General features: G+C 36.8%; 2 protein-coding genes across 2 annotated transcripts; one reads left to right on the top strand and one right to left on the bottom strand.

Moving 5' to 3' along the window:
* Positions 1–9,582: 9,582 nt before the first annotated feature.
* LOC121419936 (ferredoxin-fold anticodon-binding domain-containing protein 1 homolog) lies at positions 9,583–24,039 on the bottom strand. The gene is made up of 6 exons (XM_041614419.1): positions 23,881–24,039; positions 17,163–17,377; positions 16,256–16,412; positions 14,365–14,568; positions 12,387–12,557; positions 9,583–11,335 (listed from the first exon to the last, which is right to left on the bottom strand). Exons 2-6 carry the CDS (start codon positions 17,353–17,355, stop codon positions 10,018–10,020), a joined length of 2,043 nt encoding a protein of 680 aa, XP_041470353.1. The 5' UTR covers positions 17,356–17,377; positions 23,881–24,039; the 3' UTR covers positions 9,583–10,017.
* Positions 24,040–37,619: 13,580 nt separating this feature from the next.
* LOC121419937 (oxysterols receptor LXR-alpha-like) lies at positions 37,620–87,581 on the top strand. The gene is made up of 8 exons (XM_041614420.1): positions 37,620–37,978; positions 56,313–56,465; positions 60,500–60,777; positions 78,038–78,261; positions 78,844–79,534; positions 81,241–81,471; positions 85,476–85,591; positions 86,252–87,581. Exons 3-8 carry the CDS (start codon positions 60,519–60,521, stop codon positions 86,369–86,371), a joined length of 1,641 nt encoding a protein of 546 aa, XP_041470354.1. The 5' UTR covers positions 37,620–37,978; positions 56,313–56,465; positions 60,500–60,518; the 3' UTR covers positions 86,372–87,581.
* The last annotated feature ends 16,928 nt before the right edge of the window (positions 87,582–104,509 follow it).

A 104,509-nucleotide genomic window follows, 5' to 3' on the forward strand; every position in this document is an offset into this window, starting at 1 on the left:
TGATTTGTATGTAGACTCTTACTGAGAGGCAATCCTTAGCCAGATATCCTAGTTTGCCGAATTTTCCGAAGTATATTTCCCAAAGTATAGACTCACCTTACTCATTTTGTATTACATTTTTCTGGAAGTTGAGAGACATATAGGCCACCGCACACCTTACGACTGGTCCACGATCTGATTTTTTGAACTAATTGCATTTTGCTTATTTTCAGAATATGTAAATGAAAAGCATCATTTTATTTGAGGTTAAATTAACTTAAAGAATACTAATACAGCAATTTGGGATGATTGCAAGCCATTATTTTGGAGTAAAGAGCAAATTAGTTTCAAATCGTAGCCATTCGTAAGATTGCTATGACGTCATTACGACTAGATATAAAATTCAATTTTATTCTAATCAGAATGATAAAATAGTCACAGATTTGGTACATAGGTACTCATACTATGATTTAAAACATTAAACAGTAAGATATTCCATGTCTCAATAATAGCGTCAAATTCTATTGTTTTATTTCAAAATCGGGTCGCAGACCAATCGTAAGGTGTGCCGTGGCCTCTAGCCATCTGTCAATAGTCCCAATCTTACACGGATTTGTTTTTCTTTAAACCATGAATAAGAGCGACTGTTCTCCAATCCTTGAGAAAGAATAAAAATATTTTCATTTTTTAAATTTCTTGTAAATATTCTAACTTGGCCAAGGCAATTCATTCAGAAAGAAATTTCATGTTTGACTTTGGAATAATACATCTGCACATAATCTAGATTTTTATATAACAAGTAGAACGGCACACATAATATCAATTGTCCTTGTTACCTTAACTTCATCAAACTTTTTAGGATATGACATGTGGCAAGTGTTAGCTCCTCAGGATTTTTGATACAGAATATAGCGTGCCAGATGGTTGTAAATAAAATTCAAATATTTGTAATTGAAATAGTTATGGTAAGATTTATACACTTGCTGTAGTTTGATGAATAAAGGACGGTGTGTTTTTACGGTTCATGTAGGTAACAAACATTGTGATTTCAAGAAGTACTATGCTCTCATGTATCCGTGTCAAGTGTAAATTGATATGTTCATGATTTTGATATTGCGATATTTAGATAAATTATGATTAAAAGCGTTATCCAAAAGTGTTTTTAAATGAAAAATCTTAGGAGTTCAATACAAGTCTTGTTTTACCTGCAACAAATCCTGTGAAAGATGGCTGTTTGTACTAAATATTCACTTATTGTAACTCTCAACCTATTTTGTAGTCAATAACCGAAAATTCATTTGTAGCCTTTTCATTGATGCCCATGTGCAATTGACGTGTAGTTGCAGAAAATAGTGTTTTCGGTCTACCAAACAGTAATCATGCCGTATTAATATGCAGAAATATCATCAGTTAAGAAGCGAATATTCTTGTATTTTACGTATGGATCAAGTTTTTCTATAGAATTCCAATTATGCATGTACCAAATAATGATCAAAAGTAATTTTACCCAAAGAATTCTAGTGGTCAAATGATGAGTGCCTTTTAACATACAGTACATGTTGAATTGATGACAGTACATTTTGTAATCATGCTGTACCTCAATCAAAATATCCCACCAAATTTTGTGTATAGTATTTGAGATATGTAAGGAGTGCATTGTTTCTGGTGGTTTAGCAAGTAATATAACAGTTCTCGCAACCACATATATTCAGAAGTAGTATTAATAGAGAGATGTTGGACGTGAATGTGCAAAATGTGTGTTAATAACATTTTCTAAGTTGGAATTTATCAAAGTAAATGGATTACAACGGTCCCCAGACATTTGACTCGGACAGAGTCCCCTATATATTATTTGAAGGTTGCATACATGGATGCTTCAACAAAGTCTGATAAATATGATTTGACAAGTTATTTTTTGGCTTCCACTGAAAATGCACTGCGACTTTTTAAGTCTATTTGAAAATTGACAAAATATACCTACATCAAAATGACAACCTTGAACTTGAAATCTCCCATTATTTTATGCTCCAACTTTTATGATTCTCATCAACCTATTGCAGACATGCATTTTTTTTCTTCAAAAATCTCTCTGCTTTTACTGCTTCTGCCACTAAAGAAGTTTTATACTTGTGGTAGCGAGACCTGAATGGTATCCTATAGGTGGGCATGTATCGAGGAGCATGCTTTTGTTTTTTTATATATGCACCACATACATGTATTTATGACAAATTTCCTTTGAAAGAAGTATATGTCATCTCAGTCTGGTTATCCTGAATGTAGAATACATGTACATTGTTTTGAAGAGTAGACATTTTAAGTTGTCTTAAGAAAGCAAAAAAATTAGTTTTAATCTATTGTCGTCGGAGGGAAGAGATGTAAGTATTCTGTGATATGCCAATGTGTTGTTTAAAGCATTGTCTTTCCATGTGTGCCATTATATTGTAATTTCTAATATGCAGATTGATTGGTAAATTAATATAATATTGTAACTTGTATTACTTTATAACCGTATCATTTGAGAAAATCCACATTTTGGAGGAAAAAAAGGGGGGGGGGGGGGCATCAGAACTTGAGTTGTGGGAAATTGACACAACTTTCACAGGTTTTTATTTGTTTAATTTGTTTATGTATTTCCTTTTTTTTCGGGGGGGGGGGGGGGGGGAGTATTCAGTTTATGCCCAATAACTGCACAGAAATTGGAATTCCATTTGACATAGGAAAGATCTTGAACACTTAAAAAAATAAAATGGTCTTGAGGATCTCTCTACTCTTTTGTTTTCGTGTCGAATTTAATTCTAACATCCCTGTTTTATATTTATCCCTATGAAGAAATCCATAGGATTAAATATTAAATAATGAATTTATGATGATATTGTAGATAATACGTGTAGATAAGGAGAGATGGGTGGTGACATTGATTGCAATCTGGTTTTATTATAAAAATGTAATTATTATGAAAATGAGATTGAATGTGTGTAAAGTGAATACCGGTAGTTAGATGATTGCTATATAAGTTATTTCAGGGCCAGCCTGTATAAAGGTCCACAATGTTATGTCCCCATTTTGGGATTATTATATATCTCCAATCATGTTTTCCATAATCATTAAGTTCTAATGCTCTTCAAATTGCTTGATTGTGTAGTGTAGAAAATTAAATTGATTTTCTTTGATTTCTCACCGAAATGTGTTTGCTGTACGACGAACATACATGTATATTCTTTGTTTGAGTTGTTGCTGGATGTATAAATTGTTCATCCTTTTCAATGTCGGTTGCAATTTTGGTTCTGATTTTTAAATCTGAATGTTTAAAAGTACTTTTCTATGTCTAGTTTTTGAAGTGGATATCTTTTTTTTTCCATGTGTCTCTGATTATCTATTTGTATTGTTGACAACTCTCGGTTTTTCTTTTTATAGGATTTGGATATTTCATGTATAATCTACTGTTCATTCTTGGAATGGAATGGCAATTGGAATGAGTAAAAATTATTTTATACACCGAATAACACTGAAGTGAAAACATATATTGTTGCATGGTTTACCAAAGGGTGTTAACACTAGTGCATCAAATAATGTATGCTGACAGAAAGGTGTCAGCCGACACTCAAACCAAAGTGTAGTTTCACTCCTGTGTACGGCGTTTTTTCCAGCTGTGCGATGATATATTGTTTCCTTTGGAAAGTAGATATACATATTTTAATGCCTTATATAGCCAGGCCTAGGAACATCCCAGTACAAACCTCTTGATCAGTACAAGATTTTGGTAGTAATTTTTAACTTTTCTAGTCAATGGTAATAAAAGCCCACAAAGTGCCGATTCAAATAAGATTCTTATATGATATTTACATCTATGTACTATTGCAAAGATTTGTCAGTCATGGTTTTTGTGACAAATCTTTTTTTTCTGTAATTTCTAAGCATTTTAAAAATGTGGTCTTTTTATCATTCTCGTGTGAGCTGTGTAGTTTTTATTACAATTGTTATTATCATGGTTTTATGGGAGTACCGTTGCCACTTTTGTGCAAACAAATAAATCTCTTGTCAGTGTATTTTCTTGTCCTGCTCTAGCTTTTGTTTTTCATAATTTGTGAGAGAATGGAAAGGGGCAGTAAAACGGGGGGGGGGGGGGGGGGGGGGCTCAAAAGGAAGAGAGTGCGAGAAGGGGTGGGGGCAGGAAGAGAAAGAAAGAAAATAGAGAAAAAGGGGGGGGGGTAAAAAAAGGATGATTTGGGAGTGAAGAAACCGGTAACGCTTTCAATCCCAAGTTGCTCAAATTATCGCGCAAGTCAAAGCAATTTTTAGACCAGATAATTGAAAACATGTTTAATATAACTCGTCTAAATTGAATTTTGCCCATGTTAAACAGATTTGTCTCAAGAGCTACCTGTAGGCTACATACAGACAGTTTAAATACATGGGATTTGAGGCGGAAAGGGTTGCATTGGAATCTGGGAGTGAATACAGATATCAAAGAAGTTTCTTTTTTCTTGTATTTTAGAAATGTGTGTGGGAGGGGAGGGGGGCAAATGGAGAGAGAAAGCCAGGGAAGGGGAAGGAGAAAGAAAGTTGACACAAGACCAAATGCCTCCCCCAAAAACACACCTTGAAACACAATAAAACATCGTTCTAAATGAAAAAAAAATTGAAATTCTACTTGTAAATCAGAAAAGAAATTTCTTTCAGAAAATTTGATAATCAAATTGTCCCTTTTGGATTATCTACAATTTACTGGTTCTTGTATAATGCACATGTATTTACTGTGTGTTTAAAAGAGAACAGGATGGATGGAAATAGACCAAAAAAAAAGACACAATTTCTTTTAAATTATATTTAATTAATTCCCTTTCACTATAATAAACACATTTTGTTATTCCATTATTAATACATTTCAAAAAAGTTAGATGAAATATACACATGGTGTAATTTGTGATAAAACAGAGTGAACAATACTGTATAGCCCCTAAGGATAATAAACATTTTTTTTAATAAGATGTATTTCACAAATATCTGTAAAACCCATAGTAGAGGAATAAAAGCGATATAGCTCTATGAAGCTGCTTGCTATTGGTGACCTTGAACCATCTAATATCCAAGAACCACAGGACGATAAAACCTATGCCCTTTTTACACAGGATTTTCTTAACCCCGGACTATCGCTAACCCTGTACTATCCTTAACCCCGTACTATTTTTTTTTCCTTTTCACACATGCCAAATTGTTATTGCTAACCCCGGATAAGGAATACTTGCTGTTCACACACAAAACTTGCTAACCCCGGACTAGTGGTTTTTGTCGATCATTCGTAGTACAAGTACTTCACTCGTACACTTTTTACACACGCTACAATTTCCTTAACCCCGTACTATAGGTGGGGCCAAATTGCCATTTAGCCCCACCTATAGTACGGGGTTAAGCTTAGCCCACTTTCATTTTACACATGCGATCTTAACCCCGTACTATTGCTCTTAGCACCGCAATTGGTGGGATAACCCTGCTTTTTTGCAGGGCCAAATAATCCTGTACTATAGGTGGGGTTAGCCCACTTTGCAAAAATGCTGTGTAAAAAGAAAGTGGGCTAAGCTTAACCCCGTACTAACAGCTAAATGGCCATTTAGCCCCACCTATAGTACGGGGTTAAGGAAATTTTAGCCTGTGTAAAAAGGGTACTACTCTTTTGGCTGAAAAAGGGCTATAAAATTTGGAAAATTTAGGTATAATTACCTTTAAACTCTATAAATAATGGTTTAAAGTACTAATTATAGGAAAACAAATTGCCTGCCCCCAATCACATATGAATAGACACCAAAAACAAAGAAAAAGACCACCAAATAAAGAAGTTGTGGCCAAAACTGATTTTGGGGGGTTTTGGCAGCCAGTTTGGATTTTGGCCCGGCACACTTTTTCTTGGACCCGAGACAAAATATTGTCATTGTTGAGATACATAACAAGGAATAAAAAAAAAATGTTCCCATATTGAAATAACAAAAAAAGTATTTTTGACCCATGTATAGCCCACTCCTAATATTAGAGAGTTTAAAGGCGAATGAAACCTTTGGAACAAATAGGCTTGTGTAGAAACAGAAAAATCAAAGAATAAGAATAAAGAAAGTTTGAGAAAAATCAGACAAATAGTGAGAAAGTTATGAGCATTTGAATATTTCAATCACTTATGCTATGCAGATCCTCCCATTGGCAATGCGACAAAGATGTGTGATGTCACTAATGAACAACTTTCCCTTTGGTGGACTATAAAATACCCTCAAAATGTTTCTTTTTGCTTTTTCTTATTATGATACAAACTCTTTATCCATGATGTATTCTTAAAAAATATGTATTACATGCCCTCATGTAGAAAGAACACATGATTTATGGATAGATGTGATAAAAGAGGCAATTCAAGCGAAATATATACTAAAGTAATGGGGAGAGTTGTTCACAAGTGACATCACACATCTTTGTCGCATTGCCAATTTGCTATCTCCATAGCATTAGTGATCGCAATATTCAAATTCTCATAACTTTCTCATTATTTGTCAGATGTTTCTCAAACTTCCGTTGATCTGTTTCTTCGATTTTTCTGTTTTCACACAAGCTATCTTGTTCCAATGGTTTCATTCTCCTTTAAGCAATCTTGTCGCTGCTCTCTACAACGCACCAATTTTTTTGAAAATATAAGTCAAATCACAATGGAATGCAGAGAGGCTTTTGTCGAAAGCACAATGGACTGGGACAGCAGCGTTGTCTCGTGATTCTGAACAACATATATGCAATTGTTTGTCCGTTGCAAATCTTCTGACGATCTGTCCCAGTCCATAAAATTTCTGTTGTGATTTGACTTACATTTTCAAAGAATTGGTGCTTTGTTGAGAGCGGCCACATAGTAATAGCGAAAAATCTCTATTGTGTTGAGCAGGCCATAATAGTATACTGAACTTGATTACTTTTGGAAGATTGGAATGTATAAAATTGCTTCATTTAACCTAAACGAACCTTCATACAATATAGTAAAAGGAAACTGAAATGGGAAAAAATATAATTTCAAACAAAAATAAACCAAATACCATGATTCATGGTTGTATTCATACATGTATCTATATTAAGGAAACATTGCACTGACAATCCTATAAAAGGAGAACAAGTCTTACCATATAGCGATACTAGGATACAGTAGTAATTTCAAAAGTATGTAACAAGCTCTTCGGTGTAGAATAATGAAATAATCTGCTTACATGCATCTTATTTGTCAGTTTCCTATATCTTCTTTGTACTTCTTTCTCATATTAATCTTGTTGTAGCCAAAAGTATAAGATGGACAAATATTAATATGGAGAGCAGTTGATTCTATACTTGTTTCTTTTCCTGAAGGTCATGTCACTCTGTCTTTTAGGTAATCCCCAGGCATTGGTTGTTGTTTATGTTATTGTGTATATTGTATATTGTTAAGTTTCATATGAGAATTTGTTATGTTATCATGTTATGTGTTCCTGGAAATTAAATAAAAATAAACAAACAATTGGTGATCTTATGTTCGATATTATAAGCCAGTTCATAGTTCCTTTCTGCGCTTGATCTAAAGATTCTGCGCATGATCAGAGGAAGGTCATTTGTACTAAAATGACATGGTGGTTTAACATCTAATGAGATAAGCACCAACTTTGATGTCTTGATTATTCATTTATCCTTTTGAATTGTGTTTTTCATTTACATCCAAAAACAACAACAATGCGTCCACAAACGCACAGTTTGCCAAGTACTTTGTGCAACATGCTATGATGTGCATGCAAAGTAGGAATGCAACAAATACTTTCATAAAAGTGTTCATTGATGTGTGATTCTGGTCACCTGGTCTATTCAGTTCATTTTGAGTGAGACATCCTGCTATACAGTGCGTCCCAGAATAAACGAAACCGAGATTTAGCGATTATTTATCATAACTTAATCATAAATATAATAGACAAATGACCTACCAATTTAAAGCTTAGAATCTCCTCTTGTATCTGATATTACTTAGGTTATTTCTTATTCACGCATGAGTGAGCAAAAACAATTTGAAGAAAGGATACCAAAAACTCATTTGGAGGGGGGTATCTGGGTTTCAAAAGGAAAACCACATTTTTGAAAAGTTCAATATCTGCTCTTTAATTTGGTACCTCAATTACAGAAAATGGTCAAGAAATAAAAAAGTTCTGGTCATTTAAAATAAGGCTTGTATTTCCATAATTTCATGAGATAAATGTGTTTTCACCGGTTTCCCACAGAAGCTTTCGCATGGTGAACAATAGATTTAACGCATGGCTGATCGTCAACAAAACGGAGTGTCGAGTGAGTTTGAAAGCCAGCCTGTAAAACCTCTTCATTTTATGAAATTACTGAAATTCAAGCCTTATTTCAAATAACTAGAACTTTCTTATTTCTCAACCATTTTCTGTAATTTTGGTATCAAATTAAAGAGGAGATATTGAACTTTTCAAAAATGTGGTTTTCTTTTTGAAACCCAGATACCCCCGCCAAATTAGTTTTTGATATCCTTTTTTCAAATTGTCTTTGCTCACTCATGCGTGAATGAAAAATAATCTAAGTAATATCAGATGGAAGAGGAGATTCTAAGCTTTAAATTGGTAGGTCATTTGTCTATTTTATTTATGATTAAGTAATGATAAATGATCGCTAAATCTCGGTTTCGTTTTTTCTGGGACGCACTGTATAAGGCAAGCTTTGTAATATCTTGCTTTGAAATCTGCCTATCATAATGAAAGAAATGAAAGGTCATTTGACCAAAATTGTCCATGAAGTAACTACGAACTGGTCCATTGGGGTTGATGTTACAGGTGCAATTTTTAAGACTTAACCCTAAATAGACTGGGCTATTTCGACACCTAAAAAGACTGGGGGGGGGCTGATTCAGCCCCCCTTATGATCTCGGCCGTTGATCGCGCGATCGCGACGAAAATTGGCACATGCGTTACCCATGGCATTATCTACAAAACTATAACATCAAATTCGGCAAAAAATCTCATGTCTCATTAAATATGCTAATTTATGCGTAAAATCATAAGTTTGCTCTAATTAATAAAATAATGCCCCTGAAATGCTAATTTTTGTTTCACATACTCTAGATAGGCATCTGATCAAATTGATTTTAAAAAAATTTCAAAATCAAATTCATTTTCTTATGTATTCTATTGTTTTCTAAATTTCTTATGTATTTCTTTGTTTTTCGACTTTTTGTTTTTTATTGTTTTTTCAATGGAAATTGTCAGGGACTTTATTTTGACCATAAACAAGATAAAATTAATTGATTTTAAGCAGTAAAAGGAAAAATAATGAAACATTTATGAATTTTGGCTAAGAACACTATTTGCATTGGATTTGTACACAAATTCACGTTTTTGAGTAATTTTGGGTCTGCATGCACTTACGAAATGTTGCGTAATTTTGGAACCGCGTACCCGGGGGTCACAATTTTGGTCTCAAAAGTTGCGCGAGACTTGAAAGTAAAAAGTCAGCGAGCGACGCGGTCAAAAAATTTCGCACAGCGGATTTATCGCGAAAAATGTCGAGGGGGGGGTGAATCAGCCCCCCCCCAGTCTTTTTAGGGTTAAAAAAAAAAAGATGATCTGAACAACATCGAATTATGACTCAACACCTACATGTAGTGACCTGCTCCATCGTAACTTTGGTGATGTGCTCCAGGTAACAAATTGAGTTAACATCAATACTATAAGGTCAACACTGAACTTGGAATGCATATGGCATTGTTCCTCATATTTGTCACACACTTTGAATAGCAATATGCATTCCAGACAATCGCGGTGATAGCTTCCCATTAATCAGATTTAACTACATACGGCTCAACTATCTTTCTAAGATGGGACACAAAGTTGTATAAGTTTATCAGTTCACATTTTCTACTACCAGAAAGGTCATGATAATGACACAGGTAAATCAAAATATAGTATCAAAAAGTATTATAATAAAGGTTTGTGGATGTCTGATGTGGAAGATGTCTTAATAATTTATGTAAAATCCAGCACAACTTATTTATTTAGGATTTACCCCTAGTCCTGGACTCTCATCAAGTGCTTTTCTCACATCCAACTGGAGCTGTGTTGCTTCCTGCCTCGCAAGCGCCCTGTCGCAGGACTGGTAGACAAGTCTATAGTTGTAGCTTATCTTCTGATTGACATACTTGTGGAGGAAATGAACTTCTCGTACAAGGTCACAGGTCACGGCCCGAATCAATGAATAGAAGTGAAATTCATCGTAGGTGTCGTCAGTGAGCCAAAAGCTAATATCGTGAGTGTACGCCGGGGGGTGAAGGCTATACCCTTCCAGGGAAGGCGGTGGTATCTGATCAGATTCTGAACATCTTTCAACCGATTCTGCAAACTTGGCAAATATCCGGTCATCTGCTGACCAAAATAAACGTATATCTTTCACATTGTATTTCACCATTGCAATGGTGTCGATGTTAAAAGTGCAATAGCTGAAACTCCGTCCTCCCGATTGGAAGATCCCACACTGACCGACGGTGAGCGTGGAGTCCGAGGCCTCATTCGATCCTTCCACTTTGAACAAAAGGGACCCATGTTTGCTACTGGAACCATCCTGATCCCCAAGACATTCATTAATTGAAACAGATCCATTTTCTCTTAGCAGGTTAGCCGATACCCTTAAAACCTTATCTTTAAATGTCTCAGACAATTTTCCTGAATCTCCTTGATCTGTTGGGACCACTATCAGGCTTTGGTGAAGAATTGGATAAAGGTTTGGGAGTATGCCGCAGCGACGGAAGACTCTGCCACAGATGCAGACACCCTGAGAAACTGTATCTCCAAGACTACAAGGGATGTGAGTAAGAAGTGTGGGCCTTAGAAGAAAGTTCTTCTTGGTATGGTCTGATGCACATCGATACCTTGGGACTTTGGCAAGGGGTGCATCATGAGGTATATTGTTGACACTCTGATGAGAATTTGATTGGTCTGTTCCAATATTCCCGGTCCTTGAATTTTCCTCTGAGATGATGACCCCCTCCTGCTTCAATGATTCCTTGTCATTCCTATCATCTACAACCCCTAATTCTCCATGTGACTCTACGGTTCCAAGAACAGCACCTTGTGGTACAGCATTGCTCTGATAGCTGTGGCTCCCGTTATGCTGTAGAATATGTGGGGTCCTTTTGAGATTGTATAGTTCAGAAGGGGAGCAATGGCCAGTAGTGATTGCATCTTCTAAATCCAACACAAGAGGGAGCTCTTTATCTTGACAATATCTAATGTTTTTGAACGATTCATCGATCTGTCCACGTAAATCTCTCGAGACAAGTGACACAGGGTGATGAGCTTCTGACAATAGATCTCTAAAAATAGACAAAAAAGATTGATCACATTTAAATTACAACAACACAAACACCCAAATCTGATGAATAACTTAGACTTAAAATCAATCTTCAGATCAAGTTATTCCCCAAGTGGACCAATGAATAAACCAACAGACCCATATACCAGTTATAGCAAGGAATGTCCTACTATGCATTTTATAATATTGAAAGTGATTGTACTTCAGGACTTCATTGTTTGCCCTGAACATTTACTTCTTGGTGCATCAATGAACTTTGCTGAGAATATACAGGCCTATCAGCATACACCTTTGTATGTTTACGTATTATTTCCACCTATGATTTTTGGTGTAATCACACTCTAAAATCTCACTTATCTATTCCACTTTTATTTGCAATTTCCCCTGCTGAGGTTGAGTCAAGTTCACCTTGCTAACGACCACGTCAAGTTTCTAAACCCTTTAAGGAATTTAGTGGGGATTTCATGAGCTTTGCAACAACACTGAAGTGATCAAAGGATCACTTAAGGCCACCGCACACCTTACGACCCGACCGGTCGCCGGCTGGCTTGCGACTGGGTGAGGGGAGATGAGTCGCAAGGCAGTCATAAGCCTCGACACCGCACACCTTGCGATCCGATCTGCGACTCACGCATGCGCTTTTTGCTTTTTGGCTTAGCATCTGAGTAATTGCGCTTACTGCTGCGTATGCGCGTTGTTTATCATAATACGCGTTATGCAACTCTGTTGTCTGATTGGCTGGAGGTTGGATTGAGCTTGCGATCCAGTCATAAGGATTCGACATGTCAAATCCTTCCGATTTTACTTGCGACTTGTCTCTGACCGGTCTGCGACTGTGAAGCTGACAAGCACTGTGACGTCCCATCTCCCCTCACTCAGTCGCAAGCCAGTCGGCGACCAGTCGGGTCGTAAGGTGTGCGGTGGCCTTTAGACATCAAGAAACTAACCGATTGAGAACATAGGCAGCAGTTTTGTGAGATTTTTTTGTGTCCATATCTAGGGGGTGGGGGTCAAGCTGTCAATGATTGAGACACATAGGAAATACATGTTACCTGTCTATCACTCGATGGAGATCGACTGGACAGTCGAAAGTAACCACCCCTTGGTCCGTCTGGATGGCTAGTTCTGTAGGTGTCTGACAGGGCTGGTTGTGGATGTGTTCCGTGCTCCTCTCAAAGATGTGGGTGATTGAATTCTGTGTCAAAAAGCCCTTGGACTGACTCCTGTATGCAGGAATAAATTACACACATTTCATGAAATTTTCAAATGCAAATTAATCCAAATCAAATTCATTTCAATTAAACAAATAAATTAACATTCAATTAAGATTTCTTTGTCATCAAGTATACAGAGGTATACATTGTTATTGAAATGAAAAAAAAAACAAACGTGGTAACTCCCTTCTCTTCTATACAGTCAACCTGTCCGAAACGTTGAGTCTCTCTCTACTACTCATCATCTCTACTCGCCGATTCAAGCCAGCATCTCCTCATCAGCTCTACTACTCAAGCTGTTGTCACTCAACATTCCTTCTGGTTTACAGTCGTTTTCAGGACTATTTTCAAGAAAGAATATTCTACTCTCAAATCTCCACTTTCTTGCCTATCCACTTCTTCTCTTCTTCTATCCACTTTTTCTATAACACTCCACATGGTGTACCGTAAACCACATCAGCAATTGTACATGCCACCATGCAAACCTTCAAACAACATCTGGCATTATTGTGTTTTACACCCAATACATTTCTATAACTTCGAGGTGGGATCACCAAATTCATACCAAAGGTCCATATTTTGAAGGTGCAGGTCAAGTTTGAATATGAGTCGAATTTGAATAAGGTCAAAGGTCAATGAAATTTCCATGACTGGCACTGTGCTGTGTTGTACACCCAATAACTTTCTATATCTTCGAGGTAGGAGTGCCAAATTCATACAAGAGGTCCATATTTTGAAGGTGCAGGTCAAGTTCGAATGTGAGTTGAATTTGATTAAGGTCAAAGGTCAATGAACTTTCCATGACTTGCACTGCGCTGTACACACAATAACTTTCTATATCTTCGAGGTAGGAGTGCCAAATTCATACGAGAGGTCCATATTTTGAAGGTGCAGGTCAAGTTTGAATGTGAGTTGAATTTGATTAAGGTCAAAGGTCAATGAACTTTCCATGACTTGCACTATGCTGTGCTGTACACACAATAACTTTCTATAGCTTCGAAACAGGTATTAAAGATATCTGACTCGTACTGTATGTTCGGATGATTTTTGCATCTGTTTGTTCCACTACTGGCTTTGTTCCACTAATGACATGACCTACAGTTTTGACATGCAGTCTCCTCATGACTGCAATATGCAGGCGAGACAACGCTTGGCGTTTGCCTATAACGTCTCATGCAGTGATGGATCTAGCCAGGTTATAAACAATTTTTCATTGGCATAGTTTGTCTAATCAAGGGAGATCCACCAGAGGCCATTTCATTAAGCTGTTCGTAAGAGTGACTTTAAAAAACGACTGGTGCTCCTTGCCTGTGGTAAATGACACCATTGAATGTTCATTGGTGTTTATTTAGCGTGCAAGATAGGTTTACCAGTCATTATGTAAAGTCAATCTTAACTAACAAACGGCTCTATGAAACGCCCAACACCCACCAGGTGGGTATTTTCATAAAGCTGATCGTAAGATACGAATGAGTTTACGCACGACTGGTGATCCTTTCTTTTGCTATGTGTTATCCCTGCGTAATTGAGTTATGACCTAAGAATATGTTCCAGTTGTGCGTGAAGTCGTTTGTAACTTTATGAAACACCCACCTGGTAAGGTATTCCTGACTTATGATCGACTTTACAATGGACTGGTGACTCTTTCTTAGGAAATAAATCAATGAAAGTCATATTGTTTACCACAAGAAAGAATCACAAGTTGTTTGTAAAGTCCATAGTAAACAGCTTTATGAAACACGCACCTTTGGTGGATCACAGAATGTGAGGCCCGTGCAAGCGGCAATTCATTGTCCCCCCCTCCCCCAAAGTATACCTGTAGCCTGTGCAGTAATAATCCTCATAATCCTTGGCACAAAAGGGCATCGTCCTGGTCAAGATGAACGCCCCGTAGGCTGCCATGGCAACCACCTGCCAAGAATTGCCCCATATCCTCTGTGGTTGGTCGGCGGATGTTCCTCCCTGGCCGTTGCAGAGGGTGAGGAAGACTTGGCCAGAGGGTGACAGTCTCTGTGAGCAGCTGGAGAGGAAATTCACACAAGGATTCAATCAATTATTCATTGGGGAGGGAGAAAAAGAAAACACTGGGGCTCTGGCGATTTTGCCCCAAAACGCTATAAAGAGCCCTGGAAGATCCCCATCGGAAAAGCTTATCCAATGTATATTTCCACAGTAGGATGTGAAAAAAGGCAAGGTTGTGTATATTAATTGCTGTCTTGTCAAAATTTTGACTTTTCAGACAAGTTTGAAACCTTTTTAAGGTTAAATACAGCAAGAGAATTACTTATTTGTGTCTTATATAGGGTAATCAAGTGCCTATAGTCCCAGATTGACTTAGGCCATGGTCTTCCTCTGTGTTTGAATTATGGGAAGCGAAACATTATGTTTTTTACTTAATAGCTCTTTCTTCATATTTTAATGATGAAAAGAAATATATTTTCCATACGTATGTCTTGAAAGAGACTATGAAATACATGTAAGAGATCAGACAACCAAAATATATCTTTACCTGGCTTTATAATGCATATGTCATGGTATTTCTGATAATTCATTTTGTTTAAACTGATTGTATTCGAACTATTTAATTAATAAACGTCATAGTTTTTATTATTTTCATTATTAGTTCATGTACTTCCCAACTTGAGTAGGCAGTTTTCTTAGCTAATTTGTAATTTGTTATATGAAAATACTTTACACTGCACATTTCCTTTCTTGTATGTTAACTGTCCAATGTTATTGATGTATGTTACTTAATTGTTTTGTAAAGCGCTTAGAACATCACGTATTACGCGCTATATAAATACAATGTATTATTATTATTGTGTGTCATTATGAGTGTCTGTCAGTTTGTCAACTTACATTGGCGAAGTACAAGGGACCAGGGGCCCGCCCGTTGCATAAAAGTTACCATTATGGTACCTTTGCCATCTAATGGTATGTTTCATGGAATCCTTGATTCTGATTGGCTGATAAGTAGCGTTGCCATGGCAGTTACCATTGGCTGGCAAAGTTACTCTAATAGTAACTTTTCTGCAACGGGCCCTGGGAGTTTGTTTTTCTACATGAAGCAACAATTGTCAGAGATGCCTCCTACCTACGGTGATGACTGTACTTGGTGGTTACGAAATAATAATTGTGGTAGAAATTGTGCTGATCAGGGTGGTAATTATCATGGTGGTGGTGACGATAATGGTAAGGAACCGACAAAGGTGATGATGACAGTGACAATGGTGGTGGCAGCAGTGACGGTGATGACTGTAGTGGTGATGCAAAGACAGTGGTGATCAAGTCAATGGGTATACTGATGATGATGATGGTCATCACGATGGAGATGGTGGAACTTAAATGATGCTAATTTTGACAAAATCGTAAAGATCAAGATTGTGCTCGGCTAGAAATCTTTGGACTTCCAGATTTTAGTTGCAAGTTGAAAGAGATTCTTTAGCAAGAATTGTCATATCTGGGTACACTAAACCGTTAAATCACCAATAAAGAAAAACGAAAGGTAATAAAATGTCACAGAATCGATGGTGTCTTTTTAGGACAGGCGCGCAACCTGTAAAATCTGAAAAAATAATGGGCACCATGGTAGAATGCCTTAGAATTACGCAAACCATAAAAAAGCGATAATCCCCCTTTTTTTCTTACAGATATAATAGCACAAGTAAAAATCAGACTCTGGATCTGTGCCTTTGTAATATAATTACCATTCAAAGAATTGCTTGAGTAGGTCCCTGTTTCTCCCAATATTCCCTTTGCCGCCAACATGGGGAAAGTTGAAGATAATTGCATCATACGGGGCTCCTTCTAGAGAAGTGTACTGGTCAAGCTTGGTGGCATCGATCCCAAAGACAACACAAGCTCCTATTAAAGTAAATTCACATGGCTGAAAAGCAGTCTTTGTTTAGTGAGTTAAAACATCAGAATTTAGAGCTACAATACTACATCAAATCAATGTGATTAAGAAACTGAAGGTACAAAGTACTTAAGATGTTTCGAGTGTTGAATGAGATATCAACAATATAATCATTTTTCATTTTAAAGTGGCTCATTACTCATCATCTCAGTATAGCTTCTGTGTGAGCTGCCATAGGAACTACTACATCAAGTATCAAGTATTCACAGGAAATTCGTCATAATTGGTTACCCAAAGAATTAGATCATTCTATAGTTATTCTTAGTTCAGAACATGGGCCTTGCAGCTAATGTTGTGAAATTTAACGTTTTTACTACAAAATTCTGGAATCCTTGAACAGAAGCCACCTGGGCCCCGTCTCACAAAGAGCTACGATTGATCCAATCAATCTCAACTCTGTGGAAATCCATCAATGTCATAATTTCTTCCACAGGAAATTTGTAAAATGTCCTTTGTAAACAAAGGAGAACACACAAAATTGTCAAGAAATCAATGAATTTATGGATACAGGCGTACATCAATATCTAGAAATTTTTTTGAACAAACATGCATTTAATATGTAGACATTACTGGCTGTCCATAGTTACGATTGATCAGATCAATCATAACTCTTTGTAAGCCTGGGCCCTGGTGTCTGTTGGAAATGGGTCAGAACAGAAACTTCAAGGAGTGCAAATTTTCCTGGGAAAATAACTTGCCTAATGATTGCAAATTAGCTATGTTCTTCTGAATGTCCCCATCACCGCTGGACTTGATGACATCCCCCGTCTGGAAGCAAGTTGTAACCATGGAGATATCAGAAGGCAGCATCTTCCTCAGCGAGAGTGAGAATGAGAAGTTTGCCTCACCTAGCAGCAAGATGGAGCCACAGCTGGACAGAAGAGATTGCATCTTTAAGTTCTCCTCAGAATATCTGCATTTTGGACAATAATCAGAAAGAATTATTTCTCACACCCAGTGGTAGGCCTATAGAATCTATTCAAGGTAGCCAAGGCCATGAATTCGAATGCCTCTTTTTATTGGCTTTGGAGATTTTCTTCCCCCTTCTTAGTTCATTGCCCATTGTGTTCTATTAGAAGTTTGCTCTATTAAACAGAAATCTTGTCCGAACATATATCGCAATTTAATGCATGGGATCAGATTTCAGAGTGCAGGGTTGTCATTTCCAGCAAATCACCGACCATGTCTCTAGGAACCCAGGGGGGGGGGGGGGCACTTGGGGATTTGCCGCTGGAATGGGTGGCTTTTTTGGAAGAAATCCCAAAACATGGATGGTTTCATGCTGGAAAATCCCTAAACATGGCCCCAATTTTAAGATACTGGCCTTAAACATACATGTAGGTCCATATTCTCCTCCAATGCAAATATTCCTGCAAATTAGGGATCAAATTGCCAGGTCAAAATGTTGGGAACCATCCACTGTTTCATCAAAGTATATAATAAATCCCGTACAATACAATTCGTTGCCTTTTCCTGTTCAGCTCCCCATTCAACGTGATAATTAAAAACGACCTGGAACCAGAACAGCATACGCATGAACATACTTCTGCTTTTAAAATCAATGAACAAGAATCACACAGATAATCGCAACTTTAATGGGCTATGAATTCTTAAACACATCCTTAAACATGGGCACCTTTTTGGATAAAACTCCCTAATAATGGGTACCCTTTTAGCCAAAATGTCATGTCATGACTGTCGGGTGTCCATTCATGATTTCAGAGCTACCACAGTGAGGCAGGACAACAAGAATTTCAAAATGTGTTTGTTGTCCCCAAGAATGATATCAAAAAATTTCTTAATATCTAATTTGTCATGTGAAACCACTTAAAACTTACGTAAAATTCATTTAAACTGCAAAAAACAGCAATTTCATAGCACCAACATGGGTCGAAAAAGTCATAGACATCGCGGGTCCCTGTTAATGCACTGTCCTTACTATCGATAGTTTAAACGATCACGATGTGTTCGCTAAATGCGCGCGCCCGTCGGCGTCTGCTAGCCGTCCTCTGCTGTGACTCTCAAATAGCCCCGCATGTGCGATTTTTAGTCAGATCGTCCCATATGCTGTTTTTCATGTTAGTACATAGATGCGTGCGCGTTTTTTGCGGACGCAAATCATGTACCCATCTCCGTCGTCTGCTACGGCTCTCTATATCAGTCCCAACTTGTGAAATGTGTTTTCTGGTGTATTTTCATTTGGTCTACATGCAGTTTGCCCACTTGTCATTTGGTCTACTGCCAAATGGGCTAAACCCATTTGGTCTACTAAATTGCCATTTGGTCTACACTTGGTCTAATTCTCATTTAGTGAAATGTCCAGTTGGTCTAATTTCAGCATAACCTACATAATTGTATATTTTTTTACTTTGTCAAATACTGGGACATAAAATTGGCTTTATATCATGCAGTTCCACATTGTAAATATGTATATTCATTTGGTTCACATGCAATTTGCCCACTTCTCATTTAGTCTAATGCCGAATGGGCTTAACCCATTTGGTCTACACTTGGTCTAATTCTCATTTTGTGAAATGTCCAGTTGGTCTAATTTCAGCACAACCTAGGCTACTTAATTATATTTTTTAACTTATATACATATATTTTAGTCTTTATACATATACCAAATGGGCTTTACCCATTTGGTTTAAAAAAAATTCTAATTGCCATTTGGTCTACACTTTGTCTAATTTACATTTGGTCTACACTACACTTGATCTAATTTTGAGTCCAGTCCAGGGTCTAATTTCAACATGACCTACATCATTATGATTTTATACTTTGTGAAATATATATTTTTTTCTTTATATAATTTCATTTCACCTTATAGTTTTAGCATTGGTTTCCAAATAAATAATACTTGAACAGTGGCATAATCATGATAATGGAGCCAAAAGTTTTGAAAGGTGTATCGGGTAAATTTATAAAGTTGTAAGCAGAAGCAAACAACAAAAAAATGTTGAAGCGGGGGGGGGGGGGGGGGGGGGGGGGGGCGGTGTTAATTAATTTCCTTTTATTTTCCAATGCCAGATCAATCTTTGTTTTTGCTTGCTAAATTTTTTAAAAATGATATGTTCTGTTCTCTCTACAATTTTTACTAATGATCCTTTTTTTACTTATTTTTTTTCAGACACATTCGCACCCGAACCGACTCTACAAGGGAAGAGAAGGAATTATTGAACCCCTTGAGAATATACAGGTCAAGGGCTGTAATAGTATACAGGGGCACTTCCTGGGAGTTTAATTTCATTTTAATTATGTGTTTTCAGGATTTTTTTTTAGGATATCTAACATTGCAGTGAAAATTATTGCCCCTGCTGATAGTTTTTCAGCTGTGCATGCCCCTCCTTAATTTCAGTGAATAAGGTGTGGCACTGCCCTCTATGATTCATTTTGAATTTTAATGGGCTCCAAAATGCAGTAATTTATAAATGATAGCATAATCTTATTTTGATAAAGCATTTTACTTAAGGGGGGGGGTGAATTTGACTACTAAACCAGCCCCCCCCCCCCATGTCAAGGATTAAATTTTTGGAAAAAAAAGCATATATAAAATAGATATAGTTATTGCATATCAGAATATTATTTTTTCTTGATGTTTTCTCAATAACTCTAAGCTGTTATTGATGAATTCTTTCTTGAAACAAAAATAAGCAATTTATCCAAACATGTCATATTTGCTAAATTGTAATAATCATTTTGATGTTCCTTCATCTTCATGAAAGTATGAATTCTAGTCATCTGCTTCAGTCTGCCCAATGAAATGGTTACAAAGGGCCTAAGCATCCCTTGTCATTTTTCAATAATTAGTTAAGTCAGTAGTCAAGTAAGGGGTCAGACAGTTTGGCTGTATTATATTTGTTTGTCTTACTAGTGTCAATTTACTAAACTTTTTCTGCTTGTGATTGAACCACCAAATTGCCAGATAGTACCATTTTGTTGGGCAGACATTAATATTGACTAGAGGACTTACTTTCCAAACCAACCTAAAGATAATACGATACTTCATGTATTACAGGGGTATATTGCCTCCATTCCATTGTTGGGATGTATGCTATGGGCTGGGTAATATCATCTTGTCCTGGAATAATCATTCTCTATAACAAGTTCACAGACAAACGGAGATTCCACTTCAGCAACTCTCAGTTGAATATCAACATTCCTGGCATTGGTGGGGGAAGCCAAAAATTTTAGGGGGGAACCGCCAAAATCTTTTGACCCCCCCCCCCAAAAAAAAAGATAGTGACCAAATAATATCTTGGGGGGGGGACACAGGAAACAAAATTGAAAATTGACAAGCCAAAAAAAATTAAAAAATAAGGTTATCAACAAAAATTGAGGGGGATGGAATCGTCCCCTCCCCACCTCAAATTTAGGGGGATACTTCCCCCCCCCCCCCACTTCCGCCGCCTATGATTCCTGGTGCTTGGAGATCTGTGAAAGGCATGCTATAACATCCACTTAAGTTCCATTTCCTTTCATGTTTTTTCCTCTTCTTAGTGAGCATCTCCAAGTGTTCATATTTTTTTCAGTGTCCTTTTTTAGATTTATCAAACTCAGTTTTATTACCTGATAAAATTCTATCCCAAGAATTGAACACTTTGATCAAATTTGGAAGTTCAACTTAATGTTAAAGGAGAATGAAACCATTGGAACAAGATAGCTTGTGTGAAAACAGAAAAATCAAAGAAAGAGATCAACAAAAGTTTGAGAAAAATCGGACAAATAATGAGAAAGTTATGAGCATTTGAATATTGCGATCACTATTGCTATGGAGATAGCAAATTGGCAAAGCGACAAAGATGTGTGATGTCACTTGTGAACAACTCTCCCCATTACTTTAGTATATATTTTACTTGAATTGCCTCTTTTATCACATCTATCCATAGATCATGTGTTCTTTCTACACGAGGGCATGTAATACATATTTTTTAAGAATACATCATGGATAAAGAGTTTGTATCATCATAAGAAAAAGCAAAAAGAGATATTTTGAGGGTATTTTATAGTCCACCAAAGGGAAAGTTGTTCATCAGTGACATCACACATCCTTGTCGCATTGCCAATGGGAGGATATCCATAGCATTAGTGATTGCAATATTCAAATGCTCATATCTTTCTCATTATTTGTCTGATTTTTCTCAAACTTTCTTTATTCTTATTCTTTGATTTTTCTGTTTCTACACAAGCCTATTTGTTCCAAAGGTTTCATTCCCCTTTAAATAAACTGACAATATATAACTGAAAATATATAATAAAAGGCAAAATAATAATTATGAGAAAAATAATAAAGAAAAACAGTTACTCAAATCAAATTCACTCAAAACCATACACTAATGTACTCTCCTCAAAAATCAGTTCTCACTTTGAGGTATTGATCATTCATTCAGTCAATAAAATAATAAAAACAGAGACAGGAGGTCCTCCTCAAAATAAACACAAACACAGTGTCTCACATACACACTACACATTAAGAGTAAAATCAGTTTGTATCTTTCGTGGGATTTGTTTTTATGTAAATCTGGATTCTTCTTGTTAGTAGGGCCTTAGGTCACTCTGACTTGAACTTAAAACTTCCAATCTCAAGAAGGCAAGATATCTCAGTAGATAGTCATTGTCAAGATGTTTAGGAGTTCAATCTGGTGGTGAGGTTATTCATGATGGCATCTGATATTCTGGCAGAAAGAATGACAAATAAAAAAGTGCATAAATACAATTATTTATTTTTTCAATGCAAATTAAATTAACGAGTCATTCAAGATAGTGTGTATTTTTTAGAGGGGGGGTGATGGCATGACAAGTTTTTAGTCCAAATTATTTTTATCTTCATTTTTTTCCACTTTGTATTACCATTTATTCAAAAATTGCAATAAACATATTAATAAATGAGTTTTAATCTAGTTGGCAAAAGAAAAACCAGTGGCGGCGGCAGTGCAAAGAAAATGCCAGTAAAAGGCAGTAAAGCACTGTGTCTGAGTGACTGACACCACGGCACTGACAGTGAGGTGAATGTTCATTTTCCAGTGCATGCACATTATTGCCCCATCATATTCACTCGTTTTCAGAAAATATTTAGTTATTCCTCATATGACCATGATTATCTCCTTCATGTCATTACTCTGGTGTTTATTCATGATTTTAAATTCAGGAAATCATTTAGCAAACAAAGAAAACAAAGCATTTCTTGACTGTGATTCCGTGTGATTCAAGTTCTATTTCATTTCTGTGTATCACACGTACGTGACGTAATCTTGATCTCTAATCTGCTGCTAATTGTTATGTTAATTAATCATCCCGTGCGCGCGATTAAAATGGCTCGAAATTCGACCAAATTCAAGGGCAGCTCAGCTTGTAAACCTCACTGAGAAGGGCTTCCACAGCCCTTGCGATTCCCCGCGCTGCAATTTAACTGCAAGACACAGAAAGGAAATCAATTCAAGTTTCACAATCAACGGAAAATCCAGAACCCTTCGAGACCCATTTTGCAAGAAATACAACTAAATAAGGTAAGAATTGAGAGCAACTCACGACACTTTTGACTTACCGACACTTTCATGGTTATTTTTGGAAGATTTCATGGAATTTGGGGCACGAAAATGACTTCGGTAGCTCGCGAAAGTCCTATGCATTACGATGACATATTTTTCATCGCACGGGAGGACAATCACAAAGAGAAAATATCATATTCATCCACGCTGACAGGGGCTTAATTTTGACGATATCGCATCGCTATGCGATTTCACCCATTGACAAGCGGACGAAACTTACGTACAAATTTTGAGCACTTCCGCGACAGCGCCATCTAGTGACTACGGCCGTGCATTCATGATTTCAGAGCTACCACAGTAGACACCTTCAAAATCAGGCTAGACTGATACTGGCAAGATAAGCATTATGATTCCCACTACTCTTAGATATGAAAAGTCAATTTTCACCAACTTGCCCCGCTGCCTCCTTAATTTATTGAAGCATGATGGAAGATGACTAAATTAGAAGATAGATCTGGAAGCTCGACTGCTAATTCAGCATTCTTCCAGTATTTGCGGTAAGGTGAGGTAAGGTATGATTATGCGTGAGACTCAAGCATTTTGGACTCTTGTTCATCCCCTCAAATCTCTGTCTCACGCAACTATCACAGCCTATCCCCATATACATTGTACAGAATGTCTGTGATCTCACTCAGATTCACAGAAAATCTCACGCATAGCTGGTCTTTGAACTTGGCATCTCTGTGATTTAGCGCGCGCGAACCATGACGTGGGCTTGAGTAGTTTGCGCCCCCGAGTCTCCCGGGAGCTGGCACAGCTACCGCCCCGGTACCGTATCTGCTCCCAGTGTCAGTCCAGCAAAAATGCCAAATGTTGCGAGTGCAAGTGAGTTTACGTTGTGCGATTGTCTAGAGACATTTGTACTCACGGTAAATCTAGACTTGGCTCTTTTGACCCTCGAAGATTCTTAATCAGTTAGCTCAAATCAAGATACAATTAGTATCAATCATGATCATTAATGTTCCCTTCGTCCGGCCGACAGCGCAGCACGTGTACGTGTGTATATATATATACGTATACCAAGCGATATGCCCGACCAGTACCAGCGACCAATAACAAGACCTGAATTAAAGGGTATTCCGATCCCATTCCCATAGTAGTCTAGATGATTGGTGCAAAAAATAGCAAGAATTGTTCAGATTGTGGTACAAGCATGAAATTTGCCTGACAGGAAGAGTTAACAGTGCTGAACATTTTCAGCAGAGGGTGCCAACCTGATCTCTCTCTGTATAGCAACAGTTGCTAGGTAACTTATTTACCTTAGCAACCACCAATTTGGGGGTGTTATCTTAATTCAAAAACTATATTTTGACTCCTTAGCGCCAATGTCACAACATTCCAACCATGTATAGCAACAGTTGCTAAGCAGCATATCCTCCATAGAAGCTATAGATAATATTCCTGAATACAAAATTTGGACATAATGTTTTAATGAGAATATGGTTAGAACATTGGTCAAAGTATAAAACTTAATTAATTAAAATAGATATATCATATATACAAAAGAGTTCAGATGCAGTCCAAAAAATTATTTGCATAATACTCGTACATAAATAGGTAACAAACCTACTTTCGGTGTACATAATTTCATTATTTTTTTTCATACTAGTTTTTTTTTACTTATACATGACACAGCTAACACACAGAAAAAATGATTACTGGGTCATTAAATGTGCTTACTATTAAAAAATTATATAAGATCTCTCCTGTTATGAAAATGACAGAGGCTATTGTAGTGGATGTGGCATGGGACACAGGGAAAGACACTGACCTTTGAGGGCAAAGGGAAGCTGAAATTTGGTTGATATGAACTAATCGCTTCATTGGGATGTAATGTTGAGTAATATTCACATACTTACTTGTCAGTAAGTTTTTGATATTATTGAATGACTTAGATATCATGTACAGTAGACCTGAAACAGCCTCAAGCATCATTGACTGTATGTTCCCTGTATAGCACTGAAGCATTGTCAGCAGACCTGAAACAGCCCAGGTATCGTTGACTTGTAAATATGTAACGAAGGGGTACATTTGGTGAGTATACAACAAAATCTTTTGAGAGAAATGAAGATCTCTGTAGGCCTTATTGACACTAATTACTAACGCCCCATCCTACAAATCATGTAGATGTAGTAGTAGACTGCAATATATTGTGTTACTTACCAGGTAATCAAAACGTATGATTGGAAAGCTCAGTGTTAAGGTGTTGGTTTAGCTTCAAACGTATTTGAGATTACTTTTTGTCTTCTCATTGCCCATTATATTCTAGCATCTAGTATACTTCAGATTTAGAAGCAATTGCCACTGTACGTATTGTTTTATTTGATTATAATGCTGGGCAGTAGAGTCATATGCATAATTTACAGATATTTTACAATATTTTCTAGATGATGAAGATAAATAATGTACAACTGCACATTTTTCAATAGCTTGGGACTTCGAGTACGATTATAGCGAATGAATCGAACGTACATTAATTGTGTCGCACCGCATACATTCGTAATTCCGAAGCTTCGTTAATCCGAAGGTTCAGATATTCCGAAGTTTTGTTATTCCGAAGGTTCGTATTTCCGAAAACGAAATGAGGTCCGTAATTCCGATGGTTCGTTAGTCCGAAAAAAAGTGAGGTTTGTAATTCCGACGTTCGTTAATCCGAAAACGTAATAATTAACGAATCTTATTTTGTTTTCGGACTGACGAACCTTCAGAACAACGAACCTTATTTCGTTCTCGAATTAACGAACCTTCGGGACAACGAACCTTATTTCGTTTTCGGACTAACGAACCTTCGGGATATCGAACCTTCGGAATAACGCCACAAATGTTCGGATAAACGAACCCTTTTACGTTTTCGGATTAACGAACATCGAGGTATAGACAATTTACGTGTTTCGGGATTACGAACCTTCGGAATTACGAAGTGTAACCGTGTCGCACATGCCTTCTAAGATTTGGGCATATATTTTGTCAAAAAGACTATTTTGGTTAATCATAAGTAGGGGAAAGCAAAGCCAATGTGAATCATGCATTGTGCTCGAAAAAGTATATTAGAGGCAACAGAGGAATATATCAAGAAAGTTACAGTAATCATCCTATTCGATAGGAAGATGAATTTTTCATCAATCGAAGTGTAAGAAACATTTCTCCCCATAAGGACATTATATTGCGAGACAAAGTGATAATGCCACCAGCAGAATCATTTCTATATGATCTTGAATTGCCAAGAAGTATTGGAGGTATACATGTGGAAGGAAGAAAAATATCAGAACTAAATGCTACTGTTCTGTGGCCGAGTATGGATCACGTCCAGACAACCTGATATTACAAGCGCTTCACATGGATGTGACAAAGTCAGCTGCGCATAGTCCTGCAAAATCTTAGAAGTCATGATAATATATCTTGAAGCTGCACGATCTAAGTCAAAACACCTGCAATCGGAACTGACAGGTCAAAATCAACTTCTGCAAGAGATTTCAAGTCATGATAGATCACGGAGCTGCTGGATCCAGGTCAACACGCCTGAAACAGAACTGACTGGTCCAAATCAACTCTTGTGTGACCTTTGTCGTGATGATAAATCCTGGAGATGCAGGATTGATCCAGGTCAAAACACCTGGATACAGAATAGACAGGTCCAAATCAACTTTTGCAAGATTTTTGACGTGATGATAAATCCTGGAGCTTCAGGACTGATCCAGGCTTAACCACCTAGAATTAGAACAGACAGGTCCAAATCAACTTCTGCAGGATTGCGTCGAGATAGATGAATCATATAGCTGCAGAATCCAGGCCAACATGCCTCGAAATGGAACTGATCAGTCTAAATCAACTCTGGCAAGATCTTTAATTTTCACGTCATGATAGATGCCAGAGCTGCAGGAATGATCCAGGTAAAAAAAAACTTGGAATCGGAACTAACAGGTCAAAATTAACTTCTGCAGAAGACACCATAGATCATGTAGCACGCCTGGAAACGGAACTAAATGATCTAAATCAACTCTAACAGATCTTTCACTTCATGATAGATCCCGGAGCTGCACAGGATTGATCCAAGTCTGAACACCTGGAGACGGAAAAGACAAGTCAAAGTCAACTCCTACACGAAGCATTGGGTCCAGGAACAGCACGGAGAACTAATATCTTCATTGCAGTCTACAGAAGAGAGGGGTAAAACCAAAGCCTTTCAAACAACCGACTACTGTTAGCAAGGTATAAAATTAGATTCATGTAAGCACTCATTTGGAAATTACACTCTGGCAATATTTTGGTGTTTGAAATGATTTTGAACTTAGTTGACTGAATCTATTCTTGGCGGTCATTCTTTCACCTCCCCAAGATCAGAGATGTTTAGGTTGTAAGAACCCATGACCTCATGGTCAGCTCATGTTACCGTTCTTCTACAAGAGTGACCTCTCGCTAAATGTTTATTTTGTGGAATCTTTCCAAGGGCATTTGTAGGTATACAGGGTCTTAAAGTGATAGGGCCTCCTTGGAAATAAATAGCCACAAAATTTACAGAATGAAAAAAAAATGCAGTGGCAAACTATATAAGCAAAATAAATGCTTGAGTAATAGCAGCAAAAGGGGGGAAGGGGCTACATGGAAACCAATTATTTATCATTTTATAGGTCTAGGTCTGGAAGACAATCTTACGTCACAAATTATCAGAAAAAAAGAGAAAGAAGAAAAATTGAGAAATAAAGTGTGCGTGTGTGTGTGTGCATGTGAGTGAACGTGCAGGTGTGATATTAAGAATACTTCGATAAAAGATATTTCTTTCAATGAAGCTTTAAAAGAAAATATAGATGCAGTGAGTTTAATATCATTGGGCAAATCATTCCAGACGTCTGGGCCGTGATGTCTGATCGTTTAATGTGCTAATATTGTTATCGGGTTTGTGAGGTGGATGCTGGATGAGTGGCGTGTAGGATATGAATGAATGTTGCTGTTGTAAACAAATATATCTTTAAAGGGTGTAGGTATAGATTTAGTTGAGAACTTGTACATAAAAATGGCAGTTTGGAAAGTATGAATGTCATGAATTTTTAATGTTTTCAGGTTCTGAAAAATAGGATCAGCATGTGCTAAAATTGCGAGTGGGAGCAAATGCGGAGTGCTCTCTTTTGGAGGCGTAGAATTGAGTCTATGTTCGTTTTGTTGCAATTACCCCACAATATGTTTCAATATGATATATGTGACAAAATAAAAGAATTGTAAAGCATGAATAGTGATCTTTGGGAAAGACAATATTTCAGTTTGAATAGTATGCCAATACCTCTGGCAACAAGTGTGCTAATATAACGAATGTGGCTATTCCAAGTTATATTAGAGTCAATTAATACACCTAAGAATTTTGTTTCTCGTTTTTCAGCAAGATGAATGTTATCAATGTTAATGGAGCCACGAAATATAGGCTTAGAATTGATGTGTTGAAAGGAGGTCCTAATCGTCAAATTCGTAAAAATTGAAATATTGTATAATTCGAACAAAAAAAAAAAGAAATAGTGAGTGAGTGACATCATCGACTCTCTCATTTGGATGCAACTGGCTCGTTCATATAACTATTTTGTTGAAAATAAGCGAAACTTTGAAATGTCATAACTTTCTTATTTTACATCCGATTTTGATGAAATTTTCAGCATTGTGCTTGTCTGATTTTTCTCTATTGATTCAAATGAACATTTTTCTGGGGTGGACTTGACCTTTAAACGCATTAATAATCTTACCATACGGCCTTTAACAATCGGTTGCAGAAAACATGCTACTTAGCAACTGGTATTTATCATGGACGGATAAACATGGTATACATGTTCTTGGGTTGTTGTGATTAAGATATTAATGTTTAAATAGAAAAGATGTGGTGCACATGGCTCACAAAAATTATAATCATAAAAACACATTATAAGTATTGATTATTGAGGAAATATGTTACCTAGCAACCGTTGCTTTGGTACTCATTGGGTCTACCTATGAAAACAATCATCACATAAGGAATCTATGGGCCAAAATTAATTTCTGAGCTCTTCTGAGTAAATTATAATGATCTGAACTATGATAAACTATTGTTGCTATCGAAAACGATCCCTTAGAAACCGTTGCTATGAATGAATGGATCAAAACTGTTGTGATACAAAGAAATATGCTTTAGATTTAAAAAAAATGTGACATACTGTTTGTAAAACTGTTCCTCAAGCACAATAAAGCTCGGTTACTAAGGTAAATATTTTACCTAGTATTCGTTGCTATATTTGGGAAACTCACGTTGACACCCCCTGCTTAAAATGTTTAGGATAACCTACTCTACCTTTGTGCCAATTTTCATGCTTGTACCATTTTCTGAACATTTTTTTCACTAATCACCTAGACTATAGTGGTACTACTAGTAGATTTGCATTACTCCAGGTGAAACATAAAAGGCATTCTTCATGAATATTCAATGAGCAGATTAATGTCACATCCCAATTTGCTCTTTTGTATTCTATTACTGTATATGAAATTAGGTTCATTCAAAATGTTTCCTTCAAAAACCTCAAAGTATTGGAATAGCAAATGACTATAGTGCATAATATATCCATTGCTGCTTCCTATTTAATTGCATGGGAGATATATCGCTCACATATGTATGAAAATTAAAAAAATAAAAGAATTATGATTTCATGTATTTTAGCATAAGACAAAGGAAAGTGGGGATGTGACATCATTAGCCCATCTAATGAATATTCATGAGGACGTGCATATAACTGTTTTCACAATATATAGGGCCTATTCCTAAACTTTAAAAAAACAAATAACTTTGCTATTTGCTATCACATTTCAATGAAATTTGCAGCATTTTGCTGTGTGAATTTTACTCTATTTATTTGGACATAAATATTTTCAGCCAGCAACCCCTTAAGAAATTGGCATTTTCCATTGAGGTAATGGTAGGCCCATGCAGGCTGAGAAATCACCTAAAAGAAATAGATAATTTAGATGATGATGAAGGATTAGGCATAATCAGTGGCGTACCGTGGGTCACGGCATTGGGGGGGCACCAGCAAAAATTTCGGGTCACTTAGGGAGCGCGCGAAGCGCGCTCAGTTGTCAGGTATACTGACCTAATAGAGATATTTTAAGGACATGCAGTGCCATCAAACGGATATGTATCTCACTGATTAAATAATGCGAGCGCGAAGCGCGAGCTGAAAATTTTTGATATATTGAGGGCTAATAATTGACATTATAAGCGAATTGTTTTGTAATCATGATACTTAATTGTCTCGCTAAACAAACAATGCGAGCGCGAAGCGCGAGCTAAAATTTTTGTATATACTGACCCTAAACAAGGAAATTTTAAGGATTATATTTTAGAATCCATTAAGAGTATAAATATCTCACCATAGTCATCTAATGCTATTGCCATCCTTTGCTGATTTTGTTAGAATTACATCTAAACACAGTCATGAAGCACCTTTTGTAGTCATGTAATCATGATTATCATACGCATCTTACTAATCAAATACTGCAAGCGCAAAAGCACGAGCTGAAAATTTAGGAAATATAGACCTGAAGAGGGGCATTCTAAGGGTTGTTTGTAGGAATTCTCTAAGACCCTACGTATTTGACTAACCAAATGATGCGAGCGCTAAGCGCGAGCTGAAATTTTTTTATATATTGACCACAAACATGGATATTTTAAGGACTATAGTTACGAATCCATTAAGTCAGAGTATACATATCTCACCATAGTCATCTAATGCGAGTGCCAAGCGCTTGCTGATTTTGTTAGAATTACATCAAAACACATGGAGCACTTTTTGAAGTCATTGTAATCATGATTATTATACGCATCTCACTAATGAAATACTGCAAGCGCGAAGCGCGAGCTGAAAATCTAGGAAATTCAGACATGAAGAGGGGCATTCCAAGGCTTGTTTGTAGGAATTCACTAAGACCCCACGTATTTCACTAACCAAATGATGCGAGCGCGAAGCGCGAGCTAAAATTTTTTGATATTCAGATCAGAAAAATTGACATTTTAAGGACTGATTTTAGGAGTTCATGAAGAGCAGAAATCTCACCAATCCACTAATGCGAACGTTAGCACGGACAGGAAAGTTTTATATTAAGACCTTAAGATAGGGCAATCACTTTAAGTGGTTATGAAAAAGAAGAATATATCACTACTTAAAACAATAATAACTCTAATTGCGAGGAAATATATGATTTTGTTGTATATTGATTTGAAAACGGGAGGCTTTAGTACAGCAGGTCTATATATCTCGTTAAAAAGTCTATGCGAGCACCAGGAACAATGAAGACACAATTAAGCAAATAATGTTTCATAAAGTTGTGAAAAAATGCTTCTTATGTTATATAACATAATATAATATAACACTATGATAAACAACAATTTCTTCTTTCCCCCACTACGTTTCTCTTCCTTTTTCCCTATTTTTCTCCTTTCCCCGTTTTTTTTTTTTTTTTTTGGCCAGCCGATTGGGGGGGCACGTGCCCCCCATGCCCCCCGTAGTTACGCCACTGGGCATAATTATGATCGACTCAGGCTGTCATCTTATTTTTATGACCCCCTACGTTGGCATATATATCCAGGGCACAGGCCTACCAGATAACGGTCGATGTGCTCAATTGAACTCGTAGATATATAGTTTGGTGTCTCACAATATAACTGTTTTTCTTATGGGCGAACGCACCCCGCCTAACTGGGAAAACTCAAAAGTGGTTTGTGTTAAAACAGATAATTGCGAACAAATATATTAAGCAATGACGAAATACAATCTTAAAGCCTTGTTTCTTGAAATTCGGCGAAATGTATATGATAATATGCAGTTTCAAAATGTGAAAATCCCAGAATTACGTCATATTGGTTATAGTTGCGTGCTTTTAATTGAGTGTCCAAGTCCAAACACGGGATTTAACACGAAACAGACGTTTTCAAAAGCGTAAAATATTGCAAATATTAATAATCAACACCAGATTGGTCGGATTGAGAAAATTTAAGTTCAATTGATTTGATGTAAATACTATATATATATATATATATACTTACATTTCTCTGCATTTGAAATTACCCAAGTTCACAACTTTTGCTATAGGCTATGCATGCAATCGGTCCAAAACCACCCATATTTTGGAGACACTGGTACAACTGTTAACCCACTGAAGTATCCCTCAGCTACGGTCAGGAAGGTCGATTGATTCCTTAATGCTGAATAGATTACCTACATGTTGATGTATAATACTATAAGTGACTGGTTACATCTCATTTTTCTCTTGAACTCTGAGATCGAGGAGGCAAAATTCGGACAGAAATTTGCATATTTTCCTGTAAACGTCACGTGACTATAGCATATGATAGTTTCAGTGCAGCCGAAACCCTTTTTATTGGAAACAACGTCGAAATAGAATCAATTCACGCATTTTATGTTGAGAGTAGCAACATTCTTGCACTATAAAGTTTTTCCTACTCCTGTATGAGAAGGACAATCAGTTGAGAATTGGTTTTTATTTGCAATATAGGGTCTCCGTACGTATAATATAAACTAGCATCGTCTGCCATAGGAAGTGTGTGTAAACTAAAGGAGCGAATAGACCAAAACCAACACAGCATACAGAACAAGCTAATGGCGTTCACATCCTACCAGGTATACTCAGTACAGCACCTGGGTCGAGAGTGGCACACTGTGTATTAACGCCTTGCCAAAGGATGCCAGACCGCGGTGGGATTCAAACACATGACCCTCTGTTTACAGGACAAGAGAGTCAGAACCACTACACCACTGCCCCTGCACCTTTCAGACCTTGAATCTATTTCAAGTATAATTTAAAGGGCAAAATCACCCCATGCAACTAAAAGTTAAAAAGAGAAAATCCAACTAACATAATGCTGAAAATTTAATCCAAATCGGATGTAAAAAAAAAGTCATGACATTTTAAAGTTTCACAGAACAGTTATAGGCCTATATACTCATGGTCGGTATGCAAATAGGAGGGGGGGGGGGGGGCTCATGACGTAACAACATCACTCACTATTTATTTTGTATTTCATTATTATGAAATATGAAATATTCAAATTTCTCCCCATTATCATGTGAAATTAAGTTTTAGTCCTTCCTGAACATGTAGAATTAACATTGTTTTAACATTTTGTTGGTTCAGTTAAGTTGGTCAATTATTGACAGCTTTCTAAAAATTGAAATCTTCAAACAATTAAGAAAATGTGAGTGAGGGACATCATCGACTCTCATTTCCCAGGACCAAAATCCAATTGAAACCAGTTGGATTTCCAACTGGTTTCAATTGGCCTTATATCTGGAATATATTAATTTCAAGTTGGAACCAGTTGGACAACTGGAAATCCTAACTGGAACCATTTGAGTTATACTGGATGTCTTCCAACTGGAAATAACTTCTAAGTGGAACCAGTTGGGTAACTGGAACCCGCAGTTGGGTAACTGGAAATTTCTTCCAACTGGAAATGACTTCTAGCTGGAACCAGTTGGGCAAATTACTTCTAACGGGAAACTGGAAATGACTGGAACCAGTTGGGTAACTGGAAATTGTAACTGGAACCAGTCAGGTAACTGGAAATCCTAACTGGATCCAGTTGGGTAGCTGGAAATTGTAACTGGAAATCCTAACTGGATCTAGTTGGGTAACTGGAAATTACTTTAATTGGAAAATTTTCGAGTTACTGCATGCACATCACTGTGTATTTAACTGTTTTCCCCGAAATAAGCGAAATTTAAAAATGTCATAACTTTCATATTTTATTTCCGATTTGGATGGTAATCATTTTCTGCGTCATACTTGTTTGATTCGTCGTATCTCTATATTGACTCGAAACAAACTATAAATTCTGATATAATAGAATTAATTGGGTACATAAGTCATCAGTATTTGGCTGAGAAGCACTTTTACAATGGTAACTGTCGATAAGTGACAGGGGATCGAGCCTTCCACTGTCAGACGTTTTGTCCGAGAGTATAGTAACCATGGCAACAGTGCCTTTCAGCCGATCAAAATCATTAAAAGATGTCAGATCTCAATATTTGTCAGACAAAAAAAGTTGATGAAATTAAAAAAAGTTTATGAACTTAACGCTCCCCGGGACTTGTCGGATAAAATGTCAAACAAGTCCTTCGTTCGTTTGCAATAATAGGAAATATTCCAGAGGTGGTGGAGTTGGAATGTATATTCATGATTCTTTTAATTTCTTAGTACGCACTGACCTTAATTTAAGCGAAGCAACGTGCGATTCTTTATTCATCGAACTGGAACAGTGCTCAGGGAAAAATATAATTGTAGGAACCTTGTATAGAGCCCCATCGTTGGACGTTAATTCATTTATTGAGGAGTTTGATAGCCTTTTGATCCGTCTTTCCAGGGAAAATAAAAGGGTATTTTTGACGGGCGACTTAAACATAGATATTTTAAAACACAACTCAAATTCTCAATCTAAGAACTTTGTGAACTGTCTTTTCAGTAATTTTTTTCTCCCTATAATTCACAGGCCCACAAGAATTACTAAGACAAGTGCCACCCTTTTAGATAATTTTCTGACAAATCAATTTGACTTGGATACTAAAGCTGGAGTGATATACTCTGACGTGTCAGATCACTTGCCAATATTTCATGTAACTTACATGAATGTTAGTAAAACTAAATCGGCAAGTCATAACGTACTCCGTAGATCTTTTACAACACAAAATATTGCGAAATTTAAAAATCAAATCGAAAATTCAAATTGGGACGAAATTTTTAATATGCAGGATGCTAATCAATCATATGACATATTCATAACTAAATTTACTACATTGTATAATAACAATTTTCCATTAAAAAAAACACCCAGTAAGAAAATTAAACTGAAATGTTGGATGACCGATGGTTTGCTTCAAACTATTCGACATAAAAACAATCTATATAAAAAATATATCCATAAACCAACAGTTAGAAATGAAAGTCAATACAAGGATTCTCTTAAACAAGTGAACTATTTGAAACGGCAGGCTAAAAAACATTATTATAAATCCAAATTTGAAGAATACAAAAATAATATAAACCGTACATGGCAAATGATCAAGTCAATATTAAATAAAAGAAGAAAATCAACCTCCAACACTATAGTTTGTGATGAAGGTCGGTCGACAGACCCATACCAAATAGCAAATACTTTTAATAATTTTTTCGTTGAAATAGGCCCAAAGTTAGCCAATATCACTCCTCAAAATGATACAGATTTCAGAACTTATCTATCTGAACCAAATTCAAAATCTTTGTTTTTAAATCCAGTAAGCCAACGTGAAATATGTAACATTGTCATGCGTTTCGATAACAACAAAACTCCGGGTCTTGATGAATGCTCACCTAAGATTGTTAAACTTGTAATCGAACTAATAAGCGAACCTTTATGTCATATATTCAATTTATCGTTAACCTCTGGGGTATTTCCTGACAAAATGAAAGTTGCTCGAGTTTCTCCAATATTTAAAACTGGTGACAAAGAGCAAATTGGTAATTATAGGCCCATATCAGTGCTTTCTGTTTTTTCTAAAATATTGGAAAAGATCATTTATAAAAGGGCGTATAGTTTTCTTGAAAATAACAAGTGTCTTTTTGAATCTCAATACGGATTTCGTAGTGACCACTCAACAGAACTAGCTCTTCTTGAATTAACAAATACAGTAATTGACTCCTTTGAGCACGACTCATTTGCAATAGGGATATTTATTGACTTGTCAAAAGCGTTTGACACTATTAATCATAAAATACTTTTATCAAAACTAGATAACTATGGTATTCGTGGAACTGCCCTCGACCTTTTTTCTAGTTACCTCTCAAATCGTAAACAATGCACCATTTATAACTCCATTCAGTCTGAACTTAGGACAATTGAATGTGGAGTACCGCAAGGGTCATTACTTGGCCCACTTTTGTTTATTTTATTTATTAATGACATTTATCGTTCGTCAAATCTCCTTTCCTTTATTATGTATGCTGACGATACCAATATTGTTTATTCTGATAAAAATCTTTATCACTTATGTGAAACTGTAAATACTGAACTAACAAATGTTTGTAAATGGTTTTGTGCGAACAAGCTTACCATTAACTATAAGAAATGCAACTACATTATATTCCGTAACTCCACAAAGCGTATTGATCTTAATCATGTAGTGGTGAAGCTTAACAATCAAATAATTCCCAGAGTTGAAAATACTAGGTTTCTTGGCGTTATCATTGATAGTAATTTAACATGGATACATCACATAAATGAAATTGAGAACAAAGTTGCAAAAAATATTGGAATAATATATCGTCTTAGTTTTTACTTGCCTAAAACTGTATTACGTACATTGTATTGCTCTTTAATCCTGCCATATTTTTATTACTGTAATTTAGTCTGGGCTAACACATATCAAACCCATCTTAAAAAATTATGTTCCCTTCAAAATAAAATTGTACGTATTATTTCTCCAGACGTCAGTATACCACCAGCAAATACCACGAATTTGTTTCATTCCCTAAAATTGTTGAAACTAGAAGACATCAACAAACTTCAACAATGTCATTTTCTCTACAGATGTTTAAATTCTCAAATTCCACAAAAATTTCGTGATTCATTTACACATGTTTCCAACATACATCATTTTGATACCCGTTCAAATAATCAAATATTCATTCCCAAACATAGAAAAATAATCTTCCAACACAACATTCGTTATACTGGCCCCAAAATATGGAATGAAATTCCGGATTACATAAAAAAATCTTTGTCGACAATCAGCTTTAAATATAAAATGAAAAAAATGCTTCTGTCGTTATATATATAAATATTTCTCCCTTCTTACGTTTTCTTTGACTTCTAACACGAACCATGGACAAATTGTTGTTGCGGCATTTATACTTTGCCCCCACTGATATTTTGTTGAGCATTCTATTTTATTTCGTAAGTCATGCCCGCCTCCCCGCTCACGTCTCCCTCTCTTGTTCACTTTCATTTTCTTTGTTTTCTTTTTTCTTTTCTCTGCCCTTTTTCTTGGTATTGTGTATTGTATTTTTGTCTACAGGCGTATCCCGCCACAAGCCTCAGCTTTTAGGGTATACGCCTTCTTCCTTAAACCTAATATGTACATATTTATATATATATTTTGTTTATATAACAAATTGATTTATGTATGAATTTATGTTATGAAAAAATGTACTGAAATGGAAGAAAATAAATGTTTTATTTGAATTTGAAAAATGCTTATCAGAGAATTTCCTTTTTGCTATACCTGAGCTTTCTCAAAATGTTCTCTGTCCATATCCATTAAAATATATGATCTGCCCATTATTTTTTTCCAGCTTATATATACATGCCTATTCTGGAGACAGGGGGGTTTTACAATTTCAAAATAAATACTATTTCTATCTTTCCGAAATTGTTATTTCTAAAATTCTCTACATGACTTTCGTTTTTTTTTTTTTTTTTTTAAGATGGGGCCCAGAACATTCACTGCCCCCCGGGCCTTCACCCTCGCTCCCTCACGCTCGTCCTCCTCTCTTGTGTATTTCTGTTTTGTTTTTGCCTTTTCGAAGGTTCGTGATTTTCTTTCTGATTTTCCCCGAGTTCCAGTTTCAAGGCCGCTTACTGGTCGCTTTTGTGAGACGAGACAGCGCGATGAGCATGGACCTACATGTATTCGTAATAGGACTGGTCCATGATATGAGCGAGCTCAGCCGGCCTGCTGCCCTGGGGATCGGATCGGACCGTGTTAATTGTCGCGCACCTGCACCGGGAGTACGAGTGTCGGCGGCCGTAAGTGAATCCATCCAAGGACATCAATGATCGACCAAGGGCAAGGGCAAAGCTTTGCTAAGTGCATCACACATGTAGTACAGAAACATTGGATATGCCGTTGAAACTCCTTTCTATTTTCTGATTCAAATACCGTGGTACCTGACTGACGTCGACTTTATAGGTATGTAATTAGTCTACCGTACGTACCGGGCGGTAGGCGGTATACGGTACGGTACGTAGGCACTCATTCAATGAACAAGGTTATGATACGGTATAACCTTGTTCTTGTTCTGAGTTACATCCCCATGTGTGGCAAAATAATGGTGGCAATGTTTGGCTTAATTTCTCTTTTTAAATGGGACAAATGCTTGATTTTCTATTAGGCCCGTTTTGAACATGTTGAAAGTCAATTTTCAATGATTTTTGATGCACGTGTACACGGCATGTTTTTCGGTCGTGTATAGCCAGGGGCGTTGTGGGGAGTGAAAGTTATATACTTGTACGTAGCTCACTCCCCACTAACGCCAGGAATCACCGTACATGCCTTTGCGTATCGGACAGGATTACCCATGGTGAACCTAGACCTAAATCACCAATTTTAGTTATAGTTTTTCGCCCAAAGTTATGTACATGGGCAAGTTTTATGTTTACCCCCATTTGATTATATTTCTTTTATTTTTCATTAAATAAATAGTCGTAAAATTGAAAGAAATTAAGAGCAATAGCGTTCACTTACCCCCGTCTGTTTACGAAGCCATTTTGATTTCTTTTGTTATGATACCTAGATACACACGCGTGCAGAGCTGCAACTTAGATTTAAAAAATACTTGCATTTGTCAATAAAAATCACGATTTGTAAAATATTTGTTTCGGTTGAAAAATATCATGAAATAATTTATATGATATTTATCGATAAAAAAAAATATTTTGCGATTCCTGACATCTATCGGCAGATGCAAATATTTTCAGGTTGGCGGTTTGACTGCCAACTTGAATAAAAAAAATATTTGCATTTTTTAACTCCGGTCCAAGGTATGCAATTACTTAAATTATTTGTATTTCCCTGAATGTATATCATTAAATTTCGCTCAAAAAACAGTTTTAAATCACGATCTATAAAACGCTAGTTCACTATACGTTGTCTGTAGCCACGGACCCCCAACCTCTTCAGTCTACATACCGGTATGGTGAGTGGAGCCAACGTAGTTCAGCGGAACAACCAAAATACAGAGACTGAAGCTTTTGGTCTACTATCTCACTAAAACTAGATACACCCTATGACAATATATTTTCTTAAAGGAAATTTGCTTTAATATGAATCCAACTATGAACTCAGAACGGTACTACTGTTTTTAGAGCAAAAAGGAAAAGCTTCAGTCTGCGTATTTTCGTTGTTTCGCTGAACTACGTTGGCTCCACTCACCAATACATAGACTGAAGAGCCCAGAGGCCCGTACGTACAGCCAACATATAAATAAGTGAACTAACTTTTATAGGTCGCGATTTAAAACTTTTTTAAGCAAAATTTTTAGTTTCATGGTTTCCATTGGGTCGCATGTCATAAGGTGTTCCAATTTCGCGAACAGGGTGAAAATGGTCAAACATTTTATTTTTTGATATGTTATAGCTATTACCATTCTCTAAATAACGAAAAAGTTTTAAGGCTCGAATACCTTTATTTTTCCTTAAAATGACTAATTTACAGCTAATTATTACATAGACATCTATGTAAATGTGAATTTTGAAATGTGTTTTTCTCAAATTGGACCTGCTGCATATAAAATGGTGTCAATAGTTAATGCAACATTGGATCACCCTAGTATTTTGCAGTTATAATCTTTAAACATCAATAATTAAATCTGTACCAAAAATCAAATAATTATCTATTATTGTATGCATATTAATTATACTAATTAATTAACAGTATTTAATTTCACATTTTTGCCCCCAAAATACCTGTCACTGTATTTATATGCTTGGCAAAATGACAATATCATGGGTAGAAATGTTTATTGCAATGATACACAACATTTGTACTAAAAATTAAGATTACAAATTAGATAATTAACCAAACCTTTCCAGTTTACTAATTGATTAGGTTGCAGATCCGAGCTGATATACACATGTATTCCATTGCTGCATATTTTCAAAGTTGTCAAATTTTTATGACATTTAGTTGTTCCCTGCTTTAAAACGCCCAAAAATATGAGGATAACAGTCATATTACATATTATAGTAAGTTGTTAATTAGGTTTAATTAATATTTTATCATTTACCACATCCACCGGCTCCGCATCCACCGGCTCCGCCACCCCTGTTACTTCAAACTTAATCTGCTATAGTTTTTGTTCCTGATATTGTATTGATCTAATTCATAGTAATATATTTAGCCTGTAGTTCTAGCTTCAAAATGAGATATTACTCAATAAATTTGGTCAAGATGCTGTGATGTAGCAACAATTTATCCATGGCACCGTGCGGAAAATTGTTCATACGCCACCCTTTTTGCATACCCAGCTTATGAAATGCGACCATTGGCATTATCAGGGAAATAATTGCGTACCTTGGACTGGATTTATTGATAAAATTTTAAAATCCTGTGGATGATCGGATCCAGAAACCTTTCATCTAAGACATTTTCACCTGAGCTGACGGTTTTTTACTCAAGTGCATAGCAGAGTGAGACTATAGGCGCCGCTTTTCCGACGGCGGCGGCGTCAACATCAAATCTTAACGTGAGGTTAAGTTTTTGAAATGACATCATAACTTAGAAAGTATATGGAGCTAGTTAATGAAACTTGGCCATAAGGTTAATCAAGTAGTACTGAACATCCTATTAGAGTTTCATGTCACATGACCTAGGTCAAAGGTCATTTAGGGTCAATGAACTTAGACCATGTTGGGGGAATCAACATCAAATCTTAACCTGAGGTTAAGTTTTGGAAATGTCATCATAACTTAGCAAATATCCTATCTCTGTAAAGTGTATTGGTCTAGTTCATAAAACGTGGAAATAAGAGTAACCAAGTATCACTGAACATCTTGTGCGAGTTATAGTAGTTTTCAAAGTCAGCACTGCTGCTATGTTGAATCGCGTGATGCAGGTGAGACGGCCAGAGGCATTCCACTTGTTCTTGCAAGTTGCCATCATGAATGGCATCATTATCGTTAATGTCTCGATATATCGAATGTTGTCTGCTACCAGTGATCGTAGCGGTTTAGCTCGCATGTGGAGCAGATAGCATAATAATTAATATCGATATCACATTCGTAAATTGTCGATGCACTCTCCGTTCGTTTTTCATTTATCAGTATTCATAACAAATGAGTCTTTAAAAACTAAAGTAAAGGTAAATAATCGCTTTTTAGAGCACTGTTGAAATTTGTTTTTCTCCATTCACTTTGTACACAAATCTCCCCATTGACATTGAGTGTAAATGTCTCATACGTATCATGTTGTCCCATATGTAATAAATTTTCTATTAAAAGTAAATTCTATTTTTGAAAGTTTTTGTGGTATAACATTTTCATTCTTAATAAATTAGAACTTCCCAGAGATGCAACAATACAAGTATTGTATTATGAGAAATAACTTAAAGGTCAAGTCCACCCCAGAGAAATGTTGACTTGAATAAATAGAGAAAAATCAAACTTTTCAGTGTTATGCTGGTTGGATTTTTCTTTTTTTATTCAAATCAATTTTTTGTTGGGGTGGACTTGTCCTTTAAAAAGCATCCTCAAAATGTTATGGGACAAGTTCATTCCATCTTTGGACAAGACCTAATTTGCATATTTAATTAGATGACACCACTTTCTCCCCAAAGTAATAAGATGTTAGGGGTCCATGTCCCACCTATGACTAAATCTCACAAGTTTTGTTTGATTTTCTGAGTTTTTGTAATTTAGTCCCATACATAACGCCCATTTTACCAATTATGCAAATTACATGTACATGTAGGTGCCCCAAATTAGCATAAATATTTTCTTAATGAAATTTTAAAATTCAACATTTGGGTTTTCTTACCCCACCAAGATAACTTCTTAAAATCAAAGATGAAATTTTGCCTTCTAGGTTGACCTTTTCTTGAACTTGCCCATGAATTCACCTTTAAATAAAGGGATGGTCCAGGCTGAATATATATCGCCTTAGTAAAGCATAGAGAATCACACTGAATCTTCAAGAGAATGATGCATACATGAATGTACTTCATATCTAGAAAATATTTTGAACAAATTGGCGTATTCAGGGTGACCAGATTTCACAAAATGATATACGGGACAATCGACAAAAAGGATCAACAAAGATACACATTGTTAGACTTGTGAAAAATATAAAGAATTGAAAGGGAGGGTAAACGAAAGAATGGAGAGAAAGAAAAGACAAAAGAAAAGAGATGAATTGAAAAGAAATAAAGAAAAAACGAACTGAAGGGGAAAAGAAGAGAAAAAATAAAGAAAGTTAGAATAAAAGAAGGATGAAATAAAGAATAAAAGAGAGAGAAAAGGTTTCCCTCATTCTTTGAAATGAATATAGAAAGAAAAAAAGAAAAAGAAAGGAAGAGAAGATGGATGAATAAATGTGTGAAAGACAAAATAAAGGAGAGAAAGTAAAAAGAAAATAAGAAAAAAGGGGTGGAAAGAACGAATGAAGGAAAGACAAATGTTTCTTTCATTCTTTGGAAGAAAGAAACAAAGAAATTAGAAAACAGGAAGGAAGGAAGAAAAACAAGGACGGAAGGAAGGGAAATAAATGATAAGGGAAAAGTATTAGAAGAAAATATGAAATAAATAATGAAAGAAAGGAGGAAAGAGAGGGAGGAAAGAATGAAGGGAAGAGAGAATGAAAGAAAGAGAAAATAATGGAAGGAGAGAAAGAACAAAAAAAAGAGAAAGGGAGAAGGAAGCAAAGGAAAGTTTAAGGAAAGAAAGAACGAATTCAGGAAATAAAAAATGGAAATTCAATAAAGGAAAGTAACAGAAAGAATGAAAGAAAGACAAATGAACTGAGAGAGAGAGAGAGAAAGGTTCAGAAAAAAAAGATCGGAAATAAAGATAGATGGAACAAAAAAGGGCAAGCAGGAAGGATATAACTTTAGATGAATAAAGAATGTTACGAAAGAAACAGGAAAAAAGTTCAAACTTCAAGCAAACAAAAAATCCATTCATCTAAAAAAATCATAATGATATTTGGTGCTTTTTAATACATTTTTAGAATTTTGAAAAACTAAAATGTTTTAGATAATAAAATTTCAAAGTGAAACATTGTCAAATTTAAAAATTAGATGAAACATAGCGGCATCATACAACAAGATCTAGTTATGAAAACTCAATAATTTGTTCCACCGATTACATCTCCAAATTACAGTACATGTAGTTTCATTATTATTTCTGCTTTGTCATCTTTTGGTTATTTGATGAAAATTCATCACTTGTTAATGTATTAACTATATTTTGTTCAATATTCTTAAATACGGGACAAATAGGCGTCCCGGGAAGGGTTTGTCGGGACGCCGGGACAAAGGAGCAAAATACGGGACAATCCCGGGAAAAACGGGACGTATGGTCACCCTGGGCGTATTAGATGTTGATGTTGCTGGCCGTCCATAGTTGTGATAGATGGAATCAATAGTAACTCTTTAAAGACGGGGCCCTGTACCCTGTACCGTTACGGTATCTTTGCCGTGCAATGTTCTTGCAAAAGATCCTTGATTCTGATTGGCTGTTGATAAGCATTACCATGGCAAATAGTTACGGTCTCATAATAGTAACTTTTATGCAACGGGGCCCTGATCATTTTCATTTGGTGTTGTAGTTTTTGCCTTCGGGGAGATCAAATGTGAATCCAAAGACAGGAAAGTTGTATGCAAAGAAAATGTTGCTTACATGTAGTTGAGAAATGTTTCATTGGCAATTGATGTATACATTTATGGCAATTACTTTGAATAATGTCCTTATTATAGATTAGGATGTTAAAAATGCTTTTTTTGAAAGTTCCTGCATCAAATTTAATACAAGATTGCAATGTCCCAGTAGTTGACATTTTTTTAAATAACTACCATCAAGTTCCCCGTGTGCCATGGATAATCAATATCAGAATCTGTCACCAAACAATATCTAGAGTAATGTACATGCAGAGTTCTGTAAGAATAGAAGCTCTGATTCAAACTCTGCATGTACCACTTACACTTGACATACATGTATCGATACCCCTTTGACGCACTGCTAAGAATCAATATTACGGTACTCTGCTTGTTCTCAAATGGCATAAAAAATAGCGGTACACGAAAAGTAATTAGAGTTACTTTTTGATTCACCCATAAAACTATCAATCACATGAGTAATGAAATGTAAATGGCTGTTCTGTGAGAGTGAGGCAAATCATTGTAGTGTAATGATTTCTATGTAATTTGGGGCTTAAACTACATTATCAATTAAAGAGAAATTATGCCACACTGATTTCATGATTAAGTCTGTAAAACCAGGCTTAATTGTCAGTATGTCATCAAGGATCTAGATCTGGTACAGTTACATAAACTGAACTTTGTGAAATCTTGAAATCTACGCTGAAAAATGTTCACACTGAAAATCACCAACACAGATAAGCGTATGTGGGACAGTGTATTATCATTGCTTTGAATGTCATGCCCGACGCTTGACCCGAATCCTGTGCTTATTTGCTAATTTCTCAGCAATTACACAATATCTTCCAGAATCCTTCGGCACATATTCTTTATTATACAAACAGGCACTTTGGTGGTCATTTCAATTGGATTCTGTATGAACTCATTTTGATATTGTTACCAAAACTGGCATTTACCTTTAAGGCTGAACTGCCATGACATGTTACCTTGTTTTAATAAAGGAAAATGAGGCACTTGAACGAGTTGAATTCATACAAAAATAGAGAAAAACCAAAGAAACAGATCAGTGAATTTACAGGGAAGTTTGATGAATAAAATTTATCGCATTTGAATATTGAGAAACCAACTTCCCCACTATACATATTTCAGTCTATTAAAATTCTCTCTTTTGAGTGGACGGAGGTTTCACAAAAAATCATAGATGAATTGTTTGTCGTTCATTGAAATGAGCAAGAAAGAGACATTTTTGGGAATGTTTTCAGTGTGCAAAGGAGAGAGTTGTACATGTGTGACATCCAGAGCTACCAAGTCTCACGCATTATGCGTGAGACTCAAGCATTTTGGACTCTTGTTCATCCCCTCAAATCTCTGTCTCACGCAACTATCACAGCCTATTCCCATATACATTGTACACAATGTCTGTGATCTCACTCAGATTCACAGAAAATCTCACGCATAGCTGGTCTTTGAACTTGGCATCTCTGTCTTTATTGCTTCTTTAATTTTACTCATACTTTCATTGATCTCATTCTTTGATTTTTCAGCTTGTAGAGCTAGTTATCCTGCTCGATCCAAGGGGCTGATTTTAAAAGGCAATCCGAGCCGTGGGTTTGATTTCAAAGCTAAATGATAGTAGTTGCAGTAAAACACTAATTTCGTGAGAAAGTCTGTAAAACCAAGGTTAAGTATGACTACATCATCGTGGACCTACATCTGGTACAGTTACATGAACTGAACTTTGTGAAATCATAAAATCTAAGCTGAAATACAATCACACTGAAGATCGCCAACACAGATAGGCACACGGGACAGTGTATTGTTATTGCTGGAATAATGACCGACGGAAGTGACCGAATCCGTTCTTATTTTGCTTATTTCTCAGCAATTACACAATTTCTTCCAGAATCCTTTGGCACATATATTTTATTCATACAAACAGACACTTGGGTGGTCATTATATTAGATTCTGTAAAATGTCATTTTGAGATCGTTTCCAGAACTCGAATTTATCTTTAATGTCATGCATTGAAATGAGCTGATTATGACATTGTGCATGGCATTGTGAGTGCCCTTGTCCCCATTATTGTCTTTCACATCTTGTATTGTGCCAAGGCAAATGAAAATTGCGAAAGGTCATCAAAGTCATCATCCTCAAATGATTATCATTATTTATTCGGCATTTCAACACAATTATACATGTACATGGATTATAGTACAATACAACATAAACAATATACGTGACATAATACAAAGGAAATGGGATAAAGATGAAGGGCCTGGCTGGGTTTGGATAAGGTTAACCCTAAATAGACTGGGCTATTTCAACGCCTAAGAAGACTGGGGGGGGGGGGGCTGATTCAGCCCCCCCCCTTATGATCTCAGCCGTCGATCGCGACGAAAATTGGCACATGCATTACCCATGGCATTATCTACAAAACTATAACATCAAATTCTGCAAAAAATCTCATGTCTCATTAATTATGCTAATTTATGCGTAAAATCATAAGTTAGCTCTTATTAATAAAATAATGCCCCTGAAATGCTAATTTTTGTTTCACATACTCTAGATAGACATCTGATCGAATTGATTTTCAAAAAATTTCAAAATCACATTTATTTTCTTATGTATTCTATTGTTTTCTAAATTTCTTATGTATTTGTTTTTCGACTTTTTGTTTTTTATTGTTTTTTCAATGGAAATTGTCGGGGACTTTATTTCTACCATAAAAAAGATAAAATTAATTGATTTTAAGCAGTAAAAGGAAAAATAATGATACATTTATGAATTTTGGCTAAGAACACTATTTGCATTGGATTTGTACACAAATTCACGTTTTTGAGTAATCTTGGGTCTGCATGCACTTACGAAATGTTGCGTAATTTTGGAACCACGTACCCGGGGGTCACAATTTTGGTCTCAAAAGTTGAGCGAGACTTGAAAGTAAAAAGTCAGCGAGCGACGCGGTCAAAAAATTTCGCGCGGCGGATTTATCACGAAAAATGTCAAGGGGGGGCTGAATCAGGCCCCCCAGTCTTTTTAGGGTTAAAGGTCAAGTCCACCTCAGAAAAATATTGGTTTGAATCAATAGAGAAAAGTCAGACAAGCACAATGCTGAAAATTTCATCAAAATCGGATGTAAAATAAAAAAGTTATGACATTTCAAAGTTTTGCTTATTTTTAACAAAATAGTTATATGAACGAGCCAGTTACACCCAAATGAGAGAGTCAATGATGTCACTCACTCACTCACTGTATCTTTTGTTTTTTATTGTTTGAATTATACAATATTTCAATTTTTACGAATTTGACGAGTAGGACCTCTTTGCCTGAAGCACAAAATGTTAAAATAATGGAATCCCACGTGTTCAGGGAGGAATGAAACTTCATTTCACATAACAATGACGAGAAAATAAATATATTTCATATAATAAAATACAACAGAAATAGTGAGTGATGTCATCAGTTCCTCATTTGCATACCGACGGAGATGTGCATACATATGAATTTGTGACCCCCGATTTCTTTCACCTAATTTGAAGCTTTTAATCAGCCCGGGTCAGCTGTGCACACACACAGAACCGACTAAGCGTACAATGTCCGCTCAGCTGCGCGGTTGAATCTGATTGGATCGGATTGGATCACGCTAGGTTCGGGACCGTTCTATTTAGAGCAAGGGTGACACGGAGGTTGGCATGGTGGAAGGGACACGTACAGCGATTTATTGAGACTGTTTATTTTCAGCAGGCATTGTTTCTTGTCATTTTCTTGTCAAGGAATGTGAGATGCAATTCATTAGCTGTCTCATCGCTCTCTGCCTATGTGATTATTTACTGAAGATTAGTACAAATGTCGCCTCTCTTCTTCATCTTTTTCTCATTCAATCTCATCGATACCCGGTGTCGGGTTTCTCTTCCCCTCCCTCGTGGAGAAATGAAATGCGCAAATGTAGCAAAGTTCCCCAAATCAGACGGAGGCTCCAATTTGTTTAATCTTTTGACGTTTTTTTTCATCCAATGGGAATCATTTATATATCGAAATGTTCAGAATGAACTGAATGACTTGAATCTTTTTCCGGTGGTAAAAAATAGCCCACTCCCGGCAAGAAACCGCCAGATCTAGCCGGAAGCGTTCAGTCAAAAAGTTCAATACCACAGAAATTTTGACCAAATTGATGGAAAATAAACAAAAAATGACGGTGGGATGGCGCAACAAAAAATCATGATTTTACATCACCATTTACGAAGAAGAGTTAAATTTTCTTATGCTTTTTCCGGTGGTGAACTAGGCCAATCGGATCAAAATATATGGTTGAAAAAGGGGGAAAATGGCACATTTTTGCGGCTTTTCACGGCGGCGCGCAGTGTGTTTGAAGAGGTTGACGCTTAAGTGTTTGGGTAAAATCCAACTGTTTTGTGAAATGAAGCGATGCCATAGCTTTCTTATTTTACATCCGATTTTGATGAAATTTTCAGTGTTTTGCTTGTTGAATTTTTCTCTTTTTATTCAAATCAGGTTTTTGTTGGGGTGGACTTGTCCTTTAACTAAATTACCATGACCCTCAGGTCTTCCAGAGCTTCCTCAATCACACAACCTAAAACATTTTCAAGAGCTCTTGTAAATTTGATGGGTGGCTGCTGGCATGGTAACCGATACTGTGCGTTGGAGCATGGAGCGATAAAAAACGTCTAGCTCCATGGTAGGAGTGATGTGACATGAATCGAATGCACTATTCAATTGGGCAATTATTCATTGTGTTTTGCCTTGTCAAAATGTTTTTGATATAATTATAAAGCCAGTTTGTATTTTACGATTTGCGCATGCACCATTTTCTGAAGTACATGTATGTCAAAAGTACATGTGTAATCAGTGTTAATGTTGAGCTCAGCTAGCGGAAGTGAGGGATCTGCACGATTTACTCTGCAACCTACGTGAACTGTTGTTCGTTATTAATGTCTACATGTACATACAAAATCGCATGAAATGGAGATCAAAACGACAACATGTACAAGGTGTAGAGTGTATGTGGTTCTATTTTTTGAGTGATTCAATCGGATTTAACACTGATAGTTCTATTTACGATTACTGCAATTTATGAAAATAGCCTCTACATGTTTTCGAAGCTGTGCATTAAGTCCTGGAACACAGCACACATTTCTGTACATGGGACAACAATAACTATATATCTTATCAAGTATAAAGTCTTATCTTGCCTTGAATTTTAAATGATTCCTGTGCCCTTTTTCAAAGTTTCTTTTTTTGTACATGTGCCTTCACAGAATCCTTGATTTTGATTGACTGTTGAGCCTTGCAACCGATGCCATTGAATGGCAATGTTGCCACAATGGTATTAAACCTTCAGGCAATGGGACGTTGTATTGAGATATCAAATACATCCAGGCCGAATCATGTAGCCTACAATCACAGCAGCATCTGTTGTGAAGACCCACAAACTTGTTATTCCAAGGAGATATCAGAAGTGATGTACATGTACTTGATGATAACACAGGTCTTGCTTCAGCACTTTAATTTTGGAGTAATTTTCCATTGGATAGATTTTAAGGAATATACTGTATCATCATACAATGTACCTATTAAAGTCTTTCCAATATTTTTTCAATTTTGTAGTTCATTATATTCAATCATTTAAAAATCAATATAAAAAAGCTGTCAGCATCTTCAGACTATGACAATCATGCAGGGTCCTGTATCACAAAGGTTAGCGGTCGATCGTACGCTTGATTTCTACAAGTGATTGTACATTTGAGCCAATGCAATCAATTGTACAAAAATGCTCTACGATCAGTGCTAAACTCTGTGTTAGGGGCCATCCAGGCACCCGATGCTAGCTGCATCATGCACGCATGACCGTTCCATAGGGATGCATACGCACTCACACGCTGGCGATCCGTTCCAAGGACCCCCGTTTCACAAACATTTGTCGTTCCGAGGACTCTCCTTTTTACAATAAGCCCGCTCGAAGAGCCCCGGTTTTTTTCTCGCCCGCTGCACACCCCCACCACTTTTTTGGTCGAGTGCACCCTCTCCCCCCCCCCGGTCCAGGCATCAAGGTGTAATACATAAAGTCCCCAGTCTATTCTCTGCCGTTTCATTTCCTCACTCCTGATCTCTTCATCCAGTGACCTGCTACTTCCATTGCCTTTTTACAATACAAAGCAGAATCTGCACAAATAAACCTCAAACCGATACTCTTTCTGCATGTTTTTTACCAGGGGAGTTGGCTATTTCCAACTCCTTGTGTTCACTGAACATTTTTTTTTTCAGTGTTTTTCATAACTAAGGCAAAATTTTACGTCATAACCCGCAACTGTGTTTTCGATCCATACCCAACTTTAATGCATTTTCCAGTGTATGTTTGTCTTTCAATTCTCTTCGGATCATATTTGCAGCCTGAGAACCACAACTCTTTTAATCTTGGAAAACATAAACTAATCCTAGGAGGAACTGTAATCTACTAGCAAAAAATATGAACCTCTGACTGAGTCTGAACTCTGAAGGTGGATACATACATGTAGAAGAACTGAGGTAAAATTTTATGTCACAACTCATTAACTGTGTTTTCGATCCTTGCCCAACATTATAGGTCAAGTCCACCCCACAAAAATGTTGATTTGAATAAATAGATAAACGAAACTAGCAAAATGCTGAAAATTTGATCAAAATCGGATGTAAAATAAGAAAGTTATGACATTTTAAAGTTTTGCTTATTTTTCATGAAACAGTGATATGCACAACTCAAATGAGACAGTCGATGATCCCCCTCACTGTTTCTTCTGTTTTTTGTCTCACCTGCGAAGCAAAGACAAGGCGGCGGCGTCAACATCAAATCTTAACCTGAGGTTAAGTTTTTGAAATGATGTCATAACTTAGAAAGTATATGGGCCTAGTTAATAAAACTTGGCCATAAGGTTAATCAAGTATTACTGAACATCCTATTAGAGTTTCATGTCACACATGACCAAGGTCAAAGGTCATTTAGGGTCAATGAACTTAGACCATGTTGGAGGAATCAACATCGAAATCTTAACCTGAGGTTAAGTTTTTGAAATGTCATCATAACTTAGAAAATATATGGACCTAGTTCATGAAACTTGGACATAAGGTTAATCAAGTATCACTGAACATCCTGCATGAGTTTTATGTCACATGACCAAGGTCAAAGGTCATTTAGGGTCAATGAACTTTGGCCGAATTGGGGATATCTGTTGAATTCCCATCATAACTTTGAAAGTTTATGGATCTGATTCATGAAACTTGGACATAATAGTAATCAAGCATCACTGAACATTTTGTGCAAGTTTCAGGTCTCATGATTAAGGTCAAAGGTCATTTAGGGTCAATGAACTTTGGCCGAATCGGGGTATCTGTTGAATTACCATCATAACTTTGAAAGTTTATTGGTCTAGTTCATTAAACTTGGACATAAGGTTAATCAAGTATCACTGAACATCCTGCATGAGTTTTATGTCACATGACCAAGGTCAAAGGTCATTTAGGGTCAATGAACTTTGGCCGAATTGGGGATATCTGTTGAATTCCCATCATAACTTTGAAAGTTTATGGATCTGATTCATGAAACTTGGACATAATAGTAATCAAGCATCACTGAAAATTTTGTGCAAGTTTCAGGTCTCATGATTAAGGTCAAAGGTCATTTAGGGTCAATGAACTTTGGCCGAATCGGGGGTATCTGTTGAATTACCATCATAACTTTGAAAGTTTATTGGTCTAGTTCATTAAACTTGGACATTAGAGTAATCAAGTATCACTAAACATCCTGTGCGCGTTTCAGGTCACATGACCAAGGTCAAAGGTCAATGAACTTTGGCCGAATTGGGTGTATCTGTTGAATTACCATCATAACTTTGAAAGTTTATGGATCTGATTCATGAAACTTGTACATAAGAGTAATCAAGTATCACTGAACATCCTGTTCGAGTTTCAGGTCACATGATCAAGGTCAAAGGTCATGTAAGGTCAATGAACTTTGGCCGTGTTGGGGTTTTTTGTTGAATAACCATCATATCTCTGTAAGTTTATTGGTCTAGTTCATAAAAAGTGGACATAAGAGTAACCATGTATCACTGAACATCTTGTGCGAGTTAGAGTACATTGTAGTATTCAAAGTCAGCACTGCTGCTATATTGAACCGCGTGATGCAGGTGAGACGGCCAGAGGCATTCCACTTGTTTATTGTTTGAATTATACAATATTTCAATTATTCATAGATTTGACAATTAGGACCAACTTGACTGAATTATATAGAACTAGCAGCAATTACCCATGGCAGCACAGGGGGTAGGAGTCATTTTTCTTTATCAAAGTGTGTGGGGGGAGGGGAGGGGGTGACATTCTTGTATGTACAGCTAGACTGCCTATTTACACTGAACATGCTGAAAGCCGAGCAGTTTATTGATGAAATATATTTAGACAACTGATTTATAGCAGACTTCTCTTTCAATATAGATAGGAGGTTCAATTAAGTTAAGCATCTTGGGTTGAACTGGAGGAAGAACTTCAATAATCATTACAGAGTGAAATCCAAATCTAACTATAAAATGGAAAAAGGAATTAGAACACGGTGTATTCAGTAAGCAGTCAAGAGTCAATTATTGTGATATAGAAATGTTATGATGTCATGTATTGGGTCGGAAATAAATATGTAAGTACATTGCACATGTACCTTACAATGCACATTAGACTGCAGTTGTTTGTAATTTTTAAATCAAAGGTTGCTCAATCATATATAAGTATGGCAGGATGTCGAAAAGAAGTGAGAGTGAGAGAAAGGGGGGGGGGGTGATAAAATGAGTGAGACAGAAACAGTGGTGGGAAAATGAGAGAGAGAATGGGAAAAATGAGAGAGAGAGAGGGGACAATGAATGACACTGAGAGACAGAGGGGAAAATGAAAGAGACCCACACGGGGAAAATGAATGAGAGAGAGAGATAGTGGGGAAAATGAGAGAGACATGCAGTGGGAAAATAAGAGAGAGAGAGATGAAGAGAGAGAGATGAAGAGAGAGAGAAATTAAAGAATACAAAAGAGCGAGATAGAGAGAGAGAGAGAAAAGATTTTAGATGTTAATTGTGATAAAAAGATAAGATTTGTATGGCTTACATGGGCATTTTAATTTTTTTTTAAGAGGTTTTAGATATCTTTTTTTTACTGGTGGATCAAATAGTTATGCATTGAAATAATTGATAAAAATCTTAAAAAGTACACTGTAAATGTAGTATGGAATTATTGTGTCTTTTAAAAGTTATATGGGCATCTTCACTGATTATAATTTCATTCAAATAGGCAATATACATGTATGCTACAACAGTATACAGATGAAAAGATCATAATATTTGAGATGGCATAATGCATAAGGTCCCGTATGTCTGTTATACACGGTATTGGCTGTTGAAGCGATAAACCATTTTTACACTGTATTATTCATATCTACATTTTTAATAAACATCTACATATGTACAACAGAGTTTTGTAGAATACATGTCAAACAAAATATGTGTAGCAAAAAAAATGCCAGTGTTGCCAATTTGCAGAAGAAAATCTGCTCAAATTTGCCCTTAAATAAAAGGGTTAATAGCAAATCTATTTAAGACAATTTTAATTTTGGGTTTTGGAACTTAGCACTGAGTTGATTATCTGACTCAACCAAACAACTTCATCATATGTTGGAATTTAGATTTACTGCGGCATCAATCATTCAATATAAATATTACATTTTACGTCAAAATACTAACCATGCACTGTTCAACTGTGTACAACAGAGCACTGGCACAGTTTTGGAGCGTTGAGTAGCAGGTAGCCCAATCTGTTAAAACAATAGGATTAAATACAAAGGATGTGTTAATGAAACTGGGCAGAAACATTAGATGTAGACCCTCACCCCCCAGCAAACTCCCAGTCAACACTTGTTTTCAAAAAGCCAAGTCAGAATAGGGTTAACATCTTTGTGACAACTGCCCACATTTTGTACGGTAACCACTGAGGACATCGGCCGATTACGGTATCTTGTTTACGTTTCAGCAGCGCTACACATGCATATATACATGCAGCCAGCGCATGAGTGTAAGTACGTACCGTCTACCGTGCTTTGTATTTCGCTGACCCGAGAGAGGTAAAAGGGACTGGGAATTTCGAAGCTATACTCAGGGCGGCGAAAAGGAATGCCAAAAAGTTACGAATTGTCAAAAAACTTTAAATAATGCGACCAAAATACCACAAACAACCCCCGTCATGACAATCTGTGAACAATTTAACCATGTTTAGAAAAAATTCCAGCTCCATTTAAGAGTGGAAAACCACGGAGAAAACGTGCTTCAAACAAACGGAAGGACACACAAGATTAGCCAAATTATAGTAAGGATTAAACAATGCTCATTCCACATGTTCGGGGAGGAATTAATCGTTGTTTCACTTGACAAGTAGGAGAAAAATAGGATATTCCCTATTTTATATGATGAAATACAAGAGAAATAGTAAGTGAATGACATCATCACTCTCCTCATTTGCATACCCAACAGGATGTGCATATAACTGTTTTGTGAAATTAAGCAAAACTTTAAAATGTCATAACTTTCTTATTTGTCATCCAATTTTGATGAAATTTTCAGTGTTATGTTTGTTGGATTTTTCTCTTTTTATTCAAATCAAGTTTTTGTTGGGGTGGACTTGTCTTTTAATGCGATTTCCAGTGCGTGTTTGTCTTTCAATTCTCTTCAAATCATGTTTGTAGCCTGACCACCACATCTCTAATCTTTGAAAAAAAATTGTAGGAACTGTACATAGTCTACATGTACCGGCAACAATATGAACTCTCTAATCTTTGAAAAAAAAATTCTAGGAACTGTACAAATTCTACATGTACCGGCAACAATATGAACCTCTGAAGGTTGATATAGATTGGATATTGCAGGTTTTGTATAATCTTCATGTACCTGCAAAAATATGAACCTCTGAAGGTCAATATGGAATGGATATTGCAGGTTGTTCGAGGACAATTAACCGTTACATGTAAAATGAAATCCGGGGGGGGGCCTCTTCCATTCACGAGTGGATACCATGCGCGACCATGGGGTCTCGAAAAGTACCCTAAACACGTAATTTCCATATTCTGAAAATGCACCCCTTAACAAGTATTGGCGTGTGAAACCCTACCCTTAACAAGTATTGGAAACAAAATGATACTCTTGGCAAATATTCCCTGAAATGAACCCCTAAACAAGTATAGGAATGTTTTATTGTAACGGGTCCTTTGGTCATCAGCTTTTATTTGGTTTAGTACGACCCCACTTCTACACCTCGCGCAAATCGGACTCTAAACACAAAGTGTAGGGGCAAAAAGGACATCCTTTATAAAACATTTAATTTTGTTTTATCATCCCCGCAAATTCGACCCTAAACACGTAATCTTCCTAGCGAAATAGATACCCTTTTTTTCATTATTTTTGTGTTTTTGACACCCTTATCACATTACGTACGTAACGTGCCCTATCGTGAAAAAGACATCCTTTTTACGTGTTTTTTTGGTCGCACATAGTATCCACTCGTCAATGTAAGTGGCCCCGGAATGAAATCCATTTCATTTTCACCAAATTTTTCAGTTACTTCAGTACCTACAATGTAAATTGATATGGGTTTGTGAGCTTGATTGTTTGTTATCAAGTTTGAAGTTCACCCTTTTAAAAACGGTCACAAGGAATGTGCAATGTAAACAATTTTGTGTTGAGTTTCAACCTCTATTTAATACTCAAGGTCAATGTTAAAGAGAAATTCCAGTAGTTGCAGTAAAGACTGATTTCATGAGAAAGTCTGTAAATCAAGGCTTAATTGTCAGTATATCATCGAGGATCTAGATCTGGTACAGTTACATTAACTGAACTTTGTGAAATCTTGAAATTTTAGCTGAAAAATGTTCACACCGAAGATCCCCAACACAGATAAGCGCACGTGGGACAATGTATAATTATTGCTGAGAGCGTCGGGCCCGACGCTCTACCCGAATCCTGTGCTTATTTGCTGATTTCTCAGCAATTACACAATTTCTTCCAGAATCCTTTGGCACATGCATTTTATTTATACTTGACAGACACTTTGGTGGTCATTTCATTGGATTCTGTACGAACTCATTTTGATATCGTTACCAAAACTAGCATGTATCTTCGAATTTCATCAAATTTTGCAGTGTACTGTAGTTCAGAATTGTATACTTTAATAAGTTGGCAAATCCTCTCATATTGCTATTCATTTACTCTTTTTGTAAAGAGTAGCAGCAAAATGATGTCAAAGATGACAAAACATGTCTAAAAAAATTTGAAATTTCTGTTACAAATTTAAGAAGTACAGTGAATGCTGCAAAACCCATGTAATTATCACAAAATCTGCATGGTATTGGTTGTTCATGTAGCGAAATCTCTAGGTGTAAACTTTAGAAAATGGGGGTTCATGTTTTGCAGCTTTTAAAAACACAACCTGCTAATTGTCTTACCAGTGCACTACATACATGGAGCTCCCAATATAAAATGCAATACAAAAAAGGGTATGAGTTTGTAAGTTTTCATATCTACCATTCAGCCTGATAAACTGAACAACAATATATTTTCATTCCTTCTTTTCCCTTTCAGACAATACAGAGGCAGACCTTTTATATTTGCAGTGTGGACACAGGTCAATGAGAATATTGTGGAGAGCAGGCATTGAACTGAAACGCATCAGGGATTTTTAGACCTTATACATGAACTTGTTGAGAAGAAAAATTGCTAGGCTTTGTCATACAGGTAAGTGTTAAGTTCTACAATTTGCGTTATTTATCAATGCAGACATACGTGCACATGTGTGTGAGCTTGAAGGCTTTTGACAATTTAGCGCAGTGCACATGGTGGGTCTAGACGCAGTTTGTTGGTGGTCGTGTTTTAATTAAAGGGCAACTGTAGTCGGAACACGGTGGATTTTGTAATATTAATGTAGGCGAATACACATGATTTAGGTGAGTTTGATCTACTGTACATAGCTTTTTAGAAAATACTGCACTGTCTACTCAATTTGATATCCTTTAATACCTTCCTGGTTTTCTCCCTCCACTGCTTTCGGAGATCAGCCTTATGAAGGCAGACTTAGTATCCTATTCATCATCCAGGGTTAAAGACAGGACAAGTTGATTATCATTGTAAAGACATGGTTCATACAATCTCTGGGTGCGTTTATGCGACAAAGACGTGTGATGTCACTTATGAACAACTCTCCACATTACTTTATTATATAACGTGTATTTTACTTAAACTGCCTCTTTTATCACATCTATCAGTAGATCATGTGTTCCGTCTATCTAGGAGGGCATGTAATACAGAGTTTTAAAGAATGCATCGTGGATAAAAAGTATGTACATGTATCACTTTCAGAAATAGCAAGAAGATGATTTTTTTTGTATTTTATTGTCGATCAAAGGGAAAGTTGTTCACATGTGACATCACACATCCTTGTCGCATTGCCAATGGGAGGATCTCCATAGCATTAGTGAGTGCGATATATTCAAATGCTCATAACTTTCTCATTAATGGTCTGATTTTTCTCAAACTTTCTTTGTTCTTATTCTTTGATTTTCCTGTTTTGACAAAAGCCTAGCTACTTGTTCCAAAGGTTTCATTCTCCTTTATTTTAGTGTAACATTGTTGTTCAGCAGGATCCATGGTTAAGTCAAATATGAAGTGTAATGTAAGAAATCATGCCCACCAGGACTTTAGTTGAATAATGTTGAAGCAATGTTTGGATTTAACAACATTCAGAGCAGTACAAATTTGGGCAAATTTTAACTATGTAGATATGAGTAGACAAGACAACTGGATAGAAAGTCTGTCGTAGAGAAAGGGGTAAAATACTCGAGTAACCCAGACTTAACCTTGTGTAGACCGTCTATAAATAAAACGTCTGCCAAGATGGAGCTATAACAGTCTCTTATTTTATATGATAAAAACAGCCTATATGTAGATTGCTTTTTTTTCTAAAGCTGCATTTTGACCCCAACCGGGTTTGAGAACGCTTCGCGAGCATTCCCATGGTGAGCACCCCAAAGTGGTTTTCAAATCCACATCAAAAGTGGTTTATTATTGAAACAGGAATGCTGTCAGCGGGGTGATAACATGTCTTGCCTGAAATTTTAAACCTCAGAGTAGATACTTCACACAGTGTGTGGAGTAGCAAGCACCAAATAAGCAATGATCGCTCCCCGAAGAACTTGTTTCCTCACTTATCTGAACCGCGAGCCGATGCAGGTTGGTACACGCTATGAAAAAGCCGATTAAGTGTAAACATTGTATGTAGGTAGCGTGATTAACAGCACGCCTCACGATCGCTGAGCTGCGCGGAAATGCCCAAAGTCGCCCTCGAAATCACCCAAAATCATGCTTTTCGGGGCGACATACCATCTAAATGTTGCCCCTGAAATTATTGCCGAGTGATAACAATTCAACTGCCCACTAGTGCCATATGCTGGAGTTCCGCTTACCATTAAAGAATCATCTATAATCCACACTCAAAATCATGAATAAGCCTTGAAAATAGCGAGGACCGCAGTTTCAATTCCGAAGTTGCGTCTGTACCACGTATTTCCAGACACATGGTACCAGGTACATGTATGGAAAAAAAATCAACGCAATGGTCGGGAAACAGAACATGTATAGGGGTCCATTATGACTACCACCATGTACAATTTCGAATGCAGATATCACAATTCTGTGATAAAATAATTCGAATTACACAAGAAATGAATCTCAGAGTCTAGTAACCTAGCATGAGTTGTTGTTCGGCTTTGCTTTTCAAAACGGCCTATTAACATCCAAAATAAGTTTACCTTAAATTTAATAATTATAACTAAAAAGTCATTTGTTTTCTTTTTGAGGGTATGAGGTAAATATAAGACAATAAATCATCAAACAAAGCTCCATCTATTTTACAAGGCCGGCGGCAGGCTCACGCATTAGCGCTTTTACTAGCTAGCCAGTCAGAGCTCTATCTGGGGGACAATTCACTCAGTAAAGGCCTCAATGATAGTAATTTTCTGTTTCAGACATAGTTTATATTTCAGTATATTATTCAAAACTGCCAATAAAGTTTGATGATTTCTTCATCATATTTAAGTTCTTAATGAATACATTCTCACCAAATTTAGACTCCCCCATAGAGAAATGCAATTTTCATGGAGATCTGCATTTTCAAAGAACTTCGGGAAAAGTTAGGGTATGTGGATTGTGGGCCTTTATTACATGTACATGTATATGGCTGAGTACAGGGTATTACATACTGGAATAGATGGAGTAGAAATTAGATATTTAATTCATTTATATCCAAGTCCAACTCACATTAAATACACACACACCTACATCCAAGATTCTAAGCATGAAAAAAAAATAACTTAGAAAATCATTCAATATTAAACAAAAAGTAATGATTCATTGATAAGTGGACAGGTGTTCCTCAAAAGACAAAAAAGTAGCATTTAGAAAGAGCCCCTGAAATGCAAAAAGTAGCCCCCCAAATTAGACAAAAAATGTAAAATGGAGCACCCGAAAAAAAAAATTTGTCAGTGACGTTACTTTTAGCCATTTAAGTCAAAACCTCACTCAAACAGGTCTTATAACCTGCAATCTAATTACAATACATTGTAAAACAATTATAATTCAAGAATGACAATAACAAGTTCAATGAGGTACACATTGCATATTTGATTGTTTCCTTCCTTTGGTTGTTGATTGTAACTTTTAATAGTACATGTATATTTCCTCCATCCTTTTTGTTAATTGGACCAAAAGCTCCCCTTGTATGTTGAAGAAGAGCTTTTTGCAGTGCTCCTCTACCGCTCTCCTTAAAAGTTCTAAGAGAGCTTTTTATAGCTCCCCCTCATGATTATAAAACTGAGAGATCCCTGCTGTACACACTTTACGTGCATTCAATTACTTTACAGCAGATAACATGATTTGTATACATGTAATACACTGTACGATATAAATGCTACAATTCACTCAACATTTTGAAGAAAAATGCAGTCTTCTAATTCATCTTGATTGTCGTTATGTAGCATCTGTTACCATGACAACGAATGCGTCAAGGAGGGTGCAGAAGACTTCATCTCTACCCATACAGTTGCAGATTTGCATTTTGATTATTAATTGGTGTAATACATGTATAGGGTCTTGAACAGAATGATCCCTTCTTTCCTGCTGTGGTATATGTATTTGTATGGTAATCCTACCCAAACTGCATGCAAGTTGCTCTTTTTCTTTAATTTCCTCTTCTTTTTCTTCCTCCTCCTCCCCCTTCATCTTCTTCCTTTTTCTTCTTCTTCCTTTTTCTTCTTCCTTTTTCCTCTTTTTCTTTCTCCTGTTTCTTCTTTCTTCTTCTTTGTTATTATTCTTTCTTTCTTTTTTCTTCTTCTTCTTCGTCTTCTCCTCCTCCTCTTCCTCCTTTTTCCTCCTCCTTCTTCTTCTTCTTCTTCTTCTTCTTCTCCTCCTCCTCCTTCTCTTCCTCCTCCTTCTTCCTCCTCCTTCTTCCTCCTCCTCCTTCTTCCTCCTTCTTCCTCCTCCTTCTTCATCTTCTACTACATTCTTCTTTGTAATAGCACAGTAGCAGTAGTACATGTAGCTACAGTAGCTACAACAGTACTTAGACATTATACATGTACAGTACATGTACCGATATCTTGATTGGTTTCTATTGAGTATTGTTCAAGAAGACAAGAACCTTGGTAACAATCAATGCATACTGTACCTGAAGAGATTTGATAAACAGTTTTCATACGTTTTATTAATTTACTTTGCAGATTGTAATAGCGTTGAATCATGTCGGTCCCCGACTCGGCCAGCGCGGACAGCCCCGATCTCACCTGCATGGTTTGCGGGGATAAAGCCAACGGCATGCACTACCGGGCCTTGACCTGCGAGGGCTGCAAGACGTTCTTTCGGAGAAATGCCCGACATCGGGACACCCTAAAATGCGAGATGATGAACGATGGTGGATGTGAAATGGACATGTATACCCGGAGGCATTGTGCTGCTTGTCGAATGCAGAAGTGTATTTCAGTCGGGATGCAGCCAGGCAGTAAGTTAATTTTTTTTTCAAGGGGAAATTTAACTTGAAGGAGAGTTTGTTGAAAAAATGTAAGAAAAAAATCAATAATGAAAAATATTGGTGAACGTTTCAGGAAAATCCATCAAAGATTAAGAAAGTTACAAGAAAATATGTGGGTGGGTGGGAGGGAGGGAGGAAGGAAGGAAGAAAGAAAGATAGGAGCCGAGTGAGGAAAGAAGAAAAATATTTAAATAAACAAAAATATTTGTAAAGAAGAAAAATTACGAGGAAACACAGGAACGTATAAAAAAGGAGATAGGGAGAGATACAGAAAGAGAGAGGATCCATGATATTTCATTTCCAAGCGCTAGATCAACCCTGGATCAACCCTGTATCGCCGATAATCCCTCTTTCAGGCAAACCTAGGGTAAGACCATAAACAACAGCTGATTTGGGTAAGAGCAGCTCTGCCTATATTAGGCCTTTCGGAATTAAATTGTTGTATTTGGCATTTAATCAAATTTTCAAAGGCATATATATTGTATTTTAAAATCCAATGTTATTCTGTTGTCAGTTTCAAACGAAGAAAATCGGCCCCGAAATAAGGAATCTAAATAAAGAGAAATAAAAATGACTGCATGCGATGGAGAGCGAGTTTGCGTAATCGGCGCGCTGCATATGTTATTGTGTTTTAGTTTTTTTTCCGGACCCATCGAGGTCAAGAAACATGTTCAGATGAATAATTGGCCTGGGGTGATTTAGATTTTCCATGGTTCGTAACAGGGGTTTGCCTTCTCCAACGACGGTTTTGCCACATGCTTTACTTTCATTTGGTTTTAGCACCACGCCACACACTTCGCTCAAATCGGACCTTGTAGGCTGCGCGTTTACAATTTACATCGTGACTTGAGTGCAACGGCGCAGCGCAGCGGACCTTAAAGGAGAATGAAACCTTTGGAAGAAGATAGCTTGTGTGAAAACAGAAAAATCAAACAGATCAACGAAAATTTGAGAAAAATCAGACGAAAATTTGAGAAAATCGGACAAATAATGAGAAAGTTATGAGCGTTTGAATATTGCGATCACTAATGCTATGGAGATCCTTAAATTGACAATGCGATAAAGATGTGTGATGTCACTTGTGAACAACTCTCCCCATTACTTTAGTATACATGTATATTTCACTTAAATTGCCCCTTTTATCACATCTATCAGTAGATCATGTGTTCTTGTAGAGGGCATGTAATACAGATTTTTAAAGGATACATCATGGATAAAGGGTTTGTATCACAATAAGACAAAGCAAAAAGAGACATTTTGATGATATTTTATATAGTCCATCAAAGGGAAAGTTGTTCACATGTGACATCACACATCCTTGTCGCATTGCCAATGGGAGGATCTCCATAGCATTAGTGATGGCAATATTCAAATGGTCATAAGTTTCTCATTATTTGTCCGATTATTCTCAAAATTTCTTTGTTCTTATTCTTTGATTTTTCTGTTTCGACACACGCCTACTTGTTCTAAAGGTTTCCTTCCCCTTCAAACTGCAGTTGGGTAGAAGCCACGCGCAGCCTGCAGAGGAACAGGTTAGCATTACCTTTATGTAGATTCAGCGTTCTCGCCAGTGTATAATATGCATGGTTCAAACACCATGCGTGCAGAAATGGAGACCAAGTGCGACATGCGTGGCGACATGCGTGGAAAAATTAAATGGAAATATTCAGATAAAAATAATACACTCAATGAACTCATCTTAGTGATATCAACTTCATTTATCGGGTTGCGCCGAAGTCCCACCAACTTAAGACCACTTACAGGCCTACTACGGCTAGGAAAGTGGCAAGGCGCCCAGCTAGCTCGCGGCTGCTATTGCGGGCATATGACGGCACGGTACGGTCGTTCCCCCCCTATTCCCCCGTTTGCCCCGCACATCACACTGGCTATGCTCCATGGTGAAACGTCAGATCACAGACTCACACAAAACTTACATGTCGATCTACATGTACATGTACACGCCATTACGTTGTTTGGTGTTGGAACACACAGTCGTAAATCACTAGGAAGTGTCCGTGATATATTTTGCATTTGTGTATGTGCACGAAAGCCACACTCATGCGCTCAGCTAGCTCAGTGAATTAAGTTGGATGACGAGTCTCGACTCTATTGACCAACTCCATTACATATCACATGACCCTCAATCATGAACGCTGTTTTGTTCCGAAGTTGAATGCATGTCGTGATTTCCCTTTTCTCGAAAATATTTACAATTCATAAGCTGGAAATCTGCACTTCTCTTTCTTTGGTCTGAACGGCAAGTATCTGTGCATTTATGTGCATTTGTGTGGGCTTAAAAATACGCCACAATGGGGCTTCCTTAGCGTCTCTATTTGATGAAAAGGCTGTCGCTTGCGGGCTCTGCGAAGGGATGGGGTGAACCCACCCTCCAGGAGTGGCAGCACAAGTCCCCGACATGGGTGAATTTTTTTCTGGCGAGAACGCTGTGTAGATTGACAGGCCTAGGACTAGGCCCGCAACGTCAAAATTGGTCTAGATTGGTTACACATCAACAAGGACGAGGTCTACAAGCTTAAGAGGGATATAAAATCAAATATATCAGGCTTTCCTTCGAAAGCATACTGGGAATTATTAATCATCAGTTGGACTGGCGATGTAATTGTTTTTTGTCCAACCTTGGATAAATAATTCCCACTATACTTTCTTGAAGCCTGATATATTTGTATAATATACTTCTTATAAATATAAAATTTCATTTTTTTAGCGTTTCATGATGACCATAATTATCTTTCTTTTAAGAGCAGTTGTGAAATAATTTCTTTGTTGTAGGTCTCGAAGATGGCCTCTGCCTTGAGGCCGCAAAATTGGCCTCGCCCTCGAGGATGGAGATCAATCCTCGGCCTTGGACGAATATCTTCAGGTCAAGGCTGGTCGAGGCCAGGAGAATCTTGGGGTTTGCAAATGCTGAATGTTGTCAGTTTCTCTAAAATGTTATTCCGGCAATAGCCGGACCATGAAACCTGATTTTTGGCTGAAAAGAGGCTTTAAAAATGGGAAAATTTAGGTAAATTACCTTTTAACTCTACAAATATTTGTTAAAAAGTACTAATTATAGGAAAAACGAATTGCCTTTCCCCCCAAACATACAGTGTATGAATAGATGCCAAAACTATTGAAAAAGACCACCAAATATAAAAGAAGTTGTGGCCAAAACTGATTTTGGGGGGTTTTGGGGCCATTTAGGATTTTGACCTGACACACTTTTTTCTCGGATCCGTGACAAAAATATTGTCATTTCATGTTGAGATGTATTACAAGGAATAAAAAAAACTGTTGCCATATTGAAATGACAAAAAAAGTATTTTTGACCCATGTATAGCCCACTCCTATTTTTATTTTGTTCTTGAAGTCAAAGCTAATTCATTGAGCACAGCTGCACTACATGTATGCTGCACTGACAATGGCGTGATAGAGACTCGACTTTGCAATGCGCGTGCTCGTACTGTAAAAAACCTTGGTCTGGCCTCATCCCTTCCGGCCTTGTCCATGTCCTTGGGTAATCCGGCCTTGATTTGTTTTCACAATGCACAGTAATTATATGGGGAAGCTGCTCACACATTATACATGTATGGGTCATTCCATGTCAATTCACCCAACGAGTTTAATCGCACCCTCTCAGAATTCGTTCATTTTTGGTATATAGGGAGTTTGACATGGCCCATGCTTACATGATTTTTTTTTAGCGCAATCGGATGCACGGTTTTCCCGTTATGACACGCCCAATTTCGTTGATTTGGCCGAAAATGGGCGCGGCCGCCAAGTTTTAAGTGACCATACATGTAGCTCGGTAACTGATGGACCGAAATCAGTAAAAAAGGTATCAGTGGATAGAAAATTGAATGAACTATCTGAAAAATGTGTTATTTTTTATGTAGGGGCAATGTAATGAGTGATGACCTTTTGACCTTTGCATTGACCTTGAATTTGACCCCCGGGGTCACACTGTTTTTAGTCAATATTTTTATATCTGAATTCCTAACATTATTTTACACAATATCAAAAAATTGAAAGTGTATTATTTTTTCTCTGTTTTAAAGCCTGTGTATAGCTTTGGTAAAGGGTCAATAATGTGATTGATAGTCGAATATCATCTAATATGACAGTCTTACTGAAGCGTAGAGACCGTTAGATATTTTTCCAACTGCACTTCTCTGAGAAAATTTCAAATATTCAAATCTTGGATATATATAGCGCCCTCTCTCGGCGATGCTTGTTTTAAATTTTAAAAATGGGCATTCAAGCACTTATCTTATAAATTTAGTGATTAGATATCCAAAAGTTACAGACAAAGAACATGTCTTGAAAGTTTCAGCCCATTCCATGATTTGGAATAGGATTTAATTGAAAGACAAAAACACACAGATATTTTAATTTGATCGGGTGACCCGATCAAGTTAAATTTCCATGTAAAATCGCAAAATTTATCCTGTAAAACACATTTTCATTTCATATCCTCCACATCGTAACTGTTATAGGGCATATCCATTCATATTAGCTAGCAATGAATTGAAATAGTGATAGGTGCATTTTGGTGGATTTACCAAAACTATACACAAGCTTTAAAACCACTCTCAAAATATGCTTTCTTACTGCAAAAATTGTCATTACAGTCCCACACATGTCTATTTGTGCTGGGTCAGTGAACATGCATTCAATACTTGTGATGCAAATTGATGCAATAAGGGATGGATGCACCATTTTACTGAAGCTGTACAATTCATGTCTTTCCATTGTTCTTGAACATGTAGTTTATGTCCAGCCAAACTCAGTAAACGGTCAATAACATGTTTTATCATGGAGGAATAGTACCCTGCCCATTATTACCTTATGAGGCAGATACATGTATGACCCACTGCAATTTCTTTGTAATGTAAACAAACTTTCACTGTGTGGGTTTCATGTACTGGATTGTTCCCACAGTGTACAATGTATACAAATTGATCCATTGAGCTGAGCCCCCCCCCCCCCACATAAAAGGCATTTCATACATTGTATGTAGAATTAACCAGGTTCACTGATAAGATAATAAGACACTTGTTCCTGCTGAACCAACTCTTTCCTCAACTTACAGTAGTTTTTGTCTCACCTGCGAAGCAAAGTGAGACTATAGGCGCCGCTTTTCCGACGGCGACGGCGGCGGCGACGGCGGCGGCGACGGCGGCGGCGGCGGCGGCGTCAACATCAAATCTTAACCTGAGGTTAAGTTTTTGAAATGACGCCATAACTTAGAAAGTATATGGACCTAGTTAATAAAACTTGGCCATAAGGTTAATCAAGTATTACTGAACATCCTATTAGAGTTTCATGTCACATGACCAAGGTCAAAGGTCATTTAGGGTCAATGAACTTAGACCATGTTGGAGGAATCAACATCGAAATCTTAACCTGAGGTTAAGTTTTTGAAATGTCATCATAACTTAGAAAATATATGGACCTAGTTCATGAAACTTGGACATAAGCTTAATCAAGTATCACTAAACATCCTGCATGAGTTTCACGTCACATGACCAAGGTCAAAGGTCATTTAGGGTCAATGAACTTTGGCCGAATTGGGGATATCTGTTGAATTCCCATCATAACTTTGAAAGTTTATGGATCTGATTCATGAAACTTGGACATAATAGTAATCATGCATCACTGAAAATTTTGTGCAAGTTTCAGGTCTCATGATTAAGGTCAAAGGTCATTTAGGGTCAATGAACTTTGGCCGAATCGGGGGTTTCTGTTGAATTACCATCATAACTTTGAAAGTTTATTTGTCTAGTTCATTAAACTTGGACATTAGAGTAATCAAGTATCACTGAACATCCTGTGCGCGTTTCAGGTCACATGACCAAGGTCAAAGGTCAATGAACTTTGGCCGAATAGGGTGTATCTGTTGAATTACCATCATAACTTTGAAAGTTTATGGATCTGATTCATGAAACTTGTACATAAGAGTAATCAAGTATCACTGAACATCCTGTTCGAGTTTCAGGTCACATGATCAAGGTCAAAGGTCATGTAAGGTCAATGAACTTTGGCCATGTTGGGTTTTTTTGTTGAATAACCATCATATCTCTGTAAGTTTATTGGTCTAGTTCATAAAAAGTGGACATAAGAGTAACCATGTATCACTGAACATCTTGTGCGAGTTAGAGTAGTGTTCAAAGTCAGCACTGCTGCTATATTGAACCGCGTGATGCAGGTGAGACGGCCAGAGGCATTCCACTTGTTTTGTTTTGTTTTTGCTTGGACACTTGCCAAGCTACATTTATCTTATGCTATAGTTGTACCATTTCATGAGTGACCATTCAGATAGCACATGCTTTGTACAATAATATGTCCAACTTATCGAGGGAACACATTGCTTAGTGATCAGAAATTAGTCAGGGGGGGGGGGGGACTTCCATTGACAAGTAGATAACATGCGCAACCAAAAAACGTAAAAATATAGATCTCTTTTTCAAGATATTGCATTTAACGTACATGAGTAATAAGGGCGTCAAAAACACTTAAATAACGAAAACAGGGTACATGTATTTATTTCGCTAGGAAAGCTACGTGTTTACAGTCCACTTTGCGAGGTTATAAAACATTATAATAGTTAAAATGATTAACCCTGGATTAGTACGGTAGATGAGATCTCCAAAGAGTTTGGAGACTACATGTATCCTGTCAAATTTATGCATCCTCATGGGCTAGCAAAGGAAGATATGTGTTGGGTTGGAGAAGAAAACATTCTGTGCTAGATTAATGCTCCGTCTTTTCATCATCATCTCAGAAATATGTCATCTCAGAAACTTATATTGCAAAAATATACCCACATTGGACACATTTTCTTGAGCTCTGATCAGTACAAGATTGGTCCTGGGGTGGGAGGGGGGGGGCAGTCAAATGTAGCACTGTACAGTTACACACGCATGGCCAAATTATTTCCAAACACCACCCAAACGAGTTTTTCTCTGTGTGCAAAATAACCCCGTAAACAAGTTTTTCACGGGCTTTAAATATTTACTATTTACACATTTGGCCCCTAAACAAGTCGTCGCCAGAATATGACCCCGGGGAAAAAAAATACCCTAAACACGTTTGGCCAGTCTAATAACAAAGCTTTGGAAAAAAATACGCAAAGTGCGCTTCACCCTGCAATTGACCATTGACCAGTCTTTCAAAACTACCCCTTTTTTGAAAATTGGTGTTTTTGACACCCTTAATGAGTGCATGCGCGGCTTGCGTCCAAAACTGTAGAACCACACCTTTAAATGCGTTTTTTGGTCACACGTGTGTACAGCAATATAATTGACTGCCCCCCGGAAGATTGGTAAAATGTATTCAGGTAGTGTAATTCTTGTTTCTCATGGACCTACCTCATAATGCTGATTTGCATGCATGCATATCATTACATACATGGAAAATTTCGGAATTTCCAGTAATTAACAAAGACTTGAGAATGAGATTCTTCGTATCATACTATCAACATACATTATGTGTATTCACTATCACTATACAATACAGAAATTAGTATGTGTGGGACTGTAGTAATCATATTTGCAGAAAGTATGCCTTCTTCGAGAGAAGTTGGAACAAAAACAAAAAATAATACACCTTAAGTTTATTTTTATAATGTAGGGTATTCATATATTGAAATATTTACTCAAAATAGTGTGACCCCCAGGGTGACCAGACGTCCCGTATTTCCCGGGATTGTCCCGTATATTGCTCCTTTGTGCCGGCGTCCCGACAAACCCTTCCCGGGACGCCTTTTTGTCCCGTATTTAAGAATATTGAATAAAATGTAGTTTAATGCATTTACATGTAAAGGGGTGAATTTTCATCAAATAACCAACAAGGCAACAGATGACGAAGCAGAGATAACAATGAAACTAATTTGGAGATGTAATCGGTGGAACAAATTATTGAGTTTTCATAACTAGATCTTGTTGTTTCAGCTTTCGTTTTGAGTCTTGTTGTGTATGATGCCGCTAGGCATCATGTTTCATCTAATTTTTAAGTTTGACAATGTTTCACTTGAAATTTTACTCATTTCTAAATAATTTTAGTTTTTCAAAATTCTGAAAAATATATTAGAAAACACCAAACTACATTATGACTTTTGTTAGATGACTTGATTTTTTTGTTTGCTTGAAGTTTGAACTTTTTTTCCTCTTTCTTTCTTTTGTATCATTCTTTGTTCATCCTTATATCCTTCCTGCTTGCCCTTTTTTGTTCCATCTTTCTTTATTTCCGATCTTTTTTTCCTGAACCTTTCTCTCTTTCTGTTCATTTGTCATTCTTTCCTTCTTTCTGTTACTTTTCTTTATTAAATTTCCATTTTTTAATTTCTTGAATTCATTCATTCTTTCTTTCCTTAAACTTTTCTTTGCTTCCTTCTCCCTTCCTCTCCCTTTTTTCGTTCTCTCCTTCCATTATTTTTTCTTTTTGTCATTCTCTCATCTCTTCATTCTTTCCTCCCTCTCTTTCCTCCTTTCTTTCATTCTTTATTTTATTTTTCCTTCCTATTTTCTTCTTTGTTTGTTTGTTTCTTTCTTCCAAAGAATGAAGAAAAATATATCCTTCATTCTTCCTTTCTTCCCCTTTTTGTCACTTTCTTTTTTCCTTTCTCTCTTTTATTTTGTCTTTCACACATCTATTCATCTTCCCTTCCTTTCTTTTTTTGTCTTTCTATATTCATTTCAAAGAATGACGGAAACCTTTTCTTCTCTCTTTTATTCTTTCTTTCATCCTTCTTTTATTCTAATTTTCTTTAATGTTTTTCTTTTCATTTTCCCCTTCAGTTCATTTTTTCTTTCTTTCTTCATCTCTTTTCTTTTATCTTTTCTTTCTCTCCTTCATTCATTCGTTTACCCTCCCTTTCAATTCTTTATATTTTTCACATCCCATTGTGTATCTTTGTTGATCTTTTTTGTTGATTGTCCCGTATTTCATTTTGTGAAATCTGGTCACTCTGGTGACCCCGGGGGGTCAAATTCAATGTCAATGCAAAGGTCAAAAGGTCATCACTTATTATATTGCCCCTACATAAAAAATAACACATTTTTCATATAGTTCATTCAATTTCCTATCCAATGATATCATTTTTTACTGATTTTGGTGCATCGGTTACTGAGCCACGGTCATTTAAAACTTGGCGGCCGCGCCCATTTTCGGTCAAATCACCGAAATTGGGCATGTCATAACGGGAAAACCGTGCATCCGATTGCGCTGAAAAAAAATATGTGGACATGGGCCATGTCAACTCCCTACATACCAAAAATGAACGAATTCTGAGATGGTGCGATTTAATTTTAATTTGTTTTGGGGTGATTTGACATGGAATCACCCAATATGTACATGTAAACGTGTATCACAAATCAAGAAAATTAAGATGCAAGAAATTATAAACTTAATAATATTATCTACAGTAATTTTACCTTCTAAATGCTCCCAACAGGTCTGTAGGCAGTTCAACCTGTACATGTAGTATGATTATTAGATGATATTTTTTGGTTTTCCCTTAATTATCATTCTTCAAATTTGCCACCATGAAGAGAAAATGCAGAAAGATCTGATCAAAGAGAAAATATACAATGTACAGGTCTCTATGCATGGGAAAGTGGGGAATAATTCATGAATTGTCTTTCATTTTCAATCATCCATCCATCCATCCATCTATCCCCATCCATTTAGTCAGTCAATCAATCATCCATCCATTCATTCATTCATTCATTCATTCATTTAGTCAGTCAATCATCCATCCATTCTTTCATTCATTCCTCCATTCATTCATTCATCCATCCATCCATCCATCCATAAATCCATCCATCCATTCATCACTGGTGGTTTGTTCATTCATTTTATGTACGTGTGTTGTCTTTAAGGGGAGCCCTTCATTATAAAGGAGTACCGGTAGTCTTTATTGTTGTTCTCTTTCTAATCATTGCTTAAAGGGGAAGTTCACCCTGAAGAAAACTTTGTTTTAAAAATAGCAGAAAAAAAGTAAAAAATATTGGTGAGGGTTTGAGGAATATCCGTTAACTTAAAGAGTAAGAAAGTTATTAGAGTTCAAAGTTTTGGATTTATGACGTCATAAACGAGCAGCTGCCCCATGTGTTACGTAATATAAAATGCATGAATTTCAAATTTTGTATGGTTCCTGAAGACTTTATTGTGTTTTCTATTCATGATCGGGTGTGAAATGGTTTGTCTATTGATATATAAAAGATACAGTGAAAACCATTTTCAATTTTCTGAGAAAATGACATTTCATTGATTTTTTACCATTCGCTATGTAGGAATGCTGCTCGCATACATGTATGACGTCACAAATCATATAATTGAAATTCTAATAAATTTTTAATTATTTGATGAATTTTTCTCAAAACTTTCGGCAATATTTTTTATTATTTTTTCTGCTATTTTTACAATAAACTTTTTGTCAGGGTGAACTTCCCCTTTAAAGGTAAATGCCAGCTTTGGTAATGATATCAAAATGAGTTCGTACAGAATCCAATGAAATGACCACCAAAGTGTCTGTTTGTATAAATACAGAATATGTGCCAAAGGATTCTGGAAGAAATTCTGTAATTGCTGATCAAGAAATTAGCAAATAAGCACAGGATTCGGGTCAAGCGTCAAGCAAGACATCAAAAAATAATACACTGTCCCACGTGGGTTTATCTGTGTTGGTGATATTTTTCAGCGTAGATTTCAAGATTTCACAAAGTTCAGTTTATGTAACTGTACCAGATCTAGATCCTCGATGATATACTGACAAGCCTGGTTTTACAGACTTTCTCATGAAATCAGTGTTTACTGCAACTACTGGCATTTCTGCTACCATTCCAGAATTAAGAGGAAGTGCGAAAAAACAGAGTAGAGACACTGTACATACATGAACTTCTACATGTTTTTTTTTATAAAGGGGGGAGTACATGTAATTCATGAGTTGTCTCATCACGGAGACTGAGTTTTCTCTGGCAACATGCTTCATATTTTATTGATTTCCACAGAAATTCATACTGATGCTGATTCCCATTTTCATTGATTTGTATTTCTTATTCTTATTTCTTAAATATTCTTATACAGTACATGTAAGCTGATTGGTTTGGTTTCTATTGAGTATTGTTCAAGAACCTTGGTAACAATCAATGCATGTATTCTTTAATTTCTTATTCTTTTTTTCTTGTGCAATCCCATACAGCTTTCCATAAAGATAATGTTTCATATTAAACAATTTCTATTAAAGTACACTGTAGTTTTTGTTGTTTAGATATTTAATGTATCTTTGTTTGATATATTCATATTTGAGAAGAAATATCGAATGAACAAAGAGAATTGAATGTCAGTATTTATTAACTTTATTTCATATTTATTAGGTTATATTTTATTTATTTAATTTATTTAATTGATTGATCGATTCAGTGTTTGTTTGTTACTTTATTTGCTTGTTTTTTCATCGTAAACAAAACATAAATAAACATGATCTTTACATTTCTTGAAGTGTCAGATGTTCAATCGAAAGTTATGTTAGATTAAAAAAAATCCAAGTTGGCTGGCGAAGATTCCGTAAATTAAAGTTCACAATGATGGCGACGATGAAAATGATGTTGAAGCACAATGAATAACAAGTCACTGTAACGAGTTGAAATGTGTGTGAAGACGATGTTGATGATGATTATCAGTCAATTTCAGCAATCCATGGGTTGAAAAGCGTAAACAGGTTGATGATCTCAATGAGAACTGAAAATTCCTCTCTCAAAGGCCGTGTTTATGCTTCCACTTTTCAGGCCAGAATCAGCGTTTCCAAACGTGGTTTGTCCAAAACACGGTTGCGTCCATGCTTACTTTCATTTAAACGCTGTTTCAAAACGCTGATCGTAAACTCACAAAAAGTTGTGTTTGTAAATGTCGTTTGACCAGAATCAGGCTTTCTGGGGAAGTATAAACAGAACCACGATCGAAAACGTGTTTAAATGACGTCATTTGGTACATGCTTCCGGTGAGATGCGGGCAATACAGTCGTATTGCTCCATGCTTATCTCCACGTAATAACAATCAGAAAAAAACTTTCGAAAAACGGCGCGCCCAATTTGACCTCGCTTTACGATGCGAAGCCAGCTGGAGATCATGATTTGCCCTGAAAAGTTAAGCATAAACAGCACTCCCAGAACCACGTTTACGATCGGCGTTTTGAATCGACGTTTGAAATCGCTGATTCTGTCCTCGCAATGGAAGCATACACACACCCAAAGTAACTCCAAACAGTTCATTGATGGCTTGCAAATCCACAGAAGATAACAGCATATGTGGGACAGTGTATTAACATTGCTTCGAAAATAAATACGCAACATTTGATGGAGTTCCATGGTTATTTTGCCCATTGCTTTAAGCATTGACGTTTTTTCTTCCAGAGCTATTGGCACATTTTTTTAAATAAATTGGTTCTTATATAGCGCATAATCAATTGAAATTGCTCTATGCGCTTTGTACAAATTGCTTTCCAATATTACAATTACACTACAAAAATAAATGTGTTTTCAAATTTCTTTTAAAATGTTTAACAGAAGCACATGATCGAAGATGAATTGGTAAACTATTCCATAATTTTGGAACCGCAAAAATCAAAACTAGCTTCCCCCCCTATTGAGACAACTCTATAGGAATGTGTCCAATTGGAGTTTCTTCACAAGAACGAAGTCTATAATGTGGCCGGTGTGGGGACACTTTGTATTTTCATTGGATTCTGTTCGAAATCATTTTGAGTTCGTTGCCGCAACTGGTACATTTATCTTTAAAGCTCAATGTTGAAAAGTATCCACCAAAATAAAAACAATATATTTTTTTGGCCTGATGGGGGTCATGCACATACCCTCATTCATGACCATGTCTTGTCTTACACTTGAAAGCCTTGCATACAGAAAAAAGTATTCAATATGTGAACCTGGGATGTCTGGACAGGCAATATATCTGCTGTTTTGAGGGTGGAAGATAGGATGGGAGGGATCATGTTTGTTGTAGGTTATTTTTCAAGCATACATTTTTAATTTTCATTTTTTTTTACTATCAACAAATATATTAAACTGCCGCCAAGATTCAACGGATATGTTTTCCTTTTCTCATGAAGGTCTTAAACAAAAATGTGAATTAAAGAGGAAAAAAAATGTATTTTAGACTCTAAGAGTGAATTTCTTATACTTAAAGAGCATAGAAGTTGACACAAAAATCAATAAAATAGCTTATAAATGCAGGAGCCGAGATATGCAATTTTGAAGAAAGTGGGTGGGGTTCAAATACCTTTTAGCCCGAAATTGTTCTGTTGACTGCACACCCTCCCCTCCCCCAATAATTTTATCAATTTCTTCTGAAAAAGTACATCAGAATGCTCAAGAGTCTCAAAGCAATCTCCGCTCTTCTAGCCAGACTTTATTAACTGTACCAACGTATAAAACATGTTTGTTTTGTGCCTTTCAGTCAGCAGCACCTGTACTGTGGAATAAACTGCCTAATAATCAAAGGGCCATGACATGTACTTCAACCTTTCTCAAATCTTTACAAATGTACTTGTTTAATAGATTATTTTGTTTAGGAAAGGTATGCTACAATGTTTTAATTTTTAATTTTAGTATTTGGGCAATTCCACAGGTTGGTGGACATGAGCTTTAAAATTCAAATTCAATATTTTCTTGATTGTTTTAATACTTTAAGTCCTTCATGCATGATAGTTTCAGGAACAAGAAATAAAAAATTTATTTTCATATGTATACTTTGGAAAAAAATGGTCAAAAGTTGTGTCTTCCATTCTGTACCAAAATACAAGAAAAATAGTGAAAAATGTAATATGCCGTATTACCATTTTGTTATTGCAACAACCTACCACTTTATATATTTCTGAAGTTTAGAAGAGTCAAATTACCTAAAATACACAACAGCTTTTCAAGTAAATTTGTAGTACTCATTCAAAGATGAATATTGCAACCTGCTCAGGTGATGTAACGTGAGTAACCGAAAAAACTGACTTTGTTTTCTGAGAGAAATATTCTTCACAGTTTATTGGTGGGATTTTAAATTCTCTTCCTTAGCATAATAAAATTTCCCAAGTTTTGTTTTTATACAAAGGATAGTCAGACTGTGTACTTTGGTTGTGATAAGGAGATGTTTAGTTCCTATCAATAATAATGGAGTTACAGCTCCAAGTATGAGTCAAGGTGTCTCCAAATGTAACGTGAGTAACCGTGGAATAGCCCATTGATGTATTTTATTCTAAATATACCTGTATTAGACTTGGTTACTTTCTTTGTAAAGCGCTTAGAGATTCTGTCGAATATTATGTGCTATATACGTAAGCATCTATTATTATTATTATTATTATCATCACAGGCTGCATATCTGGGGGTACTCAATATAATGTGTTTATACGTATGTGCCACGGTTGAGACCCCCATTTTCAGCTTAAAATTCTCTTCCAGAGTATCACCAATTCAGAAAGCCATTGAAATTGCTATGTTCCTCTTTTCCGGAGATCCTCAAATTCGTGATTTCTCGTACCAATGCACGCCAATTATGAACTACTCAGCCGGTTGGAGTGGAGAGCTTGATCAGCGCAGAGCCATAGCGTCAGGTCCTTGAAGTTCCCTACGCCCAAAATTAGCTAGCGCTAGTCTACATGTATATGAATCTAGCAAGATGTGCTCACTCGTTTTTGCCCATAGCAGCTAACAATTACGCCTACGATCTAATGAGCTCTAGAGACCTCTGTTTTTTATGTAGTCAGTTCCGGAGCATTCCATTTTTAGCAATCATAGATCCAAGAGCCGGCATTCGGGAGACCCTGGTTTTAAGACCAATTTTTAGCTCCAGAGCCCCCATTTTCGAATTCGGCGCAGCGCAAAGGTATCATGTCATAATTCGAGTACCCCCGCCCCCAGGGCTGCTTTCATGTAGATCTTTGGAGCTGTTCCTCTGTGATCTGAAACATCAATTGACATTTTTTCACCTTGTATAGTCCACCATATGGTTATTTGTACTTTGCTTTTTCATGCCTTTATAAAAACAATTTTATATATCTAAACATACTCTTTAACATTTGAAAACCATTGAACCTGCAACTCCCTTGCTTTTCCACATTTTAATAAAGGGGCAGTGAAATGTGTAATTTTTAGCTCATCCGGCCAGAAGGGCAAGATGCCGTGGCGTCCGTCGTCTGTCCACAATTTCAAAATGCTACTATTTCGCCATTTCAAGTCCGATTTCAAGTCCGATTTCAATTCTGTTTGCTTTATATGATAGCACTAGGTGGAGGATTCAAAACTTCTACACAGAATTGCGAAATTTATTAAATATGCTAATTTATGCGCATTTTTCAAAATTCACAAAAAATGCTTTATTTGTTGACCGATTTTGAATTTTTTGCTTCCGTCTGGTAGAGCTTCATGAGGTTCACCAAACTTCAACACAGAATTTTGAAATTTTGACCAGAACAGTTTTTATGCTAATTTATGCGAAATTAATTTATGCATATTTTTTAGAAAATTCACATAAAATGCTTCTTTATTTGTTGACCAATATTTTTTTCTTCCATCTGTAGAGCTTCATGAGGTTCACCAATCTTCTTCACAGAATTTTGAAATTTTGACTCGAACAATTTTTATGTTAATTTATGCGAAATTAATTCATTCATATTTGTAAAAATTCACATAAAATGCTTTTTCTTCTTTAATTGTTGACCGATTTTTACTTTTTTCTTCTTCCATCTTGTAGAACTTAATGAGGTTCACCAAAACTTCTACACAGAATTTTGAAATTTTCAGTAGAAAATTACTTACATTGTAAATGCTAATTTATGCGAAATTTATTCAGAAATCACAGAAAATGCCTCTTGTTCTTTATATGTTGACAGATTTTGATATTTTTTCTTCCATGTGGTAGAACTTCATAAGGCCCACCAAAATTGTACATAAAATTTTGAAATTTTCAGTATTTATTTATGCTAATTTAAATGCGAAATGTAATTATATATCACAGAAAATGCCTCTTCTTTGTTGACAGATTTTGATTTTTTTTCTTCATCTGGTAAAGCTGCATCAAACTTATACATAAAATTTTGAAATTTTGTCTGGAAAATTATTTATTCCAATTTATGCAAAATTTATTCATAAATCGCAAAAAATGTTTATTCTTACTCATTTGTTGATCATTCAATTTTGTTTGCTTCATATGATAGCTCGAGGTGGTGATACAAATTTCAACGTAGAATTTTGAAACTCATTAAATATACTAATTTATTCATATATTTTCAAAACTCACAAAAATTACTTATTTATTTGTTGATTGATTTTGGTTATTTTTGTTCCATCTGAGAGCTACATTAGGTTCACCAAGGTTCTACACAGAGTTAAGAAACTTTGACTAGATAATTATTAATACTTAATTCATATGAAATTTATAGATCACAAAAAATGCTTCTATGTCATTTCTTCATCAATTTCAATTCTATATCCTCAATTTGTATCACCAATATAATTCACTACAGTGTCAACTGGGCTGAAATTAATATTGTGTTAAATTTTGTTGCGAGATGCCATTGATGTGCTAGTTATTTATACTACAGAGAATGAATTGATCTATAATTGTATTTCTATAGAGAAACTATTTAAGTTAGTTAAAATAATTTTTTTTGCTACTTGGTAATGGTCACAGTTATTGCGGTATAAATGTATTGAGTAGTTAATTAGCATGTTAGCATTCAAGCGGGTCTATATTACTAGACTACATTGGAATTATGGGTCAGGAAACTGGCCAGGTATGAGTAGTTGAGGACTCGAGATGGCGCTAGTGGTTCGTGTCTGCTTGAATAATGCTTTCAACAAACAATGCTACCATATCATTGGTTCGATTTAGTCCATTTATTAACTCCACTAATGAAATCTAAGCTGCATTCATAGACATATGTTAAAGTATGCGCACACTGAAGTTCAACACCACAGATAAACACATGATTGCCCGTTGGACAATGTGTTATTTAAATGAAATGCCGTGTGAGCCTTTTTTATTTCTCAACAACCATACATTTTGCGCCAGAATCATTCGGCACACAAACACATGTATGTGCGTGGTCGTTTTATTGGAATCTGTTTGAACTAATTTTTAGATTGTTCCCACTACTGGCATGTAAATTTGAGAATTGAGACGATAAAAAGAATATGTTTTTCTTCTCTTGAATGTCCTCTAGGATTATGGGACCAGAACCGCCTGGCCACCCGTAAACCAAACAAGAAGAAAGCAAAAGTGAAGACGGAAAACAGCGAGACGCCTCCTGTGCCACCCGAGGAGTCATCTCCTGCCAAGGCAAGCGATCTCCTTCCAGAACTGTCGAGTCAGCATTGGGAGATAGCGCGCCTGATAGCCATGGCTTACCGATCAGCTAAGGAAGCGTTGCCCCAACCACCTCCAAATGTAAGTACAGTCCGACCTCTCTTATCCGGCCTGCCTTTATCCGGATATTTCTATTATCCAGATTCTCACTTGCCCAATTTTTTTCAATCTATTTCGTGGGGAAATGAAATTTCAATCTAAAATTAAAATTCCTACGCAAACTCAATTTGATTACATATATATTTTCCAATGTAATCTACCTACAACCACATTATTTCTTATGCAAATATCTTACCCAAAATCACCGAAAGAACTGTAACAAGATGTCCTAGCTACGGATAACACACGGTGAAAATAATCTGTACCATTACAAGTTGAATTTATCAGCTCAGTTGATAGTAAAATCATGAATAATTATAAAGCTTTTGCATGGCTATCCATATTGGACCCCTGATAATTCAAGGAGCCTCTTCCTTCCTGTTGAGTTTGAGTGTAGGACAATGTAGGTAAATTTCTTGCTAAAGGAAAACATGCCATGGCTAGGAATCGAACCCACGCCTTCTACATGTATGTAACGTACAACGTGTACGTCTTTGCGGAGCGAATGTCTAATGCGTTCCTTTTTTTGTTCTTTCTAACATGTATTCCGTACGTTGACCAAAGGTGATTCCAGAGCCAGCCTTCCCTGACAGTTCCTCTTCAACATCCCGTGAAGGACCTGAAAAATCCAGCTCTCAACTTCCAAAGGATACTGATTCACCAGGTACCTCACCCCTGCATAACAAGGGATCAACTTACCCAGAGACTCCTCTGGCCTCAGAAAAAGTCCCCAAGAAGAAGACATCTCCAGAATGTGATCCTGGAGAGACCACCAGCAGTTCCTTGACTTTGCCACCAAGAACTATTCCCCAAGCACCATCCGGTGATCTCTCATCGACTCCATCATCCTCAAAGCAGGGAGCCGTATCTCCAGAAGCTGTTCAAACGGCCGAGACTCTGCCATCTCCTTCGACCTCTCCTGTCTTGAAGAAATGCGAGTGCGGATGCATAATTCACAACAAGCCACCTCATGAGACTGAACCTGAAGCGGACCTTGATGTATCATCATCAAAGCCATCGGTCCAAGAAACCTCCAAGGATATCCCGTCCAAAGATCAACCTGGCACGTCTGCTGCGGGGCCATGTCCAGATGATGATCAAAGGTCAATGCTTGCAGGGGGTAAGAAGGGCTCCGTGATTGTCCCACAGATTATGGAAATTGTCGTGCTGCTTCTGAGGCATATGATAAACTTTGCCAAGCAACTCCCTGGGTTCCAGACTCTCACCAGTGATGACCAAGCAACTCTTATCAAAGGTAAACTTCACTTCATTGAAAGTTTAATAACCATCACATCTATTTCCTGATTGTTATTGTTAAAGAATGTGCCATTGCTTCCTTATCAAGACTATTTTGGGCATGGTTTCCTCTATAATATTTTCTTTAATAAAGCTAAATGAAAGTAGTTGCAGTAAAATACTGATTTCATGAGAAAGTCTGTAAAACCAAAGTAAATTACTATGTCATCGTGGATCTAGATCTGGTAAAGTTACAATGTACATAAACTGAACTTTGTGAACTCATAAAATCTAAGCTGAAAAACGATCACACTGAAGATCGCCAACACAGATAGGCACACGTTGGACAGTGTATATTGATTGCTGGAATAAAGACCCGACGGAAATGCCCGAATCCGCGCTTATTTTGCTTATTTCTCAGCAATTACGCAATTTCTTCCAGAATCCTTTGGCGTATATTTTTTATTCATACAAACAGGCACTTGGTTAGTCATTATCTTGGATTCTGTAAAAAGTCATTTTGAGATTGTTACCACAACTGGCATTTATCTTTAAATGCACTGCTCATGAAAACTCCATGATTTCCAGTCTGCTTGTCGATGGCCATTTGCTTTGCAATCCCGAGATAATATCCCCCAGAATTATCATCTAAACTTTTTGCATTGGTCATCAGATTTTCTGGGAAGTAAATTATTATTTGCTTACCCCTGACTTTGCAAAAAGCAGTAGACATTTTTTGTGGGGGAAGATGATGTACCAGAGAGAACTTATTAATCCAAGCGACTGAAGCTTGCTTTGCCTCAGGAAATTTTCAGGCCAGGAAAGATGAGATAATCCGCCCTTTCACACTTTTAAAAAGAATGTAATTTGAATGATGATTCCTGTGAAAAATAAGGCTAATGACGTATTCAGCATGTGTAATTATAGTAATATAATAAAGGGTATTAATATTGCACACATATCCATCTTATTAGGTGCTCAAGGCGCTTCTATAGTACCCGGCTAAGCTAGGCGTTCATAGCGCACACAGCTTTTTAAGGAATTTCTTCCTTCTGGTACCCATTTACCTCACCTGTGTTGAGTGCAGCACATTGTGAATCAGTTTCTTGCTGAAGGAAATTACGCCATGGCTGGGATTGGAACCCACGACCCTCTGTTTCAAAGTCTGAAGACTAATCCACTGGGCCACAACACTCCACAGTGTGAAACCAAACAAGAACATGATGAGGTTATTGAATGCTAATCACGAATTCAAACTCTACACAGGAGGTGAATTCCAGTTAAGTTTCACTCAAATTGGGGTACGAATTTTGCGTGTGAAAGGCTCGACCTCCTATTAAAACATGTTTTTTGGGGGCGGAGCTTACGTGATCTTTCAAGCACTTCGGTAGATAATACGATTGTCATATACTCATCGAAGTTTGTATTTGTGATGCAGTGGTTTGATTGACAAGTCACCAAGGACACATACTGCCTTCGCTCGGGAATTCACCTTGATTCAAATCACAGTTTTTGAGTGAGCGTGTGAAAGGTCCGATGATTCTAGAGACAAATTTATCATCATTTACAATGATGATTCAAGATTTACAAGTGAAAAGGCCAAATGAATGAGCCAGAAAGCAAAGTATTTCCAGTGGCATAATGTCTTTTAGTCATAATTCTCTATTTTGTGTAATTGATATCAGCTACAGCTACAGGTTACAAGTTTTCTTCTATTTGCAACAGGTGCTTTGGTGGAATACATGATCCTCACTTCTTGTCCTCTGTACGACATAGAGAAAGGCCAGTTCAACAGTGAGATCTGGCCGACGCTTTCCATCGAGCCGGATCAAGTAGAGAGTGCTGGGTTTATCACTGTCATGAAGTCTGTCATGTCCTTCGCCATTAAGATGCAGAAGCTTGCCCTGACTGAGGAGGAACTTGGTTTACTTTATGCTTTAGCTATCATATCACCAGGTTAGTTTATATCTGTCTTTCTGTCTGTCTGTCTGCCTATTTATCTGCATGTCTGTCTTCCTATCTATCTATCTGCCTATCTATCTACCTATCTGTCTATCCATCCATCCATCTATCTATGTATGTATGTATGTATGTATGTATGTATGTATGTATGTATGTATGTATGTATGTATGTATGTATGTATGTATGTATGTATGTATGTATGTATCTATCTATCTATCTATATATCTGTCTGTCTATCTATGTGAACATCTATGTATGTATGTATGTATGTATGTATGTATGTATGTATGTATGTGTATGTATGTATCTATGTATCTATCTATCTATCTCTATATATCTATTATATATTACTTTGTTACCAACGTTTATATACATATACATGTATTCAGTTTCCAATTGTGTTGTTTTAGAACAGTGATTGCTCTCACTCCCCTTAAAACTGAGTCCATGTCCTGGCCCCATGTCATGAATTTTAACGAAGCCAGATCTCTCTGATTGCTTGTCTGACTTCTTTTAAACTTTCACCATTCTTTTTTTTTCTCTTATTTTTCTCTTTTCCAACACAAGATTTAATGACCAAGGACGGATTTTCCTTGAAGCTCATTAACTCTCAATTGTGTAATAAGCCTGCACTTGTTGCCTTGGCAACAATGATGCTAGTGTTCTTGCTAGTTTTCTTTCATGATGAAGCAATACATTTTAGATGGTTTCAGACCGCCTCGAAGTTCGTCAGTTCCAGGTATTCTCTGATCGGGAAATTTACCCCGATCAGAAAATACCAGGTATTTTGGTAATGTGAAAGCAAACTACGCGTAATTTCCCCGAAAGAAAACATCCGCTAAATAGTAGGTACTTGGCGAAATTACGAGAACTTTCGCGGGGATTTTTCCAAGGTCGCAGGTATTTTGGCAATGTGAAAGCAAATTACGGGAACTTTTATCCCAGCGTGTCGTTGGGCGCGGCGGCGTGGGTGGCTGCTGGGCTAGTGATTTTGAATCTCGCGCCTTGCCTGCTTATCAGACCATACTGCGCATGCTCGTAACGTCGGGAAGTTATCCCGAAAGGATATGTTTCAGGGCGGTGTGAATGCAGGAATAATTAATGGGTATTTTTCAGCCTAAAAAAGTTCTAGTAATTTAACAGGGTTTCTTGTGATCGAGGCGGTTTGAAACCACCTCTTGTGTCATTTTCCCTTAAGAGCCACTATGGTGTATACATGCAGACTTACAATATCATATAGAATTTTGTATCAGGGTCTTTCCATGAAGTTGGGTATAAATTGTGACATTTTAGAATAAGTCAATACCAATAAACATTTATTGTCTGCAGGCTTTACATTTGTATACTGATCATGAATTTTACTGGGAGTTTTGCACCTTTTTGGGCCATTTACCTTCAATTTTCACCAAAATAATTTTCAACGCTGTTTAATGGACATGGTGTCTGGTAGCATCAGGATATTTGCATTTGGTCCTAGAAGTCAAATTATGCCAATTAGACTCACCAAAATTTGAAATAATTATAATAACAATTTTATATACCGCAAAATCGCAAATTGCCTCTAAGCGGTTAAGAGAGAGGAAAATGAAAATATAAAGGAAATAGAAATAGAAATACTTTGCACAACAAAATGTATCAAAACTAATATTACAATTTACAACTTTCTCACCAGATCATGAATAAAGAAATACCATCAAATGGGCCAATAAACATATGATATGATTAATTTAAGATTTAAAAAGATGAGTTTTAAGCATAACTGTAAATGTATTAACACTGTTAGCACTGCGAATTTGTAGGGGGAGATTGTTCCAAAGAAATGAAGCTGCATAAGAGAAAGAACGCTGACCGTATTGTTTGTAAGAAGTATGAGATCGAGAAAGCAGATATTGAGAAGCAGTATGTACATTTACTTGTTAAGTCAGGTAGATATTTATTTATACCTCCCTTTGCATAGTTTCAAAATAAAATTTAAATATTGTCACAGTGTCCATGTACTTGTGTAGCATTGGGACATGCAGAGCTGCCAAGTAGTACTGATTTTCCGTATTTAGTACTGAAAAATGAGCAAAATACTGATGGTTTCATGCAAAATACTGATTTCTTAAGTTTTAGTCTTATGTGTTGTCCTATGGTGTTTCTTTGAAAATACTAATTTCCTCACTAGAATACTGATTTTTAGCTTTAATAATACTGAAACGTTCTTGTTCAGGTTGGCAGGTCTGGACATGTCACACTTGGCCCGTTGCAGAAAGAGTTGCGTTTAAACGCAAGCCAACAAATCAATCGCAAGTCCCAAATGCGCGCTGTTGATTGGTTGAAAATCAAGTTGCGCATGATTTTTAGAGTTGCGATTGATTGCAACTCTTTCTGCAACGGGCCCCTGGACATGTCACACTTGGTGGACACGAGTAGCGAAGTGACAATTTTTAGATTTTCTTTTAAAAGTAGAACTCTGTAAAGGAAATCTGAGGTATTTAGCTCCCTGACGTAACGAGTAAATTTGCACATTGTATCAAGTTTTGCTCGAACCTAATTGCAGTAATCTGACTTTTAGAAACAAATGTTAAAGGACAAGTCCGCCCCAATGATTTCAATGAAAAAAAAAATCCAACAGGCATAACACTGATTTTTTTTTCAAAATTTGATGTAAAATAAGAAAATTAGGACATTTTGAAGTTTCACTTAATAATGCCAAAAAACAATTGTCCTGGTTTTAATGCACATGAGGAGATGGATGACATCATCCACTCATCATTTCTTTTGTATTTTATTATATGAAATATTCAAATTTTCTCATTGTTGAGTGGAGCAAGGATTAATTCTTCCCTGAACATGTGGAATTTGCATTGCTTGATACTATATGGTTTAGTAAAGTTGATCCTTATTGTCAAACCTGTAAAAATTTGAATATTGTTTAATTCAAACAATAAAAAACAAAATGAATATTGAGTAAGGGACATAATCAACTGTCTCAATTGATTTGCATGCCACTTGTTTTTCCATGTCACTGTTTTGTGAAAAATAAGCGAAAATTTAAAATGTTATAACTTTCTCATTTTGAATCGGATTTTGACGAAATTTTCAGTGTTATGCTAGTTTGATTTGATTTTTTCTCTATTCATTCAAATCATTTGCCCCTGTAACTGCACGATACCCCTTAATGGCCCAAAATTTCCAGTAAGATGTATGTACGAATCAGGGGCGGATCCAGGATTTTCCAAAAGGGGGGGGGCAAATTTTTCGGAGGAAAATTTTGACAACCCCCCGACCCCCCAAAAGAAATTAAGGATATCTCATACCAGAAGAAATTTGACAAGCAAAAAAAAAGAGAGAGAAGTTTTCTTATTTCAAAAGAGAGGACACATCTCTCGGTTTTAATGGCATTTTTTTGACATTACAAATATTAATTTTGCCTCTCAAAACATGCCCCCTGTGCCATCCCCCTATCCCCCCCCCCCCCCCTGGATCCGCGCCTGGTACGAATGTACAACCTATGAACAATAAAATGCACAGTGTAATAAGTCTCGTAGTTATGCTGAAATTTCACAATTTGTGCCTCAACTTCATTGAAAGACCCATCAACAGATTCATTAGTTTCTAAATATAATGGAGGCTTTTACAATACTTCATCCTTGAAGATCGTCAAGACCTGGGCCCAGTCTTACAAAGAGTTACGATCGATCCAATCAATTGTAACTCTATGGAAATCCTTCAGTGTCATAATTTTTTTCTACATAAATTTTTCAAAATGTCCTTTGTAAACAAAGGCAAACAAAGAAAACAATGAATTAATGTAATTTACGTCATACCTAGAAATTTTTTTGAACATTCATGCATTTTGGATGTTGACGTTGTTGGCCGTTTATAGTTGAGTTTGATCGGATCAATCGCAACTCTTTGTAAGACAGGCCCCTGGTCAACAGATTCTTTATTTTTAATTAGAGATATTTAATGATGAGAAATAACGAATCTCGATCTGTTTTTATCCCTGAAGATCGTCGAGACCTGGATGAAGCCATAAAGGTTGAGGAGCTTCAGCAGCCGTTGGTCGACGCTTTGCAGACCTGTGTACAGATCAACCATCCAAAGAAGTTGGGACACTTTGCAAAGGTTAGGCTCGCTGGGACATGATTTGGAACTTCTTTAAGCTTGTTCGGTTCAGTTAGTAGAGCATTCTTCTCACAACCGTAAATGTAGGTCGGGAGTTCAAACCCCGACAGCATCCAACCAAAAGTAAAAAAATGGAAGTTGCTGCCACCCTGTTTGGCGTTCAATATTTAAGGGGTAGAGCCACGTCGATTGGCGCTGCACTGCCCACAATCAATTGGGCAAAGAAAATTTTTGGAGCACTTCATTCTATGTCTATTTCCAACAATAAAATATGGATTTTCATTTCAAATTTCATACGCTTATTTGCATATCAATAAAAAAGCACTTAATTTTTGAAAATTTTGTTATACACTCTTGTCGTTTATATCTGGCTCTACGCGCCTGCAAATTTTTGCAACGATCGTGCAATCAACGGCCATGATCTGAGTGTGGTGTCAAATTGAACCCCCTCCCCCCCCGTATATGTTGGTCTGAAATAGTGCAGTTAAGATAGGGTTAAGTGCACAAATCTTGACAAATCTCTCAGGACTAACGTGAAGGAGTGACAACACAATCAGGGTTCAGGTAACGTGCATGTATTATGAAATGTACATATTGACAGCTGTTACGATGCAGTAGAGCTGTAAAGATTAGATAATTATTTTTTCATTGTTCCGACAGATCATCATGCTCCTTACAGAGGTACGTAATGCCACCGAAGCCTACATGGATGACCTGATGACCATCCAACTCAGCGGGAGCAAACTTAATCCCCTCCTTGAAGAACTCTTCAGTGACTAAGTAGAGACTATCAGGTGAACCAAAAACTCATTCCACCCAATGGAAGATGATTTTTTGCCTGAATCGTGCTATCTAAAGACATTCTGCCTCGGGGCAAACGTACCTAATCCCCTTCTTGAAGAACTTCTCAGCGACTATTAGGAAACTATGAAATAAACTCCTTTGAACCAACGGGAGATTCCTGTGGATGATGTCTTGTACATTCCTATTCAAATGTTATGCTACAAAGACTTTCTGATGCGGATGGATTGATCTCTAGTCCTTGCCATGAAAAGCTCTTCACTGACTAACGGGAGACAATCTGGAGCTCAGTCCAACCAATTATTAATGATGTTTCTTCAAATGGTCTGCTCTGAAGACATTCTGACTCGGCAGGAGCAGGTTAAATCCTTGATGATTTGAAATAGTCCACCTCAAGACTCTGTGGCGGTGTTGGAAGCATTCTTGAAGCGTTCTTCAATGACACACTGGATCCCTCCACCCACGAAGTCAGATCCCTGTTGATGATGCTTTGTTTGTGTTGAAATGATCCTCCTCATGGACTATCCAGTGGCGTTGGAGCATCCTTGAAGCGTTCTTCAATAATAAGTTGGATCCTTCCACCCAAAAGGGGACCCAAGAACTCCATTGAACCAATGTCAGATCCCTATTGATGATGCTTTTTATGTTCTTGTTGAAATTGTCCACCTCGAGGACTATCTGGTACAGTTGGGGCATTCTTGGAAGATTTCTTCAATGGCAATTGCCTATTCCCCTTACTGTCTAGCTAAGTTGGAACATACTTTCATCTTTTCCTGGAAGAACTCCTCTGTGACAGACTCAATCCTACATTATCAATCTACAAAAAGTGTGTTGCCTTTGAGGTGAGGTTAATCACTCTATTCCGTCTAAAAGCTGAGGCTTCAACCATGATGATACTTCAGGAAAAGATAAGGTATATCTTTCACTCCATCTGAAGCAAATTATTAATTTGTCAACAAAGTTTCTATTCCCGTCAACGTCTCGCTATTCAAGTGGGAGCCTCTCATCTTTTCCTGGAAGAACTTCTTTTTGACAGACTCAATCCTGCATTTTCAATTTACAAAAAGTGTGTTGCCTTTGAGATGAGGTCAATCATTCCATTCCGTCTAAAAGCTGAGGTATCAACCATGTTAATACTTCAGGAAAAGATAAGGTATATCTTTCACTCCATCTGAAGCAAATTATTAATTTGTCAACAACAGTCGAGCACTTCATCCCTTTAAAGTGAAACTGGCGGCAACAATCATAGGGAGTGAATTTTTATTTGCTGATCCCAGACGTTGAGAAAAGCATTGGTAATGCCTGTGAAAAGAGAAGTATTGGGGAAAGCCAACTTGGTGTCCCAGCGAGAATTTCTTCCGTCAAAACTGCACGGCCTCGGCAACTGCTGTCGGGCCAGGGAAAAGTGTGATGATAAAGTAACCAGATGTTGTTTGAAGGTTTGCATGGTGGCATGTACAATTGCTGATGTGGTTTACGGTACACCATGTGGAGTGTTGTAGAAGCAGTGGATAGAAGAAGAGAAGGAAGTGGATAGGCGAGAAAGTGGAGATTTGAGAATAGAGTATTCTTTCTTGAGAATAGTCCTGAAAAGGACTGTAAACCAGAAGGAATGTTGAGTGAGAACAGCTTGAGTAGTAGAGCTGATGAGGAGATGCTGGCTTGCGTCGGCGAGTAGAGATGATGAGTAGTAGAGAGACTCGACGTTTCGGACAGGTTGACTGTCCGTAAGGCAATTTCCAGTGGCATTAGATAACGTCTGCTGGTCATCATATTCATTCTACTCTGGGTGATTTATATCCAAATGGTGTAAAATTGTCCATGAAATACACACATTAATCCTCCTGTAAGAGGCCGTTCTCATTTCACTTTCTAAAACTAGTTAACTGGAAACTGATTCAGGAAACCAGTTCGGAAGATCGCTTTGCTAGCATTCCCACTTGATCACACAAAAGTGGTTTTCAAATTCACGTAAGCGATCTTGTTGCTATGGAAACGATGTCAGTGGGGTGACACTTTTCGCGCGAAATTCTTAACCGCAGCGTAGGCATTTTACACCTGTTGTGTGGAGTAGCTGGCTCAAAATGTGCGATGATCGCTTCCTGAAGAACAGTTTTGTCCTCGCGCTAAAACCAGTTTAACGAGGCAAAGTGATCTTGAAAACTACAACGCGAGATGGTTTTCCGAATTGGTTAGGAAGATAGCTTCCAAGACCGCTTCGACCGTTCTCACTACAAATTAAACTAGTTTCCGCGAAACTGGTTTCAAGTAAACTAGTTTTAGGAATGTAGTGAGAACAGTATCAAATAGTCGATGAGACATTTTCCATAATTAGAAATGTTCTTTCAAGGAAGTTTTTTTAATTCATGTTCCTCCTTTTTGGATTTGACCTGGAGATGTCCCTATATTGCAAAAATGAGAAAAGAAATGGATTCTACACACCCCCAAACCCTTAAAAAGAGGTATTCCTCAGCATTCTGTGGCAGGTGGTTCAAAAGTTAGGTTTTCTAGATGGCATCTGGCGTCCATTTTGGATTTATGCAAATTAGCAAAATTGCCCAAAGTTGAGGTTTGGGCAACCAAGCTGAATTTTTCGAGGACCCACAGGAACATGAATCAAGAATAAAAACTAATCGGAAAGAACTTTTCTAGGTTGGTGTACCAAAACTATGGGACTGTCAAATCAACTATATTTGTAGTTCGGGAAAATGAAGATTCAGGAAGGACCACACATTCATAATTTTCTTTACCTCTGCCGTTATACTTGTATATGTGACATACCTCAGAATATAAAATTACCTGATTTTGTCATAGTTTTTCAAAGCCATTCAACATACAGTGTGAAATTTGATTCCATTTTATTCTTATATTGTTTATACCCATGTGAAAATATCTATCTGTTTTTATCGTCAATGGTAAAGAATGTTATTTATTCACGTTTTCAATGTCTTTACTCCATGAAAAGTTGATAGTTTCTACTCGTTGGATCAGAGAACACCTTATCTAGCAGTTTTTATATTTTGTGTGTTGTCACCCACGTCCGCATATGTGGATGTCATGTGACTTTTCTAGCCAATCAGACACATGTACCCTGCGAGATACAGTGCATACGGCACTTCGACAGAGTAAATAAGGCCTGCTTTTTACAAACTTTGCTCATTGTCGTCCTGAGGACGACAAGAACACACTTGTCGAAACGTCAAGATTGGGTGGTCCTTTCCTGGACCAACACTTGCCCAAGAAAGATACATGGTGTACCGTGAAACCTACTACACTAGCAGTGTTAAGTTCAGTGGAAGCCTTTTTGGTTCAACGGTATTGAACTTTGCCTGTGAGGCAGAGGCGAGGGTTTTCAAATCCCACTGCTGTATTCGATGAGGAGGATGGTGACTATGATGACGGTGATGATGATGATCTACACAATTTCTGTTGCACTACATTTCGTTCAAAACATTAACAAGCACAGACACATTACGTTTTGAGACATGATTTGAATATCTCAATGCTGTCAATTGCATGGGGCAAAGAGGGGAGGGACTTCCAAAGGAATGGGACATTAGATGAAAAGGCACGGTCTTCTTACCCCCACAAGGCCACCACACACCTTACGACCCGGCTGGTCGGCAACTGGCTTGCGACTGAGTGAGGGGAGATGTGACGTCACAGCTCTTGTCAGCTTGCGCGTTGCAGACCGGTCAGAGACAAGTCGCAAGGAAAATCGTAAGGATTTGACATGTCGAATCCTTATGACTGGATCGCAAGCTCAATCCAACTTCCAGCCAATCAGACAGCAGAGTTGCACGACGCGTATATGATAAACAACGCGCATACCTAGTAGTAAGCGCACTTTCTCAGTTGCTATGGCAAAAAGTAAAAAGCGCATGCGTGAGTCGCAGATCCTAAGGTGTGCGGTGTCCAGGCTTATGACCACCTTGCGATTCATTTCCCCTCACTCAGTCGCAAGTCAGTCGCAGACCAGTCAGGTCGTAAGGTGTGCGGTGGCCTTTAGGTGTGTCATGGCTACATGGAGAGTGACACCAGTATCAGATGAGTGCAAAGCCAGGATGTAGACAGCGTTGCTCTTCGACAGAGATCACATAGCCTGGAGCTAAGCCGTGCATTGACAGCTTTGAAATTCGGGAGAAGGATTTGAATTTGATCCTGTACTTACTTACCTGTACATGTTACTTGGCAAGACATCAGTGTACATTTGCTTCTCCTTACCCAGGGTGTTAAATGAAAAACCGGTAGGATGTCAAGTTGTACATTAGTTTGAGCTTTGTAGCTCTTGCTAGAATGCTCTTCACTGAGTGGAGGAAGTACATAATTATTTTTGGGCATGCTGGCATTTGATGAAAAAAATCTATTTGTAATGCATTTATGAAATTTTATTGTGCAACATGCACCCTGCATGAAGCAGTGAATAAGCAAAAGTGTTATTATTCAGTCTTTAAAATTTTGACAATTCTAAACTGAAATACGACTAATGAAATGAGTACAATTCATTATTATCACAATTGTTACATTTTATCATAGAATTATGGAGAAAAACAAATCGAGAGGGGAAGTGCAAATTCAGAGTTTTTATTACCAGTTTGGTCAAAGCAATGTTGTTTTTCGTGTTCAATCTCTGAAATAAAATGAAATTGAATTATTTGTGTAGTTAGTGTATGGTTTAAAAAATGGCAACTGGGGATTTGTTAAAGTTTTAATTATTTTTCATTCATCATTACAACAGGATTGTTACTACGTTTATGCTGCATGTACTCCTTGGAGTTGATCTTTTATATACATTATAATGAAGTGTAAATATTTCTAGCAGATTATTTTGGGTAAGTGTCCTTTTTCATTTAAGAAACTTGAACTGATAGTTTCATGTGACGAAAGTGATACAGGAAATGAGATTTTAATTCTGTTTTGTTCAGGAGAGAGGTGCCCTTCCCCATTTATTGCTTCACATGCGTTAAAGGGGATACTTCAGGTTGAGAATAACATGATCCTTGTAGTAAGAGAAAAATCAAGTAAGCAATTACAGCAAAATACTGAAAAATTTCTTCAAAAATTAATGTAAAAACAAGAAGTTCCTGGAAATTACGGTTACACCTCGTAATTCCGAAGGTTCTTTATTCCGAAGGTTTGTAATTCCGAAACATGTAAATTGCCTATACCTCGATGTTTGTTAATCCGAAAACGAAAAAGGGTTCGTTAATGCGAACATTTGTTGCGTAATTATGAAGGTTCATTAATCTGAAAACGATTTTAAGTTCGTAATTCCGAAGGTTCGTTAATCCGAAAACGAAATGAGGTTCGTAATTCCGATGGTTCGCTTGTCCGAAAACATAATAAACAACAAACCTCATTTCGTTTTCGATTTAACGAACCTTCGGAATAACGAAGCTTCTGAATTACGAATGTATACAGGAAATTACGACCCTATGTACCCTTCTAAAAATAATATTTTGAAATTTGTGTTTTATATTTTTCATTCACATGTGTGAGATAAATAATTCCCTTGTTTTAAGTTTCCATAATTATGATCTTTTACATTGAATCAGCAGTCAACCTATTTTGACAATCATGGAATGGAGACTTATTATGTCATATTTGATTTTTCTCTTCAAATTTTTGATAGGTGGACTTGATCATTAAACCCTAACTAGGCTGGGATATTTTTATTTGGCCCCATCCGGGTTCTGGGCGTTTGCAGTTGCCTAGAAATTAATTGATTTTTTCTTATACATTTGGCCTGAGGTTACAACCAGGATTAATAACAAATAATACCTTAGTTGTAACATCTCAATGTTTGTAAAATGCTGGAAAATTTGATTACACATGCTATGTTATTTTTGCTAGTGAGGTTTCTATTTTTGAGTACGCGAAAAGAACTGATTATATTCTGTATTTTATGTATTATCATGTACTTCTATGTATGAATTTTATACATCTGTGTGGGAAATTGTTTCTTTATTGGATGGCATTCGGTGTCTAACACCGATTCCATGTCTTTTGCTGTATTAGTGTTTATATTTGTATTTAATATGTTCTTGTCTCTGAATTTGTTATGTCTCAGTATTTTTATGCACAGTTCTTTGCCAGAATACATCATGTACATGTATGTGGGAAATTATTGTGTTGGAAACGATTTTATCAATGATGTTTTTCAAGACCAACAACTCAGTATCCGAGTGTATGTTTGCTCATTGTTTCTCTTTTCATGCTTATGAATTATATTTTACTTTCTCATCAATTTGAGTAAAGATAATTCAAGCAGTGTTAAAATCCAGTATTGACTGTGCTGCACTGTGGTGCGTAAGAAATTAAATATGGTGGATTCTGATGAGATCCACAGTGCATTTTCTCTCGACTTAATCATTTATTAATCATTCTATGTGAAGAATGATGAAATTTGTTTCATCATTGTTGGTCAGTATTTTATTTTATTTTTTTTATTTATTTTTTTTTTTTGGGTGGGCATTGTTTTTATCTAAGCCTATGAATGGTTCAGAATGTAGGCTTTGAACGTCGATACTCTGTTCCAGACTGTAATGTCATATGAATGAAACTTTGTGTTACTTCATAAGTCTCTAGTAGCTCACATTGCAACGTCTACATTATTGTACATTTTGGGCACTTCTTGGTTTGAGTAAATTAAGAAAATGGAGGTCAAACATTCTTGTACGTAGCACTGATGATAATTTCATTGAGTTAAGATCTATGTAATATATGAACGTAGAAGCCTATATAGTATGCCTAGCAAATGAGTTGGTAAATTCTTGTTGGAACGCTTCCCAGGGAGTGGAGAATGTGCATACATTATGTGCAGACAAGCCAGGATTTTAACAGCCAGGGCAGGGGTATATATATATATATATATATATGTATGTGTGTGTGTGTGAGAAATTACACATGTACAACAGCTTTGGCAACTCTTGTATTTAAAGATATTGTGAAAGAAATTAATGAAGAGAACAACGGTAGGCGTAGCTTAAATCAATGTTCCCCAGAGCTATCTGCCCTTTGGAAAAGTTGGTGATGCCAAAAAGATGTTTCTGCTGGGAATTGAACCAATTCCTCCAGCTTTGAACGCAGGTGCTTTAACCACTAGACCACAGAGTGGCTAGGGTGACCATAATCTGATTGACCGTCAGGTACATTTCGACACCTCCAATTGAATTTCCATTGTCGGGTGTAGGTGAGTTGTAAACAATGACAAGCCGATATATATATATATATATATGTATGTGTGCAAAAAGCTTTGATAGAGATGTTCTGATTTACTTAGTGCTTTCTAAACGCGGAAATATGCTTATAAAAAAAAATTCTCAAATGTCATTTCAACTCTGGTCTGAAGTTGCGGTTTAACTGTGGATAGCTTTTTCATCTTTTCTGGGAAGAACTCCTTTGTGACAGACCCGGGGGGGGGGGGGGGGGGTTGCCACTTCCATTCACGAGTGGATACACTTCGCGCAAATCGGACTCTAAACACGAAGTGAAGGACATCCTTTATAAAACATTTTAATTTTGTTTTATCATCCCCTTAAATTCGACACTAAACACGTAATTTTCCTAGTGAAATAGATACCCTTTTTTCATTTTTTTTGGATTTTGACACCCTTATCACGTTACGTACGTAACGTGCCCTATCGTGAAAAAAAATCCTTTTTACATGTGTTTTGGGTCGCGCATGGTATCCACTCGTCAATGTAAGTGCCCCCCCCCCCCCCCCGGGTGACAGACCTCAATCCTGCATTTTCAATCTACAAAAGGGTGTTGCCTTTGAGATGAGGTCAATCACTCCATTCTGTCTAAAAAAAAATATTCTCAAATGTCATTGATGGTGATCAGATGATGATGTCACGCAAAAACAGACTTGAAATGAATCACCGCCAAGAATTCTTTCCAGTGATTTTAATTCCTAAACATGGTATTTTGATGCATAATGATGTATTCATGTTTAAGGGTTCATGTTTGTCAGGGATTTTTGATGTGTACAGGGGTGTGTACCCTGATATTTATATTCAAGGCATTAAAGACACTAGCATGATATTCTGCGATCAGTTTAATTCAAACTCTGGTCTGGATAGCTTTTTGTGAAAGATTTATGTAACCGTAAAAATGCAGTTTATCGGCTCATTTCACATACTGCTCAAGTCATTCAGAACCAACTGAGAATAATTACTGAAATAGATCTCATTATCCCAGGAAAGTGCCAAGGAAAGTGCCAAGTAAAAATAGGTGACATGAAATACAATCGGATTTGATCTGATGGCAACTCGATCAATCAAAATGTGTCTATTTCTAGTTTTACTTCTCATTTGAATATTTCTTAAGTTAACCTGAAATACTTATTTTTTTCATCATGTCATATAACAAATATAAATATTTATATGATATTGCATTCGGGTTTGATGAGCAGGGGAATATGTATATTATTGACTGAAGCTGTGTAAAAGAAAAATGACAAATCTCGTGAAAGAGGGGGTGTATGAATGTTATGACTACTAGTCACCTATTTTGCAGTGTTGTAATCGATTAGACAGACAAAATAGGTATTTACAGTATATCTTGTCTCTGAAATGCCTCATTCAGGTATATATGATACGTATATATATTTGCCTCTGTGCTTTAGTGTATACATAAGGTTCATCCGTGTGTTGATCAGGTATTATTTGTGGGTATTTTGATTCGTGAGTGTATATTTTGTACATAGAGGTGGATTGGTCTTGTGTCGTGTTCACACTGTGCAAGATTATGAGGTGGGGATGCCTGATAAGTCAGCATGTAGTATATATTAAAGGAGGGCTATATTCAGCAGGCACAACGGCATGAAAATGAATCCGGTGTCGCTTTCCGTGTTGAAGGTATCCAAATGTTGTTGGTGTTTGATCTTCTGTATGGATATTCACACAAGCAGGAAAATACTTGTAACCCACAGGGCTAGGCCATGCCTCAAATTAGCTGAGGGTTATTTCAAGCATCACCACGTGTACTGAAGGAAGAAGGTGCACCAAATACAGCAAAATGAAGGGAGAACTATTTAATTGAGTGTATTGTATCACTGATGACCTCTCCCCCCTTCCTTCCAAGTTTAACATAGAACCCAGGCAGAGGCTTCAGCCGCCTTTGACTGTATGATTCTGATGCTGTTAGGCAAAATGTAAGCAGTAAGCCAGTTCGTAGTTCCACTCTGCGCATGGTCAGAGGAAGGTCATTTGTACTATAGTGACATGGTGGTTTAAAATTTAATGAGATAAGCACCATCTTTGATGTCTTGATCATTCATATACTCTTTTGAATGGTGCTTTTCATTTACATCCACAAAAAAAAGTTTACCGAGTACATTGTACAATATGCTATAATGCATTTAAAGTAGAAATGCAACAAATACCTTCTTAGAGCATTCAAAGGTGTGCTATTCTAGTCACCCGGTCTATTCAATTTCTTCATCCTGCTATGTAAGGCATCCTTACATAATATCTTGCTTTGAAATCTGCCTATCTCAATGAAAGAAATGAAATTGTCCATGAAGTAACTACCAACTGGTCTATGTGTTTCATGTGGCCAGACTAAAAAAGTGCTTTATAAGTGCTTTGCTTTCTCAATTACTGGGTCAAAATATAACCATGAGAAAATGGAATTAGCGGGGGGGGGGGGGGGGGGCAGTCAGATATTTTGCTGTACACACGCGTTACCAAGTAATTTCTAAACACCTCCTAGTGCAAAATAACCCCCTAAACAAGTTTTTCACGGGCCTTATATACACATTTTGGCCCCTAAACAAGTCGCCAAAATATGATCTCGGGGGGGGGGGAAGCTTGGAGAAAACACATACCCTAAACACGGTTGACTAGTCTTTAAAAAAAAGCTTTGGGGAAAAAACATACCCTAAAAACATTTGACCCCGCGATTGAAAACCACCCTTTTTCTTGAAAATTGTGTTTTTGATACCTTTAACGAGTCCACGTGGGGACCGCGTCCAAAACTGAAAAAGCACCCCTTTATTAAAACGCGTTTTTTTTTTGGTCACGCGTGTGTACAGCAATGTATTTGAATTAGCGCAGTTTGTATATTCCTCTCTGAAAGAATTAAAAACGCTTTGACCTGTGGTTGATTGCTTGACTGATGGATGGTCGACTACAGTCTTTAAGGCCTTCTGTGAGTTAAAATTGTAGTGCATACGGTTTTAATACTTTGTACATGTATGTATCGGTTTTGTTTTGTATTATGGAAAAAAGTGGTTGTATTGAAATTTGTCATTGCCCTGTTCCTCGTATTAATGCCTTACTCGTTTATGTTATTTTTTGGATTGCATTGTAAAAGCCAATCAAGTGCTGCCTATTGTTGCCTTACATGTAAGTGATTTCATATGTGGATAGTTGTACAGTGCAGATAAACATGCATGCACGCGCACACACACACCCGCCCACACATACACATTGAAACAGCTTTATTTTTTTTATTCATTTTTTCCCCATCAACATTTGTCAATGCTTGACATTATGTTGGTTGGGTATTTTGGATCATCCCTTAGACTGTTTTATTACATCAAATAGCAATGAAAACACGATTAATTTTCATCTTAAATTTACGTTTATGACCATGTTTGGCTTGGTAGTATATATCCTTTCTTCTGCCATCTGCCAAGACCTTTGGGACACTATCCCTCTGCCTAATTCTTCATTTTGCCAGTTTTAAATGACTAATTACCCGGTAGAGCATATGATATAGTTGTGATGTTAGCATTTTTTCTTATTACATTTTATAATGACACGTGGTTCCACCAGCTTTATTTGAAACAAAGGGGCAGATAGGTTAAAACAAATTTGGGGGGGGGGGTTGGATGGGTATGAGGGAGGGAGGGGTTGTGCCCCCCTCAGCCCATGTGCTACCACTTAGAAGGTAGGTATGCTTTCCTGGGTTCAAGAGGGCGCTCAGATACCATGTTCCAAATGCCCGAAATCTGACAGTTCTCAGTTATATGCTTCGTCTGCTGTTTGAAGATCTGCCGCCTGTTTCTGTGTGAAATGATGTCAACAGATAATTGGGCCAGCACTTGTAACTGTAACTGCCTAATGAGAAACGGCTGCATGCAAATTACATTGATAATCGTCGCAATGAAGATCGGGCAAGTCGAGCTTGCCACAAAACCCTGCGAATAGCACTGCCTTGAATCCTAAGAATTACTAACTTTAAAAGCGCACTGAAATAAAACATTTTGTAGTGTTTATGAATTATATAACTGCCATTTTTATGTGATGTGATCTATACAGATTACACACAAACACAAAACGAGCCATGAATGAGAAACTATACTCAGTACTATGTTTCTTTGATTTCTTAGTGAAATAAACCAGCAGCTTGAGAGAAATTTGTATATTTTTTTTAATTCTGAAAGAAGTCGGGAAACCTGTTTTTATTGATTTAACTCTATATACTGATTGTACTAGTTTATGCCAATGTACAACATTTAATATTTAGTTTTTTTAGACAACTTTTATATTTTTAAAGGGTGTTTTTTTTGTTAGGATAATATCTACTGGAAAGAACACTGTGTCCCAGTGTGGTCACACTCCTCACGGTGTGGAACATCACACTGGAAAATTTGAGCATTTGAAACAGTGGAATTCACATTTTCACATCTTCTGAGAACACACTTTGATATCTTGCAATTCGGACACTCTCACTGTCCCCACAGTGTGAAGTTATTTTCAATCGGTTGAATCTCATCATCACACTGTCAACTATGTAATCACACTTGTGAACACACAGCGGACACACTGAGCACAATGCTGACACAACATGAGCACAATGTGGTCACTGTGTGAGCACATTATGGGGCAACTGTGAACCCACACTGTGAACACACTGGATACACATTCTGAACACACTACAAATACTGTGAGTACACCATGAACACACAGGACACACATTCTAGACACTGAACACACTGTGAGCATACTTTGGATACCTGGTTAGCACACTGGGAACACTCTGCGGATACACTAGGCACATTGCTGACACAATGTGAGCGCAGTGTGGAAACTGAACACAATGTGAGCACAGTGCAGACACCCTGTGAATGCACTTTGCGCCAACTGTGAACCCCACTGTAAACACTGAGTGTACCATGACCACACAGGACACACATTCTGAACACTGAACACACTGTAAGCATGCTATGGATACCTGGTGAGCATGCTATGGATACCTGGTGAGCACACTGTGAACACTTATTCAGCAAACTGTGGACACCTATTGAGCACACTGAACACACTGTGGACACCTATTGAGCACACTGTAAACGCCCTTTGAGCGCACTGTGGACACACTGTTCTTTCCATGAGTAATGAAGGCTCAATAAGACCCAGGGCTATGCTCTCCCCACCGTTATCTGTGCCAATGATTGTGTTCATGCCACGAACTGCCATATGTATTTTTAACTGAAATATAAATCTAATGTTTAGACAGCCAAGTCCCCTCTCAAAGCAAAAGTTGAATAAGAATGTGCCATAATTTAACATTTGATTTTAATTAGGTCATGTATATGCTTAAACAGAATTTGATGCAAAATGTGATTGACATGAAGTTAGATTAGCAGTAATTTTAAGTGAATATTGTAATTAAATTTTTCGTTAAAACTGTGATCAGGAAGAGGGCTTTCTGTATTGGCGGTTTCTGTTTCTTAAACATTGTTATGCAGGGTGCTACATAAGCACTTGCCCGATTGCCCGGGGCAAGTAAAAGTTAGAGTCGGGCAAGTGTTTTGAAGTTAAGACCAACACTACTTACCCGTATTGGGCAAGCAAAATTCTCACAGTAGAATGACCAAAATTAGGGTCGATATGATATGATATTGACCGGGCAAGTGCTTCTAAAAAGTTATGTTGCACCCTGTTATTTAATATGCATTACATTATGTCAGTTCTGATGGATTCATCAGTCAATATATGAAAAAGATTCCTTTGTCAGGTAATATATTAAGTTTAAACTAAATTCAATTATATTCAACAACAAATCTCTGAAAAAATGTGTTTTTAAATATATACAGTGTGGCCCGTATTCTGAAGTCGGGTTTAACGTAAACTTGGGTTTAAAGTTGTGGTTTAAGTATGGATAGCCAATTGTTACATAAATCACTGACGGAAGAGATATCATATTTCAGCTCATTTGGCTCTCAATCATTTATAATAGTCTAGGAAGTATAAATAAGATGACTGTCTTCACCATCGATGAATCAGGAAAGAGAACATACAACTTAATAAAAATTTTGACACTTTTGCCCCCCCCCCCCGGGTGGGGCACTTCCATTCACGAGTGGATACCATGCGCGACCATGTGATCTCTAAAAGCACCTTAAACATGTATTTTCCATATTCTGAAATGCACCCCTTAACAAGTATCGGCGTCTGAAATTCTACCCTTAACAAGTATTGGAAACAAAACGACACTCTTGGCAAGTATTCCCTGAAATGAACCCTTAAACAAGTACATCGATACTTTGTTATGTCATGGGTCCGTCAGTCGTCGGTTTTTGCCTTTACACACCATTTGGTTTAGTACGCCCCCACCTTCCACACCTCGCGCAAATCGGACTCTAAACATGTAGTGTTGGGGCAAAAAGAACATCCTCTATAAAACATTTTAGTTTTGTTTTATCTTCCCCGCAAATTTGACCCTAAACACGTAGCCTTCCTAGAGAAACAAGTACAATTTTTTCCATAATTTTTGTGTTTTTGCCACCGTACGTAACGTGCCCTATTTTGAAAAAGACATCCTTTTTACGTGTTTTTCTTTTGGTCGCGCATGATATTCACTCGTCAATGTAAATGCCCCCCCCCCCCCCCGCGGGCACTTTTGGCTTTCCCATAATTTTAGCACAGAGTTAGACCATGGTCTAAGTTAAACCTGACTTCAGAATACGGGCCATTGGTTCCAGGATGATGTATACTATTTGCAAAAAAAAATGTATTGAGGCGATGTAAAATTATGTATCGTGAATTAACAAAGTCGTCTTCTTTGACTTGCTATTTGCACTTGTTTATTATTGTCAGTGCACAATCTCAGTGCTACTAAAGTATGATATAGTGTGACTTCATGTGACTTATGTGCATGAGAAACCTGTGATTTAAGTGTGACTTGAGTGTTACTTTGATGTGAATTCATTCAAGTTACTGCCCTCTGATAAGGAAGAAAAATGAACGAAACAGATTCTGTGAAAACACTGTTTCAATATTGCATGGAAATGAAACAGTAAAGTTTTGTGATGTAACAATACATTTGCCACAAATGGTATGGGTAAATATTTCAAAGCAAACTCCCTTTAATATTTCAGAGATGACATTCGCTTATTTATGTGGAATTCAATAAGAATTAAAAAATGATATGCAAACATGGTCATTGTAAAACGGCATGTCACTTAACTCTTACTGTGTACGTCTTTGTACAATGTGTTCATTTTCCATCATGTTTTTACTTGGCACAAATGGTACACAACTGAAATGTATTGTGAAAAGTTATATGCACATCGTCATGAATATTCATTAGATGGGCTGGTGATGTCACATCCCCACTTTCATTTTGTTATGTTGTTACATGAAATCATAAATGTTTCGTTTTTTATACTTTGTAAATGATGTGTCTCCATTATGATGAAATAAGTTGGGGCAATAGATAATTAATACACTTAATCAGTTGTAAATCCAATTGTTTTAGTTCTTGGTAGAAAATTTGTTGAATAAACCTGATTTCATATAATAGAATACAAAAGAACAAGTGGGGATACGTCATCAGCCCACCTAGTGAATATTCATAAGACATGCCCAGAACTGTTTCACCGGAATAATGCAAATCTTTAGAATTCAATAACTTCGTTATTTGTTTTCCGATTTTGATCAAATTTTCAGCATTTTGCTCTGTGAATTTTACTCTATTTATTGAGATATAATATCTCCTGCCTGAACCTTCCCTTTATTAAAGGACAAGTCCACTTTAACAAAAACTTGATTTGAATAAAAAGAGAAAAATTCAACAAGCATAACACTGAAAATTTCATCAAAATCGGATGTGAAATAAGAAAAATATGACATTTTAAAGTTTCGCTTATTTTTAACAAAATAGTTGTATGAACGAGCCAGTTACATCCAAATGAGAGAGTCGATGACATCACTCACTATTTCTTTTGTATTTTATTATATGAAATATGAAATATTTGTATTTTCTCGTCATTGTCATGTGAAATGAAGTTTCATTCCTCCCTGAACACGTGGAATTCCATTATTTTAACATTTTGTGCTTCAGGCAAGGAGGTCCTAATCGTCAAATTCGTAAAAATTGAAATATTGTATAATTTAAACAATAAAAAAAAAGAAATAGTGAGTGACATCATCGACTCTCTCATTTGGATGTAACTGGCTCGTTCATATAACCATTTTGTTAAAAATAAGCGAAACTTTGAAATGTCATAACTTTCTTATTTTACATCCGATTTTGATGAAATTTTCAGCATTGTGCTTGTCTGATTTTTCTGTATTGATTCAAATCAACATTTTTCTGAGGTGGACTTTAAGCGATATACTATTCGGTATGATATGAATCTACATGTATGTCTTTGTACAATATGTTCACTTTCCATCATGTTACTTGGCACAAATGTTACACAACTGAAAAATTATATTTGGAAATAAATATATATACATATGAAACAATAGTGACCATTGCCTTGGTTTATTTATCATGTTTTCATAGAAAAAAAATCACCCACCCCTGAGAGAGCGAGAAAGAGAGGGGGGGGGGGGGAGGGGTGGTTGGATGAAAGAGAATGAACAGAAGAGTACCGACGCGATGACGTCAGTTGCCATGGTGTCATAGCGCCTGGTTCTAAACAAAATGAACCCGCCAAATGAAAGCCCGTTTCTTTTTAGAGAAAATGGCTGCTATCGGAATTTGATCCGCTTGCAACCTATTTTTTTTCACACGAGCCAAAGTCATTTGCAAAGTGTGCAGACAATCGCCAGCTGCGACTCTGTTTAGAACCAGCCCGCCATGACACCATGGCAACTGACGTCACACTTCGGTACTCGATAAGAGACGCAGAGAGAAATAAAACAAAGAAAAAAAAAAGTTAGGGGGAGGGTGTATATGGAGAATAGGAGGGGTCTTGCAACTTGGTGAGGAGAATATTTGTTTGTTTTCTTAATTTCAAGGCAGCTATTAATCAAAGAAAATCAAATTTTGAGGTAAGACATGCATGTGAATATCTTCTATTGACTTAAATAAACTCTGAAACTAAGACACCATTCGTATGAAATGTTTTAGATAGATGGTTTTACACGACTTAATTTCGTGAACATAACATACAAATTTCATATAATGTCGCTTATTTTGCATACATAGCAATGAATGAAAGAAGGAGATAAAGATAGCATAACAAACTTTTTTTATCATTGTTTAATGTATTGTTTTTCAATTTTTATTCACATTTCTTGAAGAAAACAGTTACATATAAAGACAAAACATGGCAACATAACTGGGCGACCTCTGAAAGCAATACTTACGATCTTATCATATGAAAACGAGACAAGTAACTGTTATCACCTACCCCCTACCCGTACTATATTAGCGAAAAACTCTTTTTTTGACCTGTGTATTGGAATTCCCTGCCCAACGACTTAAAAGAATCTACAAACCTTGATATTTTTAAACACAAACTTAAAAAGATGCTTATTTGTCAATACTCCACACCAATAAGTCAAGCTAACACATAACCTAAACTAAAACTGCATAATAACTTAACTTTTAACTACCAATGAATTTGTCAAACTTTATTTGTAAAAAAACAACAACACTACCACATGATACAATACATTACGACTTGTGCACCTGCCATTTTCCTCTTTTCATTTGCACTTTTTATTTGCACCTCCCTTATCTCACTCTCTTTCCTTTGCCACTTTACCCTATCTACTATAATTTGGTACCACTGTAATTATTATTATTTGAACTACTTTCTCTTATTTTTTGTCGCTTATTCGTTTTATTTTGATATTTGCGGATTACTTGTGTTAAGTTTGTCTGCGTCAGTCTCGATTTTCGTATGTAATCGGATATATATTTTGTTTATAATTAGCATTGAAACTAAGTTTAGGGGCTTGCCTTCTCTACAAGCTTTTGCTTTTCTTGGCAAGTCCCTCCGTTCATTTCTTGTTTCTATTCATTCATAAAATTACTGAAACAAATTGTAGTTTTGTTTGATTTATATTCAACATTTGTTACGAAATTTCATTGATTTGTCTGTATTTTGAAAAAATTGTTGAACGGAAATAAATAAATATAAATCTATAAAAAAAAATAGGCTGAAAAATTCATACACAAATATAACCCATCATTAAATCTCTTTTATTCCAAAATGTTTAACGACTTTTCGGAATTGCAACGGGGATGTATTCTACATCATATTGAAGCTATTGAAAATGCCTGTCGAATCACAATCTGTCGAAAATTCATGAACCAAGACTGCAGATCGTCCCAAGAATCGGAGCTGCAAAAAATTGCAAATATTCGGTTTGTCCAGAGTCCAGGGCGCCGTAACACAAAGGTTAGCGATTAATCGCTAAATGAAATGACCAATCAAGATCCTCGTTGCATGCGCATTTTGCTAAGTAGACTGACTATGAACCAATCAGAATTGTTCTTTAAAATTAGCGATCAATCGCTAACCTTTGTGTTACGGGACCCAGGGCTCCGTAACACAAAGGTTTGCGATGGATTGCAAATATGAAAGAAGCGCACTGATTGGTCCGTGGTCAGTATTTTAAACCAAATACGCATGTAACATTGATATTGATTGGTCAGTTCATTTAGCGATTGATCGCTAATCTTTGTGTTACGGAGTCCAGGGCTCCGTAACACAAAGGTTTGCAATGAATAGCAAATATGAAAGAACACTTCTGATTGGTTCCTAGTCAGTATTTTGTGACAAATGCGCGTGTAACATTGAACTTGATTGGTCAGTTCATTTAGCGATTGATCGCTAACCTTTGTCATGAAGGGCTTTTGACAATAGATTCTCTACTTTCCAGAAAGCATCCGTGAAGTGATTGCGAAAACCCCGCTCGGGGA

Source organism: Lytechinus variegatus, chromosome 8 (assembly GCF_018143015.1).
Source record: "Lytechinus variegatus isolate NC3 chromosome 8, Lvar_3.0, whole genome shotgun sequence".
NCBI lineage: Eukaryota > Metazoa > Echinodermata > Echinoidea > Temnopleuroida > Toxopneustidae > Lytechinus > Lytechinus variegatus.

Excerpts from the sequence above, each read along its gene's own strand:
- LOC121419936 (XM_041614419.1), bottom strand. The coding sequence starts at position 17,355 with ATGCAATCTCTTCTGTCCAGCTGTGGCTCCATCTTGCTGCTAGGTGAG. Across the intron at positions 16,413-17,162 it reads AGCTAATTTGCAATCATTAG|GAGCTTGTGTTGTCTTTGGG; the intron begins GCAAGTTATTTT and ends TTACTTTAATAG. Across the intron at positions 11,336-12,386 it reads CTCCATCGAGTGATAGACAG|AGATCTATTGTCAGAAGCTC; the intron begins GTAACATGTATT and ends GTCTATTTTTAG.
- LOC121419937 (XM_041614420.1), top strand. The coding sequence starts at position 60,519 with ATGTCGGTCCCCGACTCGGCCAGCGCGGACAGCCCCGATCTCACCTGC. Across the intron at positions 78,262-78,843 it reads TGCCCCAACCACCTCCAAAT|GTGATTCCAGAGCCAGCCTT; the intron begins GTAAGTACAGTC and ends CGTTGACCAAAG. Across the intron at positions 79,535-81,240 it reads CCAAGCAACTCTTATCAAAG|GTGCTTTGGTGGAATACATG; the intron begins GTAAACTTCACT and ends TATTTGCAACAG.